This window comes from Eublepharis macularius, chromosome 2 (genome assembly GCF_028583425.1).
Source record: "Eublepharis macularius isolate TG4126 chromosome 2, MPM_Emac_v1.0, whole genome shotgun sequence".
Classification (NCBI taxonomy): domain Eukaryota; kingdom Metazoa; phylum Chordata; class Lepidosauria; order Squamata; family Eublepharidae; genus Eublepharis; species Eublepharis macularius.
This window is the reverse complement of record NC_072791.1, coordinates 25,116,876-25,240,680: the sequence shown is the minus strand read 5'-3', so window position 1 is coordinate 25,240,680 and position 123,805 is coordinate 25,116,876. Positions and strand designations below refer to the sequence as shown.

Sequence of the window (123,805 nt, the reverse complement as noted above, 5' to 3'; positions counted from 1 at the left end):
GGCAATTTTCTCTTTAGTTCTTCGTCATTCAAGACTTCCTCAGGGGCAATAACTATATTCATATATAATAAACAATTATATTACAAACATCTGCTGCCTGGAAATTATGTCTACATCAACAACACTTATACAGGAATGCACATGCTTACCCTTATGTTCTCACATTTCAATCTCGCCTGCTACATCACCCATTGCGGCGTGGAAAATCCTGCATGGCATGACTCAGTATAATCTTTCCTTAAGTACAGTTACATGTTAAAGGGGCCACATCCTTATTATAGGAATGGTTCTGGAAAGACTTTTTCCACTAAGCCACCAATTCTCACCATACGTTGCTATAATCAGGACTACGTCAAAAAGCACTTCAATGACAATTCATTATTCAGTCCCCTGGGTGCCATTGTACGCAGAGAATGAATCCACTGAGCCTCTTTACGAAGCAGATCCTTTTGTGTATTACATTATCTTGTAGTAGTGTATAGTACAACTACTTTTATGTCCTGCACTTGATGTTGTGTATCCATGAAATGTTGTGTGAGTAGTGCTTCTGGAACCTGATGCCTTATGCGTGAAACATGTTCCAATATTCTCAGTCTCAGTGCCCGGATTGTACTGCCTACATAAAGTTTGGGGCAGGGGCATATTATTAAGTAGACTACCCCTATGCTTTGGCAAGTTATGAGATGTCTAAGTTCAATCCTAATATCCAATTCAGGTATATTAATACAATTGCTCTGAAAGATGTACTTACACGCCGCACAATGTGTACATTTAAACGTGCCCCGTGGGGGAGGTAATGATGATATCCTTCCCTCCATGTTGTCTATTGTCGGTGAGTTCAGTATAGACCGAACCAACAAGTCTGTAGGAGACTGTGTATGGTTCCGGTTTGTGGATGATACTTCTATCATTTGGAGCCATGGGGAGGAAGAATTGATGGGGGTTTTGAATCATCTCAACAACATCCACCTGAACATACAATTCACAATGGAGAAAGAAATCGAGGGAAAACTCCCATTCCTGGATACCTTGGTCATCCGCAAAGCAAACTTTCAGTTAGGTCACAAGGTCTACAGGAAACCAACTCACACTGATCGGTACGTACACAAAAACTCCAATCACCACCCCCGACAGAAAAGAGGCATAATGAAAACATTAGTGGATCGTGCAAGACGGATATGTGAGCCGCACTTTCTCAATGAGGAAATTAATCATCTATACCACGCACTTCAGGCAAATGGCTACTCCAGAAATGAAATCCAAAGAGCAATCAAACCCAGGATGAATCAAACAACCAAGGAAAAACAGTCTCCTACAGGGAAAGTGTTTTTTGTCATATATCAAAGGAATTACTGATCAGATGGGAAAGCTTATGAAAAAGCATAACCTTCAAGCAGTATTCAGACCCACCCGAAAAATACAACAGATGCTACGATCAGCAAAAGACAGTAGAGACCCCCTCACCTCTGCAGGAGTATACCGTATACCCTGCAGCTGTGGACAAGTTTACATTGGGACCACAAAGCGTAGCATCCAGACAAGAATAAAAGAACATGAAAGACACTGCAGACTTGGACAACCTGAAAAATCAGCAGTGGCTGAACATAGCCTAACTCAAACAGGGCACAGTATCTTATTCCAGGACACCAAAATACTGGACAACACTTCCAACTACTTTGTCAGACTGCACAGGGAAGCCATTGAAATTCACAAGCATAAGCAAAACTTCAACAGGAAAGAAGAAACCTTAAGAATGAACAGAGCATGGTTTCCAGTTCTGAAAAACACCAGGCTAACAAAACATTCTATCCCCGACAATAGCCCTGCAGAGAAGATTAGCACATCAAGTACCAATCCATATGCAAAAGAACCTCCTCAGGATACAGTGAAGCCTCCCACCATTAGCATTCCACACCCTGGGAAACTCTTACAGGATGACTCAGCTCAACCCCACCCCTCCTGAGTAGATACAAATGACCTACATCTTTTCCACACTGTGACACTGAGAGATCTCTGTCTTTTGGTGCTACACCTCTGAAGATGCCAGCCACAGCTGCTGGCGAAACGTCAGGAACTACAATGCCAAGACCACGGCAATACAGCCCGGAAAACCCATAACAACCATCGTTCTCCGGCCGTGAAAGCCTTCGACCATCTATTGAGAGCTCTGTCTAACCAACATCCCAGTTGGGAATACGTCTCTCCTGGTTTTCTCCTGATCTCCCTACAAGTAGGGATGTGCGTTTCGGCATTCAGAATGCCGAAAGAATGCCGAAACAAAAGTGTTTCGGCTTCTTTCGGGGAATGCCGAAACGTTTCGGGGAATGCCGAAACGTTTCGGGTAGCCGAAAGAAAAAAGCCGAAACGTTTCGGGATTCTTTCGGCTTTCTTTCGGCTTTTCTATGGGAAAATGCCTCCGTCTTCCAGGACGCCTGGAGGAGGCATTTTCCCACCGAATAAGCCCAAAATTGGTGGGGACCTTCCTCTAACCCTTCTCTAACAACCACCCAAGTTTCAGACAGATTGGACTTTGGGGGGCGATGTTATGGCCCCCCAAAGCAGGTCCCCCCATCCTCCCATAAGAAAGCGAAGGAGCAGCATATTGTTAGCATGCTGCTGCTGATCTTTCTTCATTATTTCCTATGGGGAAAAAATGAAGAGGCAGGCTTCCTTTGCCAGGGGTGGCATTTTGCATGCAAAATGCCCCCCAGCCCTCAGGGGCCCTTCTCCCACCCCTCCTCCCACCCCCCACCAAGGCTCAGCCTGCTCCCACTTGGGGGGGCCATTTCATGGCCTCCCCAAGTAGGTGCTCTAATCTCTACCACTGACAGCTGGGGGAGGCTTGTGTTGCCAGGGGTGGCATTTTGCATGCAAAATGCCCCCCAACCCTCTGGGGCCCTTCTCCCACCCCTCCTTCCACCCCCCACCAAGGCTCAGCCTGCTCCCACTTGGGGGGGCATTTCATGGCCTCCCCAAGTAGGTGCTCTGCTCTCATCTCTACCACTGACAGCTGGGGGAGGCTTGTGTTGCCAGGGGTGGCATTTTGCATGCAAAATGCCCCCCAACCCTCTGGGACCCTTCTCCCACCCCTCCTCCCACCCCCCACCAAGGCTTAGCCTGCTCCCACTTGGGGGGGCCATTTCATGGCCTCCCCAAGTAGGTCCTCTCAGCCCCTAAAGTCCACCCCTTACAGCCCCACACAAACCCAATTCCCCCCCAGCTGCCACACACAGACCCAAATCCCCACATTAGCCCCTCACAGACCCAAATCCACCCCCACCTGCCCCACACCCATAACCCCAGGAACAGGCTGGCAAAGGCCAGCCCTCTCCCTTTGTTCCCTATGCTGGGAACTTCTAAACTCTCTTTCCCTAGGCAATTCTGCACAGCCCAGGGGTGCCACAATGGTGGGCACACTTCTGAGTGCCAGCTGGTCCCTGTGAAAGAGCACCTGAACCACAGACACCCTCCCTCAAATTCCCCCACCACCTACAGAGATGGCTGGCCAGCCAGCCCCATTGTTCCCTATGATGGGAACCAACTGCACAACAAAGAATAAAACAAGAACAACACAAAATAAAGTTTTAAATTTTTTTTCTCCCTTCCAAAGTACAAGTAGGCAAAGCATTATGACACATTACACCAGCAGTCCCCACACAGAAAAATAACACAACTCACTTAACATCAGAGAATCACAAAGCATGATTCCTGTCAAAAACACTTTATTTCTTGAACAGCTTTAGGTTACACAGCAGGGGGGAACACCAAAGGGCATGGCAGCACTATCTTACACAAAAATAACACAACTCACTTAACATCAGAGAATCACAAAAACACAATTCCTGTCAAAAACACTTTATTTCTTGAACAGCTTTAGGTTACACAGCAGGGGGGAACACCAAAGGGCATGGCAGCACTATCTTACACAAAAATAACACAACTCACTTAACATCAGAGAATCACAAAAGCACAATTCCTGTCAAAAACACTTTATTTCTTGAACAGCTTTAGGCTACACAGCAGGGGGGGGACACCAAAGGGCATGGAAGCAGTATCTTACACAAAAATAACACAACTCACTTCACATTAAAGAATCACCCCAAAAATAGCTGTCAAAAGCACTTTATTTCTGTAACTGCTTTAGGTTACACAGTAGGAAGGCACCGCAGAGCAGGAAAGCAGTGTACTACGCAAAAATAACACAACTCACTTCACATCAGAGAATCACACAAACACAATTGCTGTCAAAAACGGTGAAGTGGGTTGTATTATTTTTTGTAGTACATTGCTATCATGCCCTGTTGTGCCCTCCTACTGTGTAACCTAAAGCTGTTCAAGAAATAAAGTGTTTTTGCCAGGAATTGTGTTTTTGTGATTCTCTGATGTTAAGTGAGTTGTGTTATTTTTGTGTAAGATAGTGCTGCCATGCCCTTTGGTGTTCCCCCCTGCTGTGTAACCTAAAGCTGTTCAAGAAATAAAGTGTTTTTGACAGGAATTGTGCTTTTGTGATTCTCTGATGTTAAGTGAGTTGTGTTATTTTTGTGTAAGATAGTGCTGCCATGCCCTTTGGTGTTCCCCCCTGCTGTGTAACCTAAAGCTGTTCAAGAAATAAAGTGTTTTTGACAGGAATCATGCTTTGTGATTCTCTGATGTTAAGTGAGTTGTGTTATTTTTGTGTAAGATAGTGCTGCCATGCCCTTTGGTGTTCCCCCCTGCTGTGTAACCTAAAGCTGTTCAAGAAATAAAGTGTTTTTGACAGGAATCATGCTTTGTGATTCTCTGATGTTAAGTGAGTTTTGTTTTAATTTTTCTGTGTGGGGGACTGCTGGTGTAATGTGTCATAATGCTTTGCCTACTTGTACTTTGGAAGGGAGAAAATAATTTTTTTTAAACTTTATTTTGTGTTGTTCTTGTTTTATTCTTTGTTGTGCAGTTGGTTCCCATCATAGGGAACAATGGGGCTGGCTGGCCAGCCATCTCTGTAGGTGGTGGGGGAATTTGAGGGAGGGTGTCTGTGGTTCAGGTGCTCTTTCACAGGGACCAGCTGGCACTCAGAAGTGTGCCCACCATTGTGGCACCCCTGGGCTGTGCAGAATTGCCCAGGGAAAGAGAGTTTAGAAGTTCCCAGCATAGGGAACAAAGGGAGAGGGCTGGCCTTTGCCAGCCTGTTCCTGGGGTTATGGGTGTAGGGCAGGTGGGGGTGGATTTGGGTCTGTGAGGGGCTAATGTGGGGATTTGGGTCTGTGTGTGGCAGCTGGGGGGGAATTGGGTTTGTGTGGGGCTGTAAGGGGTGGACTTTAGGGGCTGAGAGGACCTACTTGGGGATGCCATGAAATGGCCGCCCCAAGTGGGAGCAGTCTGAGCCTTGGTGGGGGGTGGGAGGAAGGGTGGGAGAAGGGCCCCAGAGGGCTGGGGGGCATTTTGCATGCAAAATGCCACCCCTGGCAAGACAAGCCTCCCCCAGCTGTCAGTGGTAGAGATGAGAGCAGAGCACCTACTTGGGGAGGCCATGAAATGCCCCCCCAAGTGGGAGCAGGCTGAGCCTTGGTGGGGGGTGGGAGGAGGGGTGGGAGAAGGGCCCCAGAGGGTTGGGGGGCATTTTGCATGCAAAATGCCACCCCTGGCAACACAAGCCTCCCTCAGCTGTCAGTGGTAGAGATTAGAGCACCTACTTGGGGAGGCCATGAAATGCCCCCCCCAAGTGGGAGCAGGCTGAGCCTTGGTGGGGGGTGGGAGGAGGGGTGGGAGAAGGGCCCCTGAGGGCTGGGGGGCATTTTGCATGCAAAATGCCACCCCTGGCAAAGGAAGCCTGCCTCTTCATTTTTTCCCCATAGGAAATAATGAAGAAAGATCAGCAGCAGCATGCTAACAATATGCTGCTCCTTCGCTTTCTTATGGGAGGATGGGGTGACCTGCTTTGGGGGGCCATAACATGGCCCCCCAAAGTCCAATCTGTCTGAAACTTGGGTGGTTGTTAGAGAAGGGTTAGAGGAAGGTCCCCACCAATTTTGGGCTTATTCGGTGGGAAAATGCCTCCTCCAGGCGTCCTGGAAGACGGAGGCATTTTCCCATAGAAAAAAGCCGAAAGAATGCCGAAATAATGCCGAAAGAATCCCGAAAGTCGAAAGCCGAAAGAGATTCTTGTTTCGGCTTTCGGCTTTAACGATAGAGAATCTTCTTTCGGCTTTCTACTTTCGGCTATAGCCGAAAATTTTTGGCTTGCACACCCCTACCTACAAGCCTTTCTGCTTTGGTCTGCTGTCAGGCCAAAACGAATTCTGACCCTTTCTTTAAACAGCTGGCAATCTGGTTTCCTCACCCCTCATCTTTACATAGATTTCACTTAGCCCTCCACAGATCTGTGGGCATAAATACAGCATTCTAGCATCAACAGGAATTTGTAAATCTTTGCATGTTCTTTCAAAACTAAATAAAAATGCATCCACATCATCTTCCTTCTGATAACGGGGAAATTTCTTTTGCTCTACTGAGAAGATTCCCTCACTTCTAAGTGGAAAACAGTGTTTCACTCACCTGTAACTGTTGTTCGTTGAGTTCTGTCTGTGCAGACACACATTGGGACTGCGCTTGCGCAGGCCTGCTCCAGAGAGAGATTTCTAGCTCTAAAAGCTCTGAAGTGGCCCTCCAGGCCTCCTGCGCATGCGCGGTATTTCCCGCCCGATCTGCGCAGAGATGCCGAGCGCCCTGTCATCCCTCAGTTCTCCTCTGCTGCCGGAGGAAGACAAAATATATCTCCTCACAGTGGGGCAGGAGGGAGGGAATGTGTGTCTGCACAGACAGAACTCAACGAACAACAGTTACAGGTGAATGAAACACTGTTTTCATTGACGTTCATCTGTGCAGCCCCACAGTGGGAATATAACAAGCTACTCACCAATGGGGGCGGGTGCAAGGAGACCTCAAGCAAACATTGAATGTAAAACTGCATTTCCCACAGCAGCATCCAATCTGGAGTCTGTATCGATCGCATAGTGCCTTATAAAGGTGTCCACAGACGACCACGTTGCAGCCTGGCAGATATCCCGTACCATGAAGGAAGGCTGCCGAAGATGAACGGGAACGTGTAGAATGTGCTTTGACCATTCCTGGGCATTGAGTATCCCCTGTGAAGTAACACTTCCTGATAGCTGCTACTATCCACCTGGATAAATACTGGCTGCAAATCGGTAACCCCTTACGTGTGCCCGCATAGCAAATGAAGAGCGATTTGGATCTTCAGAATGTCTTTGTTCTGTCCAGATAGTATAATAAAACCCTCTTTATGTCTGTGTAAAGCTTTTTTCGCATCTGAAGCAGGATGGGGAAAAATACTGGCAAGGCTGTTTTCTGATTGAGATGGAACCGAGACACCATCTTAGGAATAAACTGGAGACCTAGGGTACAGAATAACCTTACTTGGGTAGAATTGCAAGAAGGGGAGGGGGTCTGCTCGTAGTGCAGCCAGCTCTCCCACCCTCCTTAGGGAAGTAATAGCTATAAGGAATACCACCTTCCAGGATAGGAAAGATAAGGGGCACTGTGCCATGGGTTCAAATGGGGGGAGCATCAACTGGGCCAAAACTAAAGATAAGTTTCATTGAGGAACTGGAGCACTCCTAGGGGGAAAGGTATGGAGAGCTCCTTTTAGGAATTGTTTAGACGCCGGGTGGGAGAATAGGGTCCTGCCATCCATCTGTTCATGGAAGGCAGATATTGCGGCTAGGTAAACCTTGACAGAGGAGGTTGCTAAACCCTCATGTAAAAGGGAGAGCAGATAATCAAGTACCACAGGTATCGGGCAGGAGAAGGGGGAGAACCCTCTTTCTCCTACCCCGTTAGAGAAGGAGTGCCACTTCAGTGCATAGGACATCCTAGTAGAGGGTTTCCTTGCATTTAACAATATTTGGGTCACCTCATTAGAAAAAGGGGTCACTGTGGGTGTAGAAGCCATGCCGTGAGGCTGAGTGTAGTGACACTGTTGTGTAGAACCTGCCCCCTGTACAACAGGTCTGGAACCTCCGGCAGGTGGTGGAATCGCTCTCGCGCCATTTCCCAAAGAAGAAAGAACTGGTCCCTGCATGGCCAGAAATGAACTATGAGAATACAGTGTGTCCTGGCAGACATGATTCTGCATAAGACCTGGGGTAACAAGGGAATTGGGGGGAAGGCATAAAACAGTCCCCCTTCCCATGTTATCTGAAAAGCATCCCCAATCAAGTGGCGGTCTGATCCCGCTCGAGAGCAGAACAGCTGGGCCTTGGCGTTCTGGGCAGTAGCAAAAAGATCGATCTTTGGAAACCCCCAGCTTTGGAAAATTGGAAGAAGGTAGTCGTCCTTGATTGACCATTCATGGTGTGGCCTGAAAAGTCTACTTAGGGTATCCGCCCTGGTGTTTGAAGTGCCCTTGATATGTATTGCCTGAGGGAAGATGTTGCTGCGGATCGCCCACAGCCAAAGATGCGTGACCTCCCTGCAAAGGGTTTGGGAGGCTGTTCCTCCTTTCTTGTTCAGGTAATAGAGTGTGGTGGTATTGTCCGTCTGCACCTGACCTCTTTTCCCTCGTAGTATACCTGCAAAAGATGGAAGTGAATAACGTATGGCTCTTAATTCTAACACATTTATGTGCATTCTAGATTAAATGCCCAACCATGTGTCTTGAATTGAAAAACATGACCTCCCCATCCCAGAAGGGAGGCATCAGTAGTCAACGTGGTATCAGGAGTCAGGACACCAAACTCCATACCCCTAAGTAAGTTTTCCGGGTTCAACCACCATTCCAGGGATCTAAGTACTGATCTAGGCACTGACAAACACTTGGTCTATGGGTCTCTGATTGGGTCAAAGGCCCGAATAAACCAATTTTGGAGTGGTCTCTTAAAGAGACACGCAAAGGGCACTACACATGTAGTTGAGGCCATGAGGCCTAAAAGCCTTTGCAGGTTGGGATCTCATAGCCCTCATCCATCTTACAGTAGATGATATCGAATCGACCTCTCTATAGGGAGAGAGGCTTTTCCCTCGACCACATCGAGGATAGCCCCAATGAATTGTACCCTTTGTGTTGGCACCAGAGAGGATTTTTTCCAATTAACGAGAAGTCCAAGTCACGACACTACCCTGATAGTGAGGTCAATGTGGTTCAGTAACACTTCTCTAGAAGAACCCACGAGAAGCCAGTCATCCAAATACGCGTATATGGTACACCCCTTAGACCTAAGAAAGCCCACCACCGCTGCCATACATTTCATAAAGACTCGTGGTGCTGAGGACAATCCAAATGGGAGCACTATATATTGAAATGTTACTCCCTCAAAACAGAATCGTAAGAATCTTCGGTGGGATTCATGTATGGTAATGTAAAAATATGCATCTTTTAAATCAAGAACTGCAAACCACATACGAGCTTCCAGGTATTGAATGACACCAGAGAGCGTTAAGATTCAGAATTTCTCAACTTTAATGAAACTATTCAAATGTCTTAAATCCAGAATCGGCTGAACTCCACCATCCTTCTTTTCCACAGTAAAGTATGTGGAGTAAAAACCCCATTTCAAATCACCTGGAGGGACCTGTTGGATGGCATCCTTCTCCAACAGTTCAGCAATGGCCCCTTGGAGCCCACTGGCAGGCGCTGTTGATGGTCTCCCAAAACAAGATAAAGGGGGAGGTTCCTCAAAGTGTAATCTGTAGCCATTTCTAACTATGGTTAGAACCAAAGAGTCCCTTGTAACCTGCACCCGACAATCAACAAAAGGTGCCAACCTATCCAAAAAGGCACATGATAACACGGCCGCCGGGGCAGTCAGTCAAAAAAAAGGCTTCTGAGCCTGTGCCTGCTTCGGGGATTGTGGATGGTTCTGTTTAGGCCTAGACCTATTAGATTATCTCCCTGAGTTGCGGTGGTAGGACGAGTATCCCCTGTAGGGTTGGTAGGGCTGATAAGGGTGGTAGTTGTACCTTGCTCTCTGTTGATATTGTTGCCTTCCCTGGTTGCGAAACTTAAAAGTGTTGCTGCTGGTAGTGTTGCTGGGGGGGGCAATAACACCCAAAGAGCGTGCTGTCTGTCTGTTGTTTTTCATCTGAGTGAGGGATGCATCCATTTTTTCTGAGAAAAGCGAGGTTCCCTCGAAGGGGAAGTCCTCAATCTTAGATCGCTTATCAGGTGCCAAAGCAGTGGATCGCAGGCAGGAGTAGCAATGGAGGACAATGGCTGAGGCAATGGCCCTTGCTGCACAGTCAGCCTCATGCTTAGCTGCTGTCATCTGCTGTTTCGCCAGCTTAGGTGCTTCTCCCTGGAGCATCTTAACTAGGGGTCTTTTGTCTTCAGGGAAGTCCACCATATACATCGACAGCCATTCCCAGAGGAACAAATTGTATGACCCCATGATGGCTTGATAGTTCGAAATCCTGAAGTTTAAAGCAGCCAAAGAATAAATCTTCCTGCCCAGCTGGTCCAGCTTGCAGCCTTCCTTGTCGCTTGGAGATGAATGTATGCCATATTTATGTTTGGGTTGAACCTCTTCGGTTACCAAGGAAAAGAGCTGTGGGTGAGTAAATAGAAAAGCACAGTCTTGTTGCTTCAATCTATAATAGCCCTCCACCTTGCGTTAAGTAGCAGGAGTGGAAGCAGGTTTCTCCCAAACTCCATGGGCTATATCCAGTTAATCCTCCACTGCTGGGAAGGCTTCTAACGTTGTGGAGTCAAAGGAGAGTGCCTGGAGCATTTTGCTTCTCTGTTTTGAGGTAAAGGATGAAAGCTCCAGAGCTCGGTTTTGAGGTAGAGGATGAAAGCTCCAGAGCTTTCACCATTCTGAGCATCTGTTCGGAAAAGAGGCAGTAGTCCTCTGTCGTGGAGGCAGATGTGGAGTCTCCCATGGTCTCCTCAGGTGCAGGATCAGATGCTAGGTCCGATATCACGCTGAGATATTGATTCGACATCCTCCTCGGAACCGAAAACGGAGGGTCCCCGCTGTGGAAGACAGTGTGAGGGAGTGCTAGGCAGCTCTGAAGGAGGACGATGCCCCAGGCTCACAGGAGCCGTAGCAGATGGAACCAATGGAACCGATTGCAGCCAAGACACAAATTCTTGCTAGTTAGGAGACGGTGGTTGGAATGATGATGCATATGACCACGGTGGAACCGAAGGAACAGGCATTGATGAAACCGGTTGCGGAGGCCAGGGGAACTGGGCAAACTGTTGCATCAGTTGGCTGGTTGGTGTGGCTGTTCCCAGTACTGGAACCTGTTGCATAGATAGGACAGCTGTTGGTTTCAGTTGGAAGGAGCTCGGGGACGTATCCGAAGAAAAAATCTGCCCCGCATCATCACCATCACTGTCCCCTTCCTGTAGACTCAGAGTGGGGGTATGTGAACGGGGAGGAGTGGACAGGGCCCTCAAAACCTCCTCCTCCACTACAAGAGATGGTGTCATCGAACGACGCCAGTCTTTATGAGACGAGGTAGAAGCAGGTCTGTTCATGTGCTTCATTTTAGTCTTGGACTTCTTATGGACCAGTTCTGAAGGTGCCCGATCTGATTTGTGTGAGTCAGGGGAGCAGCGCTTCGATAAGCTCATCCTTTTCTCTTTCGGTTCCACAGCAACTCCCGCAGGCGCCGGATCCAAGCGGGCCAGAACCGGGAGGCATTTTGGAGAGTCAGATGGCATCGCCCATGGAACCGAGCACTCAGAGGGGGGGATCTGATCTGAAGCAGCCGAAGGCTTCGCCAGCAATCCTGACGACCCTGCCAGCACCATTTCCCATAGAGCTGCCTTAAGACGAGCCGCACGATCACCCTGCAGCTGTGGACAAGTTTACATTGGGACCAGAAAACGTAGCATCCAGACAAGAATAAAAGAACATGAAAGACACTGCAGCCTTGGACAACCTGAAAAATCAGCAGTGGCTGAACATAGCCTAACTCAAACAGGGCACAGTATCTTATTCCAGGACACCAAAATACTGGACAACACTTCCAACTACTTTGTCAGACTGCACAGGGAAGCCATTGAAATTCACATGCACAAGCAAAACTTCAACAGGAAAGAAGAGACTTTAAGAATGAATAGAGCATGGTTTCCAGTTCTGAAAAACACCAGACCAACAAAACACTCTATACCCGACAATAGCCCTGCAGAGAAGATTAGCACATCAAGCACCAATCCATATGCAAAAGAACCTCCTCAGGATACAGTGAAGCCTCCCGCCATTAGCATTCCACACCCTGGGAAACTCTTACAGGATGACTCAGCTCAACCCCACCCCTCCTGAGTAGATATAAATGACCTGCCAACATCTTTTCCACACTGTGACACTGAGAGATCTCTGTCTTTTGGTGCTACACCTCTGAAGATGCCAGCTACAGCTGCTGGCAAAACGTCAGGAACTACAATGCCAAGACCACGGCAATACAGCCCGGAAAACCCACAACAACCAACACAAAGCAAATTTCTACAAATGGGACACACTCCGAAATACAGCTTACAACTTAACTTCTGTGCTCCTGAATTAGAATACAGTGAAACATCCATATTCTAAATCAGAGTATCACTTAACACTTACACTAAAAGGATACAGGCAAACTTATACTCTAAGAAACTTAATCCTAAAGATAATCAAATAAAACATAAGTGTCCCCTGGACTGAGTCTGGAGCCAAGCAGAGAGGTTCTCTAAAAGGGACCCTCCCTAGCCACTTGGCTAGCGCGTCAACCCGGTCCCAGTCCCTCTGCAAAGGCTTGTAGCCTTATTTTATAGTAGGCCAATGGGCTGTGTGTCGTCACTCCTGGAGCGATCCCATTGGCTAGTGGACCCGATTCAGGGCTACAGAAAGTACCTGTTTACTTTTCTGGCTTCTCTGCGGGGCAGAGTGTTCTCAGGAATTCTTTTAGTGTGTTCAGCAAAAAGCAGAGTGGCTTCTGGCTGAGCAGATGCTGGCTTATCTTTACAGGCAAGAGGCAAAGGCCCTTGCTTTTTAAAGTGTGTTGAATGTAGCACATTCCTTAGCCGCCTGCTTTGTGTAGGAGATAGAGGAATTGAAAGTTACGAAAAGAGAAAGGAGGGTGGGGGGTGTAAAGGAGCGATTCTCATAAGTTTAGATGGAAAGCTGTTAGCGGCCTGGGTCCTTCAGAGCAAAACTTTAAAATTCCCACGACATCCCCCTGTAAAGATACAATGGGCATGTACAAAACACATGCCTTCACAAGTTAACAAATCATGGAATTATTTGTGATAAGGTTGTGAACTCCATGTTGGGAAATTACTGGAGATTTGGAGGTGTTGCCTGGGGAGGCAGGGTTAGGGGAGGGGAGAACACTCCTGCTGGTTTTTCAGGGAGAACTGGAAACCCCAGTTCCTGGGAGGGGACACCTTTTTAAACAAGCACCCACATGACTCCTCTAATTTCCTGACAGTTAGTCTTTTAGCAGGGCAGTATATGCCTACAACTCCCTTGTAAGAGTCCTAAAGAGACAGCACCCCTTAAACGAAAACTCTTTTGGGATTGATGCAGACTGCCAGTGACCTCTTCCTTTCACAACCTGGGTATTTGGCCTTCATGAAAGTGTGCTGGTAGAGAGTGCCCTGAAGTCATAGCTGACATGGTGGCCTCTAGTGGGGTTTTCATGGCAAGAGACTAAGAGAGGTGGCTTGTCATTGCCTACCTCTGCAACCCTGGTCTTCATTGGAAAGCTCCCATCCAGTTACTAACCAAGGCCGACCCTGCTTAGCTTCTGAGATCTGAGGAGATCAGGCTTACCTGGGCTATCCAGGTCAGGGCCTTCTTGAAAGTGCCCTGGGAGATTTCTTTGCACGGCTTGTCAGCACTCCCACTGGCAAGTTCCATTACCCATTGCCGCTCAAACATGATGATGTCGCTTTGGGATGTACAGGAAGTGACGCTGTCACATCACCAGCAATGCCACAATGTTTCCTGGAAAGAGCCTGCTGCAACCCAGTAAGCCTCCCCATTCCCCTCCATTTGCTCCCCTGCCAGCCAGCTGAGTGGGGGGGCACAGTTAAGGGGGCTTCCCAGCACCCAGCTGGGGACCCACAACAGTATTTTCCCTCAACCCAGGGTTGAGGGCGTCTGGGAAATGCAGGCTCACAGGGAAAGTCCCTGTAAGGCCCAAGGCCTCCAAGTGGGAGAGGGAGAAGCTGAGCTGGGACCTGCAAGCCGCTCTGTTGTGTTCGTGACACAAGGGCAGCCAGTTCTCCGGGCTCCGGGTCACACTGCTATTTCCAAAAGCTCTCTCACTGAGACTTAGCCTGTCACTGATGGAGGTCAGAATTTTATGGGCATGAAAGAACCAGAGAATGAAACCTCACATGCAGTTGCAATTTACTTGATGCGAGGCTGCTAGGTCCATGGAATCAGTGCTTTTAAAAAGTTACCAAGTTTAAAGCTGGTTTTTGGTGTTCATTTTTGTTGCCAAAGGCAACTTAGATTTTTGCATTGTTCCCGTCTTCTTTCCCCACCTAACTAGAATCTCCATCCTACAGGTCATGAAACCACTGCCAATCAGTTGTCCTTTGCCATCATGGAGCTGGGACGGCAACCTGAAATTGTGGCGAAGTGGGTGAAGTGGGTTACCTGCTTGCTTGATTGCATTCCCCTCTTTTTTTAACTTCGTCAGTATTGTAGTTCAGCAATTTTTTCCAAGTTTTTGAAGGTTTGTGGCTCCAGTTCACACAATACTTTTTTGTGTTCGAACGGACTCCTCCTGACCACCTTTGGGTACTTGTTTAAACAACAAATGTCAATGTAGTGTTTGAATCCAAAAATAATGGATATAGTTCTTCATAATATGAGGAGGATGCTTTGGAGGAGTCATGGGGCCTTCGACTACTGGCAGTAACATACTGGGTTCTCCCGGAGAGGGAGATGCATTGGACTCAAGCCCCTCCACCCCTTCTTAGGCCTCAAGTTGCGAGGAGAGGGGGCTTTGGGTCACTCCAGTTATCTTTATCTCATGGGTGGCTCCTTCAATTCCTTCTCTCTCTGAATGCCTGGCAAGGAATAAGAGCCATCTCAGCCATTGCTCTGAGGGTTTGGTGGGTTGCAGCAGCACAGAGTACAGACGCTTGGCTTGGCCCTGCCTCTGGACACGTAATTACCATGTTACAGTGTCATTTTTCCCAGTCTGTTTGCATCCTGCCCAAAATTATCTCTAACAGAAAGATTCTCATTAGAAGTGTGCAACTTTCTCACATTCACCCTCTTACTGTAGGCCCAGAATGCCCTTCAGTGCTGTCCCTGACATCCTGGGCACCCTTAGGAACAGTGGGAAGGGGAAGCTGGAGGACTGCATTGGAGTACAGAAGCTAAATATGATTCAAAAGGCTACTCTGCTCGAGATCAAACCCCCATTGTCAGCGAAACCTCTGAACATTCTGCTAGCAATAAGGAGATTATAGCAAGGATTGGCCCTGGCAAGGTAAACCCTGATCTTTTCAAACGTAGAAGTCTCCATTTTACAGACTGTAATGGACCACCCTCCTGTCTCTTCTTCTTAGACTTCAGGCTGAAGTGGATGAAGTCATTGGTGTAAAGAGAGACATTAACTATGAAAATCTTGGCAACCTTCGCTATTTATCACAGGTACAGCGGACAAATTAGGTCAGGGGAGATTCAGAGCTACTCTGAGTCCACTTTGCTATACCGTAACACTGCTTGTAAGAATAACAAAGTGAGTTTCTGAATGAGAACTGAAGCTGGATCCTTTTTGTAATTTTTAGATCGAGGGTATCCTAGAACTTTTTAGCTGTGGTAGAGAATGATAAAAGAGAGGGGCAACGATCCTCATGTGGAAACCTTGTAAAGACTTCTGACTGTTGAGTGAACAGAGCAAATAGTAGAATGGTTTTTGTATTTCTCAAGATGGTGCACTTACACATTCATTGACAAGAGTTCCGTGGCGCAGTGTTTCACTCACCTGTAACTGTTGTTCGTTGAGTTCTGTCTGTGCAGACACACATTGGGACTGCGCTAGCGCAGGCCTGCTCCAGAGAGAGATTTCTAGCTCTAAAAGCTCTGAAGTGGCGCTCCAGGCCTCCTGCGCATGCGCGGTATTTCCCACCCGATCTGCGCAGAGACGCCGAGCGCCCTGTCATCCCTCAGTTCTCCTCTGCTGCCGGAGGAAGACAAAATATATCTCCTCACAGTGGGGCAGGAGGGAGGGAATGTGTGTCTGCATAGACAGAACTCAACGAACAACAGTTACAGGTGAATGAAACACTGTTTTCTTTGTCGTCCATCTGTGCAGCCCCACATTGGGAATATAACAAGCTACTCACCAATGGGGGCGGGTGTGAGGAGACCTCAAGCAAACAGTGAATGTAAAACTGCATTTCCTGCAGCAGCATCCAATCTGGAGTCTGTATCGATCGCATAGTGCCTTATAAAGGTGTCCACAGATGACCATGTTGCAGCCTGGCAGATATCCCGTACCACGAAGGAAGGCTGCCGAAGATGAACGGGAACGTGTAGAATGTGCTTTGACCGTTCCTGGGCATTGAGTATTCGCTGTGAAGTAACACTTCCTGATAGCTGCTATTATCCACCTGGATAAATACTGGCTGCAAATCGGTAACCCCTTACGTGTGCCCGCATAGCAAATGAAGAGCGATTTGGATCTTCAGAATGTCTTTGTTCTATCCAGATAGTATAATAAAACCCTCTTTATGTCTGTGTAATGCTTTTTCCACATCTGAAGCAGGATGGGGAAAAAATACTGGCAAGGCTGTTTTCTGATTGAGATGGAACCGAGTGTCCGGGGTCAGCAGCCCAGCCCCCAGACTTGCTGACAGACAACGGCAGGGGGCAGCCGGGAGACAGCAGTTCAACCGCTCTGTCTGGCAAACAGAGCCAGAACCTGCCTACTCCAGGGGGAAGGGGCGAAAGGCCAAAGCCTCAGAAGGCTGGAGGGAGCAGGGAGAAGCCAGCTAGTCCCACCCCCCATGGGGAAGAGAGGGGGCTAAGAAAGCTAGAGGAAAAGGGCCAAGGCAAGGGGAATAGGGACACAGCAACAGCCCAAACAGAGCCCTTACCTTCCAAGGAGGAGAAGCAGCCACCACAGCCCAGAGCCACACCCTGGCTAGAAGACAGCAGCCTGGCTCAGGAGGTGCTAGGAGCCAAGCCCCTCCAGGTGGAGCTGCCACAGGCATTCTGGGGGAGGAGATGGGTAGCCCCGCCCGGCATCAATGAACAGGCAGCACAGAAGCTGGCCAGGGCAGCTCCTCGCAAGCAAGGCCAGGCAGGCTCAGCAGCATGGAAGCCGGCTGGGGCAGCTCCTCGTGAGCAAGGCCAGGCAGGCTCAGCAGCACAGAAGCCGGCTGGGGCAGCTCCTCCTGAGCAAGGCCAAGGAGACCTCAGCTGGGGATGGCTCGCATTCAACCCCACCCTGCCAGCAAGGCAAGGAAGCCAAGAAGGGATTAGTGGTAGGAGGGAAACACCTGAGGGAAGGCACAGCTGGGCCAAGTCAGGAGAAGGCACAAGCCTAGAAGGAGGGCGGGGCGGGGAAAGGAAGCCCTATATAAGGTGGCTAGGAAGAGCTCTGAGGTGGTGGGTGTGAGTGAGGAGTGATGATGTGGAGGGAGAGCAGTAGGATGCAAGGGTGGAGGCTTGGAGGAGAGTTCTGGAAGGAGGAGATGAAGGAGGACACAGAGGGTAAGCAGGCCAGGTTGAGCAGGCCAGCGAGTGGACTGAGAGGGAGTCTGGGTGAGGTATACCACCCCTCCTTCCACAGAGCAGGGTCCTGCAGAGTCCCTGGCCCCCCTGTGACGTCAGGAGCAGACCGCCCAGTGCCACGCCCAGTGGCAGCCGCGGCAAGCCCTGACACCGAGACACCATCTTAGGAATAAACTGGAGACCTAGGGTACAGAATAACCTTACTTGGGTAGAATTGCAAGAAGGGGGGGGTCTGCTCGTAGTGCAGCCAGCTCTCCCACCCTCCTTAGGGAAGTAATAGCTATAAGGAATGCCACCTTCCAGGATAGGAAAGATAAGGGGCACTGTGCCATGGGTTCAAATGGGGGGAGCATCAACTGGGCCAAAACTAAAGATAAGTTTCATTGAGGAACTGGAGCACTCCTAGGGGGAAAGGTATGGAGAGCTCCTTTTAGGAATTGTTTAGACGCCGGGTGGGAGAATAGGGTCCTGCCATCCATCTGTTCATGGAAGGCAGATATTGCGGCTAGGTAAACCTTGACAGAGGAGGTTGCTAAACCCTCATGTAAAAGGGAGAGCAGATAATCAAGTACCACAGGTATCGGGCAGGAGAAGGGGGAGAACCCTCTTTCTCCTACCCCGTTAGAGAAGAAGTGCCTCTTCAGTGCATAGGAGATCCTAGTAGAGGGTTTCCTTGCATTTAACAATATTTGGGTCACCTCATTAGAAAAAGGGGTCACTGTGGGTGTAGGAGCCATGCCGTGAGGCTGAGTGTAGTGACACTGTTGTGTAGAACCTGCCCCCTGTACAACAGGTCTGGAACCTCTGGCAGGTGGTGGAATCGCTCTCGCGCCATTTCCCAAAGAAGAAAGAACTGGTCCCTGCATGGCCAGAAATGAACTATGAGAATACAGTGTGTCCTGGCAGACATGATTCTGCATAAGACCTGGGGTAACAAGGGAATTGGGGGGAAGGCATAAAACAGTCCCCCTTCCCATGTTATCTGAAAAGCATCCCCAATCAAGTGGCGGTCTGATCCCGCTCGAGAGCAGAACAGCTGGGCCTTGGCGTTCTGGGCAGTAGCAAAAAGATCGATCTTTGGAAACCCCCAACTCTGGAAAATTGGAAGAAGGTACTCGTCCTTGATTGACCATTCATGGTGTGGCCTAAAAAGTCTACTTAGGGTATCCGCCCTGATGTTTGAAGTGCCCTTGATATGTATTGCCTGAGGGAAGATGTTGCTGCGGATCGCCCACAGCCAAAGATGTGTGACCTCCCTGCAAAGGGTTTGGGAGGCTGTTCCTCCTTTCTTGTTCAGGTAATAGAGTGTGGTGGTATTGTCCGTCTGCACCTGACCTCTTTTCCCTCGTAGTATACCTGCAAAGGATGGAAGTGAATAACGTATGGCTCTTAATTCTAACACATTTATGTGCATTCTAGATTAAATGCCCAACCATGTGTCTTGAATTGAAAAACACGACCTCCCCATCCCAGAAGGGAGGCATCAGTAGTCAACGTGGTATCAGGAGTCAGGACACCAAACTCCATACCCCTAAGTAAGTTTTCCGGGTTCAACCACCATTCCAGGGATCTAAGTACTGATCTAGGCACTGACAAACACTTGGTCTGTGGATCTCTGATTGGGTCAAAGGCCCGAATAAACCAATTTTGGAGTGGTCTCTTAAAGAGACACGCAAAGGGCACTACACATGTAGTTGAGGCCATGAGGCCTAAAAGCCTTTGCAGGTTGGGATCTCATAGCCCTCATCCATCTTACAGTAGATGATATCGAATCGACCTCTCTATAGGGAGAGAGGCTTTTCCCTCGACCACATCGAGGATAGCCCCAATGAATTGTACCCTTTGTGTTGGCACCAGAGAGGATTTTTTCCAATTAACGAGAAGTCCAAGTCACGACACTACCCTGATAGTGAGGTCAATGTGGTTCAGTAACACTTCTCTAGAAGAACCCGCGAGAAGCCAGTCATCCAAATACGCGTATATGGTACACCCCTTAGACCTAAGAAAGCCCACCACCGCTGCCATACATTTCATAAAGACTCGTGGTGCTGAGGACAATCCAAATGGGAGCACTATATATTGAAATGTTACTCCCTCAAAACAGAATCGTAAGAATCTTCGGTGGGATTCATGTATGGTAATGTAAAAATATGCATCTTTTAAATCAAGAACTGCAAACCACATACGAGCTTCCAGGTATTGAATGACACCAGAGAGCGTTAAGATTCAGAATTTCTCAACTTTAATGAAACTATTCAAATGTCTTAAATCCAGAATCGGCTGAGCTCCACCATCCTTCTTTTCCACAGTAAAGTATGTGGAGTAAAAACCCCATTTCAAATCACCTGGAGGGACCTGTTGGATGGCATCCTTCTCCAACAGTTCAGCAATGGCCCCTTGGAGCCCACTGGCAGGCGCTGTTGATGGTCTCCCAAAACAAGATAAAGGGGGAGGTTCCTCAAAGTGTAATCTGTAGCCATTTCTAACTATGGTTAGAACCAAAGAGTCCCTTGTAACCTGCACCCGACAATCAACAAAAGGTGCCAACCTATCCAAAAAGGCACATGATAACACGGCCGCCGGGGCAGTCAGTCAAAAAAAAGTCTTCTGAGCCTGTGCCTGCTTCGGGGATTGTGGATGGTTCTGTTTAGGCCTAGACCTGTTAGATTATCTCCCTGAGTTGCGGTGGTAAGACGAGTATCCCCTGTAGGGTTGGTAGGGCTGATAAGGGTGGTAGTTGTACCTTGCTCTCTGTTGATATTGTTGCCTTCCCTGGTTGCGAAACTTAGAAGTGTTGCTGCTGGTAGTGTTGCTGGGGGGGCAATAACACCCAAAGAACGCGCTGTCTGTCTGTTGTTTTTCATCTGAGTGAGGGATGCATCCATTTTTTCTGAGAAAAGCGAGGTTCCCTCGAAGGGGAAGTCCTCAATCTTAGATCGCGTATCAGGTGCCAAAGCAGTGGATCGCAGGCAGGAGTAGCAATGTAGGGCAATGGCTGAGGCAATGGCCCTTGCTGCGCAGTCAGCCTCATGCTTAGCTGCTGTCATCTGCTGTTTCGCCAGCTTAGCTGCTTCTCCCTGGAGCATCTTAACTAGGGGTCTTTTGTCTTCAGGGAAGTCCACCATATACGTCGACAGCCATTCCCAGAGGAACAAATTCTATGACCCCATGATGGCTTGATAGTTCGAAATCCTGAAGTTTAAAGTAGCCATAGAATAAATCTTCCTGCCCAGCTGGTCCAGCTTGCAGCCTTCCTTGTCGCTTGGAGATGAATGTATGCCATATTTATGTTTGGGTTGAACCTCTTCGGTTACCAAGGAAAAGAGCTGTGGGTGAGTAAATAGAAAAGCACAGTCTTGTTGCTTCAATCTATAATAGCCCTCCACCTTGCGTTAAGTAGCAGGAGTGGAAGCAGGTTTCTCCCAAACTCCATGGGCTATATCCAGTTAATCCTCCACTGCTGGGAAGGCTTCTGACGTTGTGGAGTCATAGGAGAGTGCCTGGAGCATTTTGCTTTTCTGTTTTGAGGTAAAGGATGAAAGCTCCAGAGCTCGGTTTTGAGGTAGAGGATGAAAGCTCCAGAGCTTTCACCATTCTGAGCATCTGTTCGGAAAAGAGGCAGTAGTCCTCTGTCGTGGAGGCAGATGTGGAGTCTCCCATGGTCTCCTCAGGTGCAGGATCAGATGCTAGGTCCGATATCATGCTGAGATATTGATTCAACCTCCTCCTCGGAACCGAAAACGGAGGGTCCCCGCTGTGGAAGACAGTGTGAGGGAGTGCTAGGCAGCTCTGAAGGAGGACGATGCCCCAGGCTCACAGGAGCCATAGCAGATGGAACCAATGGAACCGATTGCAGCCAAGACACAAATTCTTGCTAGTTAGGAGACGGTGGTTAGAATGATAATGCATATGACCACGGTGGAACCGAAGGAACAGGCATTGATGGAACCGGTTGCGGAGGCCAGGGGAACTGGGCAAACTGTTGCATCAGTTGGCTGGTTGGTGTGGCTGTTCCCAGTACTGGAACCTGTTGCATAGATAGGACAGCTGTTGGTTTCAGTTGGAAGGAGCTCGGGGTTGTATCCGAAGAAAAAATCTGCCCCGCATCATCACCATCACTGTCCCCTTCCTGTAGACTCAGAGTGGGGGTATGTGGACAGGGCCCTCAAAACCTCCTTCTCCACTACAAGAGATGGTGTCATCGAACGACGCCGGTCTTTATGAGACGAGGTAGAAGCAGGTCTGTTCATGTGCTTCATTTTAGTCTTGGACTTCTTATGGACCAGTTCTGAAGGTGCCCGATCTGATTTGTGTGAGTCAGGGGAGCAGCGCTTCGATAAGCTCATCCTTTTCTCTTTCGGTTCCACAGCAACTCCCGCAGGTGCCGGATCCAAGCGGGCCAGAACCGGGAGGCATTTTGGAGAGTCAGATGGCATCACCCATGAAACCGAGCGCTCAGAGGGGGGGGGATCCGATCTGAAGCAGCCGAAGGCTTCGCCAGCAATCCTGATGACCCTGCCAGCACCATTTCCCATAGAGCTGCCTTAAGACGAGCCGCACGATCACCCTGCAGCTGTGGACAAGTTTACATTGGGACCAGAAAACGTAGCATCCAGACAAGAATAAAAGAACATGAAAGACACTGCAGCCTTGGACAACCTGAAAAATCAGCAGTGGCTGAACATAGCCTAACTCAAACAGGGCACAGTATCTTATTCCAGGACACCAAAATACTGGACAACACTTCCAACTACTTTGTCAGACTGCACAGGGAAGCCATTGAAATTCACAAGCACAAGCAAAACTTCAACAGGAAAGAAGAGACTTTAAGAATGAATAGAGCATGGTTTCCAGTTCTGAAAAACACCAGGCCAACAAAACACTCTATACCCGACAATAGCCCTGCAGAGAAGATTAGCACACCAAGCACCAATCCATATGCAAAAGAACCTCCTTAGGATACAGTGAAGCCTCCCGCCATTAGCATTCCACACCCTGGGAAACTCTTACAGGATGACTCAGCTCAACCCCACCCCTCCTGAGTAGATATAAATGACCTGCCAACATCTTTTCCACACTGTGACACTGAGAGATCTGTCTTTTGGTGCTACACCTCTGAAGATGCCAGCCACAGCTGCTGGCAAAACGTCAGGAACTACAATGCCAAGACCACGGCAATACAGCCCGGAAAACCCACAACAACCAACACAAAGCAAATTTCTACAAATGGGACACACTCTGAAATACAGCTTGCAACATAACTTCTGTGCTCCTGAATTAGAATACAGTGAAACATCCATATTCTAAATCAGAGTATCACTTAACACTTACACTAAAAGGATACAGGCAAACTTATACTCTAAGAAACTTAATCCTAAAGATAATCAAATAAAACATAAGTGTCCCCTGGACTGAGTCTGGAGCCAAGCAGAGAGGTTCTCTAAAAGGGACCCTCCCTAGCCACTTGGCTAGCGCGTCAACCCGGTCCCAGTCCCTCTGCAAAGGCTTGTAGCCTTATTTTATAGTAGGCCAATGGGCTGTGTGTCGTCACTCCTGGAGCGATCCCATTGGCTAGTGGACCCGATTCAGGGCTACAGAAAGTACCTGTTTACTTTTCTGGCTTCTCTGCGGGGCAGAGTGTTCTCAGGAATTCTTTTAGTGTGTTCAGCAAAAAGCAGAGTGGCTTCTGGCTGAGCAGATGCTGGCTTATCTTTACAGGCAAGAGGCAAAGGCCCTTGCTTTTTAAAGTGTGTTGAATGTAGCACATTCCTTAGCCGCCTGCTTTGTGTAGGAGATAGAGGAATTGAAAGTTACGAAAAGAGAAAGGAGGGTGGGGGGTGTAAAGGAGCGCTTCTCATAAGTTTAGATGGAAAGCTGTTAGCGGCCTGGGTCTTTCAGAGCCAAACTTTAAAATTCCCACGACATCCCCCTGTAAAGATACAATGGGCATGTACAAAACACATGCCTTCACAAGTTAACAAATCATGGAATTATTTGTGATAAGGTTGTGAACTCCATGTTGGGAAATTACTGGAGATTTGGAGGTGTTGCCTGGGGAGGCAGGGTTAGGGGAGGGGAGAACACTCCTGCTGGTTTTTCAGGGAGAACTGGAAACCCCAGTTCCTGGGAGGGGACACCTTTTTAAACAAGCACCCACATGACTCCTCTAATTTCCTGACAGTTAGTCTTTTAGCAGGGCAGTATATGCCTACAACTCCCTTGTAAGAGTCCTAAAGAGACAGCACCCCTTAAACGAAAACTCTTTTGGGATTGATGCAGACTGCCAGTGACCTCTTCCTTTCACAACCTGGGTATTTGGCCTTCATGAAAGTGTGCTGGTAGAGAGTGCCCTGAAGTCATAGCTAACTTATGGCAGCTCCTAGTGGGGTGTTCATGGCAAGAGACTAAGAGAGGTGGCTTGTCATTGCCTACCTCTGCAACCCTGGTCTTCATTGGAAAGCTCCCATCCAGTTACTAACCAAGGCCGACCCTGCTTAGCTTCTGAGATCTGAGGAGATCAGGCTTACCTGGGCTATCCAGGTCAGGGCCTTCTTGAAAGTGCCCTGGGAGATTTCTTTGCACGGCTTGTCAGCACTCCCACTGGCAAGTTCCATTACCCATTGCCGCTCAAACATGATGATGTCACTTTGGGATGTACAGGAAGTGACGCTGTCACATCACCAGCAATGCCACAATGTTTCCTGGAAAGAGCCTGCTGCAACCCAGTAAGCCTCCCCATTCCCCTCCATTTGCTCCCCTGCCAGCCAGCTGAGTGGGGGGGCACAGTTAAGGGGGCTTCCCAGCACCCAGCTGGGGACCCACAACAGTATTTTCCCTCAACCCAGGGTTGAGGGCGTCTGGGAAATGCAGGCTCACAGGAAAAGTCCCTGTAAGGCCCAAGGCCTCCAAGTGGGAGAGGGAGAAGCTGAGCTGGGACCTGCAAGCCGCTCTGTTGTGTTCGTGACACAAGGGCAGCCAGTTCTCCGGGCTCCGGGTCACACTGCTATTTCCAAAAGCTCTCTCACTGAGACTTAGCCTGTCACTGATGGAGGTCAGAATTTTATGGGCATGAAAGAACCAGAGAATGAAACCTCACATGCAGTTGCAATTTACTTGATGTGAGGCTGCTAGGTCCATGGAATCAGTGCTTTTAAAAAGTTACCAAGTTTAAAGCTGGTTTTTGGTGTTCATTTTTGTTGCCAAAGGCAACTTAGATTTTTGCATTGTTCCCGTCTTCTTTCCCCACCTAACTAGAATCTCCATCCTACAGGTCATGAAACCACTGCCAATCAGTTGTCCTTTGCCATCATGGAGCTGGGACGGCAACCTGAAATTGTGGCGAAGTGGGTGAAGTGGGTTACCTGCTTGCTTGATTGCATTCCCCTCTTTTTTTAACTTCGTCAGTATTGTAGTTCAGCAATAAAGAGAGACGTTAACTATGAAGATCTTGGCAAACTCCACTATTTATCACAGGTACAGCTGACAAATTAGGTCAGGGGAGATTCAGAGCTACTCTGAGTCCACTTTGCTATACCGTAACACTGCTTGTAAGAATAACAAAGTGAGTTTCTAAATGAGAACTGAAGCAGGATGCTTTTTGTAATTTTTAGATCGAGGGTATCCTAGAACTTTTTAGCTGTGGTAGAGAATGATAAAAGAGAGGGGCAACGATCCTCATGTGGAAACCTTGTAAAGACTTCTGACTGTTGAGTGAACAGAGCAAATAGTAGAATGGTTTTTGTATTGCTCAAGATGGTGCACTTACACATTCATTGACAAGAGTCCTGTGGCGCAGTGGTGAATTCGATCCCGGCGGAAGCTGGGTGGCGGAAGCTGGGTTCAGGTAGCTGGCTCAAGCTTGACTCAGCCTTCCATTCTTCCGAGGTCAGTAAAATGAGTACCCAGATTCCTGGGGGTAAAGTATAGATAACTGGGGGAGGCAATGGCAAACCACCCCGTAAAAAGTCTGCCAAGAAAACATTGTGATGCGACATGCCCCCATGGGTCAGTGATGACTCGGTGCTTACCTTTTTTACACATTCATTGACTATGATATTGCTTTAATTCTGTGTGTTCTGCCAGTCTGTGACCTTAGTGCACTCAGCCAGTCATAAGAACATAAGAAGAACCCTGCTGAATCAGACGAGTGGTCCAGCATCCTGTTTCACGTAGATGCCAAGCAGATACCCTGGAGGACCCACAAACTGGGCATAGAGGCCAGGGCTTTACTCTCGAAGCTGTCTTCTTGCTTGAGTACTCAGAAGTTTGTTGTCTCTGAATTTGGAGGTTCCTTTTGGTCTCCTTGGCTAGTGATATTGATCAGCCTGTCCTCCGTGAATCTTTCTAAAGCCCTTTTAAAGTGTTTTATGCTGATGCCCATCAATACATCCACAGGCAGCAAATTACACAATTTAATGTCTTGCTCAGTAAAGGAGTATTTATTTATTATTCCACCCTCCCTGCCAGCCGGGCTCAGGGCAGATCACATCATTTAAAATACAATAAAACATGACTTTATATGATTGTACATAAAACCATTAAAAGCACTATAAGCACGGGTCATTTTGTAGAAAAAGAACTGCAGGAACTCATTAGCATAACTCCTTAGCATATGCCACGCCCCTTGAGATCACCAGAAATGTGTCATTAGCATAACTGATTTGCATGTGCCAAGCCCCCTGGCATCACCAGAAGTGTGTCAGAAGGCAACACCGACCCCTCTGGCTCCTCTCCTAAAATCTCCAGGTATTTCCCAACTGAGACAAGAACATGTGTGCTTCTATAATGCTTTTCTAGACAGATCAGAGCTCACCACAGAGAACCAAGCCAGGAAAACACAGACTTTTAAAAATTAATGTTGCAAGTGCACACTGTACAGCTGGGGAGGGGGGACATAACACACAGTGGTAGAGCTTTTCTAGACAGAGCTCAGAGAACAAAGCCAACAAAACACAGATACTGGGGGAGGGGGATACTCACCACCGCTTGCAGGCCCGGAGGAACACCCACGCTGGCTGCAGTGGAGCTGGCTGGCCGTGGGGCTGGCTCCAGAGGCCGCTGTGGGCTATGTGCTACTTTGACCAGCCAGCAGGTCGGGAGGATGGGCCACGCAGGCCGCCTCGACTGGCCAGCAGACCAGGAGGACAGGCTGTGTAGGTCTTGTGCTGTCTCTACCAGCCAGCAGGCTGGCAAGACTGGCTGTACAGGCTGCAGCAGTGCTGGCTGGCCATGAGGCCAGCTCCGGAGTCCACCATGGCCTGTGGGCCGAATCGACAAGCCAGCCTCGACCTCTTATTCACCTTGGTTGCCCTCTTCTTCATTCCACAGCTCCAATAGTTTTTAGAGATTTCACCACTGCCATGGCTAGAACCCACAGCCCTCTTGTACACATTTCCCAAGCATTCATAAAACAGTGGTTTGAATTCAGCTAGTTTTTCTGTTCCGTTTCATTCAGTTCCCCTCCTTGCCACAGCTTGCGTGGCTTTTGTATATGTAGGTTCACTGATACTCAGCATACCGTTTTTGGTGGTCACATGACCCCTTCTTCCTGCAGAAAAGCTGGATGCATCCAACCCACCAGGGCTCATTTCGAGGGGGAACGTGTAGGAACACAGTTCCAGTACTTCTCCAAAAAGATCACGTCAAGTGGCCCCGCCCACCTGATTTCCGGCCATTTTGGGCCTCTTGCGGCTTGGATTGGGACAGTGCTGGGTGGGGGAACCATCCCCTGCCTGGCACAAACCTGGTCCCAGCTATTTCGGTCCTGATCCGGGCTCAAAGAGCTCAAAATGGCCACTTTCTGCCATTTTGGGCCTAAAATGGCCAGGATTGGGCCCAAAACAGCCAAAATTGGTCCTGAAAAAGCCAGGATTGGGCCTCTGATGAGTGGTGGATCACTCTCCTATTCAGCAGCAGCCCAATCCTGACCATTTTGTCCCCATTTTGGCCAATTTCAGCCCCTTTTTGTCATTTTGGGCCGAGTTTCAGCCCTGAATGGCCAGGATTGGGTCCAAAACAGCCAGGATAGGTGATGTCAGGGGGTGTGGCTTATGCAAATCAGTTATTCTAATGAATCACTTTTGGTGATGCCAAGGGGTGTGGCATATGCTAATGAGTTTTGCTAATGAGTTCCTGCGGCTCTCTTACTACGAAATGACCCTTGCAACCCACTGTTTTGAACCCAAGGAGCATGCTGTATTCTAATCCAGATAGTCCAGGGTAATCAGTTTTCTCTTGACTGTTAGCTGTAGTTTCCTTTTAACTCTCAATGTGTTCTTACATGACCCTCAGGATTCTCTGCGTATCTTGTTTTATTTTTTTTTATTTTGAGAAAATGAGTAATGCTGCATAGAAATAGCACAATATAGAGCTAAACACAAAACGTGGAAAAAAGAACCCTGAATTTCGTGGTTCGTCGCATTCCACGAAATACAAACCATGAACTTTTATGAAATTGTCTCGTTTCATGAAACAATTCGTTAGATTCATGATTTGTCAGATCCCGGGGCCCTACAATGGCCCCCTTTGTACCTAGAGATACCAAACTTGCAGGGAGACTTCAGCAGGCTCTCCTCCAGCCACCCTCCAAGTAGCTCTGTTCAGGCTCTCTTTGCTTTTCCCTCCTGCTTTCTGCCGCTGCTGGAAGAAAAGTCAAGCGGAGCGGATCTGCTTGGGTTTTCTTCTCTTCAGGTTCTCTTTGTTGGCTTTTCCTTCCCATTCTTCTGCTGCTTTGACATGCCTCTCCCTGCCACCTCCAAGTTCTGAAAGGAAAAGCTAATCCACTCGGGATCCGTTCTGGGGAGCTTGGGGGTGGGGAGACAGCAGTAGGAGGATGGGAGGTAGAGAGTCAGGGAAGGGTTTCTGAAGCAGTGAGCAGCAGCAGAAGGAGCTGCTAAGGCTGTTGCCGCCACCGCTATTCCACCACCCAGTTATTGAAAACAGAGAAGGGAAACAGAGAGGGGAGGGAATCTCCAACTACAGTTCTCAGATAAACTTGTACAGACCCACATTGCTCAGCTCTCAGTTTGGCAGGGAGAGCTGGCCATCAAGGTTATGTGGGCTAAGATTGGGGTTTCCACGGCAACAAAAGGTCTGCAGACATTCTGGGCCTATGTTGCCTAGGGAATCAATGGAAGCATTCATGAATCGACAGAATCGGCCCCCAAAGTCGTGGATTTTGTCAAAAGCACGGCCCCACGAAATACATTTTCGTGATACATGAATCGGCCTGATTGTCATGCAATTTTATTCGTATTTCGACTCATGCCCATGTCTAGCACAATACCTTTTAAAAAATTTCCACGTTTGCCACACATCTGACCCCCTTCTCCCCACTCTAAAAGGCAGGCTGAGTTGTGCAGATTGTCTTCTTTAAAAAAAAATGTGCATGAATAACTCTTGATAACTCTTTTTTTACTAAAAAAGCTGGCCTTTAACAGCAGGTTGAAATGCAGAAATCATAGGATGGAAACAAGCATTATCGCTTGCTAACAGCTGGTGGGAGAAGTTTCAAGTATTATGCAGTAAATCAATTAAATTCAGTTCTTGAACTGTTAATATTGTCCCTACTGTAAAGAAACTGAGACATGATCATAGAGACTAAGAGAGGTTTGCCATTGCCTGCCTCTGCAACCCTGGTCTCCACTGGAGGTCTCCCATGCAATTACTAACCAAGGTAGACCCTGCCTAGCTTCTGAGGTCTTTCGAGATGAGTCTCACCTGGGCTATTCAGGTCAGAGCATTAGAAACTTAAGAACATGAAAAGAGCCCTGCTGGATCAGTCCAAAATTCCAAGTAGTCCAGCCTCCTGTTTGCTACAGTCACCAGTCCAATGCTTCTGGGAGGCTCTGTGGAATGGAAGGAATGGGACCCAATGCCCATCATGGACCTAGCCATTCACCAAGGCTGGGAAGGTGGTCAAGGCAGGGTGAGTTTAGGTGAGGCTATTGTTGAAGTCACCAGTAGCCCTGGAAAGTGTGATGGCCTCTTCTTTGTTCCAGCTGGCTAATGGTAGCCAGGCATTCAGCTCTCCAGCCTCATGACTGCATGTGAATGTGGGCATGCCTATGGGATGTGGTGGAGGGAAGGAAGCAGATAGGAGGAGAAAGCAAAGGGAAAGAGGAGGAATGAGAGAGAGTGGGAGAAGGAGGTGGGGAGCAATTAGAGGAGGTGGAGTCTATCTTTGGAAAGAGGAGAGAGGCAGAAACCAGGGAGACTGGAAGGGGAAAGTGGCCAATGGCTTGGAGGCAAGGGAGAAAGGAGCAGGGACTCACAAAGTAAACTTCCTCGGTCAAGAGGAAGCCACTTGCTCTTCCCCCTCCCTCAGGGGCCAGAGTACGATGTGGCAGCAGTCCATCCTCCGAGTAGGAAGAGTAGGTGGGTGAGGTAATTATTCTGTGGTGCTGTATTGTACATTTATTAAGTGACACACATCACTGATGGTTGCCACTGTAGTGTTCATTCTTATTTATTGATAAACAAAGGCTTGAGGACACTATCCGTGCCTTCTAAAGCAGACACTGAAATCTACAGGTTTAGAAGAGCGAAACTATGCTTAGGATGGCATTGTGCGCCACTTATCTGAGCGTTCATGGGAGTGGTGCATACACTACTGGTGCATACATCTGTGGCAGGAACTTAGGCTGTAACATGCTCTCTTCTCTCCCATGAAGCACCATGCCTTACATGTCTGGACCAAACCTAATATATCACCCTTGGCGGATCAGATCTAAATTCCTTCTTCTCCTGACTTCACATGTTCTCACTTCAAGGCCACCGAAAATCTCCCAGTCGTTTGCCTACACAGAGATAGCGATGAAGAAAACGAGGAAGAGGTTGTTGGCGTGTCACTGGTGTTACTAGAGTGGTCATCTGTGGTGTTACGCAATCCACCTTCCTTCCCTCCCAGAGGTGTGAGTTTTTGTGCGCTTTATTGCTTTAAGGAAGAACTGAGTGAGAAGACACAATGCTGCATAGTAGGGTGACTACACAGATGACCACTAGAGGAACATCAGGTACCGTTAAACAACTTGTTCTTATAACACTTCTTAGGGATGCTAAATTGGAAGGAAAAATCTGGCCTTTAACAGCAGGTTGAAATGCAGAAATCATAGGATGGAAACAAGCATTATCGCTTGCTAACAGCTGGTGGGAGAAGTTAGAAGTATTATGCAGTAAATTGATTAAGCTCAGTTCTTGAACTGTTAATATTGTCCCTACTGTAAAGAAACTGAGGCATGATCATAGAGATAGGGTTCTTTTTTACAGAGCAGACCTAAAGCAGCTGAGTTGGGTTTGCAATGATTACTTTTGAGGGCGTGTATCTTGCTTACACAAAACCAGTAAAAAGGTTGGTGTCTTGAATTTATTTTCAGGCCGTACTATTCCTACTTCCCATTTTCCTTGGGGCCTCGTTCCTGCATTGGGCAGACATTTGCACAGGTAAGCTAGTCAACATTGTCGGAAAGTGGAGGACTGTGCAATGCTCCTTGGTACAGAGCACACCTGTGCTTCAGAGGGTGCAGAAGAGCTAGCAAGGTTAGAAAGGTCAGTTCCTGTATCCTTCCTCTTGTCCGCTCTGCTGCTCTATCTTTGTTACCCAGAATGCTACTCGTAGGGATTTCTTCCTTCCGTCTCACTTCTTCTCTTTGTGCTTCTCTCTGTAACTAACACGAGGGCAGGATGCGCTGTCTGCAATCTCTCTCCATCCTCACCTCATTTTTCTTGCTTTCTTGTCTCAGTACAGCACTTTTCTGTCTCCTTACAATAAAGAGGCTTCGATTTCTTTTCTAAAGCAATATGCCTCATGGGGATTTTTTTCAAAAGCAGCACCCTACTTCTGTTGTGATCCTATCTGCCCCAAATCCATTAGGGTTGTCTAGTCTTTCCTGATGGTGGTCCCTGTCTTTTTTTAAAGCCCAGGGTGCTTTGAAATGCAGCTGTTACATCTCCCGCTCTGCTGGTCCCTTTTGCCAGAACTGCTCATCCTTTTCTCCAGCCTGAAGTAAAAGGAGATTTGGTGGTGGAAAGGACAGCAGGCCAGGCACATAAGGTTTTAATGAGGCTGGCATCATCTTCTGGAGGATGCCACTGAAAAGAAATCAAGATGATCCTGGGAAATTTGTTGGATGGCTTATTCCTGAGGCAAAAGTATGGAAAGTATTGAAATTCTGAACCACATTAAAAAGGGCAGATGCTGCCACTGACAAGGCTGTAGATCTTTTGGGGAGCAAATGGACCCCGAAAAGGAGGATTCCTCTAGCAGGAGGTACCAGGCCGATCTACCTTGGCTGACTGGTGAGCAGTTTGGCCCTGACCCCACTTTGTCCCATGTTGTGAATGAACAGAAATGTCTGTGTGCTCCTGTATGAAAACTACTTTGGTCAACTCTCACTATGTCTTTTGATTTTTTTACTTACAGATGGAGGCTAAAGTGTTGATGGCTAAATTTCTGCAGAGGTTTGAATTCCAGCTGGTCCCACCACAGAGCTTTAAAATTTTGGACACTGGAACACTGAGGCCATTAGATAACGTTGTATGCAGACTGAAGCTACGCAACCCTCTTGCTTTTGAAAGAGATTGAGAACAATATTGATGACAACAGTTTGGAATTGCGACAAGAAAACGCTAAAGTGTATTTCATAGATGAATTAAGACTGAAATGTATCATAATGGAATTTGCACTGGGATTAAGAGGGTTTGCGGTATGAATTAAACACTGAGTTGATTAAACTGGAAAGGGCTAACAAAGACGGCCCCAATAATTCAGCAAAAACTAATGTTACTGAAAGACAGTTCAATCTGTGCCATATTAAGATGGCACAAAAACTTCTGTAAATGTGTTGCACATACAAGTGTATGGAAACATGGGCATGTGAAGTACTATACATGCTTATGGCGGTTTCCACTGGGGAGCAGTGAGCCCATAAAATTCATGTTCTGGCCATATATGATACAAATAGAAAAGAGATTTATAGAGAGAGAGACAGAAAATGATAACCAAACGCACATGGTTAACGTATCGTAGCATATTAGATTTTCAACAAAATGAATATAAAATGAAATTGAGAGAGTTTTTAAATTCACAAGGATAGAATTGTCAATGGTTTTTCTAGGTGCAATTGTTAGATTTAAAACTGATAAAAGACTGTACAGATTTGATCAATCCATGACGGTATTTGAATCAGAATTATACGTGAATGATGAACATTAGACATTTTCTAAACTTTAGACATTATCTGAATTTACTGTTACCTGGAAACCCCTTATAAACTTTTTGCAGGAAATGGAAAGAAATGAACGGATGATTTGTGCTTTTGAAGACAAAGTGGCGGAAAAATTTTTTTGAGGGAAAGGAGAAATATTTTTATGCTAATTTTAGAGTGAGTGTATAATATATAATAACTATATATCTTTCACAGAGAAAATTGGAGATAATTCCTATATCTTTCTATATATTCCCGTTCCTTTTTTCCCTTCCCCCCCCTTTTTATATTGTTTAAAAATTCTTAATTAAAACGATATATATAAATTGCTGTATAGGTATAGTACCAATCTGTCATGATTGTTTATCCAAAATCGTATGATAGGTACACATTTTCATAATTGTTTTCATAGTCACGTTTACAAATTGTGGGGCAGCTTCAGAAAAGTTTGGAAGGAGTGTACTAAAAAAAGGAAGCCCTTTGGATTTTAAAACTATGGCCCCTAGCAGCTTAAATTAGACCTCTCTCCTTTGTTAGGAAAGGCTATTTTTAACACCTGTTCAGCGCAACCAAAGGAGAATTAAGTTTGTTGGGGCAGAAAAAAGCGAAGGAAGCAAATTCATGAAAAGGAAGATCTGGAAACGGAAAAAACTGTGCACGGGTTCCGTTTACTGAACCATTCTTCAGCGTTTCAGTTGCCATCTAATTTTTGGCGTTTATGCGCAAAAGAAACTCCGGCTAGAACGAAGATGCGGCTCTGCCGCGTTATTTTTCCGCAAGACGCATGGATGCGGCCTCCCTTTAAAGAAGCCAAGGGAGTCGATCCACTTTCGAGATTCCCAGCGCGGCCTCTTTAAGCGATGTTTCCGGCCCCCCAATAAGGCTCGGCCCCACCTACAGGACTCAGGTATCACGTCGAACGATTCTAAGGCGGAGCGGCGAGGTCTGAGCAGTAGCGCGACGGTCGAGGGCGCGGCGAGCACATGGCCGACATGAGCGCGCTGGAGGCTATCTGGGGTCTGCTGCGCCTCTCGCTGGCGGTGGCCCTTCTGGCCTTCGGCCTTTATTGCTGCTACATCAAATACGTCCACCTGAAATATGATCATATCCCCGGCGCCCCGAGGGCCAGGTAAGAGTTCGGCAGGGCTGTGGAGACCGGCGAAACTCAGGGCAGGGTGATACATTGCAAGAGCCCCTGCCCGCCCGGCCCCCCGTTACATGAAATCCGTCTAATAAGCGCGGAATGACAGACAGTCAAGAGTGCGTTTTGCAAGTCTCTGGTTGCTTCTCATATAAAGGGGCGTCCTGGGCTGGAACTGGAAGAGAGGCGCCGTGCCTTGAGTTGGAAGCCAAACGACCCCCGCGTCTTTTGCTGTAGGCAATAAAGACTTTACAATTGCTCTGTCGGCAGCTGAAACAAAATAAGGAAAGCCGGAGAAGCTTCCTTCACATTTCCCCCTTAACATTTTTGCCCCTTCAGTGGATGGCAGCTGAGTTCTGGCTGAAGTCGGTGTTGTACGTGGAAAGGATTTCTATGTAAGAAATAAAATAGGGGTCTAGCAGCATGTTAAACTCTAGCCAATGTATTGCAACTTGAGTGGGACTAAATAAAGAGGGGATACATTTTGTTGATCTTTAAGGTGCCACTGGATTCTGGTTTTCTTCTGCTGATGCAGACTGAAACGGCTACCCATCTGGAATCATGCAGGAAATACTCAATTTTGCATGACAGTCATACAGGAGTACATGCACCCAGCAAAACTGCGCCCTCACCCCTGTGCATGGTTTCCTGCTATGCACAAATGCAGTGAGACGCCCATGAATGCAATTTCCAGATGTTGATATTGACACTCAGATGTTAAACTGTTTTCTATACTGCCAGTATAAAAAAACCCTTTCTTAAACCCTTTCCTGGAAATAACCTCTACTGAGTAGACTTGAGTTAGTTTTTGTGTAGACCTGCTTACAATGACACTGTAAAGTGTGGGTTTGTGTGTAAAGGAAGTGCAGAACACAAAGCAACACTCAACTTGCCTAGCTAAATAAGGGGTAGGCAGTGAAGCACCAGCCAGTACCTAGGAGACTATAGTTGCTGGCTGCTGGGATTCTTGCCAACAATTCTGGGCTAGTTCCGGAAGCGTATCTGTGTTTTTCTTTTGTAGCAAAATCACACTGGAGTCTAGTAGCACCTTAAAATCTAACAAAATTAACTTTAGCATAAAGTATCCAGTTCCTAATTATCCCATTGGATTGATTAAGAGGGATTGCATCAGAACACATTCCTATCTGTCCAGCATAATAATAACAGTGTGGTTATTTATCTATCATCCTTCTGGACAGATTAGTGCCACACTTAGAGCGGTGAATAAACTCAGTGTTGTATTGTCGAAGGCTTTCACGGCCGGAGAACGATGGTTGTTGGGTGTTTTCCGGGCTATATTGCCGTGGTCTTGGCATTGTAGTTCCTGACGTTTCGCCAGCAGCTGTGGCTGGCATCTTCAGAGGTGTAGCACCAAAAGACAGAGATCTCTCAGTGTCACAGTGTGGAAAAGATGTAGGTAGATACAAATGACCTACATCTTTTCCACACTGTGACACTGAGAGATCTCTGTCTTTTGGTGCTACACCTCTGAAGATGCCAGCCACAGCTGCTGGCGAAACGTCAGGAACTACAATGCCAAGACCACGGCAATATAGCCCGGAAAACACCCAACAACCAAACTCAGTGTTATTATCCCCACAATATAGCTGAGGCTGAGATGAGCGGCTTGCCCAAGGCCACCTGCATAGTTCATGGCAGTAGTAGGAGTCAAACTGGCCGAGCCACTTAACCACTATGCTACAGTGCCTTCTACAAACTCACAATTGCTTTTACGGCCATTCGCTTTCAAGCAATGCTAGCGACCCTGTTATCAGGTCAATACATGCAAACACCTGTATTTTTGGTGCCCCCATTAGGTCTAATTTTGTCTCTTTCATTAGGAATCTAGAGCCAAATTCCTCACCAGTATCTTGGCTAACCTAAATCTGTATTTAGTAGTGGAGGAAATAATTTTGCTTTTACCTGCTGTTGATTAGTACCTCACTTGCGTGGTACCCCTGTATGCCGTGGCTGCTAAAAGAATCTGTGCCAAACCTCTGCTTGGAGTTCAATTTGGCATTCTTGTAGAGCTTGGAAATTGTAACCTTTTTGATCAGCTTTTATTGTTTCTATTTTTGTTAATATTAGAATTTTATGTAGTACTTTTTAGTTTAAGATTATAACAGCATTTGGCTGTTTGCAATAAATTTTACTACTATTACTACTACTACTACTTCTAGCACAAGCTTTCATGGTCAAAACTTCACCAACTGAAGAAGAGGTCCCTCCAGAGGGCATGTTCCCCTTACCCTCAGCATGGTGCCCTGTCTCCTCTCGACCCTCATGCTCCCTGGCAGCGGTGGGGCTGCCATTCGCAGAGTGGGATTCATGTAACAGGTCCCTGAGAGTCTTCTCCACATGTCTGACTGACTGTCTGCTTCTCCAGGTCAGCCACCTCAGCCTCAAGGGTGCAAGCTCGCACCCTGAGAACCAGGAGCTCCTTGCACCGAGCACCCCTCCAAGACTTCTGCCCAGGAGGCAGATAGTCATACATGTGAGACTCAGTGCAAAACATGGGATAGCCCCCAAACCCCTGCTGGCATAATAACTTCATAATTTCTTCTTCTTTTTTTAATCTTATTTTTTATATAAATATATATATTCCCCTTTTAATACTCTACATATTTATGTGGCTCTCCTTGGGGAAAGTCTACTTACCTTATTGGGAACACTAGGAGACTAGGTCCTTGCCCCTTGGGTCCTTCCTTGGCTTCTTTCAGAGCCCCCAGGCTAAGACACTCAGGCTAAGATCCCCAGGCCAAGAGCCCTTTAGCAAGGTGCAGCCTTACAAATTCAGATTCAAAGACAGCGGGGCCAGCAGTGAGCCCCAGGCAGCACACACACTTCCAGTCAGCAACAATCAGCTCCTGCAGTCAGCTACACTCAGCTACAGCCCAGGCAACACACAAACAGAAACAGCAGTTCCTCACTCCTCAGACTTTCTCCTCCCACACAGTAGCAACTCAGCCAATTCTCCCCAGCAGTTAAGAAAAGTTAAAACAGTTAAGAAATGGCAAAACTCACCATGGCGGTGGCAGCAGCAACAGCTCCCCTTCCTGCTCTCTCCCAGAGCCCGCTTCTCCAGATTAGAGTCCCATGCTCTTAACTACTACACCAAACTGGCTCTCTATTGAGATATATAGATATATATATATATAGATATATATAGATATATATATACACGTATATATACATATATATATATATCAATATATGTATATGTTTGTGTGTGTGTGTGTGTGTGTGATTACTAGAGTTCCTGCATTAATTAAGTGCTATTTGCTTGGTTAAACCACTGGTAGGAACAATGACAACCACTGATTAATTATAAGTGAAGCCCTTGAGTTTGTAATCCAGATGTCTGAACAAAGATAGTCAAGGTAAGTAGGGGCAGATGGAAATTAATAGAAAATCAATAGATTTATTTACTTTATTTATACCACACTTTTCATCCCAACGAGGACCCAAACTGGCTGTCCAGGGCGGGCCCCGCCCGTCCTGGACTGGGCCCACCCAGCCCCACCACCCGACCCCCCGGAACCCCGCCACCATCCCCCAGACCCCCGCCAGCAGCCCCCACTCACCTCGGGGCCCGGGGTAGCGAGCCCGAGGCCGGCCGCAGCCTGGGAAGTCCTGGGCGCACCTTCACCAGCGCGGCGGGGTCCGCGGAAGCCGGCGCGGCCGCCGGGGCGACGGGGCCCGCCGCCACGGCCGCCGGAGCGGCAAGGCCTGCCGCCGCCACCGCGGCTGCCGGGGTGGCCCGGCCCGACGTTGGCGCCGCGGCGGTCAGAGCTGCGGGGCCCGCCGACGCTGCCGGAGCAGCACGGCCCGCCGCCGCGGACGGCGGAGCAACACGGCCCGCCACCGCCGCCGGAGCACCGGGACCCGCCACCGCTGCCGCTGCTGACAGAAGGAGGCTGGGGCCAATCGGGAGGGAGCGGCCGGGTGACGGGACAGGAGACAGCTGCACCGGGGGAGGGGATTGGTGTAGGGTCAGGGGTGGGACCACCAGGGGAACTATAAAAGAGGAGCTCCCAATGACGCCGGGGAGGAGAGGGCTGACTGGAAAGCATGGCTGAGAGAGAGGGGGAGAGGCTTCCAGGACAGCGGCTAGGAGGCAGAGCTTGGTGCCAGAACCACTGCCCCTAACCAGTCTGAGGTGGAGGGAGCTCCTGCACCTCCCCCTGGTGGCGACACGGAGGACGGCAGGATGAGGGGAGGGCGCGGTCGGCGGGACGGGGCCTCACAAACTGGTGGAGAATGCAGGCACTAGCAGCCCCGTGAGGCACCCATGCCCGCACCTCCCCACCCCGCAGCACCCGGCCTCTTCTACGCCCGGCGGTACTGAAGGCAGGAAGCGCCGAGCCCTCCGTGGAGGCTGCCAGCTCCGCCATGGACCTCGCGCAATTTGGCCAGTGGCTGACCGAGCACCAGGGGCAGTTGCTGAAAGAGGTGGCTCAGCAGCAGCTGGACGCGCAAGCCGCATTGGCCCGCCAGCAGCAGGATGCCCAGGCGACCCTCATCAGAGACCTCCAACAGGCGCTGGCCGGCGCGGGAGCCGGTGCTGGCGCCAGGCCCAACCCCAGCCCGCCATTCCAACTTGCTAAGCTGGGCCCCGAGGACGACGTGGACGCGTTCCTGGAGGCCTTCAAGCGCACCGCAGAGGCGGTGGGATGGGCGCCGGCACAGTGGGCCTTCATCGTGGGGCCCTACCTTACAGGGGAGGCGCAGGCCACTCTGATGGCCCTCCCCAAGGCAGAGAGCGCCGACTACGCCAAACTTAAGGAGGCTATATTGGACCGCTACGAGATCACCCCGGAGACTTACAGACAAAAGTTCCGGACCATCGCCTTCCAGAAAACAGACCGGCCTCGCACCCTGGTGGCTAAGCTCCAGGATGCCGCCTACCGGTGGCTGAAACCCACGTCGGATGAGGGCCGGAGGATCGCGGACCAGGTGGTTCTCGAGCAGTTGTTGAACGTGATCCCCGCTCGAGCCTGGAACTGGGTGGCATACAACAAGCCCGCCACCTTGAAGGAGGCCACCGTGTTGTGGGAGAATGTGATGGCCGTGGAGGCCCGGGAACCCCCGAAGCCAGAACCCCGCCCCAGCAACAACGGGAGCGTCGGCGCGGGCGGAAAGGGGGGACGGGCCCGGCCGGGTCCGCGTCCGCCCGCCCCCACCCCACTGGGCCGGGCGGCCGGGGGAACCCCGCCGGGACCCCAGCTGGCCCTACCGCTGCCAGTGACCCCCTCGCCTAAGCCGGCCGGCCCGGTCCGCGAGCCGGGAGACAAGGGACCGTGTTTCACCTGCGGGCAACGGGGACACTGGAAGAGGGAGTGCCCCCTCATGGAATGCGACTGGGGATGGGATACCGCCCTGCCCGCGACCGCCCGGGCCCCCCGACCTCCCCCCATGCTCGTCCTGGTGTCCGTGATGGGGAGGAGGCTGACGGCGCTCCTCGACAGTGGCAGCTCTGTGTCGATGATCCACTCCCACCTGTTGCCCCCCGACCTGCCGGTGGTCCGCCAAGCCATTATCGCCTGCGTACACAACCATGTGGAAGAGTGCCCAGTCGTCCTGGCCCCCGTGACCTACCGCGACTGAACCTGCGAGACACCCCTGGCCCACGTACAAGCCCTGCCCTACCCGGTCCTCCTCGGAAGAGATTCCCCCCATTTCCGTCTTGCCATGAGGACCGCCATCCCCCCCGACCAGGAAGGGGCGGGAGAAGCCCTGGCCGGGGACGACAGGGGAGATGCCGGGGAGCCCTTGGAAGAAGGGGAAGATGGGGGGGCCCTGGCCCAACTCCGCCGGGGTTGGGGGACGGAGCCCCGGTTCGCTGCTGCCCAGGCCGAAGACCCCTCGCTGGAGGGCCTGCGCCGGTTGACCGCGGTAAGTGAGGGGGCAGGTCCTCGACCCTCGGCGGGAGGGGCGGCTGCCACGGGTCGTCCGTCAAGGGGGGCGCTGGTACCACCTGGTGAAGGGAGAGCAGGGAGAAGTAGCCCAGCTGTTGGTCCCGGCCGCCTACCGCCCAGAAGTCCTCAAAGCAGCCCACGATCATCCCTGGGGAGGTCACCAAGGCACCCATGCTACTATGGCCCGGATCGAAGCCCATTTCTTCTGGCCTGGGCTGGCCAAGGAGGTCAGGCGATATTGTCAGGCGTGCCCTCTTTGCCAGCGCCAAGCCACCCGCCATCCGGCCCGGGCCCCGCTGGCCCCCCTGCCCATCATCGAGGAACCTTTCTCCCGGATCGCCATGGACTTCGTCGGCCCGTTCCCCCGGACCCCGAGAGGAGCCCGTTACATCCTGGTCCTGATGGACTACGCGACCCGGTACCCCGAAGCTGTCCCCCTCCGGGACATGAAGGCCCCGGGTGTCATAGCCCAGTCTGAGAGTGAGGTCTCCTCTGGAGGAGAGGAGCCTCGTGTAGCCAGCCAGGACTCCTCAGGAGAAGAAGAGTTCTGTGTAGCCAGCCCTAGCCCTGACTCAGCAGAAGCCAGCAATCATGAGCAGCAGCTGCTGGCTGATCAAGGCTCACAGCTAGCAGCTGAGACACCAGCACCCTCTAGCCCCAATACCACAGGGGAAGCTCAGCCAGGAACTTCCACAGGGGAGGCTCAGTCAGGGACTGCCAGCACCACAGGGGAAGCCCAGCCAGGGGCTTCCACCCCCCCCAGGCTCACCCACACCTAGAGAGCGCCGCAGGCAGCGCCAGAGACTGGAACTGCAGGAGAGACGGCGCAGTGCTCGTCTCCTGAGCCAACGCCAGCTGCTGGAGAGTGATGATGAGTAGCATCAGGATGGAGCCCCAGCAGCTGGCTGAAAATCACGCCTGGCTATAAAAGCCAGTCAGGAGCAACTGCCAGGCGTGGAAGCAACGTGTCAACTACCTGCAACCACTCCCTGGTACCTTGTGTCTTGCTCTTGCCTGCACCTTGACTGGATACCCTCGTGCTCTGACTTACGGACTGGACTTGGCTTGGCTTTTTGGATCCTGGAGGCAACCCTGGCATTAACCTTGTGCTCTGACTACGGACTGGACCTGGCTTGTGACTTTTGAACACCCCTTGGCTTCGTGCTAGTACCTGGACTCCCAGCTTGGGCGGGCCCAGCCCATGACAGATTGCTTCCACCACAAAACTTCCCAGCATGGACACGGCGATGCCCACCCTGGGGAGCCTGGCTCTGCTGCAGGATCAGGTACTGCAATTGACTCAAGCACTGGTGACTTTGCAGCAGCAGATTGCCACCCTACTTGCTGCCCCTGCTGCACTGCCGCCTGCTAAATGCCCAGTGAAGCTTCCTGACAGTTTTGAGGGCGATGTGGAGGAATTCCCAGCATTTCTTGTCCGCTGCCAGCTATATATTGAACTCCGGGCCAGAGACTTTCCCACAGATAAAAGCAAGGTCGGCTTTATCCTCAGCCTGTTAAAGGGGCAGGCGGCAAGATGGGCCACACCCTTGTTACTGGCCAAATCCCCACTGCTAGGGGATTTCCCAAACTTTGTGGCCCACATTTCTGCCGCCTTTGCGAACCCCCTGAAGGCCATCAAAGCAAACCAAAGAATACGTGCCCTCACCCAGGGGAATGGGACTGTGGCCCAATACACCACTGAATTCCAGTTACTGGCCCAGGACCTGGGCTGGAACGAAGCTGCCCTCGCCGACCAGTACCTGGAGGGCCTATCTGAGGAGGTATTGGATGAAGTGGCCCGATCCGAACGACCGAGAGAACTACAAGCGCTCATTCTCCTGTGCTTGCGAATCGATGGGCGGCTAGAGAACCGGAGACAAGCCCGTGTGCTAAGCTGTCCTCCGCCCCAGGCCTCACCTGCCAAGGCAGCAGAACTAGCACCCTCGAGCATGCCTTGTACCCATTTGCCTCCTGAGGAGAAGGAGCGGCGTCACACCCACAACCTCTGCTGGTACTGTGGTGGGGTGGGCCACTATGCCAATGACTGCCCCGCAAAAAGGAGGGCCCCAGCTTTAGCTCTGGAGCGGACTCCTGCTAAACAACTTGTTGGAACAGCCAATGCCTCCTGTGACCATCCCGAACCATTCCTGGTGCCTGTAAAGCTGTGCCTGCCCGACGGCCGATGCCTATTTGTGTATGCCATGGTAGATTCAGGGGCATCCCGCTGCTTCATGGATATCAAGTTTGCCGCACAGCACAGGATTCCCTTGTGGGCAAAGAAGACCCCCACCGTAGTGGAGGCCATTGATGGGCGGCCTCTGCGTTCTGGGCCAGTGGTCAAGGAAACCCAGGACCTTCTCTTGCAGATCCAGCATCACCGTGAGCAGCTCTGCTTCGATGTTGTGGGCATCCCCCACTTTCCGCTGGTCCTGGGGCTCTCCTGGCTCTGTTGCCATGATCCAGTTATTCGGTGGGGCCAGCAGGACCTTCGCTTCCGGACACCCTGCCCACATGAAAATAAACGCACGGGTCCAATTGCAGCCGCTGCACAAGGGGCCTTTGCACTACCGGAGATATATGCAGATTTTGCAGATGTGTTTGAGGAAAAAGGGGCAGACCAACTCCCCCCGCATCGGCCGTATGACTGTGCTATTGACTTAATCCCCGGCGCCCCCCTGCCAGTGGGACGCCTGTACTCGTTATCAGAGCCTGAGCTGGCCGCACTCCGGGACTTCCTCACAACCAATCTGCGTCGAGGATTCATCCGCCCCTCCACCTCGCCCACCTCTGCCCCAGTCCTCTTTGTTAAAAAGAAAAGTGGAGAACTCCGGCTCTGCAATGACTACCGGACCCTGAACAAAATCTCTGTCCGAGACCGGTATCCACTGCCACTGACCTCCGACCTCCTGGAGCAAGTTAAGGGAGCCCAGATCTACACCAAGCTGGATCTTCGGGGAGCCTACAACCTGGTGCGCATCCGGGAAGGCGATGAGTGGAAAACTGCCTTTAGTACCAGGTATGGACAATACGAGTACATGGTAATGCCCTTTGGCCTGACTAACGCGCCCTCGGTGTTTCAGAGGTTTATGAATGATATCTTTCGTGACCTGCTGGATCAGTTCGTCATCATTTACTTGGATGATATATTAATTTATTCCCGGAACCCGGCTCGACACCCCCAGCACGTGCGCATGGTGCTGCAAAGACTCCGGCAGCACGGCCTGTTTGCCAAGCTGGAAAAATGTGCATTCCACCTGCCTGCCGTAGAATTCCTCGGCCATGTGATCTCGCCCCGGGGTATCCAAATGGACCCAGCTAAGGTCGAAGCGGTACAGACCTGGCAACCCCCCCGCTCACGGAAGGATGTGCAACGATTTCTGGGGTTTGCCAACTACTATCGGCAGTTCATCCCCCAGTTTGCATCCATAGCTGTTCCCCTTACCCGGCTTCTCCGGCCTTGAGAACCCTTCCATTGGACACCGGAAGCCAATGAGGCATTCCAGACCTTGAAGGCACGCTTCATCACACAACCGGTACTCCGATACCCAGATCCCCAGCTACCCTTCGTAGTTGAGGCGGACGCCTCCAGCACTGCCATCGGAGCGGTGCTCTCACAACGCGCAACCTCCTCCAGCGTCCCCCAACCCTGTGCCTACTACTCTCGCCAGCTTACCCCTGCAGAAAGGAACTATACCATCTGGGAGCGGGAGCTGCTGGCAATAAAGGCAGCCTTCGAGGTTTGGCGGCACCATCTGGAGGGGGCTCAACACCCTGTCCGAGTGCTCACTGATCACCGGAACCTTGAACATCTCCAAACCGCCCGCCGCCTCAACCAGAGGCAGATCCGCTGGTCATTGTTCTTCTCCCGCTTTGACTTCAGGATCACGTATGTCCCCAGTTCCCAGAATAAGAAAGCCGATGCTCTGTCCCGGAAACCAGAGTACAACTCATCCCCAGGCTGGGAAGAGCCTCTAACTACTATCCTGGCTCCCGAAACTTTCGCTGCCGCGCAATCCTCCCAGGGGCTGGTTGAGGAGATACTGGCTCAACAGGTACTGGACCCAGTTGCCCAGAAATACCTCCAGAAGGTCCGGGAGCCGCACCAGCTCCAGGCGGATGGCTTCGCCGAGGAAGAGGGGCTACTGACCCATCGAGGCCGAATTTATGTACCACCTGGCCCGCTGCGAACGAAAGTCCTGCAACTGGTCCATGATTCCAGACCCGCTGGGCACTTCGGTCGCCACAAGACAACCCATCTCTTGACCCGTGACTTCTGGTGGCCCCGGGTGCAATCAGATGTGGCCCGGTACGTGGCAGCCTGTGAGACGTGTAGGCGGGCCAAGGATTCCCCTGGCAAACCCTCCGGCCTTCTGCATCCGCTACCCACACCATTACAGATCTGCCCTGCTCCAAAGGCCATACCTGCATCCTGGTGGTGGTGGACTTATTCACAAAAATGGCCCATTTCATTCCCTGTTCTGGACCCCCCACCGCTCAGGACACTGCACACCTGTACCTTCAGCATGTCTTTCGACTTCACGGGCGACCGGACCATGTAATTTCCGATCGGGGAGTTCAATTCACCTCTAGGTTTTGGCGGGCACTGCACTCCCTTCTTGGCACCCAAGTCCACTTATCCTCAGCACATCATCCCCAGTCCGACAGGCAAACGGAACGCACCAATGCAACCCTGGAGCAGTATCTGAGATGCTATACAAACCATCAACAGGATGACTGGCTAGCCCTACTGCCTTTGGCCGAGTTCGCATATAACAATGCAGTGCACTCCTCCACCCAACAGACCCCCTTTATGGCTAACTATGGCCATCACCCTCGCTTCTTTCCTAGCACCGCACCCTCTTCAGGAATCCCAGCTGCGGACGATCGCCTCCAGGAACTTCAATCCATGCATGAGCTGTTGCGGGAGCAACTCCAGCTTGCCAAGGAAAACTACAAGGGAGCTGCAAATCGGAAACGGCAACCTGGTGTTCCCCTGTCCGTAGGTGACCAGGTCTGGTTATCCACCCGCCATATCCGCAGCCAACGGCCCTCCAAAAAGCTGGATGCTCGGTTCCTTGGACCCTTCGTGATCACCGACCAGGTGAACCCCGTAGCCTGCCGCCTGCAACTACCACCGACCCTCCCGATCCATCCCGTGTTTCATCGGTCCCTTCTAGTCCCGGCGTCACCCCCAGACCTGCACCATCCCGGGCCACCACCTCCTCCGCCTCCGATTACCATTGAGGGGCAAGAAGAATATGAGGTCGCCCAGATCCTGGACTCCCGTCGCCGGCGGGGGCAAGTGCAGTACTTGGTGGACTGGAAGGGGTATGGACCGGAAGACCGCTTATGGGAGCCGGCTGTGAACATTCATGCCCCCCGTCTAGTCCGACAATTCCATCGGGCCTATCCTCAGAAACCGGGGGCGCCCGGGCCACAGAGGAGGGGGGGCCTTGGGAGGGGGGATGGTGTCATAGCCCAGTCTGAGAGTGAGGTCTCCTCTGGAGGAGAGGAGCCTCGTGTAGCCAGCCAGGACTCCTCAGGAGAAGAAGAGTTCTGTGTAGCCAGCCCTAGCCCTGACTCAGCAGAAGCCAGCAATCATGAGCAGCAGCTGCTGGCTGATCAAGGCTCACAGCTAGCAGCTGAGACACCAGCACCCTCTAGCCCCAATACCACAGGGGAAGCTCAGCCAGGAACTTCCACAGGGGAGGCTCAGTCAGGGACTGCCAGCACCACAGGGGAAGCCCAGCCAGGGGCTTCCACCCCCCCAGGCTCACCCACACCTAGAGAGCGCCGCAGGCAGCGCCAGAGACTGGAACTGCAGGAGAGACGGCGCAGTGCTCGTCTCCTGAGCCAACGCCAGCTGCTGGAGAGTGATGATGAGTAGCATCAGGATGGAGCCCCAGCAGCTGGCTGAAAATCACGCCTGGCTATAAAAGCCAGTCAGGAGCAACTGCCAGGCATGGAAGCAACGTGTCAACTACCTGCAACCACTCCCTGGTACCTTGTGTCTTGCTCTTGCCTGCACCTTGACTGGATACCCTCGTGCTCTGACTTACGGACTGGACTTGGCTTGGCTTTTTGGATCCTGGAGGCAACCCTGGCATTAACCTTGTGCTCTGACTACGGACTGGACCTGGCTTGTGACTTTTGAACACCCCTTGGCTTCGTGCTAGTACCTGGACTCCCAGCTTGGGCGGGCCCAGCCCATGACACCGGGCGTCGCACGAGTGCTGCTGCGCTTCTTCACCCAAGTGGGGCTGCCCCGGGAGGTGCTGTTGGACTGCGGGAAGCCCTTCACGGCCCACCTCACGAAACACCTGTGCCACGCGCTACACGTCCGCCAGATCTTCACCAGCATCTATCATCCCCAGACCGACGGGCTGGTGGAGAGGTTCAACCAGACCCTGAAGGCGATGATCCATAAGCTGGCCCATGACCGCCCCCAACAGTGGGACTTGTACATAGATCCCCTACTCTTTGCTGTCCGCGAGACGCCCCAGGCTTCCACGGGGTACTTCCCCTTTGAACTCTTGTACGGGCATCCCCCCCGCGGGATACTGGGGCTGGTAGAAGAACAATGGGCCCCACCGGCCGCTCCCGAGGGGCGACCCACCCCCGAGTACGTCCGGGACCTCCAGGCACGGCTCGAGATCTGCTGCACCACCGCCCGCAAGCACCTACTGGCGGCCCAGCAGGCCCAGAAGGCCTACTATGACCGGGGGGCCAAGGCCCGTGCGTTCCAGGTGGGGGAGAAGGTCTTGGTCCACCACCGGGTCATGGGGCCGGGGCCGGGCGACCCTTGGAGGGGCCCCTACCCCATCACCAAAGTGCGGGGGCCCCTGTCGTACGAGGTACAGTGCGGGCCGAGTCCCCAGCACCGGAAGAGGCTGTACGTCAATGATCTGAAGGCGTGGCATGAGGCGGCGCCACTTCAGTGCAACCTGTCCCCCGACCCGCTCGAGCTCCCGGCAGGAGCCCGTTCGAGGAGGAGCCCGTCCTGGACCCGGACCTCCGGGGGACCAGCTGGCGCAGGCGAGGGCAGTTATCCGCCAGAACCCGGGCCTTTTCTCATGCCGTCCAGGCTGGACCGCCGTGTTGGCCCATCACATACCCACCCCTCCAGGCCAAGTGGCGCGGGCCCCCTGGAGCCCCCTGCCCTTGAAACGGTGGGACGTCGTAGCCCGGGAAGTAGAGGACATGCTCCGCCTCGACGTGATAGAACCCTCCCGCAGCGCATGGAGGAGCCCTATCGTGTTGGTGGGGAAACCGGATGGTTCCGTCCGTTTCTGTGTGGACTACCGGCAAGTCAATGCCATTGCTACCTTCGATGCCTACCCCATGCCCCGGGCCGACGTGCTAATTGACCAACTAGGAACCGCCCGGTACTTGTCAGCCCTGGACGTCACGAAGGGGTATTGGCAGATACCCATGGGTCCGGAGGACCGGGAGAAGACGGCCTTCGCGACACCCCAGGGCCTGTTCCAGTTCAAGGTCATGCCCTTCGGGCTGCATGGGGCGGCAGCCACCTTCCAGCGCCTCGTAGACCACGTGCTGGCCCATTGCCAGGGATTTGCCCGGGCTTACATCGATGATATCATCATCTTTAGCCCCGACTGGCCGTCACACTTGGAACACCTAGCCGCGGTCCTGGCTGCATTGGCCAGCGCGGGCCTACGAGTGAACCCGCGCAAAAGCCGGATCGGGTTCCAAGAACTCACGTACCTCGGGTTCCAGGTGGGCCGAGGGGTCCTGCATCCTGTACCCGACAAGGTCACTACGCTGGAACAAAGCCCCCGCCCCCGGACTAAGCGCCAGATGCGGCGCTTCTTGGGGCTGGTGGGCTACTACAGTAAGTTCATCCCCCACTTCGCCAGCCAAGCCAGCCCGCTCTCCGACTGCTTACGGAAGGACCAACCCACTACGATTAGCTGGAACCCAGCCCGACTCCGGGCCTTCGAGACCCTGCGCGGAGCCCTGTCAGGAGCCCCCGTGCTGCGGAACCCCGATTTCGGGCGGCCCTTCCTGGTTCAGACAGACGCCTCTGACGTCGGGCTGGGGGCAGTCCTCTCCCAGGAGGCTGACGGCCAGGAGCACCCCGTGCTGTTCATCAGTCGGAAGCTGCAACCCGCTGAGGTCAAGTACGCCACAGTGGAGAAGGAGTCCCTAGCTGTAAAGTGGGCGGTAGGCGCGCTCCAGTTCTACCTCGCCAACAATCCCTTCACCCTGGTCACCGACCACGCACCCCTGCTATGGATGGCCCGCATGAAGGACCACAATCCACAGGTTCTCAGATGGTACCTCTCTCTGCTCCCTTTCAGCTTCAAGCTGCGACATCAGCCAGGCCAGCTCCATGTGAATGCGGACTATATGTCACGGATTCCGGAACACCAACCGGACCAGGAGAAGCCCGACCCCAGGGGGTGTGTGTGTCCAGGGCAGGCCCCGCCCATCCCAGACTGGGCCCACCCAGCCCCACCACCCGACCCCCCGGAACCCCGCCACCATCCCCCAGACCCCCGCCAGCAGCCCCCACTCACCTGCACCTCCCCCTGGTGGCGACACGGAGGTCGGCAGGACGAGGGGAGGGCGCGGTCAGCGGGGCGGGGCCTCACAGTGGCTTACAATATTCTCCCCATCTCCATTTTATCCTTACAACAACCCTGTGTTGTGAGTATGTGAGATTGGATTTGCAGACAAAGTTGGCATCTTGGTTTGTGTGGAGCCTAATTCGTAATAAAGCTTGTAGTAAAGTGGGGAGCTCTTTTCAGCATTTAAAGTGGGAAGGGAGGCTAGGATAGAGGTGGAACAACTACCTCTTTGGTTGCTGTTATCAGATTGTACTCCCCCTTGTAGGAATGACACGACCCAGGGTTGAAATTCTGAACACCAGTCTGCGAAGACCAGTCTCTTCTCTAGCCAGGCAGTGGCTCTTTTTTTAACATAGCATGCATACAGCCAGAAACAATGACCCAGGAAAAAGATTTTTGTCTGTGCTGATCCTCTGCTTAATCAGTTATGGGCAGAGACAGGGAAACTGCACGTAGCAGAGAGAAACTTTGCATTGTTAAGCATTTATGAGTATGAGGGGAGCAGAGTGCCCTTTGGTTAAGGCCGGTGTGCCAAACCGTTGACTCACATTACCTCTTTGGCCAAATAGTACAATATGAAGTGGCCCAACTTACTCATTTCATTTATCCAGGTCGCTCTAAGACTATTGGTTTGAGTCCCACACTAGTCCTTGTGGCAGTCTTCCCAGTGTTCTTTCTTCAGACGTGTCTGAGATATTTTAGCGCCTGTCAAAAAACCAGTATGGAGTCCCCCACTGTCAAAAGTAAACAGTTTGCTTCTCTTGAATGGCAACCTATTACTGCTTGATTGGGGCCTACTGACCTTGGCTAAAGCCAGGGCACACCTAAAAGTCTGCCAAGAAAACATCATGATGTGACATCCCCCCCATGGGTCAGTAATGACTCAGTACTTGCACACCTTTACCTTTAGTGTAGCACAGTGGTTAACTTTGTGAAGTATTTGCCACACACGCTCTGTGGATGGCTTTAGGAAAGCTTTTATTTTCTCAATGTCACCCCACCCCTATCAGCTATATGAAAAATAGTAATACTTACCTTTGAGATCTATTGTAAGGGGTGCTGAGATAGTAAATGAGAAGCACTGTGCTGTCATCAGCAATAACTAGCTGTGCAAAAGTTGAAGTATGATTGTCTTCCATATGCTCCAATTAGTATTGTACTTTGATAGCCCCTGGGAGCACGTGCCTCGTGGTACACGGTGTTTTGCTTTTCTCCAGCTCCTGGCCTGCCTGCTGTTGCCCGTTTCCAAGTAGTTTCATCTGCATACCCAAATCATGCCCAATTTTCTTCGTATGAATAATCCATTTTAACCACACGATTATAGAGTGAGATAATACAGGAATTCCTTTACTTTGATCTTCATCCTCCAATTTGTCTTGAGTTTTGTACAAAGATTAATTGAGTTTTCCACATTAATACCTGAAAAAAATCCTTTAAAAAAAAAACAAAACCCCTGCCAGCTTTTTTTCTGAAGGATTTTTTTTAATCCAATTGAAAATTTAGGGGGAGCATTGAAAAAAACTCTCATGGAATATGTATTGTCGAAGGCTTTCACGGCTGGAGAACGATGGTTGTTGTGGGTTTTCCGGGCTGTATTGCCGTGGTCTTGGCATTGTAGTTCCTGACGTTTCGCCAGCAGCTGTGGCTGGCATCTTCAGAGGTGTAGCACCAAAAGACAGAGATCTCTCAGTGTCACAGTGTGGAAAAGATGTTGGCAGGTCATTTATATCTACTCAGGAGGGGTGGGGTTGGGCTGGAACTTTTCCACACTGTGACACTGAGAGATCTCTGTCTTTTGGTGCTACACCTCTGAAGATGCCAGCCACAGCTGCTGGCGAAACATCAGGAACTACAATGCCAAGACCACAGCAATACAGCCCGGAAAACCCACAACAACCATCTTATGGAATACTTTCTCTTTTAGAATGAGTCATCTTAGTCAAAAGATGTATTAAGAGGATTTTTGTGTAAGAAAATCTACAGAATTAGATAATGATAATTCCTATGTATACTGCAGACATATGCAACATGTTTTCAAGCATGTATGTATTGTTTCAATCTGACTGCTTTGGCCACAACGAATGTGCTATAATGTGTATGACAATACACTTTTTGCTAGTTCAGTGTTTTCAGTGTTATAAAGCTTAATTCCATATTCAAATGTACTGCTAGCCCTAGCTATTGTGAATGTGTTTCTGTCTACAGGTAATATGCTTTGTTCATTGCAAATTGCGTGTTTTCTGTTTTCAACATTGATTTTTTTCCTGCCCATCAGATGGCAAAAGTAAGATATGTGACATGTGCCAAGGTACAGAGCTATATGAAACTCTCCTTTTTAATATTGTTTATACTCACATTTGGTTCTTGTAGTAAATGGAGGCATTCTGTTAGATTTGATAAATATGCTAAATTCTGCAATTTTATAACTTAAGTATGATATATTTACATTATTGTAGTAGTGAAATAAGTGAAGGCCTAATAAAAAAGTAAGGTATATATTTCATATCCCCCCAACATTTTTCTTTTTTTCCCCAGAAACAAACGTGGTTTTTCCTCTCAGATTCAAAACACCTGGAAATTTTAGAACTCTACTGCTATGCACCATAATCCACAGGGTTTCATAAAGTCTTGTCTGTTTTTAATTTGCAGCTTTTTCTTTGGTCACCTGCCATACCTTTGGAAACTGCTTAAAAATAAGGAACTGATTCATGATCTCTTTCTGAACTGGTAAGTTTCTAACAGCTTGAAATGGAGGCTAGGAGTTACAGTGCCAGTTAAGAACAATGATCCACATATTCACTGCTAGGGCTGAATAGGGACATAAAATTATCTCACTGCTTATGCTAATTTTCTTCATTTCACCCCCCTGCTGCAATCAAGCTGATAATGTTTTGCATTATATCATTAAATCCTGACCCCCTTCTTTGCAACATCCCTACCACCTTCTAACTAGGATACAAAGGCTCAGGGATCTCCATTCCTGCTTGTATCCGATGAAGGTTGCTTCACTCTTGAAAGCTTATACCCTGAAAATCAACTTGGTCTTTAAGGTGCAACTGGACTCAAATCTTGCTCTTCTACCGCAGACCAACACAGCTACCCACCTAACACCATAGAACCAAGAATATTTCATAGGAAGTATACAATACATTTTAACTGTTAGGTTTCTGGCAATCCAGGAATGTATGTAGATTTCAGCTTCTCATTAAGTATCTGAGAGTGGACTATTGATTGGCAGATGCAGTCATGTGCTTGGACTTTTCTCATCAGGTTGGCCATTTCAACTGTGTGTGTGTGTGTTTCTATAATCTGCTAACTTCTGGCAATGCTTTCTGCTGGTTGAAATTATACAAGCAGACTCTATAGGCAAGCAAAGTCACATTTCAGTTTACCATTGGTTTTAAACTGTGAAGCTAACCATTGATTTAAGCTAACTGTGAAGATATAGGCTCTCTAACCACCATTTCAAATAAGAATAATGCTTTTTAATGTATTTTTATATATTTACTTCTTCATGTATTCTTTTTGTATCCATCTCAGACAAATCATTGTCCCTGTTTTGTAGAAGATTTAGGGATGCTTTTAAAATATTTATTTATTTGTGTCATTTATAGTCTGGGAAATTCCTATGTTTTCCACCATGATTCACAAGAGAGAGAGAGAGATAAAGGGACCAAGGCCATGGAGGGCTCTGTACGTGTTAGCCAAGACCTTGAAACTGAGTCCAATAACTGATGGGTTGCTAATGGAGCCAATAAAAATAGTATGATGACAGCCATGTTTATCCCTATTTTTGGAGTTTTCTTTCCACTTGGAGTTGAAGGAGGAAAATAATCCCCCCTTCTGTACCAATCCTAAACAATTTCAATGAGCTTAGACTTTGCATAGGATTGCTGACCTGTCAGTGGCAATTCTCTTGCAGAGAAGCTGCTAGATTGCAGAACTAGAATTCATTAATCTGTTCAGAATAGTGGCACCCTGATGTGTGTGTGCGCGCGCATGTGCGTGCGCTCGCTGATAGGAACATAAGCTTAATATCTCCTTACAGGTGCTAATTTTCTGCACTTCCCACCTTTACACATATCTCCAAGCTCTAATCAGTCTCATTACATTTTTTGCACTGTACCTCTGCATCTAACTGCATCTTGGGAACACCCTTCCCAACTTCTGATGTGGATATAAAAATTGATGAATCTTCTTTCTTACTTGTATCTCACAAAGTGAACTTTGACTCATGAAAGCTTGTATCCTGGGAAATGTATTGGTTTCTACGGCGCTACTGCTCTTGAGCTTTGCTCTACTACTACTACAGACTATCACAGCCACATACCTTAAATTGAACCAATGTATAACATTGCAAATCTTTGAGTAGTGGGTGAGGTAGGGATATAAGTTTTGAGTGCCCTTTGAGACAGCAGCCATGCCTTGTGATAAAAGTGCCTCCAATATTCCTTGCAGGAAATTATTTCCTTGATGCCTTTTGCCTGTTTGCTAGTCTTTCCACAAGTGTGGGAATACTTCATTATTCTGTAGCATGTGTTGTGGGGTTTGTTTTAAAAGATGGAAGGGGGGAATCTTTTGGTCATTTTTTTCTCTTTGCAGGGCTGAAGAATATGGACCAATCGTGCGTTTTAATGCTTACCACAGAATGTTAGTGATGGTATTTAGTCCAGAAGGAGTAAAGGTATCTTGTGAAAAACGTATCTAAGCTTGTGTGTATGTGAAGACAGAGGTAATATAAAAATACAGGTCACGGTGCAGCTCTTAATCAGAGCACATGCCCATCTCTGCAATTGAAACTACGGTTGTGCCTACCAGCTAGGGTTGCCAGGTCCCCCAGGGTTCAAACCAGGCGAGGGGAGGGAGTCACGGGGGGGGGGGCTTGCTAGAACTTACTCTGGATCCATATCACTTCCATGTCATGCCGGGAATGGCATATTCTCGGTGTGACACAGAAGTGCTGGGTTGTGCGAAGGGCCGACTGGGTAAAAATGGGCCCTCAACACTAGATTTTTACCAAATTGGCCCCTGGTGCAACCCATCATTTCTGGTGTGTCATGGGAGTGATTTGGAGCACGTTCCTGTGCCTTTTCCCCCTGCTGGCCAGCTGAGCTGTGTGGGGGGGTGGAGGCTGGGAGCAGGGCATCCCCCATCCCGACCGGGGGAATGAGATCCGTATTACCAGCAAATTGCATGTTGCCTTAGTTGCTACTGAATAGACCTTTTTGGATTGTTCCCCAAACCTAGGAAGCCCTGCTGCCATACTGTGAATCCTCAGTTACCCAGACAGGAGGACATAATGAAAGATCCAATATCTCCACAGATCTTTCCTTCACTAATCCTTCTACCTCTGTCCCGTTTTCCAACCTCCAACTGTCAGCTTCCAAAATCTACGTTATTAAACCTCCCTTTTTGGATCTTGACTCTTTCCCTAATACACAGCTCCTTTTTGCTTGTTCAGAGCTCTGCTATCATTAGCTCCTGTGTTGCTGGGCTACATTTCTGTGCTCTAGTTGAAGGTGCCTTTAAAGAAATCCATGCAAGAACATTGAAACATCAGTCTGCCTATTATTTCTTTCTACAGGAGACTTTATCAGTAAAGTGGAAAACTGCTCTGGGGATGGGAGGAGGGAATCTTGATGTCAAAAGTAGGAATTCCAGCCAATCAGTGAGTTGCAGAATTGAAGTCGACGAATCTGAAGAAATGAGTTTTTCAGAGAATACCTTTTCATCTTTAAGATGAAGGAGCAATTAATGGGATTATCTTGTGCCTTTGACAGCTAATCACAAGAATTGTTTAATTACGGGTACTCAACTCTGAAATAAGTCTCAGTTTGATCAGTGATATTGGCAACTAAACAAGTTTAGAACAGAAAATAATGGCTGGCTGGTGCTTACATCTGCTCTGGTTCATTTTGTAATGGAGCACCAGCCTTCTTTCCCCAAAGCTGTATCTTCCTCATAGAAGATCCATGAGTCAAAATCCTGACTGGTTGTCAGGTTTGTTTCCAGCTCCATATATCCAAGACTCCTCTGTATCAGCATCTCATTGCTTTTCCTTCCACATGAACTTTTCTCTCCCCTCAACTAACAAAACAAAGGTGTTCTAAGGACTTCTGTTTAATATTAACCATCTGAACCCTTCCAAATACTAATTAGTTAAGGCAGGATGATGGAACCCCTCCTCCCACCAGGTGACTGAATAATTAGACTCTGAGGGCCAAACTACACGTGACAAATGACACAGATTGGACACTTGTCAGCTTCCCTCAAGTTTTGATGGGAAATGTAGGCAGCTTGGTGGAATGTTGGACAAGTGACAGTTGAAAAGTCCATTGAACAGCAATTGGAGAGCCAAGTTGCAAGACTAGAATGCCTACATTTCCCATCAAAACTTGAGGGAAGCTGACAAGTGTCCAACCTGTGTCATTTGTCACTTGTAGCTTGGCTCTCAAATTCAGTCCAGAACTCTTGACATGGGGAGGTTGTCTTAGATCCCCCTGAAAGCCGCATCTTCTCCAAATGCTTAGCTGCAGGTGAATAATACCTGGTTTTATTATTTTTTGTATGTGAACGTGAACTGACCTATGCTTTTTCTTTAGGAGTGTCTGATGTTACAGCAGTTCCCAAAGGACCCATTTGTGTATGGTCATCTGTATAATATATTTGATGTGAGGTAGGTTAATTTAAAGCTAGGTTATACATGGTGTGTGGGATTTTTTAAAAAAAAATAATGATTGACTAAAGTTGTCAGTTTTCAGGAAAAAATTGTGTTTCCTGATACTATTGAGCAGATACCTGTCATCGTACTATGTTATGATAAACATTAAAAAATCAATCCAGAGAAAAAGACAAATCTTCATACTTTATTGCCTGTGTCTATTACATACAAAATAATATATTTACCAGAGCATAAAAGCAATATATTCAACACAAGATTCTTGACCATAAATAGAGCATCAACGCACTAATTAAAACAGTTCACCCCCACAGTATTTACTGGCCTGTATCCAACCGTGCAATTCCTACCATGGAACAGCATTTCCATTTGCAGAAGAGGGGTATCGATTTCTCCCTAATTCTCAGCTTTCACTGCAGATCCTCACTTTGCCCTGTATGCTATTCCTGAGCATTTCCTGATTTCTAGTGATAAAATTTGGGGACTCGGGGTGACAGCAGGAGGGAGAAATCAAACAGATGTATTCCATGAAGTCTGTGAGTAGCTGGATAGCACTTTCAATGCAGTTCTGGTGATTCTCCATTATGATTACAACTTCATTTTCAAGAATAAATTCATTGGGTGCCAATGAAGCACAAGAGACTTCAATTTTACAAGGACAAGTGGGTTGTACACAATAGTACTGTCATGCCTCAGGTAGGGTGAGCCACCGTATGCTGCCACCACTCTGAGATTTAGGGCCCCTTGGGAAGGCCCAGAGTACCTTCTCAACCCTTCTGACCTCCGTAGCTTGGCCAATAAACAGACGTGAGGACCCAGCAGAGTAACAACAAACAAAATAGTTTATTTACAAGGAGGTCAGTTAATCAAACAACAAACAAACAAGGTGCATTAGCAACAATGGATGGGAGAAAGCAAAATAAACAAAAGGCCCTAGCGCGACTGAACTCACTGTCCCTCTGTCTGCCAGACCTGTCTTCTCACCCTATCCCTAGCAGAAACCTCCTCTGGCCTGCTCCCTAGGAGAAAGAAAAAGGGTTTTTTCCTCCCAGACTTATATAGCACCAGCCCCCTGTGTTCTGATTGGCCAAAAAGGGCAACAAAATGGCCCAGGGGCTCCTGGGAATCGTAGGAATCTATTTCACCAGATGGTAGAAAGCACCAATTTCAAAATGCTGGGTGCCTTATTCCTTGTATTAAGTGACAAATCTGTCTAAAATGTTTAAAACCTATTTGTTTGTTTATTAAAAGTTAGCAGGCAGTGCAGTCTTAAGCCTTCCTTCGCAGATGTTGTATGCCTGCCTGTGTAACCTCCGTGCTACTTGTCCTCTCTCTAAGGGCTTCATGAGTAAGCCGCACTGGTGGGCGAGGTGTTGTGAGGAGCACATGCTCCCCAGTTCCCCTGGCAACTCTGGCAGCATCCACCAATTGCCAGGCAGCTGCTGTTGACAGCCCCATGAGTGGCACAAAAAAGGCGCTGCCAATCTGTGCGCTGCGATCACCTCTGCCTGTCTCCCCTCCAGAGAGTGTGTGTTCAGGGCACAAAGAACCCTTGATCGCAAGGGTGTTTGCTTCTTCTCCCCATATAGTGTCATCTGCAAATTTAATGAGTAATCCCTTCACACTCTCATCCAGATCATTTATAAAAATATTGAAAAGCAACTGAGCCCAGAGTTAAAGCCTGTGGCACTCCATTGGACACCTCCCTCCAGTCTGATGTGGTGCCATTGACAACTACTCTTTGGGTATGGTTGTCCAGCGAGTTTCCTATCCATCTAATCATCCTAGAGTCCAGTCCACATTAAGTTCCATATTTCAGGTACCTGGAAAGAGAAGACCCTGTCTTTCATCTGTACCCATCATCTTTCAGAAAGTAGGGGTGCATAGGGCCTCTGTTACAGCTCTTCTGGATAATGCTTATTTTAATAGCTTGTCGTTTATATTGATAATTTACTATTTTTGTTATAAGCTTCTTTGAGCAGGACTCTGGAGTAGCGAGCATAGAAATCTCCTAAATGAATTAATAAAATTTGTCTCCAGTCTGTGGTTTACAAACTCACTTAACCATGGTTCCAAATCACAATTTAGACATGAGTATAAACCATGGTTTACCCAGTTCATACCTCATGGCAAACTGAGGTTAGAGGAAATGGAGAAACCAGCACCTAAGTGGGAAGGAGGGAGCTTCAGATATGTTCCCGCTCATCCATCATTCAGAGGATCAGAAGATGGTGCCTTTAGTGATACTATTTTTTCTGTACTTCTTTCCAGATTTTTTGGGAAGGGCTTGGTAACAGATCCTGACTATAACCACTGGCACAAGCAGCGGAAGATTATGGATCCAGCTTTCAGCCGAACGTGAGACACCCTCCCCTCCGCAAAAAACTTTGCTTCAAGTAGACCGATTTTCCTTCTTTTCTCGATTTCAGTCTGAAATAGCAAATTTAAATCCTGAATAAGTCTAGTTAGAAGTTTATCCTGCTCAGCAGCAAGGGAAATCAGCAGAGAGGGACTCCCTCTGGGTGCAGTACTGACACAGTGTGGATAAACAGGCCACGAAAGAGATCCGGGAGCAGGGCTACAAGGACCATTGCCGTACTGATAGAGACACAGGTGTCAGGGTGATGGACCCCAGATGTCTCATGGGAAGTGGCCAAAGAGAATTATTTATTTAATTTATACCACACCTTTCTCCCCAGTGGAAACCCAAAGTAGCTTACTTCACTCTCCTCCATTTTATCTTCACAAAACCCTGTGAGGTTGGTTAAGCTGAGTGTGTAACTGGCTCAAAGTCACCTGCCAAGTTTCCATGGCAGAGTGGGGATTCACAGCTGGGTCTCAGATCTCCCAGAGGAGATATTAGGAAAGACCTTTCTCTGCCAGAGCAGACAAGACTGAGAGCAAAGCTACAAGTGACTCTCTTCACGTGGAGAACACTAGATTTTTCTCACAAGGTTAGCTGGGAAGTGAAGTCCAAGTGGTCCTTACCCTCTCTGTTAGAATTGCTGCCTGAAGAGCCACAAGAGGGCTTCTTTTGGGGGTGGGCAACTGCTGCTTTCTCCCAGGGCATCCTGTGGGCTGCCTGCTCTGGGGGAGCTGCTCTGGAAGTGGTAGTGTCAGTGAAGTTTCAGCCACAGTGACAGCGGAAGAATCTGCAGCAGATCCTTCCACTGTCACTCCGGTTGAAGCTTCACTGATGCGGCCACTTTCTCCAGAGCAGCTCCTCAGGAGCAGGCAGCCCTCAGGATGCCCTGGGAGAAAGTTGCAACTGCCCACCCCCAAACAAAGCCCTCTTGTAGCTCTTCAGGCAGAGATTCTAACAGAGAGGGGAAGGACCACTTGGACTTCACTTCCCAGCTAACCTTGCGAGAAAAATCTAATGTTCTCCACATGAAGAAAGTAACTTGTAGTCACGCTCTGAGCTAGATAAGCCTGTGGGTCTGATGCAGTATAAAGCATCTTGATATGGTTTCTTGTCTCTAGAATAACTAAGCTGGGGTACTCTCTCTTAGGCCACACCGGTACTTTAACTGCCTTTGTTCGCAGCATTGCACAATCAGAAGGGCTTGGATGATATTTTCAATGAGAATGGCAGTAAGGGTGCCAGCTAGCCAGGGGGGGGGAAAAACTCCTGTTCTCTTAATACAGGTTTAATGTGCAGAAAAATGCAGTTGCGGCTTTTCATGGCATGGAACTAGAATAACTGATTATCATTGCAGATCAAACTGATATGAAAGAGACAGAGGAACTTATTGGCAATCCTAAACTGGAACAGTTCCAGGTAGAAGGTTTGAATGAGATGTAAACTCATGAAGCTGCCTTATATTGAGTCAGACCTTTTGTCCATCAAGGCCAGAATTGTCTACTTGGACTGGCAGGGTTTCAGATAAAGATCTACATCAGCAGTCAACTGGAGATGCCAGGGACTGAACCCTTGGTCCTTCTGTATATAAAGCAGATACTCTACCACTGATCCAATGCCCCTCTTGTGCAGTGGTCAGTTTTGTTGTTCATGTGCATTCCCTATAAAGTGCATTCGTTTTTTGTTAACGTCAAAAGAGGAGAAGACATGAAGGGAACCAGACCTCTCTGATATCCTTCTACACAAATGCTTTTTATCCTACCCCAGATCCAATATCAGAAGTGCTGGGAGATTCGTGGCTAGAGTAGCATACCATGGGGAGGTAAAGTGGCAGCTGAGGAAAGATTTAGTTTGTAAAGGGGCACATACATAGTAAACAAGGGTGGTTTTCACCCACACAGCTATTTTTTGCCTTGAGATGCTAGAAAGAGGGGACTAAACTCCCACTTCCTTCCACGCTTTCAAGATTAGCCAAGGATCTATCGAGGATGATACTGTAGGAACAGCATATATGGTGTGATAATTAGAATAGATGGGGGGAAATGGAAAAGGGGGGAGGCAGTGCTGCTACTGAGACAACCTCAGACACAAAAATCTTAGCGTTTCCTTCCATGTGAAACTTCTGACTGTCTCAATGTGTTACTAGAAACATGCTTTGAGGGGTAGTGCCTTGTGGGGGCACCCTCCCACTTTCAAGAGGTCATGAAGATCTATTGGATTCACCCTGTTTTCTCACATAAGGCAATCTTGTCTTGCCCCAAAACTGCTTCTTCAGTGATTATTTTTTAAATTCTCCAGATACTTAATTGACTTCATGGGAACCTTCAATGACAAAGCAGAAGAATTGATGAAGGTGTTGGAAGAGAAAGCTGATGGAGAGACAGAAGTTGATATGATGAACCTACTGAAACGCGTGACTCTTGACATCATTGCAAAGGTACTAAATGGATGAAGTTTTGGTCATAATAAGTGAAACTGAGGGTCCATGTAGCATAATGATGGAACCGCTGCCAAGCGTATTGTAAAAGTAGTGTAAACAGAGACAGTGGCCCAGAAATTTGAGCTGTGGTCTTCTACCATATGCTGCTCAAGCAGAATTCCCCAACTTGGTGCCTGTGTGTACCATGGCACCTGCTGACATCTTGCCTAGCACCCACTAAGTGTTTTTAGAAAGTGAGTGGGGCCAAGTGGGACTTTTGTCCAGCAGGGCTTCTGATTGGCTGCTTTAAAAGATTGCTTTAGCAACAGCTACTACCACAGCACAAGAATCTCCACTGCATTACTGTGCATGTATGCAAGAAAATATTTTTAAACAGTATCTTAATTTAAAAAGCATCCTGTTAAACAGAGGGCCTGTCTGAAATGTTGAAAGAGTTATTATTAAAGTTATGCATAACCTCCCTCCCTGGCATTTTGTAGTTGGCTTCACCTCCTCTGGCAGCCATTTTGACGTTGTGCCCGCCAACCTGTGTCAGAATTTTAGAAGTGACTAGAGGCTCAAAAAGGTTGGGGGCCCCTAAGTAACATATTAATTGATGGGAGGGCGACTTGTAAAGAAGCCATCACTGGAAGCCATTTGAAGACCCTCTTCCAAAAAATGATGAAGGTTAAATTCTCTCTTGCCATTTGTCTATGGAATTTTAAATTTGCAGAAACCCAGGTGATTCAACATCCTGTGTAATATAAAATTTGCACAGATAATTAAATAGAACAAACCCTGTAGTGAGATAAATTTATATAAGCCTGCCCCCGCCCAGGTATTCAGGCCTTTGACTAATCCTTTCATTTTTCTCAATATGATCAGGTGGCTTTTGGCTTAGAAATGAACACTCTATATGATGACCTGGCGCCTTTCCCACATGCTATGAATATGGTCGCTCAAGGAATCGTTGACCAGCGCAAACCTTTATTCAAGGCCAGTGAAGTCTTTTTCCTCCTTATGAATTCTCTCCCTTCGTACCCTCCCTATTACTAGCCACACACAAAAAAAGACAGGCAAAGGGAGGGGACAGATTCAATTGGCTCAGTAACCCCCCCCCCCCGAGCCATGGCTCTAAACCAAGTCAAGAGCCTATACAGCTGGTATTTCTCTTTTTAAAAATAATACACTGAAGAGAGCCGTTCATGTCTAGTTTGGCCCTCAGTCTGAGGCGTTTGTACTCCTATCTGTATGCTTACTTTCCTCCAAGTCACTAACCCAGGCAGTAATGTTGAGCCAGTGTTCTCTTAAAGTACATCACTCCTAACTGGGAACACATGGTCTGGATTTTTAATCTGGGTTTAGAGCAGACACTGATCCCACACCTGTTTTCAGGCTGATGAGTGCAGCATTGCTAGATGGTGTGCAGCAACCATTTTGTTAAAATTCTAGGCTTAGAATCTGAAATTAAATAAAAGCAAGGGTGATAATGTGTGGGGTATGTAGAAGGGTTGGCAAAACTATCTTAAAAAACAGAAGATGGGAAGAGCCAAAGGAATTAAGAATCAGAAGACCTGTGAACAGAGAGATACTTCTTGCAGGAGTCCGTTAATAGGTTCATGTTGACCAATTCCCAACGCAATGCAAACTGAGACTAATAAATTCATGAAATTTCTTCTTGACTTTTCAGCCAAATTATTCTTCAAGGCAGCTTACAAAAATAAATAATACAGTTGTAAACAACCTCCCTAATATTATTAAAACAGCAATTATAAATTACTAAATACAGCAATTGTAAATTAAAATACTGCAAATCATAAAGACAACAGTTAAGGCCACATACATTACTGTTTTTAAAAAGTATGCCCTGCTTTTCTCCCTTGTGGGGATGCATAGGCAGCTTATGACATTGTTCTCCCCTCCTCCACTCTGTTGTCACAACTCTATGGGGTAGGTTAGTGTGATGGGTCAAAGGTCACATGGTGAACTTCCATGGCTGAGTGGGGATTTCAGCCTGGTTGTCCCATGTCTAAGAGCCGAAACAGATGTGACGAAATACCTAGGTTCAACTCGTGTTCTCTTACCGCAAGGTTTGTCAGGAAGTGTAGACGTCCTTGCAGCTTAAAGTTTAGCATTTACAGAGCAGCAGGGAGGGAAGTGCAGGCATGGGGCGCCTTTCCTCACACTCTCAAGGTGCATCGTGGCATTTTCCCCTCACCCGGCCTGGCCCTGCAGAGCGACGCCTGGCTGCACCAGGAGAGCCGAGAGGAAAGGCGCTGAGAGCATCTTCCCCCCTCACTCACCTGGCGCCTGCCCAAAGCCACAGGGCCCAGAGTTGCATAGCCCAGCGTGCTCTGCCTTTACCCCAATCGCACAGACTGTTGCTCCACCCACCCCTTGCCCAACCCCCGCAGAGTGACAGCAAGCTATGCAGCTCCAAGCCGCGTGGCTTCAGGTGGGGGCCAGGCGAGGGGGGGGAGATGCAGCAATGCTCTAGCCGCCTTTCCTCCTGCTCTCCCCGTGCAGCCTGGCGTCGCTTTGTGGGGGCTGGGTGAGGGCATCGCTGCATCTTCCCCCTCGCTCACCTGGCCCCCGCCTGAAGCCACACGGCTCGGAGCTGCATAAACTTTAACCTGCACGGACACCTACACTTCCCGACAAACCTTGAGGTAAGAGAACACTAGTTGAACCGGTATCTCTTCACGTCTGTTTCGGCTAACTCTAACCACTGTGCAGCACTGGCTATCATGAGCTGGAATTATGCCTTGAGAAGGTTGTTTTGTAATGCATATGCCACTTATGTGTGGTTGTCAACTCTATGTCTGGAATTTGCTGTGGATATTTCCCAGGGAAGGGCAAGTATGAGGAGGTGAGCAAGCTCAGTGCAGATCTGATGCTATAAAAGCCTGCCCTCTGAAGCGACCGTTTCCCCCAGGGGAACTGATCTCTGTAGTCTGAGGATCAACTGTAATTCTGGGAGAAATCCAGGCCCTATCTGGAGGCTGGCAACCATACACCAGAGGCTAGATAACATTGCATAGCACAAGAATGGATTGAACAGTTTTGAACTTGTGCAATTTTTTACTTGGAACTCGCAGACTTTAAAACCAAGAGAGTGTATTCATCAACTCGTGTCAGCTAAGGCATAACTAAAATCTGTCTAAAGTGATCTTACATATCTCCCTTAAGAACAATGTGCTTTGCAGGATCAGGGGAAGGTCCAGATAATCCAGTCTTGTTTGTAAGATGCCCAACAGCTAGCTAGCAAGTGCTAGCTATTCCTGCAGAAATGAACAAGTGATCCAGGCAGATTACCTTCTGCCTACCCCTTCCTTGATAGGAAGCATATGGCATCCATCTCACCATCTGTCGCTCCATGTTTCATTTTATGCCACTGTGCTCATGATAACACTCATTATCTGTTTAGTACATGCCGGGCAACAGAAAAGTAGTGACAGAGATTAGAGAAAGTTTGAGGTTGTTACGTCGCACCGGAAAGGAGTGTATCGAGCAGAGGCGCAAGGCCATACGGAACGGAGAGGAGACCCCTTTGGATATTCTCACTCAGATCTTGAAGAATGCAGGTAGGAGAACTCCCGTGGAAAGAAACCAATAATTATTTTGTGGGTCTTCCCTGAGGATAACATGAGAACCAGAGGAAGAAATGGAGCTAACTGCTAGTTAGCTGAGAAACACCTTGCTGGGTTTGCTTTCCCCTCTGCACTCAGGTGTTTAAGTCCCGGGCATGGCCAGAGGTGAAAGCCCTTGGGCATGAGCCTAAGGGTGAAAACTGAAGGGCACTTGTCCTTCAGCTCTCAGCACGAAGGTTGGAGCCTAGAACTCGACAGGGCTCCCCGCCCACCATATTGTTACCCACTTTGGGTTCCCACTGGGGAGAAAATCAGGATACAAATATACTAAATAAATAAATAAGCAACTTCTTCTAACTGTGAGATGTGAAATTAGGTCTATACATTTTGGAAAATATTCTTGCCTATAAGAGCAGGTTCGCAATCCAACGCCAAAAATGACGAAAATTTCAACCCGTTCTAACTAAGAAGCAGAGAAGAAATTCAGTTGGGCCAGTAGTTTTCTAGCTGGTTGGCCACTTTAGCTCCTCCTCCTCTATGGCGACTTCAAGGAAAAGCAAAATAATCAAATTTTCTTGTTTGTTTGTTTATTTTATTGGACTTCTTTTCCGCCCTCCCCACAAGTGGGCTCAGGGCTGATCACACCATTTAAAACACAATACATAATTTAATACAGTTCCATAAAAACACATAAAAGCATTATAAAATCATACAGTTTGATACAAAAATTACAATAGATAGCTTCGCCTGGTGGCTATCTATTAATTAATGCTTAGTTTTAAAAACGCGCACAAGGTGGTGGACAGATATGATGAGGAGGTTTAACTCATTCACCTCCTCCTCCTACTTGGCAGATCCTCTTTTTGATCGCAGATGTTTGCTCTCTTGGCGAAAAAACCACGCAGAACATGTAAGTCTAGATGTAAATAAATGACAGAAATAGCTATCTATTGCCTATTGTTTATTAAAATAACTTTGAAATTGACTGTACTGACTGTACAGCGTAATTCGCCTTGAGTCTCAGTGAGAAAGGCAGACTAACCAACTTAAGAACTTAACTAGTTTCTCTGCTGGCTCCCGGCATACGTTGGCTTTAGTCTTTTTTTTTTATTGTCCCATATTCATGTATCTCTTTTATTAATTTTGGTGGAGCTTCTTTTTTTATTGTATATTTTTTGTGCATTTCCTTCAAAACATCCTTATTCCCGTACATATATACCCATTGCCCTCCAACCCCTCTCCATAAGTTCATATACAGTTTCTATATCTTCGGCAGAAGTCCCTTGTAAGAATCATTCTTCTGTTTATCTTGTTTCTTCACATCCAGATAAGAGGAGTTAGTCTCTGAGTCCTCTCCTTCTTCTATTCCTCCTTGATTCTCCTTCCTCTTCCTCCTCACTTAATTCATCGCCGAAGATATTGTATCCTATAGCCGGGGAGGGTTGAGAGTTTTAGTGTATTTTGGATGACTATTTCCCATTCAAGTTATTCATCTGCATTTCCATACCCTTATCCCTCCTGCCCTCCCTTTAGCTACTCATCCTTTCTAGCCAGGGGCACAAGCTTAGGAGCTTCCACCGAACGTCCTGTTGTTGACCCTCCATGACCCATTTTAAATATAAATGCCATTTTTCCTTAATCTTTCCTATTCTTAATTCCCATGACTCATCCTGATTAATTATGGCTATAACGTCTGATTGAATGTATTCAAATAAATAATCCTGCCAGTTTAGTTCCATCCACTTAGTTTTGTCTTTCCAACCAAATGCTATTACTGCTTTACCGGCTAGCACCATTGCTTTAAATAAGTCCTGTCCTTCTTTTCTGATATCTTTATGATCTAAAGTACTACCTAACATCAATTCTAGGTCTATCTTTGGTCTTATTGCGAAGAACTTATAAAGTTGCTCTGTTACCTTCTCCCAAAAAGCTTTAACTTCTGCACACTCCCACCACATATGAGAGTACCATCCTTTCCCGTTTCTGCAGTGCCAACAGTTTGAACTTAGTCTTGAGGACATATTAGCTAATATAGCCGGGGTTCTATACCACTTCGTGTAGAATTTCAATTCCAGCTCTCTGAATTTATGCACTTTTATCTCCTGTATACCTTTTATAAGTCTGTCAACCCTTCTATCCGCTAGACTAATTTCTACGCTCCACTTCCCCTGAAGGAGGGTTCTTGTCCGATCTTTATCAGACATCATCCTTCTATATATCTTGCCTGCTAATCCTCTTTTTGTGTTTATCATCACCTTTAATAACTCCTCCATTGGTTCCCCCGCCGTCAGAGTCCTGTTTTCGATTATCTTTTTAAGTCTATTATGTAAACCTATTAGCTTCAACCAATATTGCCTTCCTATTTCATCATGTAATGTTTGTAATGGTTTAAGTGACTGCCCACATAGTATATCTTGCAATCTAGTGTACCCTTTCTGTTTAAGTAATCTCCACCATTTCTCATCTTCCTCCTCCTCATCCAATGCCTCTAATAATACTTGTTTAGATACTCCCTTTAACCATTTCGGTTGCCATTTCCTCCAAATCATTAATGCTGTTTTTCTCAGTCCCGGTTCTAACATACTGTATTTAGACTTTCCTCCTGTAAATACTCCAAATCTTCCAACCCCATTATTTGCCTCATTCTCGATTCTAACCCATTTTTGTTCAACTTCCTCGCACGTGGCCTGGGGAAGCTGCTTCCAGGCAGGCCTAAGGCCCAGCAGCACCTCTGAAAGATCTGCTGGGGCGAGGGAGGGAAACTTGGCTAGGAGAAACCATACAGTGGTACGAAGGGATGAATTGATGTTAACACTTCAACTCTGTACTAGATTTCTGCTGATTTAAATCTTTGCAGATTTGCATCTATGTACCCTGTTGTTTATTAAAATGTCTTTGAAATTGACTGTACTGACTGTACAGTGTAATCTGTCTTGAGAAAGGCAGACTATAAATAACATAACTAACCAACTTAAGAACATAACTAGTTTCTCTGCTGGCTCCCGGCATACATTTACTTTAGTCTTCAGTCTGGGCCTGGTAAGAAGCTTTTCTAGCAGGACAGGGAAATCTTGGGAACATCTCAGCGAGCTGTGAAGGAACTAGTCTGAGCTCCTGTTTTCCCCTCCTGTTACAGATATTTCAGCCAGGGAGTGGCCCATGGGCTCTTGGCACTTGATCAATGGCTTACCTCTAGTGGCCTTAAATAAGTTAAGCCAGTAGGTTCACGAATCGTTTAGGATGAGGTTATTATGCTGGGGGCGGGGGGGGGGGGTTCTGTTGTGTTTTGTAAGCAGCTTTAGGTTCCCATGGGAGAGAAAACAATAGTAAAATTCTTAAGTGTCTTTGAACGATGCCCACCCCTGACAAGTAGGGGTGTGCACTGAGAAGATTTTCGTTATAATTTCTGATCCAGATTTCAGGGATGAAATATTTACCATTATTGTTTATTTCTGGGTAGGTTATTACCTGTCCAGAAGTAAACTCCATGTTTTTTCCCCTTCACAACTGTTATTGTCAATGGGAAATTTATTCAAAGGTCTGGAAAGCTGTTTATAAAGATAATGGCACCAAATCTGCTCTGAACACAGTTATTCCTCTAAGGGAGAATCAGGAAGCAGCCCTATGAGTGAGAGAGGGTCAAACTAGTAATTACATTTTGGGATGGTTGTTGTGGGTTTTCCGGGCTGTATTGCCATGGTCTTTGCATTGTCGGCAATACAGCCCGGAAAACCCACAACAACCATCGTTCTCTGGCCGTGAAAGCCTTCGACAATACATTTTGGGATGTTTCCCTCAAACCAAATTGCTTTCCCTGCAGCCTCTGTTTATTTAAAACGTCATTTCAAAGATGGAGCTGAAATTTCAGAAGCTGAAACACAAGGTGGGAAAGCATACTGCCGAAAAGGGCTCCCTTGGATCTTTAAAATGACAACCCCTGAAGCTGCTGTGTGGCTATGGAGAAAGTGAGTTGGGTAGCCACACCAAAAAAAGATGTCTAGTTTGGCCTGATGAAATTGCTGAGGGGATGAAATTGCTGAGGTAAAATTTGTTGGTAGAATAGAATACTTTAACAGTAATAGGCAAAATAGTTTTCTGGCAGCTTAGTTTCAATGTTTACAGTCCTTAAGAGTGAGAGGTGTTTTGTTTAATACTCTGGTTAAAGCAGAAATTCACTTGAAAGGAAAGGAAAAGAGAGGCCAGTCTGTGGAACAAACACTAGAAGGAAACTGGAGAATTCACAAGAAGCACTCTAGGTTACTCAGTGGTTCCTAATTAAAGTTCGTTAGGCGGCTTATTTCAGAAAATATTTTTTGTTTTGTTGCTGAGGAACAAACTTGGACTTGGTTGGAACCTTAATAAACGAAACTCTACTTTTTATATTTTACTAGCTTGATACCCATGCTTTGCTACAGTATTTAAATACTTTAAATCTAGTTATAATACTTATAGGTATGTAACATTTTTACCTCAGGACACATGCAGTGACTTCCAATAGCAACTGCAGACTGTTTAGAACGTGGGGAGTGAGGACCAATCAGGCCGCATATGCAAATGATGTCTGTGTTCCAATTGTCTTGGGGAGGGTGATGAGATATGGAATGTTATGAGCCCCAATCAGCCTGCATATGCAAATGACCTTGAAAGGCTGGCCCAATCAGGGAAGAGTGGCCGAGCTGGCAGTGGGCGGGGATGCAAGCAGGCAGCAGCCACACAGAGAAGCTGCATCCCTTTGGGAAAACACTTTTTACCCCCTTAGGGGCAAATTTCTTAAAATCCCTTCTTAGTGAGTCTTTGCATCACAAAAGTAATGTTCTGCCCAAGTTTCATGTTTCTAGGTCCAGGGTTTGGGCTGGGCGTTGATGAGTCAGTCAGGGCACTTTATATAGATAGATAGACTTTTGCTTTCATCCTATAGACATTTGCTCAGCTAGTGATGTCTCATCTCTAGAGCCTTATTGTATTTTTGCCGTCTTGTACCTTTGAGCAGAATGTCAACCTTGCCCTTTGTTTCCCATATCAACAGCACAGGAGGGGGACTGTGATGATGAAAACATGCTGGACCACTTCATCACCTTCTTTTTTGCAGGTTTGTGAATCAGCCTCCCTTTTAATACATAAACATCTTGATATCCCAGAGAAGATCTGCACTTACTAGAAGCAGGCTTCTGCAGGCCCAGCCAACAAGGATGCAAATGTGTGTTCCAGTCAACATTGGCATCCACATCAGGGCATTCATCTGGGTCAATTGATTGTCTGAATAGATATTAATAAATGATCAGCCATCTGGGCTCACTACCTTTTCTATATGATTTGTTGCTATAAATGGCTTGAATTCCTGCCCAGTCCATGGGAATCAGGCTTAAATTTCAGGAATCTGGATTCTGGATAACCTCTAGATAGAAGAGCTGTTCAGAATGATGATAAGTCATGCCACCTGATACCAGGTTATAACTGTCCGGGGTCAGCAGCCCAGCCCCCGGACTTGCTGACAGACAGCGGCAGGGGGCAGCCGGGAGACAGCAGTTCAGCCGCTCTGTCTGGCAAACAGAGCCAGAACCTGCCTACTCCAGGGGGAAGGGGCGAAAGGCCAAAGCCTCAGAAGGCTGGAGGGAGCAGGGAGAAGCCAGCTAATCCCACCCCCCATGTGGAAAAGAGGGGGCTAAGCAGGCTAGAGGAAAAGGGCCAAGGCAAGGGGAATAGGGACCCAGCAACAGCCCAAACAGAGCCCTTACCTTCCAAGGAGGAGAAACAGCCACTACAGCCCAGAGCCACACCCTGGCTAGAGGACAGCAGCCTGGCTCAGGAGGTGCTAGGAGCCAAGCCCCTCCAGGTGGAGCTGCCACAGGCATTCTGGGGGAGGAGATGGGTAGCCCCGCCCAGCATCAATGAACAGGCAGCCCAGAAGCTGGCCAGGGCAGCTCCTCGTGAGCAAGGCCAGGCAGGCTCAGCAGCACAGAAACCGGCTGGGGCAGCTCCTCGTGAGCAAGGCCAAGGAGACCTCAGCTGGGGATGGCTCGCATTCAATCCCACCCTGCCAGCAAGGCAAGGAAGCCAAGAAGGGATTAGTGGTAGGAGGGAAACACCTGAGGGAAGGCACAGCTGGGCCAAGTCAGGAGAGGGCACAAGCCTAGAAGGAGGGCGGGGCGGGGAAAGGAAGCCCTATATAAGGTGGCTAGGAAGAGCTCTGAGGTGGTGGGTGTGAGTGAGGAGTGATGATGTGGAGTGAGAGCAGTAGGATGCAAGGGTGGAGGCTTGGAGGAGAGTTCTGGAAGGAGGAGATGAAGGAGGACACAGAGGGTAAGCAGGCCAGGTTGAGCAGGCCAGCGAGTGGACTGAGAGGGAGTCTGGGTGAGGTATATCACCCCTCCTTCCACAGAGCAGGGTCCTGCAGAGTCCCTGGCCCCCCTGTGATGTCAGGAGCAGACCGCCCAGTGCCACGCCCAGCGGCAGCCGTGGCAAGCCCTGACAATAACCATTTCTTGCCTCGAAATTTTTGCATCAATAGCATACCGTGGCATGGACTAGACCAGAGGGAAATGCCTCCCACTTCCAAACTCCATTGCAGTATTCATGAGTCTCCAAACTGTATTTAGTACTTTCTGTGTTCCTTGTGCCTTCAAGGCTGGGAAATGTTTTCCAGCTAATAATAGCATTCAATTTATATACCGCTCTTCAGGACAACTTAACGGCTAGTTTACAGTCCTTAAGAGTGAGCGGTGTTTTGTTTAATACTCTGGTTAAAGCAATATTTCTTCATAGATTTCCCTTTTCAACTCAGGTGTCCTGACGTTAATTCAACACTGTTTTCCCTTTACAAAAGACCTGGGGTCCTCCTTAGAGCCAAACCCCCTTCTAGACACTGAGCAGGAATTCTTCTTCATCTAAGAAGACGTAACCATATTCACTTGACTTGAGTGGGAGTTTCCTCTTATCACCCACAGGGCCGGCGCGCCCATTGAGGCCAGGTAGGCACTGGCCTCGGGCGCAAGGGCACTGGAGGGGCGCAGGAGGGGTGTTGGTGGCGGAGGAGCACGCAGCGAAGCTGGCGTGGCTGGTTGCAGCTGCTGGTGCAGCCAGCCAACCCCGTGCTTCCGCCGCCGCCGCCACATGCCCCAGCCAGGCGCAGCCTCTGCGCACCGCCCCAGCAGCGGCTCACTCCTTCCCTTCTATCTATCTTAATGTTGCACTAAGGAAACTTTTAAAGTGAATTCCGTCACAGCATGTTTGGAAGGGACATATACAGATTTGATTGCCTGCAAATAGTTTCCAGTTAGGGAGCCAACTTCATGAACACATGCTTTGTGTTCCCACTGTACAGAAGGATTTCCTCTTTCCATTCCTTTCCTGTCAACTGTGATGAAAAGAGCAAGAGTCAATTACCACCTATAAAACTAACAAAATTTATTTATGATAAATGTATTATAACAATGAATTTCCCCAGGTCAGTAATGGGGAAATTCTGTGTCATAATAAATTTATCATAAGGCCTGTTTCATGTATCACACATTGGTAAATATGTGTTTTCTAGTACGTGTACATGTAAGAAATGGGCGGGTCCAATGTCTTGTTTTGTTCCCATCACCATTCCTCACCTCACCAGATCTTCTATTCGCAGGTCATGACACCACTGCTGGTGAGTTGTCTTTCACCATCATGGAATTGGGGCGGCAACCTGAAATAATGGCGAAGTAGGTAAACTGGGCCCTTTACATGCTCTGTTTTACTCTCTTTTCTCCTCATAACCATTTCCTGATTATAGCTTCAATATAGCTATAATTATAGCTTCTCAGTTTTAATAAAAAGTTGTGTTTCGGGAAGTCAATGTAGATGGTACACTCTTTTGAGCATGGGAGTCCTGACCACTTTGGGGTGGTACTTCATGTGATGTCTGGATCCAGCAATAATGGACGTAGCCATCAACCACACCCTCACTTTTCTTGTCACAGGACTGCCTGTGTGTCTGATAGCTAATCCCAGGGCTTTTTTTCAGCGGGAATGCAGTGGAATGGAGTTCCGGCACCTCTTGAAAATGGTCACATGGCCAGTGGCCCTGCCCCTGATCTCCAGACAGAGGGGAGTTTAGATTGCCCTTTGCACCGCTGAGTGGCGTGGAAAGCGATCTATACTCCCCTCTGTCTGGTGATCAGAGGGCGGGGCCACCGGCCATATGACCATTTTCGCAGAGGGTGATTTAAACTTTAAAAAACTCCCCCCTTGTTCCAGCTGACCCAAAGTGATGTCATTGTGCAGTCCTGAGTTTTACCACTGAGTTCCACCACATCTTTTCCCAGAAAAAAAGCCCTGGATAATCCAATAATTAATCTAGTGAAACGTACATCTGTCTTGAAAATTTCATTAATAATGAAAAGCAAGGATTATACTGTGGATGAAAAACCTTCAGTAAACTCTTTATGATATGGTGGTGGAAAGTGCTGTCAAGTCATAGCTGACTTATGGCGACCTCTGGTAGGGTTTTCACATCCTTGATCTTCCCGGTTGCAGAAGTCTGTATTTTAGCATGAAGTCCATTTTCCTGTCTCTGCTTGTTAGACTTCAGGCTGAAGTGGATGAGGTTGTTGGTGTGAAGAGGGACGTTAGCTATGAAGATCTGGGGAAACTCCAGTACTTATCACAGGTAAAGCTGAGAAATGAGATTCCCAGGTAACGCCAAGTTGGTCTGAATATGCTTTTCTGTACTGTAACACCTTTGGATTGAGGAACAAAACTGGCTTCCAAATGGGACTTGAAGCATGATACTGATCAACATTTTAAGTAAAGAGAATCTCTAAGCTTCTGGAGAACTTTTAACTGTTGAAGGAACAGACAACACTGTGCAGTGATGAACTTTTGTTCAAAATGCCGGAAGTACAAATTTGAATGCTGTATTACTCTAATTCTACCACTCTGTGGCAGTAAAGTATCATCCAATTGCGGGTTGAGTTTTCTCCACTCATCATCTCACAAGCACCACAACTGCATTAAACATACTCTCCTATTTATAGACAGTACATAATTTGAGCTATGTCAATCATTTATTGTGGGTAACTCATGCATCTTCTCTTGAAATCTTGTTGGGGAATATCACATTTTCAAAGAACAGTGTTTGAGCATGCAACATCTCCTTTAAAATAGTACGCTTTTTTGTAGTTTTCATGTGTGCCTGCATTGTAATACCTGTTACATATTCCCCCTATTTTGCAAGGCCAGCAAAGTTTTGTGAACTTGTTTTATTTGTTTACTTTTGAAAGAATCGGCGGAATTATTCATGGAAGAAATACTGAGCTAAATCGGAGCTGTAGGGACAATCCTGCAGATAAGATGTTTTGTCTGAGGCTGCTTCCACACACGTTGGACAATCCACTTTCAATATGCTTTCGTGAACATTTGTAACTGCTTTTCCATGGCTGCTTCCACACACGTTGGATAATCCACTTTCAATACTCTTTAGTGAACATTTGAAACTGATTTTCCATGTGTGGAACAAAAAATCCACTTCCAAAGGATTGCTAAAGTGCATTGAAAGTGCATTATTCAACGTGTGTGGAAATGGCCTGTGTTCTGATGTCATATTAATTGGCATTAAGCCAGAACATGCATGGACTTGGCTGGTCACCATGTTCAGACACATGCCTTGCTCATCCTTCCTTCTCCCCTCCCTCCTTGTGCAGAGAATCCCTGTTAGAAGCCAGCTGTGGTTTCCCGTGACAAGCCTATGCAGAATAATTGGGGTTGAATTTTTGTTTCACAAACCAGGGCTCCAAACCAGAGTTTAATCCACATTTCACATCTCAGTTTGTGGGAGGACCCGGGAGGAAAACAAAGTGCCGCTAACTTAGACCTCTGCATTAATACATTATGGTAGATGGATTTGTGGAGGTGAGGTCCATCAATAGCCATGACAAGTAAAGGGAACCTGCATATTCAGAGAAAGGACCTCTGAATACAAATGTGAGGAGGCATCACTGGGGAGGGCCTTGGACTCCATGCCTTGTTTGTTGGCTCTCCAGGGCTACTGTTTTGCCAGCTTTGTAAACAGGACTAGATACTAATCCAGAAGGACTCCCCTTATGTTCTTAGAACTTGGTTTCTAACCAGAATTTTCCATGTGAGAAGGAAAGGAGTAAGGTATGTGCAGAAGCCAGCAGCAAATCGGGCTTGTGCACATCCAGTTTAGTGTTGGTTAGAAATGACGTCTGAATGCAGACTTTTATCTGATCACACAAGAAGGTCTGAAGTGGCTTGTGAGTAACTGTGTTTTCTTCACTTGTTCCTTTAGAGGCGACCTTACAAGACAGGTCACATCTACAAAAACCACCCAGTAAATTCATGACCACCTAGAACTTTAAGCAAGGCATTCCAGATCCATTCATATCTACTTGACATGCTAGATGTTAAAGGAAAGGGTGGCTCCTCCGTCTACCCTGAGTTAATTCCATGTTACCTCCCCTTAGGTCCTCAAGGAAGTCCTAAGATTGTACCCACCAGTTCCAGGCACTGCACGGCGGATGGAAAAAGAAGGCATTATAGAAGGGATCAAAATTCCAGCAAACACCACTTTGTTAGTGAGTCTGTTGAATGGACCATTGTCTGTGATTAAGTAAAATCTAGGCTGCATGCAGGTGTACATAGCTTGACTCTGGCCTACAGGCCCAAAGTAAAAGTTGTACTTGAGGCAAAGCCATTTAGTAAAACCTCATGGCAATTCTCTGACATCCAAACTACATGAGACAAATTACATGCATATGACACGTGAATGCACTTACATGAGTTTCTCCTTTGCTTTCCTGTTCACTCGCACACTGTGACCACAGTGCCGTCGATCCTGTACTCGAATTGGCATGTGTTGCTTCCCCATTCTTCCCAGACGAGAGATGGTATTCCATGATGCACCTTTTCTTCACGCATGCTCAAACCTTCCTCTGCAGCTTTTCTGAGAGGGAGACTTGTTTACTTGCAGCTTAGGTCTCCAGGAAGGGAGGGAATCAATGCAAATGGGGGGTGGGTAATCCCCACTTTGGAAGCCACAGCAGCGTTTCTTGCTGTCAGCCAGAATCAACTCTTTTCTGCCTGTTTGTCCCCAGCCACCTCCGAGCTCCATTATTATCTATGGGAAAAACTATGGAGGCTATACAGGGGGATGGGGGTGGCATTTCGCAAAATAAATCTACAAAATTTTCAGTGGATCTACTGCTAACTGTCCTCTAAAGGCCCCCTATGTTTCAGGGAGAATGGACCTTGGGGAGCCATTTTAGGCCCCCCCCCATCCAAGAAGGTGCCATTTTTTACTATTGTGGAGAGAAAATGACAGGAACTAGGGAAACCCATTGATCATGCCTTTTCCAGAGTTCAATCTCCCTGAAACTTAGGGGGAAGTAGGTCTCCTGCAAATTTGGAGGATTTTGCTTGCAAAATGCCACCCCAGCTCCCGAGATAGCTTCCCTAGTTTCCCCTACAGGGAATAAAGGAGATTGGAGGAGACTGAGGGCACCTTCTTTCAGGGCCCATAAAGTGGACCCCCAAAGAAAACTTAGGGAGCCTTTAGAGAACAGCTAGAAGTTGGTCCCCAGGAAATTTGGTAAAATTCGGTCCTAAAATGCCCCCTCAGACCCCCGGAAAGCCCTGAATTGCATTTCCCATTTCCCAGGAAATAATGGCCACATTTTACCCGATTTACTTTTCATTGCTGAGCCAAACTGGAGAACAAGTACCCCCACCCCCACCCCGTCCTTTTCAGGTTTATGTATCAGGCATGTTTCTGAACTTTTACTCAGATGCTCAGTTATGTTGCCACGATCTTTCTTCCCACCTCCTCCTCATCTTGACTGAAGATGCTGCATAGAGAGGAGGAAGAGGAAGTTATGGGGGGAGGAGGGTACAGGAGGGTACAGGAAGGAGGTGTAGGGAGATGCTGGCATCAACTAGAAAACTGGAGAATTTAAAACATGCCATATCAAAAGCCAAACAGTTTGGGTGTAAGCCAGATCTAAGGGCGAAAAGAGGGGAGAGGGAAGCAGAAGCTGCCCAAAATTGACACTCTGCCATAACGACTTGCTGATTATGACCATGGACACCCGCAACCGCGACTATACCACTACCCCAACACGTGTGCAAACTAGGGCTACAGGACACATGTTCACCCGGGGTGAAATGGACATGGGCAGGTAGGAGCAGACATGCTTCTAGACACTCACATAGCCTCATGTAACTCGTCTCGTGTGGTTTGGCTCTGAGTCCTCAGCGTTCATTAAACAGGTATGAAGTGCCCAAAGAAAATGTGAAGTATTTTACGGACTGAAAAAGATACAGCTGGATGATATGCTCTGTAGTACCACTACAATTTCCGTCCCTGCCATTTTCCTCCTTCCTTTAAAAGAAATCTGAGCTTTTCCTTCTCTATTTGTGAAGGACTTCAGGATTACACATTTCTGATTTTACTTTATTATCATTCCTTCAGTAGCATAAGGGCCTTTGGTACTGCTGGATGGAATTTTACTACTTTCAGTAATAATCTTGTGTTTGCAGAGTGCAATTTTTTTTGTTTAGATAAGTCTCTGTTGAATAGTGCTATCACTAGAGTATCAGTCAATGGTCAGCATAGAGTACTAGGTCTACTTAGGCATCCAGGTCTTAAAATCCAGTCCAGTTTAGATTAAGTAACCTTTCAGTATATCAGATTTACTTACGTCTTTACTGTCTCACTTATAATAGGACCCCCTCCCCCAGGGTTGCCAGATCTCAAACTTTTATCAGATTTTAGAGTTTCTTCTGAAGATTTCAAGGCAACAGGTTGGAATCTCAAGACCACCAGGTACCTCACACAGTTATGGGGTTCTAATGCCTGTAATTATTGTAATGAGAGATGGTAGGCACCAACAACTCAACAACCTTTTACGTTTTGTACATAGCTAATTCCCATGTTTTTAAAAAAACAAGTATAGTAATTAGCTATTTCTACACAATTGTGACTTCATACACTAACAGATGACTTGTTGTGCCATGGCACGATATCTAGCAGTGTGTGAAAGTACTATGATGAATACTGCTATTCAGTAGGCCCCACTTCATGACATCATCACTCACATGCCATGAGTCTCCAGGCTTGGAATTGTGGGAAGCAGGCAGTTGTACTCCACCCTGTGTGTACTCTGGGGCCGCCTCACCATGAAATGTCGGGCTGTGGGCCTGATCTGCAACTCCCCTTTTTTGATCAGGTATATGAGTTTCCTCAAAGAACTGAGTTCAGGAACACTGGTTTCCAGCAGAACCCAGAATCTTATAAGATGGCCCCAGTCGGGTCATTTCATAGAAAAAAGAGCAGGAGGAACTCATTAGCATATGCCACGCCCCTTGGCATCACCAGAAATGTGTCATTAGCATAACTGATTTGCATATGCCACACCCCCGGACATCACCTATCCTGGCTGTTTTGCACCCAATCCTGGCCATTCAGGACCGAAATTGGGCCCAAAATGTCAAAAAGGGGCTAAAAATGGCTGAAAAGGGGACAAAAATTGTCAGGATCAGGCCACTGCTAAACAGGAGAGTGATCCACCACCCGTCAGAGGCCCGATCTGGGCCATTTCGGCCCCAATCCAGGCTGAAACAGGCCCAAAATGGCCAAGAGTCAGAGGGCGGGGCCACCTGACATGTAACCTCTTTGGGGAACTACATTCTGGCGCGTTCCCCCTTGAAATGAGCCCTGGCCCCAGTTGAGATCACAAGACCACTTCCCTCCTCCTCTCTCCAGCTGATTCTGTAAAATTCTGTTTGGTGGTCCTTAGGGCAATCATGAAACCATTGCCCACATTTCTCAAAGCAATGTTTCAAGTGTTTTTTTTAAAAGGATAATTTTTTTATGCACTGAAAAGTCTACATAAGGAACTAGAAGGAACTATTGTGAACTAATAAACATATAGAACAAATCATACAAAATAAAGCACATTTGTATGTAATTATGCAAGCTGCAAAATTACTTGGCATCTCATGCACAGCCTCAGTGCAGAATTTTCATCTTTTTGTTAGAACAAAATCAAATATGCATTTGTCTGTTCCTGAAGATGATGATTGTATTTTTATCTTACTTCACACCAACAAATTTAAATGGTTTTTTTCTCTTGGCAGTTTGAAACATATGTCATGGGACGCATGGAAAGGTTTTTCAAGGATCCACTGATTTTCGATCCTGACCGATTTGGCAAAGAGCAACCAAAGTGAGAATTTTGTTCAAGGTTCTTTTGTTTTCACAAAATGGATGTGTTACAATCGACATTGGAAATAATCTCCACTGATCAGACCAAAGGTCCATCTAGACCATGTTTCTCACTGCAAGCCAACCCAATGTATCTTTGTGCCCAACAAGCAGGACCTGAAGACAATAAATAATTTTCTGTCGCTGTTTCCCAGCAATTTGAATTGAAATATGCTGTCTTTGTACATGGAGGTTCCATGCAGCCATGATGGCTAAACAAATACTGATAAACTCAGTACTTGTTTTTGTTTTGTTTTTTAGTCAGAGGTCACTTCATGAATCTGGTGAAACACATTCTGACTCACAAAAGCTTCAGCTGGGATAATTTTAGTGCCACTGGGCTCCTGTTTAATTTAGGAGTAGTAAGTCTATTTTGTGGGAGGGAAGGTGGCACGGTATAGCTCAATCTCATCTGATCTCAGAAGCTAAGCAGGGTCATTAGTTGGATGGAAGACTACCAAGGAAGACACTGCAGAAGAAGGTAATGGCACATCACCTCTGCTTCTCGCTTGCCTTGAAAGCCCCAGCAGGGGTCACCATAAGTAAGTTCTAACTTGATGGCACTTTACACACACAAGTGTATCTCGTATGAACAAAACCATATAGATGATTGATTGTCTGTCTTGAATTTATTCTCAGGCCTTACTATTCCTACTTCCCATTTTCCTTGGGGCCTCGTTCCTGCATTGGACAAACATTTGCACAGGTAAGATGGACACCATTGTTGGAAGTAGAAGACTGTGCAGTGTTCCTTGGCACAGAGCACACCTGTGCTTCAGAGAGGGCAGTAGCGCTAGCAAGGTTAGATAGGTCAGTTCCAATATCCTTCTTGTCTGTTCTGCTGCTATATCTTTGTTAACCAGAATTGTGAATTGTTGCTATTTATTCATTTTATTTATTTAGTAATTTTCTTAATTTGCCATTCCTCTTAGATTTCCACTTTTGTCCTACCCAGATAGTCTTGATGTTTTTAATAACTACTACTACTACTACTACTACTACTACTACACTTATATACTGCTCTTCTGGACAGAGCCCTGCTCAGAGTGGTGAACAAAGTCAGTGTTGTTATTATCCCCAAACGCAGCTGCAGAGCTGGGGCTGAGAGGAGTGGCTTATGCAAGGCCACCTGCTGAGCTCATGGCAGTCATGGGATTCGAACCAGCAGAGTACTGATTTTCAGACCGACCACTTAACCACTGTACTATAGCAGCTCTCTTCAAGGGGAACAAGTATGAAATCATTGGTTCATCTATGGTCTTCCTGTACAGTCCCACATGGGACTGCGCAGGCGCAGTCCTGCCGATATCGGAGATTTTTATAGCTCAAAACCTCTAGGGGGCGCTCTCGCCTCTTAGTGCGCATACGCGGCCACTTTCCTGCCGAAATGGCTCCTAAGAGGCAGAGCGCCCCTCACATACCCTCAGTTTCTCTTTCGCTGCCAATGGTTGAGGTTTACAGCTCTTCAATATGCAATGTCGGAAACGGCCTTGTTTAAGCAATGTGAGACCTGCGATCGCAAAATGACAAGGTCAGACAGTCGTTCTAATTGTTTATACTGCCTTGGAGAGATGCACAATGCTCAAATGTGCAAGCATTGCCGCGCGTTTACCTCCAAGGCCAGGGCGGAACGAGCAGGTCGCTTGCATGCCTCCCTCTGGCAGCGTGCTATGGCTGTAATGGATCTCCCGACAAAGGCGCCTTCATCTACCCCGTCTGGGTCCTCCTTTCGACCTGCCCCGGAAGCGTCGGGCTCCAAAACTCTGCACTCTCAGCCGTCCCCGAGCCGGTCGGAGTCAAGGTCAGGAAAATTAGTGCCAGCGCGGAGTACCTTGGAACCGACTCCTTCGGTTCCGAGACACCCTCGGAGTCGATCTCCTTCTACTTCATCCACCATTGCTGCATCACTGGACCGTACAGTCCATAGGAGTCGGACGCCCTCAGTTCCAAAAGTGACCCCGTCGTCTTCCCAAGACACAACTTTGTCGGCTCCAAAAGCTTCGGATCCGTCTTCGACTTCAAGAGTTGCAGCCGAGCTGAAAAAGAAGAAGAAAAAACGTAAACACTCGGCTAAGCATGATAACGCTGTGCTGGAGAGCCTGCTCTTGGCTCCCCCATTGGTTCCAACTGAGGCAACTGCTTCCGAACCTCCGGAGGGAAGACGGAGAGAGTCTGCAGAACACTCTTCTTCTAAGACCCCCCTTTCGAGGGCGACACAGGAGGAAGAGGTAATTCTGATCGATAAGCCCCCCACCCCGTCGGGTCGGCCTTGATCGGCATCCTATGAATCGGGCTCAGTTCGCTCGGTGAGGAGTCGTCGAAGCAGGTCGGAGTGCCACGGTAGCCCTTACTCCTATTGGAGCCATTCCAGAGAAAGTCGGTGCAGGGATGAACCACTCACCCCATACTATGAGAGGGAAGGCTCCTTCTTCTTGGACCGCCCGTATAGAAGGGTCTCTCTATCCCCTTCTCCTAGAGCTGACTCCTATGATGAGTATGGACGGACACCACACCTGTCGGAGATCAAGCCTCATCAGAACTGAGCCAGGTACAGCGAATCCCCTCTATCGGATTCACCTGAGAGGGAGATTGGGCCTTTGGAAGAGGCGTTGCCCACCGATGATTTCAGGGCCTATAATGAACTTCTTCAGCGGATGGCTAAGGCGTTGGACTTGGAAGTTACGTCCCCTGAGTCCAAGTTTACAGACAAGATCCTACAACACATCTACTCGGGATCTACACCCTCTGTCACCTTTCCCTTGATCAAGGGCTTTGCTGGTCTCTGGAATAAGTTAAATACTAGACCTGCATGAGCTCCAACCACTAACAGAAAGGTGGAGAACCTTTATCGAACCAAGGATGATGCTCATCCTTTCCTTGCGAACCATCTGCCTCCATCCTCGCTGGTAACTGAGAAGATGCAAGCACGACCCGAACAGGGTTTGATGTCTACTCCTGCTGACAAGGACAGCAGGAAAATCGATGCCATGGGAAGGAAGCTCTACACTTCGGCCATGTTTGGCATCAAGGTAGTGAACTATGACGCTATCATGGCAGCCTACCAGCTCTTTTTATGGAAGAAGGTGGCAACCTTCCTCCCAAGGCTTCCTGACGAGCAGCAGACCCTGCTTAGAGTGATACAGAAGGAGGCTATCCGCCTTTCCAGGCACCAGATCAACGCTGGCAGAAGCATGGCGGACACCTCTGCCAGGTCCCTAGTCTCAGCAGTGGTTCTACGCCGGTATGCTTGGCTTTGCACAACTGCTCTCCCCACAGAGATGAGGAACAAGGTGGAAGACCTACCCTTCAAAAGAACCACACTCTTTTAGGAGAAAACCAACGAGTATCTCTCTAAAAAGAGAACTTGATCGCCTGACTGCCCGCTCGTATGGGGTCCTTCATCAGACATCTCAGCAGTCTTCTCGACCATATTATAGGTCCTTTCAGCATGGCAGTCAACATCAATACCAACCCTATCAAGGGTATGCTTACCAGCCTCACAGAAGTTACCAGAGCCCACAGTCTGCGTTTTCCAGATGGAGGCAAGGCCTTTGTCCCAAGCCTGGTTCGCAACAACAGCAGGCGAAGGACCAAACCCAGATGCACAAGCAATTCTGACAAATTACAGGGACCTGACCCCACGTTTGGGGCCAGGCTTAGTGCATACTGGAGAGCTTGGCATTCAATTTGTTCTGATGTTTGGGTTACTTCTATAGTTCAGTTTGGTTATAAAGTTGAATTTTTGGAGTTACCTTACTTAAGTCTCCCTGTTTTTTCTTCGGAACCCCCGCAATCTGAGATCTTGTCGGAGCTTACTGCTCTTTTGCAGAAAGGGGCGATAGAGGAGGTCCCTAGTGGTTCCACTGGGTTGGGGTTCTATTCCAACCGATTCTTGGTGGAGAAGAAAGATGGGGGGCTTAGGCCTATCCTAGATCTGAGAGGCTTAAATAAGTTTATCCGAATTCGGAAATTCAAGATGGTCACCTTACAAATGGTACTGACTTTGTTACCCCTAAATTCCTGGCTTGCAGTCCTTGATTTGAAGGACGCTTATTTTCATATTTCCATCTTCCCTGAACATAAAAAGTTTCTGCGTTTTGTTTATGATCACAGAGTGTTTCAGTACAGGGTCTTGCCTTTTGGGCTAGCCACTGCCCCAATGGTGTTTACTAAATGCACGGCAGTGGTGGTGGCCCATTTGCGGCTCCAAGGTTGCTGCATTTTTCCGTATCTGGACGATTGGCTGCTAGTTGGTGACTCTGCAGCAGACGTATCTAGACAAGTGTCCGTTACTCTAACACTGTGTCTCCATTTGGGGCTCTTTGTGAATCAGAAAAAGTCAAAATTGGTCCCTGTCTGTTCCATCCAGTTTATAGGGGTAGTCCTGGATGGAGTCAGGAATGCGGGCTTCTTGCCTGTTGACCATACATCTAAGATTAAAAGTCTAGTCACTAGGCTTAAGAGGTGTCACTTCCAATCTGTCCGGTTTGTCCAGACTCTTTTAGGTTGCATGGCTTCCACGACTGCAGTGATCCCGCTGGCTAGGCTGTGACGCAAAGCTTTCTGGCGGTTTCCTGGCTGGCAATACGAAGCAGGCTTGAAGCAGTAGAGACCACACCAAGTAAGGTGAAATATTTACAGGTTTATTCACAGAGATATATACATATGTACAGTCCAATAGCCTATACACTTCAGAGTGGCAAAGTGCTTCGCCAGACTCTGATACCTATGCAGGCACATAATACACAGTACTAGTCATACATTTATACATACTCACGTCCAATCAGTATGTACCTGTGCACTCAGCACTTTCGGCTGATGCAACCTTGCAACCTTGATGCTCACATGACTCAACTGTCACTTAGATCAGTATGATCAGACCATGCTGGATCTTGCCAGAGTTACTTTCACACTCTGACACGCCTCCCAAGATTTCAGCATGTCAAACACAGTTCTCCTCTGAGTTTCACATATCTTTCAGTAGGTAAACACTTTGTGAAAACATCAGCTACATTTTGTTCTGAGTTGCAGTGCTCAATGTTTACATTCCCTTTTTGCACTGCTTCCCGTACGTTCTGATATCTTATATTGATATGCTTGCTACGAGTACGTACACCTTGGTCTCCTGCTAATTGCTGTGCTGCTGTATTATCACACATGATTGTCACAGGTTGTGTACATTTTACAGACATATCTTTTAATAAATGGTGAAACCATTCAAGTTGTACAACACAGTCACTTAAAGAAGAGTATTCTGCTTCACAAGAACTCGTGGACACATGTGTTTGTTTAATGGTTTTCCAGTGTATCAATGCTCCAAACACATATATTGCAAACCCTGAGGTTGACTTGGAATCAGAATGATCACCCCAGCTTGCATCACTGTATGCAAACAATGCCTCATTTGTGTTTGGTCTCAGAACTAGTTTGTACTCCATGGTACCTTTTAAATATCTCAGTACCCTCTTAGCAGCTTGCCAATCTTTTTGGTATGGGTTGGCATTTTTCTTACAGAGCCAGTTTACTGCAACACATATATCAGGACGAGTCCATCCTGCCACATACAACAATGATCCTACCAGTGATTGATACAATGCTTTATGCATGAACACTTCATCATCTGGTTCCTTGCAGAAACTGGTTGTCATTGGTGTTTCTACACAGTATGCATCAGACATATTGTACTTTATTAACATCTGTTCTGTTTTGTCTCTTTGACACAATTCATACCATCCATTCTCATTTTTGGACACTTTTACACCCAGATAGTGTTGAATAGGTCCTAAATGTTTCATCCTAAACAGACCTTGGACAGTATTCATGAACCAATCCAATTCAAACTTTGAATAGTAAAAGAAACAGACGTCATCTACATAAATCAGCAATTTGCACACTTTCCCTTGTAGATTAACCTCATACAGACATGGGTCAGCTATGCTTTGCTTGAATCCATGCTGCTTCAATGCATTTGTTACACATACACTCCATGCATGAGCACTTTGTTTTAACCCATATAAGGCTTTCTTTAGTTTCAATACTTGTTGTGGCTTGCCACACAGAAACCCAGGTATTTGAATCATATACAATTCCTCGCTTATTTCTGCATGTAGATATGCAGTTTGGAAATCAAAGTGATCTATCCTCATACCTTTTCTAGCTGCAACTGTCAGTGCTGCTTTAATGGTTTCTGTTCTCACAGTAGGTGCAAAACACTCATTGTAATCTTGCCCTTCAACTTGAGCAAAACCTCTCGCCACCAACCGTGCCTTATATTGTTTGTTTCCATCAGGCTTATTTTTAACAGTAAATATCCACCTGCAACCAAGAGCTTTTTTGCCTTCTGGCAGCTCTGTAACAGTAAACACCTTGTTACTTATCAGTGAATCATATTCCGCCTCCATAGCTTCTAACCAGCTTTTTCTCTCTCCTGCATTTAGAGATAATACCTCTTCATAACTTTCTGGTATTTTGACCATATTTGCAGAAGGAGAATACCTCTGAGGCGGTATACCTTTATTTACCCTTGAAGACACTCTAGGTGCTGGTACTGGAGTTTGCCTAGGTGCTGGTATTGGGCTTTGCCTAGTATCAGAGGTAGCTTGTGCCGGAGCTTGCACTTCCTCTTTAACCTCCACACTGCTTTCTGCAGCTGCAGATAGTGGCACCAATACTGATTCAGGCAAATAATTTGCATGTACCTTTTTCCACCCCAGTCCTTCACAAAACTCAGCTGATCTGCTATAGGTCAGCACATTTTCACCATTAGCAAATCTGTACGCCTTCATTCCTGGCTGATAACCTAAGAATGTAAGCTTGCGTGATCTGGCCCCTCCTTTTCTCCTTTTTACCAGAGGTATATTGACCCAAGCCTTAGTTCCAAATACTCTGAGATGGTTTAGACTCGGATCCCTACCATACAGCACCCGGTAAGGAACCTCATCTATTGCTTGATTCCAGATCCTGTTTATGATATAGCATGCTGCCTTTGCAGCTTCTGCCCAAAACGACATAGGTAAACCAGCATCTGTCAACATGGAATGCATCATTACCTGGAGCATCCCTGCTCTTCTCTCTGCTATTTCATTTTCAGCGGGTGTAGCAACATTAGCAATCCTATGCCTAATGCCATGTCTACTAAACCATTGTGCTAGCTGTTTTGACATGTATTCTCCACCCATATCAGTTTGAAATGCTAGTATCCGGTGTTGAAACTGCTTTCCCACCCTTTTAGCCCATGTTTTAATCGTTTGGTACACTTCAGACTTTTGCTTTAAAGGGTAACACCACATGAATCTACTTGCATCATCAACTAGCAGTAGGAGATACCTCCGTTTCGAATGGCTATTTGGGAAAGGTCCCACTACGTCAGAGTGAATTAAACCCAGGGGTGTTTCAGTGACTCTTTGACTCCGTCTGGCGACAGGGACTGTGTTGGATTTGCATTGTTTACAAACATCACAATCTAAGTACACTTGACAATCAGACAGTTTCTCATTTTGTAACAACGCAAGTGTTTTTTGTATTGTTCCAAAGCTGGCATGCCCCAAACGCCTATGCAATAAATGTATGCATTTCTCATGTAACCCCTTATTCACCACTGAATGTGCCCTTCCTGTGTTAGCTTTCAACACATATACGCCATTTTTTAACTCCTCTTTTGCCAGTTGCCTACCATCCCTTAGGATATCACACCCTTTATTTTGGAATTGTACCTTAAAACCTGCTTCATCTAGCACACAAATACTCAGCAGATTATTTTCTAGTGTGGGTACACATAACACATTATCGAATACATGGTTTAGTGCTGGGAACGCCACACTCCCTTGGCAGGTCACTTCAGCACTACGCCCATCTGCCATACTCACAGATTTTAAAGCTGACAACCTTGACTCCTGCAATAAACTTGTTATTGACAATACATTGGCTTGCGCCCGAATCTAAACTCCAGATATACTGCGCTGGAAGTTCAGGTTCAGGTCCAGTAGCAACTACCATTGTAGCTGTCTGCTTCTGTGTTGAGCTGAACGTCTTCTTTCCACGACACTTTCTCCCGGCTGGGCAGTATCTGGCAATATGTCCCAAGGATCCACAATTGAAGCAACGCCGCTGCACCTGCAATGCTGAAGAGCTCTGTGACGATGTGTAACCTTCTCCAGCCGCAGCATTTCCACTGGCCTTGGCACTGCTCCCAGGCTTGGCTCCATGCCCGGACTTGGCTCCGTTCCCGGACTTGGCTTCGCTCCTGGAGTTGGCTTCGTTCCTGGAGTAAACTCCTTCTCTTTCACGTTGCACAGCTCTTTCTTCGAAATCAAAAAGCCTTCCAACGACGTAATTTAGATCCAATCTTGTTGCTTCCACAGATTCCAGTGCAGCAATTAAAGGATCGAAAGAGCAAGTAAGAGAGCTCAGAATTAGGTAGACCTTGTCTTCCTCTGAGATATCCTTCCCTCGCTGCGCCAGTAACTGAAAATAGGTAGTCAGTTTGTTTAAATGTTCTCTTACTGACTGGTTTGGCTGCATAACGGCTCTATACAGTTGTCTCATAAGCAAGATAAGCGACCCTGCAGAGCTTGGCACAAACACGGCTTTCAGTGCATCCCACGCTGCCTTTGCTGTCTGTGCTTCGAGCACATGAAGGAGCTGTGAATCTCCAACGCTCAGAACTATCAGGGCTAATGCTTTCTGATCTTTCACCCTCTCCTCAGCTGTCGGAGCTTGAGGGGGTGCATCAACACCGTCCCACAGTGACTCACGTATCAGCAGATGTCGCATCCTGCACGACCACACAGGATAGTTGGTGTCAGACAACTTTTCCACCAGCAAAGATATCCCTGCTTGAGCTTGAGCCATGACTGCGTCATTATCCTCCACCGGCTGCACACTCGCCTCCCACTCTACCTCCTCCTCCGTATCCTCGAGGTCAGAGAGAGCTGGACTGCTGCCGGCACCGGACTGTATCTTCTCTGTATCTGTGTCACTCTCACCGGTCTCACTGGCCGACATTCACAGCTGCTGGCTCCCAACGCCTCCAAACTTCACCGGAGCCTCCAGAGCTCAGCACACGCTGCTGTAATCCTCCAGTCTGCACACCTGCTATGCCGCCAACCGCCAGTCTGGGCCCATAACCCTGACGCAAAGCTTTCTGGCGGTTTCCTGGCTGGCAATACAAAGCAGGCTTGAAGCAGTAGAGACCACACCAAGTAAGGTGAAATATTTACAGGTTTATTCACAGAGATATATACATATGTACAGTCCAATAGCCTATACACTTCAGAGTGGCAAAGTGCTTCGCCAGACTCTGATACCTATGCAGGCACATAATACACAGTACTAGTCATACATTTATACATACTCACGTCCAATCAGTATGTACCTGTGCACTCAGCACTTTCGGCTGATGCAACCTTGCAACCTTGATGCTCACATGACTCAACTGTCACTTAGATCAGTATGATCAGACCATGCTGGATCTTGCCAGAGTTACTTTCACACTCTGACAGGCTGTTTATGCAGCTACTCCAACTGTAGTTCAATTCAGCTTTTTCCCCTGGCCGTGATTCCCAGAATAAGAGGCTTTCGGTCGCCAGAGGGGTGGTTGGATGATGCTAAACTTTTTAGGGGGGTGGAATTTGATCATAGACAAACTCACCTGTCTGTCACTTCTGATGCCTCTTTATTCGGCTGGGGGGTTCATTGTGCAGGATCTTATGCACATGGTGTATGGTCTGAGTCAGAACACAAGGAGCATATTAATCTTCTTGAGTTGAGGGCAATTTCATATGCACTGATCTCCTTTTCAGATGCCGTGCAGAACAAGTCCATCCAGATCCTGACGGACAACACGACGGCGATGTTCTATATAAACAAAAAGGGTGGCGCAGCGTCTGTTGCTCTATGCACCGAAGCGCTGAAACTTTTTAAGTGGGCCATAGAACATGCTGTGTGGATTCAAGCAGTGCACATTCCGAGGGTGGAGAATTCCATGGCAGATCATCTGAGCAGGCTCCACAGGGACAATCACAAATGGTCCCTCCAGGACAAGTATCTCACCCCGATTCTCTCTGGGGGGGGGGGATCCAGATTTAGACCTCTTTGCGACAGAAGAGAATCACAAGACTCGTGCAGGCACACATGCCCTCCCTCCTTCCCCGCTGACTCTCTTGGTACTTACCTTGCTGTAGGGTGGCGAAAGAGGACTGAGGGTATGTGAGGGGCGCTCCGCCTCTTAGGAGCCATTTCGGTGGGAAAGCGGCCGCGCATGCACACTAAGAGACTAGAGCGCCCCCTAGAGGTTTTGAGCTATAAAAATCTCTGGTATCGGCAGGCCTGCAAGTGTGCAGTCCCATGTGTGCCTGCACGGAAGACCTAGATGAACAACAGTTACGGTAAGTGAAACACTGGTTTTTTGCCTCCTATGATGTTTGTTGGGAGTAGTTTGAGACCTGGAGATATCCTGCCTTCAGTTTTCACTGTGTTCATTCTGTTGCCATGGTATTTTCCCCCAGTCATCAGTTTTTTAAAGTATTCTGTTACTGTCAACAGCGCAGCAAGGATTTTTTCAGTATTTTAATTTTTAAGCATATTTTTGTTCCAAAGAAGGCAAGTAAGAACAAATTTGAATTCGTTTTTTCAGCATTTATGATTCCCAGTACCTACCATGAATTTTAAAAAACCTTGCACATAAAAAAAGCCTTGAATATAATTGTGTCCCATGCAATGAGTGACAAGACCTTCTTTTCTATGCCCTCTTGTGTCAATAGTGCTTCGGTAAATTCACTATACCAATTTTGTTCTTGTTCCAGATGGAGACTAAAGTGATGATGGCCAAATTTCTGCGGCGGTTTGAATTCCAGCTGGTTCCCCCACAGAGCTTTAAAATTTTAGACACGGGAACATTCAGGCCCTTAGATGGCCTGGTATGCAGGCTGAAGTCACGAAACCATCTTGCATTTGAAGAAGATTAAGAAGAACATTGATGATGGGATAAAATCTATTGCCTTTTGAGGCTACTACTGTGTTACCCAAACAGGAGGTCTCCTTAATTGGTTGGGGGAATTAGCATTACTGGAGACCAGCAAGAGGGGGTAACTAGGAATCTCCACCAATGTTTACGGGGATTATTCCCTTAGAGAACTCTTAAATAAATCAGGCAGATGCTTAGCTGGAAAGGTTTCTTTTTTTTTCTCCAAAAGTTTTTATTGGATGGGTTAACATACATTCATAAAACATCTTATAGCATACCTTCCCATTGTATTAATATATGTATCCCACCCCTCCCCCTCCCCCCTTTTCTATGTTGACTCCCAACAGCACTATAACCCCTTTATTTCTTATCATTAACTCTACATTAAATTTGTCCCTATTATTAAAGGTACATTTCTAACTTCATTATTACATCTTAATAATTATCAAGAGACCACAATTGTCCTTTCACATCCCATTTCTTTTCCAAATAATTTTTAAATTTTCTCCAGTCTGTAAGAAATTCACTTGGATTTTTTTCTCTTAACTTTCTTGTTAATTTGTCCATTTCCGCCATGTACAACAGTTTTTGAATCCAGTCTTCGACTTCTGGTAGTTCTTCTTGTTTCCAATACTGTGCATATAGTATTCTTGCTACTACCGTCATATAATATGACAATATCCTGTCCTTAACATTCACTTTCTCCATATTTAATCCTAGTAATAACAGTTCAGGGCTCTTTTTCACATTACTTTTCAAAATTAGCGACATTTCCGCAAAGATCTTAGACCAAAATAGCTTGGCCTTTTCACACGTCCACCACATATGGTACAGAGAACCTTCATGTTTTTTACATTTCCAACATTTGTTTGACATTTGACTATTCACATTTGCTAACTTTTTCGGAGTTAAGTACCCCCTATACATCATCTTATATCCATTCTCTTTTAAACTGGTACATGTTGAAATTTTCAATGTATTTTTCCATAAATATTCCCATGCCTCCATTGTAATCTCTCTATTAAAATTTACTGCCCATTTTACCATTTGAACTTTAACCATCTCATCCTCTGTATACCATTTCAACAAAAGTTTATATATCTTAGAAATCACTTTTACTCCCTCTCCAAGTAAGAGTTCTTCTAACTCTGAGTTTTTGTCTCTAAAACCTACTTTTCTTTTGTCTACTTCAAATAAATCTTTAATTTGTCGATATTGCAACCTTCCATATTTAAATGGTAATTCCTCATTGCCCTTAATCTTAAGAGAGTCTCTATCCAACCTTAATAGTTCTTTATAGGTTAACCATTCTTCTCCTTTGTATTCCGTACTTGGATTTACAACTTCTGCTGGTATTATCCACAAAGGTCTCCCTTCCCCCATAAACTTTTTATATTTTTGCCAAACCAAAAAAAGATTTCTTCTTACATAATGATGTTGAAACATGATGTCCATTTTGTGTTTATCATACCATAGATATGCATGCCAGCCAAACAACTTATTGTGACCTTCCAGAGACAACAACTTATGATTAGATAATTTCACCCATTCTCTCACCCATGTTAAACATATTGCCTCATGATACAATCTCAAGTTTGGTAGTTGCAAACCACCCCTTTCCTTTGCATCGCATAACACCTTTATCTTAACTCTCGGCTTTTTCCCTGCCCACCCAAATTCTGATATTTTTCTTTGCCATTTGTCAAAATGTTTTTTGTCTTTTACTATTGGAATTGTTTGCAACAAGAACATCACGCTAGGTAGCACATTCATTTTAACCACTGAAATACAACCCAACAATGACAAGTTCAATTTGTTCCATTTCAACATATCTCTTTCTATCTTCGACCATAGCTTTTCATAGTTATTCTTAAACAAGTCTATATTTTTAACTGTCAACTCTGTTCCCAGGTATTTATTTTTCTGAACCACTTCACAATTTGTTACACTTGTTAGCTCCTGTTGTTTCTTTTTTGTCATATTTTTGCAGAGCAGTTTCGATTTTATCTTGTTAATGTAGAACCCTGCCAGATCTCCATATTCTTTAATTTTATCTAACAATATCAGTTATGTCTGGACTGGATCTTCCACTATAAACATTACACCATCCGCAAATGCTCTGAACTTGTACGAGCTGCCTTCGAGCCTTATCCCTTTGATGTTGTCATCTTCTCTTTTCTGCCTTAATACTTCCAACACCATAACAAACAGCAAAGGTGAAAGTGGACATCCTTGCTTAGTACCTTTTCTTACCTCAAATTTTTCTGTCAAATCGCTGTTAATGCATATTGCCACACTTTGATCTTTATAAATAGCTTTCACTGCCTCTATAAAGTCTTTCCCTAGGTCCATCCTTTCCATTGTTGCAAACATAAAGTCCCAATTTAAGTTGTCAAAGGCCTTTTCTGCATCTGCGAAGAAAAAAACCTATCTCTTTGTCAGGATGCTTGTCATAATATTCTATGGCATCCATAACCACTCTCAGATTGTCTCTAATTTGTCTATTAGGCAAAAACCCAGCTTGCTCTTCTCCCACAAAGTCCATTAACAGTTTTTTAAGTCTCTCTCCTAAAATTCTTGCAAAGATTTTGTAGTCATTATTTAATAGAGATATTGGCCTATAGTTCTTTACATCTGTTAAATCTTGTAGCTCCTTTGGGATCAATGAAATATTTGCTTCATTCCATGTATCTGGTAAACCTTTTCCTTTCATAATCTCATTCATCACCCTTTGTAGGGCCTGCACTAGGTCCTTTTTCATTATTCTATAGAATTTTGCTGATATTCCATCTGGGCCCGGTGCTTTCCCCACCTTCGTTGATTCTATAGCATCTAAAATTTCTTCTTCCGTAACTTGAGCATTTAATTTCTCTTTCAACTTATTTGAGATCTTTGGTAGATTTACTTTTTGTAGATAACTATTTTTCCTGGTTCTATTACCCTTCTTTGAAATAACTTGGCATAATACTTATAAAATACTCTCTTTATGGAATGGTGTTCCATTAACTCTTTCCCGTCCTCTACTATTTTGCCGATTACTTTTTTCTCTCTCTTCCTTTTCAATTGCCAGGCTAAATATCTCCCTGGCTTATTTGCCCCTTCAAATGATTTTTGCTGTAACATCCTCAATTTCCATTCCAGCTCTTTATTTGCAAAAGCCCCTAGCTGCTCCTGCAATATCTTAATTTCTTGGGTTATTGTTTTCTTCTCTGTTTTTTTCCTTAGTTCTTGTTCTTTCTTGGAGATTTTCTCTTGTATTTCTTGAAATTTTTCCTCTCTTTTTCTTCTTTCTCTGTTGTTCAATGTAATCAATATCCCTCTCATCACTGCTTTATATGCATCCCAAACCGTATGCATTGGGACTTCCTGATCCATGTTATATTGAAAGAAGCATTTCGTTTCCCTTTGAATGAATTCCACATTTTCTCGGTTTTGAAGAAGATCTTCATTTATTCTTCATCTTAATTTTCTTTGCCCCATCAAGGCTTTCCACAAAATTGGATTGTGATTTGAACTCACTCTTGGCATCATCTCTATTTTCTTTGTTAACAAACTTAACTCTTTAGTTGTTCAAATCATATCAATTCTCGAAAAAGATTGATGTCTTGCAGAATAAAATGTGTATTCTTTACTCTTAGGATCCTAATTTCTCCATATATCTTCCACTTTTTCTTGCCCTACCAATTCAAAAAAAGATTTTGGTAGCTTCCCCGATTTTAGTCTGGCCAAGTTTATTTTTCTGTCCAATTGCAAGTCCACAACGCCATTAAAATCTCCAGCCATTATCATTTGATCATATGAATATTGATCCAAATTTTGAATTAACTCCTTATAAAACTCATCTTTCACTCCATTAGGTGCATAGATACCTAAAATCAAAGTCTTCTTAAAATTCAAAGTTATTTCTGTGAACAGAATTTTAGAGTTTGGCTTGTTTTGAACCCAGACCCCACAAATAAATTAACTCTGAATTAAAAAGCTGTACATGGCAGAGATGTAAATTGCTGTACATGGCAGAGATGGATAAAATGACAAGAAAACTTAAAGACCTAGATCCGGGACAGTATTTGGCGGACTGGGCGAAACTGAAACAATTTTTGGGGAAAAAATGGGATGTGAAAGGAGAACTGTGGCAGTTTGAGAACTTTTGAAACAAGACATTTTAAACAGAAGAGAGAAGTGACTTTACCATTAAGAATTTATATCTATTTTAATCTAAGCTTGGATTATAATATAGCAGAAGAGGGATGAAATTTAGAACTGATTTTTTAAAGAATAAGATAGGGAGGTTATGATAAGTAATACCTTTATCAGAGTATATGAATAAGGGAATAGTTAAACAAATATACTGATGGGGCATACTATATATACTATTATGTTGGTAGATTAGATTGTATATTATATAATGAATGTGCAGTATGGTGCTGTGTGCGGTGCCACATTGGTGGCAGGGTGCACAGTAGGGGTGTTAATACGTATTATAATGACAATAGTATATTTGATAGAATATATGTTTAAAAGAAATAGGATATGTTTAAACTAAGACTTTTGTTATATATTATATTATATCATACTGGTCTATATTGAGGGGTATAAGATTTATACTATATTGATAGTATAATCGATAGATGTATATTATACTGATAGAATATTTGATAGTATAATTGATAGAAGCATGCTATATTGATAGGGTATTTGATATATATGATAGAATACCTGGGAAAAAAATTAGAATGTGCTTAGACTAAGGGAATTATCAAGTAATAAGAGGGGGTAAGGGTTGGAAAGCTGTTGGAAGTCGATAGAGAGGGGGGAGGAAAAGGGTGGGGGATAGGGTTAATTAGATATTGAGGGAATGTATGTATTGAATTTGAAAAGTATACTCACCAATAAAATTTTCTAAAAAAAACCCCAAAAACTCTGAATTAAAAAGCAACTTCCAAAAGTTCTTACTTTAGGTTCATGTGCACTAAAAACCTATGAGAGAGCTGGCAGATGTCTGCAGTAGACTGCTTTAAGCATAAATTAGGCATAATTAATAAAAGAGTATTAAACTGGAAAAAGATATTCAGCTCTGACATAAAAGACTGATAAAGGCATGCACTGTAATATCTGGGTAAAAGTTCACTCTTCCCCCCTCTCTTCTAGCTGAGCAGAAAAAGATAGGCATTTTTATACAAAATGCTGACTACTACATTCCACTAGGTACTGGGAATGCCCCCAAAAGCTATTTTTATCTCTCAAGGACGAGCACACCTGAAGAGCCTCCATTGGCTAATAAGAGTCACCTGGTCAGAAAAGCCACTGACCAATTGAGATCCAGCAAAGTTAGAGTGACACCTGTGTTAAGATGACATCAACCAATCAATCTTCAAGACAGGCATTAGCCAATCAGCTGCCAACCAATCAGAAAACTGAGGACTTTTCTATAAAAAGACTAGCCAAGCAGCTAGTCCCTTGCCACTCCTTGGGGAGACACACGCATTTGTGTCTGCCAACAAGTGGTCTCTGGGAAGCCCACAAGAGACCCAAGTTGGTCCAGAGGGACTTTCCAGAAGGGGAATTCAGGTACCTGCAGGGGATTTTTAAGCTAGCTATTAGGGTAAGCTGTTAGGGACTTAGTATAAAGTGTAAGTTTAAGTTAAAGAATTAAGATCTTAGGTTTTAGCTGTGTTAAGTTTATGTAAGGGTTTTGCTTTATTAGGCTGTAATATTCTGTTAAGTTAGGTCTCTCTGTCTATCATAAGGTTTGTAGGTTAAGACTCTCTAACTGCATTTCTGTATCCATTGCCTATCCTGCCCGACGCCTGTAACCTGTAAGGGCAGTTTGACCAAATACCATCAGAGTTCAGAACTGTATGTAACATTCCATTGTGCCATTTTTGTTATTCAAAATAAACCTTGAGGATAGTTAAGAACCTTTTCTGTGCAGTGTTGTTTGCTCACGTCACTGTGATAGCCCGGCGAAAGGAGGGAAAGCAAGGGGAGGTTACATTATTCTTGATTCAGTCCCCGGGGACCTTGGTGAGTAGTCACAGAAATCGGAAAAGAACGGAGGGGCTGCCAAGGGGGGGAACTGGGACACCCCCCACCACCAAAAATTCTCACCACAATTTCCACTGCCAAATATCTTCCATTCTTACCTTTAAAAATTAACTTTGGGTCCAAATCTTCTTTTACATATATCACAACTACCCTTTTGTTTTGTTTTGCAGAAGCCCAGAATTCTTTCCCTAATTGTCCATTTTTTAAAAATTTTGAATCTTGCTCCTTTATATGCATTTCCTGCAGGCATATTATATTTTTTTCATTATTTTAACAATTTTTATTGGATGGATTGACATACAGTTCATTCATATCTTACAGATACATTCCCCCATATATCCATAGATGCAGCCCACCCCCTCCCCCCTTTTCTATGCAGACTCCCGACAGCACTACGACCCCATAGTTTCTCCTTTTTTTTTCAAACTAAACAATATACTCAAATTAAAACCAAAGATGGATACAAGTTTGTCAGTATCAATACAAGAAACCATTAATACTTATTTTAAATATGTAACAAACAGAACAATCTTAGCAGTAGAGATATTAATAGTAATATAACAATCTGCACAAAAGGTCACCACAAACCCCACATTTCCATATCAATGACTTCTTGGTAAGGTAGCTTTGTCAAAAGTAGATCATTTTTAGAAAGGAATTCAAGGAAAGGCTCCCACTTAACATAAAAATTAGAAGTACCAGTGGGGTTTTTCTGTAGGTATAGTTTTTCTGTTATATTTTCCATTATTAGAAAATCCCATATCTTGTTGAACCAGGTGTTAATTGTAGGAACTGATTGTGACTTCCAAAATGAAGCAAGTGAGGATTTAGCTGCATGAAATAGTATAGTTATTAAATCCCTTCTAACAGAACGGATATTTAGGTCGTCCCAATTATCCAAAAAAAGAATTTCTGGTTTTAGAGGAATCTTATATGAAGTTATAAGTTCTACTTGATATAAAATCTTTTTCCAAAATTCTTTTACATACTTGCAGTTCCACCAACAATGTACATAATTACCTAGTTCCCCACATTGTTTCCAACATAGGGGGGAACTTTTTGAATAGGTTTTTGACAATTTATAGGGTGTGAGGTACCAGTAATTAATAATTTTGTATGATTGTAAATAAAGATTGATCACATGTGTATTAAATGAATTAGAGACCCAAATTCGTTCCCAATCAGTATTTGAAATAGTGATTTCCCAAACTTTTTGCCATCTGGAATACAGATTAGTATTGGGTGTGCTTCATAAGTGTATTAGTAAATTGTAAATTTTGGAAGTTAAACCTTTTCTTATGAATTCTTGAGTGGCAATAAAATGTTCAAACTCAGTTTTTGGTTTATTCATTATTTCTTTCAGCTTGATATCTTTTGAAAAATAGACTAATTAGAAGTAGGAGAACCAAGGAATTTTCTGTCCCATTTTTTCTTCTAATTTATGCTTTTCTAAGCCAGTTTTCGTAGCAATATCAATTAAACGAGGGTTACTGTATTGATCTTTGGTTTTTAAATTGATAATTTTATAATTATATTTTCGATCTTCTTGGGAAGCAATGGTAGCAAAGCGAGATACCTTGGGGATTAATTTGTTTTTATATCTATCCCATATTTTTAAAATAGCTATTAAAAATGGATTATGATTAATTTCTTTGGGTCTATGATTAGATTTTTTCTAAACTATATCTTGTAATGTAATATTGAGTTGTGGGATACTTACGGCTTTTATCCAATCAGCTTGACCTTCATCTTGAATTATTTGCATTAAATTAATTAAATGAGTTGTAGCATAATACAATTAGAAGTCTGGGTAATTAAATCCTCGTATTTTTTTCTTTCTTAATGTTTTAAAGGCTATTCTTGGGTGCTTTCGTTGCCATAGAAATTGGTTAAGCATTGTTTGCCATTGTTTTAACAATTTGGTTGGAATTTGTATAGGGAGTGATCTAAATAAAAATAAAAGCTTAGGCAATATAAATGCTTTAATCAAGTTATATCTTTCAAACCAGTTAAGATTTTGTTTTTCCCATTTGGAAATTTCTATTTTGATTTATTTTGCTTATGTGATTATATTGTATTAGAAGTTTTAAATCTGATGGGATTTTTACACCTAGATACGTCAAATGGGGGTGGGCCCATTGATATTTATATTGTTTTTTAATTAAACTTTTTTGTTCTTCTGTCAAATTAACAGATAGCATATTGGATTTTGTTTGATTTACCACTAATCCTGATATTTGCTTGAAATTGAACAATTCATCTTCTAAATATTTTAATGAAATAAAGGGATTGGCAATATATAATATTATGTCATCTGCAAATAAACTAATCTTATGTGTCTCTTGGTTGATTTGAATCCCTTTAATACAGTTGTTCCTCCGAATTGCTTCTGCTAAGGGTTCTATTGCAATCACAAAAAGTAGCGGTGACAACGGGCAGCCTTGTCGGGTACCCCTATATAAAATGATTTTACCTGATGTTACTCCATTCGTCTGAATTCTAGCTATAGGATTAGCATATATAGCCTTAATGGTTTGAAGAAAGTTGTGGCCAAAATTCATCTGTTCTAGAAGTTCAATGAGCTATGAAGTTTCAAGTGAATCAAACACCTTTTCAATGTCAAGTGACAAAATCAAAGACATGATATGATTTTGCTTGCAGTGGGATAGTACATTTAAAGTTTTATGTATATTTTCGGTTAAATCTCTTTTGGGTACAAATCCTGCTTCCTAATGACAAATGTACTCTCCAATAAAGCCATTAAGATGTTTAACAATAGGGGTGTGCAGTTCGGGTTAATGAAACCCGAAAAAAATCCCGAATTACCCTGATTCGGGGTGATTCGGGGAAACCCGAATCGATTCAGGAAACCCAAATCAGCATGCCCCGAATCGATTCAGGGCGATTCGGGGCAGCATTTTGCTTGCTTTTCAATGGGAAAAATCCTCCCCCAGGCTTTTCTGAAGCCTGGGGGAGGCATTTTCCCACTGAATCAAGCCAAAATTGGTGGGGGCCTTCCTCTAACTCCCCTCTAACAACCCCCCATGTTTCAGACCGATTGGACCAGGTCCCCCTATCCTCGCCTATAAAAGGGCATAGCTTTAGGTTGCTGCTGCTAATCTCCTATTTTGTACTTGCTGCTGCTGATCTCTATTATTTCCTATGGGGGGGGGAAATGAAGAGGCAGGCTTCCTTTGCCAGGGGTGGCATTTTGCATGCAAAATGCCCTCCAACACTCGGGCCCTTCTCCCACCTTTCCTCCCACCCCCCACCAAGGCTCAGCCTGCTCCCACTTGGGGGGGCATTTCATGGCCTCCCCAAGTAGGTGCTCTTTCCTCTATTACTTACAGCTGGGGGAGGCTTTTCTTGCCAGGGGTGGCATTTTGCATGCAAAATGCCCCCCAACCCTCAGGGGCCCTTCATCCACCTTTCCTCCCACCCCCACCAAGGCTCAGCCAGCTCCCACTTGGGGGGGGCATTTCATGGCCTCCCCAAGTAAGTGCTCTCAGCCCCCAAAGTCCACCCCCTACAGCCCCACACAAACCCAATTCCCCCCCAGCTGCCATACACAGACCCAAATCCCCACATTAGCCCCTCACAGACCTAAATCCACCCCCAGCAGCCCTACACCCATAACCCCAGGAACAGGCTGGCCAGCCCTCCCCCTTTGTTCCCTATGCTGGGAACTTCTAAACTCTCTTTCCCAGGGCAATTCCGCACAGCCCAGGGGTGCCACAATGGTGGGCAAACTTCTGAGTGCCAACTTGTCCCTGGGAAAGAGCACCTGATCTGACACACAGACAACCACCCCCTGACACCCCCACCACCTACAGAGATGGCTGGCCAGCCTCCCCATTGTTCCCTATGATGGGAACCAACTGCACAACAAAGAATAAAACACGAACAACACAAAACACTTTTAAAAAAATTATTTCCTCCCTTTCAAAGTACAAGTAGGCAAAGCATTATGACACATTACACCAGCAGTCCCCCACACAGAAAAATAACACAACTCTCACTTAACATCAGAGAATCACAAAACCACAATTCCTGTCAAAAACAATTTCTTTAACTGCTTTAGGTTACACAGTAGGAGGGCACAACAGGGCATGATAGCAGTGTACTACACAAAATAATACAACCCACTTCACTGTTTTTGACAGCAATTGTGTTTGGGTGATTCTCTGATGTGAAGTGGGTTGTGTTATTTTTGTGTAGTACACTGCTTTCATGCCCTGTTGTGCCTTCCTACTGTGTAACCTAAAGCAGTTAAAGAAATAAAGTGCTTTTGACAGCAATTTTTTGGGGTGATTCTTTAATGTGAAGTGAGTTGTGTTATTTTTGTGTAAGATACTGCTGTCATGCCCTTTGGTGTGCCCCCCTGCTGTGTAACCTAAAGCTGTTCAAGAAATAAAGTGTTTTTGACAGGAATTGCGTTTTTGTGATTCTCTGATGTTAAGTGAGTTGTGTTATTTTTGTGAGGTGGAATGCTGGAATGCCCTTTGGTGTGCCCCCCCTGCTGTGTAACCTAAAGCTGTTCAAGAAATAAAGTGTTTTTGACAGGAATTGTGTTTTTGTGATTCTCTGATGTTAAGTGAGTTGTGTTAATTTTTCTGTGTGGGGGACTGCTGGTGTAATGTGTCATAATGCTTTGCCTACTTGTACTTTGAAAGGGAGAAAATTTTTTAAAAACTTTATTTTGTGTTCTTCGTGTTTTATTCTTTGTTGTGCAGTTGGTTCCCATCATAGGGAACAATGGGGGCTGGCTGGCCAGCCATCTCTGTAGGTGGTGGGGGAATTTGAGGGAGGGTGTCTGTGGTTCAGGTGCTCTTTCCCAGGGACAAGCTGGCACTCAGAAGTGTGCCCACCATTGTGGCACCCCTGGACTGTGCAGAATTGCCCTGGGAAAGAGAGTTTAGACGTTCCCAGCATAGGGAACAAAGGGAGAGGGCTGGCAAGCCTGTTCCTGGGGTTATGGGTGTGGGGCTACTGGGGGTGGATTTGGGTCTGTGAGCGGCTAATGTGGGAAGTTGGGTCTGTGTGGCAGCTGGGAGGGTATTGGGTATGTGTGGGGCTGTAGGGGGTGGACTTTGGGGGCTGAGAGCACCTACTTTGGGAGGCCATGAAATGCCCCCCCCAAGTGGGAGCTGGCTGTGCCTTAGTGGGGGTGGGAGGAAAGGTGGGAGAAGGGCCCCCGAGGGTTGGGGGACATTTTGCATGCAAAATGCCACCCCTGGCAAGACAAGCCTCCTCTAGCTGTAGGTTGTAGAGAAAAGGTCACCTACTTGGGGAGGCAATGAAATGCCCCCCCAAGTGGGAGCAGGCTGAGCCTTGGTGGGGGGTGTAAGGAAAGGTGGGAGAAGGGCCCCTGAGGGTTGGGGGGCATTTTGCATGCAAAATGCCACCCCTGGCAAAGGAAGCCTGCCTCTTCATTTTCCCCCCATAGGAAATAATGGAGATCAGCAGCAGCAAGTACAAAATAGGAGATTAGCAGCAGCAACCTAAAGCTATGCCCTTTTATAGGCGAGGATAGGGGGACCTGGTTTGGGGGGCCATAACATGGCCCCCCAAAGTCCAATCGGTCTGAAACTTGGGGGGTTGTTAGAGGGGAGTTAGAGGAAGGCCCCCACCAATGTTGGCTTGATTCAGTGGGAAAATGCCTCCCCCAGGCTTCAGAGAACCCTGGGGAAGCTTTTTCCCATTGAAAAGCTTTCCCGAACCCTCGAATCAAGCCGAATCGATACCCGAATCGCTATACCCGAATCGGCTTGCCGATTCGGGTACAGCTGTTCCCGAATCGGCTTCTCAATTTGGGTATACCCAAATCAGGAAAGCCGAACCACTGTGCCTTTGCACACCCCTATTTAACAAGAATTCCTGTAAAAATTTTATAATCCGAATTTAACAGAGATATTGGCCGGTAGGAGCCAGGATTAGATTTATCTTTATTTTGTTTTGGTATTAATGATATCGTGGCCTCGTACCAAGATGGGGGCATAGTACCCGAGGACCTAGTGTTATTACAAGCATTTGTTAAAGGTAAAACCGGGATATTGGTAAACTTCTTATAAAATTCTGGTGGAAACTGATTCGGTTTCGTTTTCTCGGCCATGTCAGACGCTCCTCTCCGCAGGTCCAGGAGGAAGCGCCCGAGCAGCCTGACCGGGCGGCTGATCTGCGAAGATTAGCCCCCAGGACTCCCAGTGAGGGAGGCAGGGTCCGGGACGCGGTGGGAAGAGCCCCCTGAAATCGATGCGGGGGGTAAATTGCCCATTTGTCCCTATGGAGGCTGGCAGATGTGCGCGGCACCTTGAGTGCTGCCGGGCCATGGAAAACGGCAAAGAGCAGAACTAGGCGGAAGCCTGTAAGTAAGCGAATCCCTTCTGCTATTACAAGCGCACGTGAAGGAGTGGTGGGATCTGAAGCTAAGAAGGCTCGTTCTTCCCCCTCGCTGAGTTTCAGAATTTGGTTGGTGGTCCCCCCCCCTAAAATGGCAGCGAAAAAGCAGAGTCCCGCTTTGGGCAAGTCAATTTCGGCTGCCCTGCAGGGGAAAGGAGAGTCACTCGAGGACTTGGTGAAGAGGTCGGTTATCGAAGCCATAAAGCCCTTTGTTGACAAGCTGAATGAAACAGATCAAAGGGTGGGCTTAATTGAGAGCGAAGTGAAAACCATTAAGGAAGCAGCGGGGGGGGGCAGAGAAGTCTGCCCGGGAAAATGCGTCACTCATGAGGGCAATGAATAAAGAGTTAAAGCTGGTGGAGAACCAGCTGATCGGGCTACAAGTGGAACGAACACAGACAATTTTGCGTCTCCAGAATGTGAAAGAGGAGGGAAATGAGGATTTATGGGGTTTGGCCTCGGAACTATTGGCGACACCCGTGAGGGCAACTAAAGAAGAGGTAAAAAGTGCCATTTTGGAAGTCCGTCGGGCTTCTTCAAAATATGCAACGAAGCGTCAGCTGCCTCGCAAGATCATCATCGATTTTTCATCTAAAAGGATCCGAGACACTATCCTATACAACTCATACAATGCGGATCTGGACTTTCTGGGTAATAAAGTCAAGATACTGAAGGATGTCCCATTTTTAGTTTGGAAAAGAAGATTTAAGTATAAAAAGCTCGCAGCTCTTCTGAGGGAACGTGGAATAAAGTACAAATGACTATTTCCGGAAGGTATCTGGTTCAGTTACAAAGATCAAGCTTACAAGATAACATCAGAAGATCAACTAAGGGATTTTGAGGACAAAAATCAAGAATTTCAGCAAGACACCAAGCAAGAAGAAAAGGCGACGTCTGAAGGGGGGGGGGAGGGAACGAGCACTGCGGCTGCAGTTGCTCAGAGAGAATTGCGTCCGAGGCCCGGGGGGGGGGGAGGAAGACTTAATTTGAATTGTAATTTGTATTTTGCAAGGTCAACCACTCCATAAATATCATACAACGTTTTAATTCTTTAATAATGGCAGTATGAAGGGAAAGCATTATGTGTAGTGTAGTGTTGTTATATGTTGCTGGTTTTTTTTCTTTCCTTTCCCTGCCCCCCTTCTTCCCCTCTGTATTGTTAGTCAATGTAGCTAATAAAAAAAATAAAAAATCTTATAAAAAAAAAATTCTGGTGGAAACCCGTCTGGACCAGATGCCTTGTTATTACTTAAATGCTTTATTGAATCAAGCACTTCTTGCTCTGTTATAGGGTTTTCCATTATTACTCTATAAGCCTCATTTAGTTTCTTAAGTCCTTTAAGATTTTGTAGGTAATTTTTAATTTTCTCTTTACTAGGGCAAGTGTTTGAATATAATTTGGAGTAAAAGTCCTTAAATATATTTGCAATGTCGGTTGATTTAGTACACAACAAACCTGTGTTGTCTCGGAGTGCTTTAATGTCCCTAGAAGTTTTCTTTTATTTTCCAAGATAGAGTTCTTAATGTCCTAGGTGAATTATTCCAGAATTTTTGTTTTAAAAATAAAAGATTTTTAGTAATTTTATTTATCTCTAGTAATTCTTATAGTTTACGTTCATTAAGTAGTTGTCTATATGTTTTTTTTTACTTCCTGTCTCTTTGTGAAGCTGTTATAATTGTTGTATTTTGGTTAAGATTTTTTGTCTCTGTATATTCTTAATTTTATTTAAATAAGCTGATAGAGCTATTACTTAACCTCGCAAAACCGCTTTTAAAGCATCCCATAGCATGCTTGGGGATATTGTATCATTTTGATTATCTTTAAGATATTGTGATATATGGCTACTAATTTGATTGGCTGCATTATAATTATGGATTAAGTTTTTGTCAAAAGTCCAATGTTTTGCCTTCCTTATTGATTTTTCAGTAGTGAGTAGACATTCCACCCATGCATGGTCTGAATAATTAATAGGCCCAATTTCTACAGCTACTGTTTTTTCTACTAAATCAGGTGATAATAAGACATAATCAATTCTAGTGTATACTTGGTGATGTGCCGAGTAGTATGTATAGTCTCTTGCTGTTTCATGTGTAATCCTCCAAACGTCGATTAACTGAAATTGTTTTAGCAATTTTAATAAGGGTGTATCGTATTTAATTTTATTTTTCAATTTTTTGTTGAAGTCAGATTTATCTAATTTATGATTGATTATGTAATTCAGATCCCCTCCTATTATTACTGATCCCTCCTGAAAAAATTGCAATTGTTTCAAAGTATCTTCAATAAAGCATAATTGGTTATTGTTGGGAGCATAGATGGATACTAAAGTATAGATTTGCTCATCAATTTGCCCTTTTAAAAAGATGAATCTGCCTCTTGGATCCTTTAGAATGTCTTTATATATAAATGTAATATTCTTGGAAAGGATAATTGCCACTCCTCTGGCTTTAGAGTTTCCTTTTGCATGGAATTGATATTTAATCCATGACACTTTTAATTCTTCTTCCTTGTTTGCATGGAGATGAGTCTCCTGTAGTAAAAGTATATCAGGATTTACCTTCGCTAAGGATGTCAAAACTCTCTTCCTCTTAATTGGGTTATTAAAACCATGAATATTTTGTGAGATAACCTTTAATTTGGAGGTAGCCATTTATTCTAAATATATTTAGTAAATAAAAAGGAATACTTGATGTAGCTTCAATATTGAGCAAAAAGTAGTAATCAAATCCTATTGTTTTTTAACCTTATCTAGAGCTATTGCCCCCTAATCCTTCCCTTTTTCCTTTTTTAAAATGTTTTTTATTGTTTTGTAGAATAATAAAACAGCTATAAATGTATTTTTAAATTAAATTTTAAAAACTTAAAATTTTTAATCTAAAAAAATTTAGATTTTTAAATTTAGATTTGTGTGTGTGTTATATACACACACACACACACACACACAAATAACACTAAAGGTTGCCTAACCCTCACAATAAAATAGAACAATGTTAAATTTAGTATATATTTCTTTACCTAAGTATTAAACAAGAGAAGAATAGCTAAAAAGTTGTTAACAATATCTTAATAATATCCTGCAGAAGTTTTAATAAATTGTAAGAGTAAGCAATAATGGTAACCTTATTTCTATAAACTTTCCTTAATCTCTACCTAATATTTAACAAACCCTACAAAACCAACTGCTTTAATTAGAATGAAGGTTTCTAATAAGTACCAATAAATGTAAACAACAATTTCTTAATAGCAAACTATCTAATATTATATTTTAGTAAAAATGAATTTTCTTTTTGATTAAATAGTTAGTAGTAATAACAAGTAAATATAATTTAAATCAAGCTTATAAACACCCACACTAAGAACACTACAAACTTTCCAGTAATAAATTCCTTTAAAAAAAAAATTATTGGTGAGTACATAAAATATTATTAAATACACAAATTCCCCGTCTTATCTAAATTATATCAGCCCCCACCCTTTCCCCCCTCCTTGTTGACTTCCAACAGCTTTCCAACCCCTAGCCCATCTTATTATTTAAATTACTCTTAACTATAATTTTTCTAAATCTTATATATATTGTATCACTTATTCTAAGCATATTCAAATTCTTCTATATCACCAATTTTCTAATATATCAATCTACATTTCACTGTTTAAACTATCTATCTTTAGTACAATCTTCTTATTACTAATATTAGCTTAGATTAATTAATAACTAAGTTTCCCCATTAGTGGTAAAGTTACTTCTCTCTCCCCTTTATAAAATCACATATTAATAATTCTCAAACTGCCACAGTTCTCCTTTCACATCCCATTTTTTTTCCTAAATATTGTTTCAGCTTCTCCCAGTCTGCAATGTATTCTCCTGGATCAAGATCTTTCAATTTTCTTGTCATTTTGTCCATTTCTGCCATGTACAACAATTTGTAAATCCAATCTTCTATAGTTGGTATTTCTTGCACTTTCCATTTCTGCGCATACAAAAGTCTTGCTGCTGTAATCATGTAAAATAGCAATGTTCTATGCTGCTTTGGAACATCTTCCATTCCCAAGTTCAGTAGCAGCAATTCTGGGTTCTTATTTATTTGGGTTTGCAACACCTCATTAATTATTTTAATTATATCTCCCCAGTATTGCTTAGCTACCTCACAAGTCCACCACATATGATACAATGATCCTTTGTGTTTTTTACATTTCCAGCATTTATCTGACATATTTGCATTTCCAAGCGCAATCTTCTTAGGCGTTAAATACCAACTATACATCATTTTATAAACATTCTCTTTAATATTGGTACAAGTTGAAGTCTTCAAAGTATTTTTCCACAAATATTCCCATGATTCCATTGTTATTTCTTTGTGAAAGTTTATTGCCCATTTCACCATCTGGACTTTGACTGTCTCGTCTTCCATATGCCATTTTAGGAGTATTTTATATATTTTCGAAATGTCTTTTTTACCTTCTTGTAAAATCACTTCTTCTAACTCCGAGTTTTTCAGTCTTATTCCTCCACTTAAACAGTCCGAGTTGTAAAGATCCCTGATTTCCCTATATTGAAACCATCCATATTGAGGAGATAACTCTTCTTGTGTCTTTATTTTTAGTATTCTATGTTCCATCGACGTTATCTCTTTATAAGTTAAACATTGTTGTTCATTATAAACAGCTCTCGGATCTATTACTTCATATGGTACCACCCATGACGGGATACCACTTTCCATGTAATTCTTGTATTTCTTCCAGATTGTGAAAAGGCTTCTTCTAATATAGTGATGCAAAAACATAGAGTCCGCTTTAACTTTATCGTACCACAAATAGGCATGCCATCCAAACAATTTTTTGTATCCCTCCAAGGCCAGCAATTTACGGTCTTTTAGCGTTATCCAATCTTTTAACCAGGCCAGACAAATTGCTTCGTAATATAATCTTATGTTTGGCAGTTGCAGTACCCCCCTTTCTTTCGAATCTTGTAATACTTTCATTTTCACTCGGGGTTTCCTGCCTGCCCACACGAAGTCTGAAATTTTTCTTTGCCATTTGTCAAATTGTTTGAAGTCTCGGATAATTGGAATAGTTTGCAGCAAAAACATCACACGTGGTAACACATTCATCTTCACTGCTGCTATTCTTCCCAACCATGACAAATTTAATTTATTCCATTTTATCAAGTCTCTTTCTATTTGTTGCCACAGTTCCTCATAATTATTTTTAAATAAATCTATATTTTTCGCAGTCAGCTCAATTCCTAAATATTTCACTTTATTAGTTACCTCACAATCTGTTATCTCCATTAATTCTTGCTGGTTTTGCTTCGTCATACTCTTACACAATATCTTCGACTTCTTTTTAATTCACATAAAATCCCGCCAAATCACCGAATTCCTTTATTTTATCCATTATTTTTGGCATGTTGTCTATTGGGTCTTCCACTATCAACATTACATCATCTGCAAATGCCCTGACTTTGTAGAAAAATTCCTTTATTTTTATGCCACGAATTGTATCGTCCTCTCGTATTTGGATCAGCAAAGTTTCCAAAATCAAAATAAACAACAATGGAGACAATGGGCAGCCTTGTCTTGTACCTTTACTTATTTTCAATTTTTTAGTCAAATCATCATTAACTATAATCGCTGTACACTGGTCTTTATAAATTCCTTTAACTGCTTGTATGAACTTTTCTCCCATTTGCAGCTTTTCCATAGTGGCAAACATAAAATCCCAGTTCAAATTATCAAATGCTTTTTCCGCGTCCACAAAAAAGAAACCAACTTCCCTATCACAGCGCTTGTCGTAATATTCAATAGCGTTTATTACTATCCTTAAATTGTCCTTAATTTGTCTATTAGGTAGGAATCCAGCTTGTTCTTCTGCAATAAATTCCGACATCCATCCCTTTAATCTTTCCGCCATAATTTTCGCAAATATTTTATAATCATTGTTCAGCAGCGAAATTGGCCGATAGTTCTTAACGTTGGTCAAATCCTGTCCATCTTTCGGGATCAATGATATATTAGCTTCATTCCATGAATCAGGGATCTATTGGCCTTGTAATATTCCATTAATTACCTCCCTTAGAAACGGTGTCAGATCATTGGCCATCATTCTATAAAACTTTGCTGTTATTCCATCCGGTCCCGCCGCTTTCCCTAATTTTGTCGATTGTATAGCTTCTTTTATTTCTTCCTCTGTCACTTCCCTATTTAACTTTTCTTTCCATTCCTCTGAAATTACTGGAAGCTTCACTTTTTCCAAATATTCCGCTATTGAATCTCTATTCACCTCCTTTTATTGATACAATTTTGCATAAAATTTAAAAAAGGCTCTACTAATGGCTGATTGATCCATCAATGTTTTATCCTCTTCTCGAATTTTAGTTATGGTTTTCTTCTCCTTTTTTTTTTAATTGCCACACTAAATATTTCCCAGGTTTATTTGCACCTTCAAACGACTTCTGTTTCATTTTTTTTTTTAATTCCACTCCAATTCTCTGTTATTCATTGCCGTTCCTGCAAGATTTTCATGTCCTGATATATTTTCTTTTTCCCTGGTCTTTTTTTGAGTAATAAATTCCTATTCAATCTCTAATGAACTATCTATATAACAATATACTATTCAGCTTTATCTAAATCTGAAAGTGAAATCAATTGTCCCTAAACAACCCACTATAACCCTGCTATTCCTGAACAGGGTTATTGTTGAACCAACAAAAAAAAAGGGTTGTCTCCTTCTGAAGGGCTAATTTGTCTGGCTAAACTTTCCCCCACCACCACCAGACCAAAATAAAGACATGTAAATAGGGCAAACAGAACTCCTGGACAGTCAAGCAATAATAAATCTTCAGGTATTTTGTATTGGGATCTTGTTGATCTTCTGAGGAGTTGAAGGCAAGCTTCTTTTCCTCTTCTGAGAACTAGATTCAGTGTCCATTAAGTTTGTAATTCCGACTGAGTGCAGCAATAACATTCCAGATTCATGATCTGCTGCTTGAAAGGTTTTGCCATTATGTCTGACCTGCAGATTATAAAGATTTATCCATCTGTAAGGAATTCTTGCCTGTCACAGTTCATCTGTGACCTGTTTGAGTTGTTTTCACTTTTCAAGGACTTCTCTGGGCAGATCTGTATAAACAGAGATTTGCAGATCGTTATAGGTAAGGGTTTTTTGACTCCGTGCCATTTCAATGACTTTTTTCTCATTTTCCAATCTGAAAAAATTGCAAGTATATCCCTGAGATTTCTTCATTTTTCAGAGTTAGGAGAACCCACTCTGAATGCTTTGTTTACAATCGGGGTTGCAACACTTTCCAGTTGCAGTACCGATGCAAGCCAGCCTGATATAAAGTCAGCAAGGTCTGATTTAGGGGTGCTAGATTCCGTAACCCCCCTAAATTTTAACTGCAGACAGCGAGCTTGCATCTCAAGTGATAAGATTCTGTTTTGCATATTTATATTTTCGGATTGTAAAGCTCTGATGTCTTCTTGCATTGCATGACTTAGATCAATTGCTTTGTTTGTTTTTTGAGCCACTTCATTTAACACAGTTTTTATTTCTGAAACTTGCTCAGTTAGTGGGTTAAGTAAAACAGTAATTTGGCTTTTAAAGCTTCTCTCCAGTTTTAAAAACAAAGTGTTTAGAGCAGGGTCAGTGAGTTCTATATCTTGTGTGCTTACCGAAGGTTCAGGCGTCGCCATCTTTGCTGCTTCACTCATCCCTGCCTCTAAAAAAGCTGCGTTTTCTGAGTGAGTGAAGTACTCCTTCAGTTTTTTTGCAACGTTTGTATTTTGTCTCTTAACTATAGAGTCACTTTTCCCTTTCATTTCTAGCTTGCCAGAAGTCTCAAAAGATGATTTAGTCAGGCTTGGGGGTGGGTAGGGAAGGAGCCAGCTCTTCAGGCATCCATTCCCTCCGGTGCCACGCCCTCCTCCCCATAGTTTCTTATCATTTGTTCTATATTGCTTTTCATTTGTCCCTATAGCTAGAGGTAAAATCCTAACTTATCATTTCTTGATACATTTCTATAACTATTAATAAACTATCAAAAAGCCATCAATTACCCATAAATTATCCATACTCTATTACATCCCCTCTATTTCAATATAAATTGGTTTTTCTATCACTCATTTCCTTTCCCCCTTATACTATTATTTAAAACCTATCTCCCCCCCTGTTATTATTGTTTCTTACACCAGTTACCTATATTTAATTAAACTCACTTAATTAACAAGTTAAATTGGAACTGACAATTTGTTTCTTCAAAACATTCTATTTGTAGTTCCCTTTTCTTTTACACATACAAATTTTTTCAAAACATTCCATTTGTAGTTCCCTTTTCTTTTACACATAAATTTGCCTTAATATTTTCCCAATCCTTTAATTTAATTATTCTCTAGTATAACACTTTAATTTAAAATTAACAATTTGACCTTTCACTTAATTCCTTCTACAATTTTGTGTATAAATTTACTTAATGTCAATTTACATAATTAACTATACATTACATTTCCTAATTATTCCATTTATCTTAATTTACTAATTTCTTCATTTAACTTTTAACATTGCAATTACATCATACATCCCAATTCTAAAAATAAAAAACTCTTCTAGCTTTAAACTATGGCCTTAGTCTTTTAAGTAACTCCCACTTGTAACTTGATTTTTGTATTCATATTGCTTTTCCAGGCTTTCTTCTTCACTTGAATTCTTCTGTCACTTAGTAGCTTCTTCTGCTTGAAATAACTGGAGATGGTTCTGTCTTTCATGCTTGTTGCTAATTCTTGCACTTGATTCTTTAAAGTTCTTAGTAGCTCTTCATTCATTTCTTCTTGCTGATTCTGCACCACTTCTCCTTGCCTCTCATAAGAACATAAGAACATAAGCAAAGCCATGTTGGATCAGGCCAGTGGCCCATCCAGTCCAACATTCTGTCACACACAGTGGCTAGAAATCCAGTGCCATCTAAAGGACTGTCAGTGAGGCCAGGACACCAGAAGCCCTCCCACTGCCTTCCTTCCAGCACCAAGACAACAGAGCACCACCTCCCCACAAAGAGAATACCATCTATCTCCTGTGGCTAATAGCCACTGATGGACCTCTGCTCCATATATTTGTCCAGTCCCCTCTTGAAGCTGGCAATGCTTGTAGCTGCCACCACCTCCTGTGGCAACAAATTCCATGTGTTTATCACCCTTTGTGTAAAGTAGTATTTTCTTCTATCTGTTCTAACCCGACTGCTCAATAATTTCATAGAGTGCCCACGAGTTCTTGTATTGTGAGAAAGGGAGAAAAACACATCTTTCTCTACCTTCTCTAACCCGTGCATTATCTTGTAAACCTCTATCATGTCTCCCCTCAGTCGTCTTTTCTCCAGGCTAAAGAGCCCCAAGCGCCTCAATCTTTCCTCATAGGGAAAGTGTTCCAACCCTTTAATCATTTTAGTTGCCCTTCTCTGTACTTTTTCCAGTGCTATGATATCTTTTTTAAGGTGTGGCGACCAGAACTGTACACAGTACTCCAAATGAGGCCTCACCATCGATTTATACAGAGGCATTATGATACCGGCTGATTTGTTTTCAATCCCTTTCCTAATAACCCCTAGCATAGCATTAGCTTTTTTTATGGCAGTCGCACACTGTGCTGACGTTTTTAGTGAGTTATCTATCATGACTCCAAGATCTCTCTCTTGGTCAGTCTCCGCCAGTTCAGACCCCATCAACTTGTATTTATATTTTGGATTTTTGGTTCCAATGTGCATTACTTTGCACTTGGCTACATTGAACCTCATTTGCCACATGGATGCCCACTCTTCTAGCCTCGACAGATCCCTTTGGAGTGCCTCACAATCCTCTCTGGCTTTCACCACCCTGAACAATTTCGTGTCATCTGCAAATTTAGCCACTTCACTGCTTAATCCCAATTCCAAATCATTAATAAACAAGTTAAAAAGCATTGGACCCAATACCGACCCCTGTGGCACCCCACTGCTCACCACCCTCCACTGTGAGAAGTGCCCGTTTATACTCACTCTCTGTTTCCTATTAATTAGCCAGTTTTCAATCCACAAGAGGACTTGGCCCTTTATCCCATAGCTACTGAGCTTACTTAGGAGCCTTTGATGAGGAACTTTGTCAAAAGCTTTCTGGAAGTCAAGATAAACAATATCTATCGGGTCTCCCTTGTCCACTTGTTTGTTCACTCCCTCAAAGAACTCTAACAGATTGGTGAGACGCATTTTTGTTGCTTGAATCCTGCTGTTCTGTATTCGATTTCTGCCACACAATCGTGAGACTCTTGTTCTCCATCATTTACACTTGGTGGCACCTCAGTATTTTTTTGCTCCTCTCCTTGAATTGTCTGCCTAGTTGCTTGCACCTCGTCTCTCAATTCCATTTCTGTTTTAAATATATCCTTAATGCTTTTAATTAGGCTTTCATTCATTTCACGAATAGATTGTATCAGTGCTTTGTGACCCTCTGCAACTTTTTCTCCCAGCGATTTTATAGCCGATCCCATGGCAGCCTGCCGTTCCTTCTCCACTCTCTTCAAGCTTACTCTAGATTTCTCCCCCCCCCGACATCTTTTTTATCTTTTGCTTTAAATGTTCATATTGTTTTAGTCTCACCAGATATCGGGCGGAGAGTCTCTATGATAGCTCTATGGTAGTTCAAAATGATGAATATCCTCTTCCTCCTGTCTTCTCGCTGCTATATCTCGCGTTATTTCTTTAGGGTCTTCTTTGCTGCTTTACTTCCTTCTTCCTGCTTTTCCAAACCAAGCCTCTCTAGGCAGTTCCACTCGCTATTCTTCTTACATTCTGTTCTCTCGCGATATTTACTCAGCCGTTCCTCCACCTCCTCCCCTTCTCTCACAGCCGGCTATCTTTCTCCAAACCGCAAGTATGTGTAAACAAAAATTATTTTCACTTCTTTTGCACTTTATAGTCTATCAGATTTCAATTCTTCCTTCAAGATGTCTTGCTCCTGTCTTATTCTATCATCTCAGTCCACGATTTTCATTTTTAATAAAAATTTTCCTTCTCTTTTTAAGTCCGAAAGCCAGATAAAGATCTTTTACCTCAGTTTGTTCTGTTTGGGTCTTTCGTGCTGCCTCTTTCGTTGCCAATTAGCCAAATCTGGTTCTGAACCTTGGGTCCTGGCAACCTTATGCCAAACAATGACTCAAAGAGTGCTGCAGAGATGTTAGCTCGTCCTTCTTCGAGAGTACCTCAAAGCGATGTGGGAGATCCTTCATCCAGGACCCTCCCCACCGCCGAGATCTCGCTCTCTCTGGAACTTGTAGTGTTCTGGCTCCTCTCCTACCTGGAGAGGAGTGGCAGCCGGTGATCTGAGCACCTGGCCTGCCCAAAACAGTCACTCTTGACGGTCCAGCTCCCTGGACTGTGTCAGCCCGCCATTAGCCAAACCGGAAGTTACCTGCAGGCATATTATATTACAATTTTGCTTCTTTAGCCAATGAAATACAACTTTACATTTTAGGGGTGAATTCAGTCCATTAACATTCCAAGATATTAATTTATACTCCATAGTGTTATTTTCTATCTGTTCTGGGAAAGTCCTTGTTCAACAAAAACAAATCCATATCATACTTTGATTTGATGGTGACTCTTGTGGCTTGGAAATGGAAACTCAATCCTTCCGGTAATTCCCATCTGTACCTTATGCTCTTGTCTCTCAGCTTTTGTGTTAATTCTCTGTACTTCTTTCTTTCTTGCAAGGTCCTCCTGGGGAGCTCTGTCATAATTCTCGCTCTATTTCCATCCAATTTCAAGGGGCTTTCAAAACGCCTTTTCAGAATCCCCCTTTTCATTCTTTTAGTTATCAGTTGAACAATAATATCTCTTGGCAAATTCTTCTGTTGTGCATAACTGGAGTTAACTGTATATGCTAAATCCAAGTTTACTGTTATTTCTTCTGGCTGCTTATTTAAAAATTCTGCCAAAATTTCAGTCATTTGTTCTTGCACACTCTGCGTTGTACTCTCTGGCACCCCCCTAAATCTCAGCTGGTTTTCTGAGATTCTGCACTCCATTACTGCCCCATGCTCCTGCAGTATTTGATTTTCTGCTTTTAAACTGGAAGTCAAATGGGTGGTTTTTTGCTCCATCTCTTGGACTGTCTGATTTGTTGATTGTAGCTCTTTCTTTACCTCCTCTATATTTTTTGACAACTCTGTTACTTCTGCTTTTATTGATTCCTTTATATTCTTAATTAAACTTTCTTCCATTCTCTGTATAGATTGGCCCAATTCTTTATTACCATCTAGAACTTTTTTTCCAGCATTTCGATAGCTGTTTCTATGGCTACCTGCCATTCCTTATCCGCTTTCTTCATCGTGCCCGGGCTAGCTTTCACACCGCCCCAAGTGTCCGCTCTCTTTCTAAGCTCCATTTTTGTATTGCCACTTTATTTTTATTTCATTCCAAATCATCTATTTTCTGTATTTTTAAAGTTCATTCAAATTTGACCTCACCAAAATGTCGGGTGCAATTTCTCTATGGTAATTTCCTTTGTCCTCTTCCCTTCTCAAAATGGTGGGTATTCACTTCCTTCTGACCTCTCATTACTTCGTCTCACAATTTTTCCGTTCTTTTCCTTCCGTGGTCTTCTCTGTTGTTTTCGCTTCCTTCTTCCTCCTCAAGTTGGGCCTCTCTAGGCAGATTCAATCCCTGTTCTCAGTGCACTCTACCCTCTCGTGATACTTGCTCTGCGGCTTCTCAGTCCCTCCCCTTTAGCTATAAAGATTTCTTTATTTAAAGAGGAATAAAAGGCAATCAAACAAGCACAAAACACACACAGCACACATACAAGGCTAGCTAAGAAAACAGAAGAAAATGGGAAAGAGTGATTTGGAATAGGGTGTTAATTACCAGTTCTGAAGAAGGAGGGGTCTTTGGGGGCAGCAGCAAAATGACCAGCGTTTCATGGGGAGAAGAAGAAAGCTCAAGTGAACTTGAGGTTGGGTGTATGGATCCAGAAAATGCACACAGAGTGGGTGTCTAGGGAGTCCAGTTATAGGGCAAAATGTACCCTAAGGACAAACTGATGTCTTCCCTCCAAAGAAAATCACTTAACGGTTTGTCTGGAGGTAGCACAAAAGCACAAAAGTTGGGAGAGATTTGATAAATTCCTCTGGTGATGGGGTGTTTTTGCACTTTGGGATTACAGCTTAATCTGATGCCTTGGATGTTGAAATTGAATGCTGACTAAGGATGCTGTGTGATACCTGCAAGTTACCATCATGGATTAGATTGGCCTTAGATTGACCAAGTCTCTGCTGGTGTGTATAGTGTAGGCTTTAGCTGGCTTTATTGTTTTATCTCTTCTTTTTGCACACTTCCCAAATAGAACCTTTAATGCACAATTTTAATAAAATATTCTTCCTAACTGTGTGGAGTTCCCTGGTTTCTGGCTTCAGTGTAACCCAGTGCCCAGTCCTAATTTAGTCTAGGTACCATAGTAACTTTTCATTGAGACTAAGCATAGCTGACTCTCAGGCAAAGCCTAAGGCTTGTTCTCCCCAGCCACTGCACTAGGATTTAGTAGGGGGAAATACTGGCAGCCTAACTAGCCCTGTTGTATTTAGGGGTTCACTCTCAGCACTGGGTTTTATCTCCTAGTTTTGCAGACTCCCTGGATTTCTGGGCCTTTTTAACCTCTTGAACTCTTAACAACTGTGAGTGGCTCCTGTCTGCTACATTTAGTTCACCAACTTTCTCCCTTCTTAGGCTCAGCTGAACTGGCTACACTAATCCATAACCTCTCCGTTGGACTAATGTAACATGCTCTACGTTAGACTGCCTTTGAAAACAACCTGGAAACTACAACTAGTTCCATATGTGGCAAACTCTTATCAGGAGATGGGGGACCCTATGGGGACATACTGGCTGCCAGTTTTTTTTTCCAAAGTTCAAATTGAGGCACTGGTTATAATCTTTGAAGTCCTTCACAGCCGAGGACCTACCTACGTGTTTGAAGGACCAGTTATCTCCACATCTCCCTGTGCACCAACTACAATCTTCAGTCTGCCACTATCTCATTGTCCCCTGTGTAAAGCGGCCCACTTATTAGTTTTGTTTCTTTATTCTTAAATTTATAGTCCACTCTTCCCACAGGCCAACTCAGAGCGGGTAACATATCTCGTGGAATCACAATAGAATCACAATAAAAATCACATTAAATGGAAGTATAAAATTCAGTAAACATAGACTCTAGGTGGCAGCTCATATTGCATTAACCTGATCAAGTATTCCATTAGCTGGGAACTGGTAGACAGCACTAAACATTATCAGTGGAAAACGGGTGAGGGTTTTCAGTTCCACCTGAGCAGGAGACCAGCAAAGGAGCCTTCCACCACTCTGACATCAGCCATGCCTGGTGGAATATGTCTTACAGGCCTGGCAGAAGGATAGTAAATCTTGCTGGGCACTACCTTCAACAGACAATTCCACCAGGTTGGTGGCAAGACTGTAAAGGCCCTGGCCCTGGTCGAGGCCAGGCGAGCATCCTTGTGGCCAGGGATCACCAGCAGCTGTTTTTCAGCTGATTGAAGTGCCCTCCAGGAAACACTTGGTGAGAGGCAGTCCTGCAGATGCGCTTGGTGTGTGCTAGAGCACTTTCCCTCTGTAGTGGCTCCTACCTTGTGGAACAGGTTTCCTGAAGAGGAGAGGCTTTAAAGGCTTTAAGGAGGCACCCTAGGGCTCTTTTATTTGCAAGGTCATTTCATGGGGACATTATCTCATGGGGACTCTTGTTCTCCTAAGACACACAGCAACAAGACTCCCAAGTTCCACAGGAGTCCAATTTAGATCAGGGTTGTGGCAGGAAGGGAGAAGGGACTTCATTTTCCCCCCTACACCATATTTTTAATTGAAAAGATCATCAGCTAGGGTATTGAAGTACATGTGCAGCCCCTTGCAACAGTGTAAATAACACTTCCTGGGCCATTTGCGGTTGGGAAAATGATATGGTGGGCAGAGGAGTGGCTGTGGTTCAGTGGAAGAGCCTCTGGTTGGCATGCAGGGGGTCCCAGGTTCAGTCCCTGGCACCTTCACATAGGAAATTGTATGAAAGTTCTGTCTTTGCGTGATGGGGCTTAGATCAAGATGGGTAGCTGCGTTAGTCTGTCTGCAGCAGCAGAAGGGAGCAAGAGTCCAGTAGCACTGATAAGGCTAACAAAATTTGCGCTAGGGTATGAGCTTTTGTGAGCCACAGCTCACTTCTTCAGATACCGCTAGCTAGAGGACTTGGTACTGCTCGTGTGCATGGTGCCACTAATGAACCCGAGTCATCACCAAGAGGAGTGGGTGTCGGTCATAGCTGAGCTGGCTTTGGGCCAGTATTGCCTTGCGTCCCGTCTTTCCCATTCCATGGGTCACCTTTGGCTAAACCACCACTATTGCACAGGGTGGCTGGCTTCTGTTCCCAAGGCTCTGGGGTGTCTTTTGTGGGGAACAGTGGAGAACCAAGCCCAAGACCTGGGTGGGACCCAGCTGCATCCCCGCCCATGGGGCATATCCCGCCCTTCCCTTCTCTTGGCCAGCAGTGCTGAGGCACCGGGCAGGAGTCGGCCTTGTGCACTTTGCCACCCACCTCGCCATGCCAGGGGCATGGCCGGCGGGGCTGCTGGTGGCGCTGCCTGCCCTGCTGGCGTTGGCCTTGGTCAGCTGGAGGCCTTGGCGGCCGCTGGGCTCCAAGACACCACCAGGCTTGCTGCGTGAGCTGGGCCAGTGGCGGCAGGCCCTGAGCCACTTGGCCACCGCCATCCAGGCTCAGGCGTGCACTGCTCCTCCAGGACGTGCCTTGGGCTGCTCGGACCTGGAGGGCACGATGGGCATGTGCTCGCTGGCCTCCGGCATCACCAAACGGGTCACCCGGGCCCTGTTGCTGCCCACCAGTGAGGAGGTGGCCCTGAAAGCCATCCACGGTGCCGGTCTCGATGTGAGCCGCTGCGTGCAGCGCTACGGGCACCCGGCAGGCTGCCGCCGCCTCGCCACTTACAAGCTGCTCAAGGAGATGAGCCTCCTCCGGTGCCTGCCCAATGAGGGGGAGCAAGCGAAAGTGAGAGGAGTTGCGAAAGTTTATAGATAAAAACCTGAAAAGAGGTTTTATCCACCGGGCCAACAGTCCTCTTGCAGCTCCTGTACTTTTCGTCAAAAAAAAGGACGGGGGCCTGAGACTGTGCACTGACTTTCAAGGCATCAACGCGGTGTCAATGACCAACGCCTACCCCATTCCATTGATCCGAGATCTACTAAACGTTGTGGCACAGGGTAAGATCTTTTCAAAATTGGACCTTAAAGACGCTTATTTTCATGTCAGAATCAGGGAAGGGGATGAGTGGAAGATGGCGTTCAATACACCATTGGGGCAGTATGAATACCTCGTCATGCCATTTGGCTTATCTGGGGCCCCATTGGTCTACATGTCAATGATCAATGAAGTCCTGCACAAATTTTTATATAAGGGAGTGGTGGTTTACCTTGATGATGTTCTTTTTTTTTTTTGGAAACTAAGGAGGAGCATGTGAAACTGGTGCGGGAAGTCTTAACCACCTTGATGCACCATAAACTCCCCATTAAACTGTCTAAATGTGAGTTTCACAAAACTGAACTGGACTATTTAGGCTATCGTGTATCAGGACAAGGGCTAAAGATGGACCCCACTAAAGTCCAGGCGGTGAAAGATTGGCAAACACCATCCGCCCAAAAACAATTGCAGTCCTTACTAGGATTTGCCAATTTCTATAGACAATTCATTGAGGGATTCGCCAAATTGCCCTTCCGTTAACAGACTTATTAAAGACCAAAGGGAAGGGGGAGCAAGCAAATAAACCATCCACCAAACTGGTTTGGGGGCCCGACTGCCAAAGAGCGTTTGAGAAGCTAAAGGACCAATTTACTTCTGAGCCAATTCTACAGCATCCAGATGAAAATCGCCCCTTTATAGTGCAGGTTGACGCGAGTGATGCAGCCATTGGCGGAGTGCTTCTTCAGAGAGGGAATGATGGCAAAGCACGTCCTTGCGCATACTTGTCTAGGAAGTTTACAGAGGCTGAATGCAATTGGAATGTATGGGAAAAGGAGGCGTTTGCCATTAAAGTGGCCCTTACTATGTGGCGGCATTGGCTAGAAGGGGCTCGTCACCCATTTGAAGTGTGGACTGACCGTAAGAACCTAGAAGCCTTTAAAAGCCCTCGTTGGCTTAATGCCAAGCAACTCCGTTGGGCTGAATTCTTTTCCAAATTCAATTTCACCCTAAACTTTCTGCCGGGCAAATCTAACTTCTTGGCAGATGCCCTATCGCGCATGCCCCAACTTCACAGCAAGAGGGAGGAGACTATTGGCACGGTCTTCTCTCCCCGTCAGTTGGAAGGTGTGGTCACAACACATAGCCAAACAGTCAAGGAGCAAAACGAGCAGAAGAGGTGGAGAGCTAAAGTGAAAAGTGAGGTGGAAAAAGGGGGAGCGAGCGCCCACAGAGAAAATGTCCCAAACAGCAGAGGGGGACTGGATTAAAGAAGGCAAACTTTATATCCTAGCTAGCCTCAGGAAAGAGGTGTTGCACCGTTGTCACGATGCCCGCACTGCAGGCCATTTCGGTTATCTAAAAACCTTACACCTGGTCCAGAGGCAGTTTTGGTGGCCAGAAATGAGGAAAGATGTGTCTCAATACGTGGCTTCCTGCCCTACTTGTATTATGGCAAAACCTAGAAGAGGAAAACCTCCAGGGCTCTTGCAACCTCTGGAAATTCCAAACCGGACATGGGAAGTAATATCTATGGACTTTATTACAGATTTACCCCCCTCAAAAGGCTGCACTTGCATATTAGTGGTGGTGGACTTATTTTCCAAACAAGCCCATTTCATTCCATGTACTACCATCCCTTCAGCAAAAAAGCTAGCCACCTTATTCATGAAACACATTGTGAAGTTACACTCTTTTCCCTCCAAGGTGATATCGGATTGAGGTGGTCAGTTTGTTGCCAACTTCTGGCGGGAGCTCTTGCAATTGACCGGCATTGAACAGGGAATTAGCTCCGTCCACCATCCCGAGAGCGATGGGCAATCCGAAAGAACTAATCAAGTATTAGAACAATTCCTCAGATGTTATATTAATTTCCAACAAGATAATTGGACCCAACTTCTCCATTTTGCGGAATACACATACAATAACTCGGTCCACAGTTTCACAGGAGAAACACCCTTCAAAATAGTGCATGGATATGAAGGAGTAGCGTTCCCTTTTGATATGCAACCAGAAAATAAACAACCTGGAGAGTTGAGAGAATGGTGGATTTCCCTTTCGGAGCACTGGTCATCAATTCAAAAAGCCTTAGCCAAAGCCAAAGCAGATTATAAAAAGTACACTGATTGCCATTGTGTGGAGCAATGGGAATTGCATCCTGGAGACAAAGTTTACATCTCCACCAAAAACTTCAAGTCTGAACAAACCAGCAAGAAGCTAGCCCTAAAATACCTGGGACCTTTCCCAGTTAAAAGGATGATCAACAATGTGACTGCAGAAATTGAACTCCCAAAAAACCTACGACACGTGCACCCTACGTTTCATATCAGCCTACTAAAACGTGCACCCCCTCCAGATCAATGGCATCCTACACCACCCATGCCTCATCCAACCCTGGTTGACGACAAAATACACTACAAAGTGGAAGAAATCCTGGACTCAAAGCGCAGATATAATAAGATTTTTTTTACTTAATCAGGTGGAAGGACTTTGAGGAAGGGTATAGGGAGTGGGTGGAGGCTGCTCATGTCAGAGTCCCAAGGCTCCTAGCCCAATTTCACAAAAAATATCCTGAAAAAGCGGGGCCTGAGGGGTGAGGGAAGGGGTCTTAAGGGGGGCAGAATGTCAGGATCTAATATATAGTGGTTCCTTAACCAGAGTTACGCCATGTTTAATCTGTAGTTGTTAGTCTTTCTCTCCCTTCAGGTCCAGTTGTTGTCATGACCGCATTTTCCATGGGAGAGGATACTCTTATCTGTTTCTTCAGCCAGTGACCTTGACGAGCCGAGCCTTCCCACATCCAAGTTCTCATCAGCTTGAACTTCAGGGGGAGGCTGGGAACAAAGGGTTTGATGTATCACAGGTTTCGTTTTGTATCTCATTCCTAACAAAGCCTCTGTTCAGTCAAGTCCATCTGGGCCTTGAAATATGGATACTAGTGCCTTGAATGCTGTCTTTCAATAAACCTTTTGAAATCAAGAAACTTTTAGCTTCTTGCAGAAGGGGAGACGGACTCTAGATAACTGGGATTCCATAGTCTGACAAGAAAAAGGCATGGTTTCTCAACCTAAATTGAGTTCAATTGATCTTCGTTGTCTCAGGTTCTCAAAGAAGTCCTGTGATTGTACTCAACGGTTCCAAACACTGTACGCTGGACAGAAACTGAAAATACCATTGAAGGGGTCAAAATTCCAGCAAACACCACCCTGGCTGTGAGTCTATTGAATGGACTGCTGTGTACGATTATTTGAAGTGTAGGCTGCCTGCAGGCATACATCGTTTGAGTTGTGAGAATACCGTGGATCTGTATGCATTACATGTGGTCAGATATATAAGCTTTCTTGGAGAATCTCACTCGGGAGCAAACCGTTCTTCCAGTTTCCAGCAGAAGGCAGCTATATAAAGTATCAGCGAAGCAGCCCCAACTCCTTCCTCGGGCCTCCAGCTTACTCTGCTGACAGATGGCAGTCATGAAGCCGCTTCCCTCTCCAAAGCAATGTTTGAGGCTTTGTTAAAATTGGCTTGGTTCCACCTCACCCTCAGCATCCTGGTGTACAGTGAAACTCCCTGAGCCTTCTTCTGCTCACCTTTTAGATTAACTTAGGCTGCTGAGTTGTGCTTAATAATTTATAATAACATTTACCCAAAGTTCCTGCCAAACAGGATCCTCTCTGCTGTTTCTGTGCATAATTTTTCTCAGTACCAAGTGCTCTTACTTTACATAAGCAGGGACAACCCTTGCCAAGCAGCGCAACCCTGTCAGCTTCTCGGTGAATAATGGGAAGAAATTCACAATGTAATCCTAAACAGAGTTACTCCCTTATAAGTCCATTGAAGTCAGCATCTTTTGGGCAATATCAGCATATTGGTGGGGGGGGGGCTCTCCCAAGTCCTGAGGGGAAATTGGTGGAAATCAGATCACAAGGGGGGCATTATGTACCAGCTGCACTCAGATTGTTTAAAGCCAAACCATTGGCCCAATTAGTATATGGATCATTCTTGGGGCCGCCATCCTCCTCTTTCTCTCAACTTGAGAGAGTGTAGTACAGATTCCTTAGAGCCCTACTACAAGTGCCAAAATGCGTGCCTAACTCATGGGTTAGACTGGAAACAGACATGTTAAGGGTAGAGGCCAGAATCACCATCCTTTCAATTTTCAGATGGCTGTCAGGAACTCTAAACCTGCAAGGTCTGCTCCCTCTGTTATTCCAAGATAAATTCCAATCCAATTGGCAAAAGGAGACTCTGAAATCCCTGGGGAAATTGGGTCTCTCCCCTCAAAGTTTGCTAGTCATGGGGTTAGACTGGGCAAAATCACTCATTAAGCAGAGAGTGACAGACATTGAAAGACAAACAGATTTACTTAGAGCACCAGGTTTTATTTCTTCAGATACTACTAAATATATTGCCGCTTTTGCAGCCTATTTTTACTTTCTTGAATCCAACAACTCCAGAAGGGCATTTACTTTAGCTAGAAGTTCGACTCTACCTTCTGCCATTCTGGAAGGAAAGTTTAAAGCTGTCCCTTACTCTGGTGGTTGTTGTGGATTTTCCGGGCTGTATTGCCGTGGTCTTGGCATTGTAGTTCCTGACGTTTCGCCAGCAGCTGTGGCTGGCATCTTCAGAGGTGTAGCACCAAAAGACAGAGATCTCTCAGTGACAGCTGCTGGCGAAACATCAGGAACTACAATGCCAAGACCACGGCAATACAGCCCGGAAAACCCACAACAACCATTGTTCTCCGGCCATGAAAGCCTTCGACAATACATTGTCCCTTACTCTCTTAGGCTTTGTTCCTGTCCCCTAAGAGAAATTGACTCAATGGAGCACATCTTTAACTGCCCAAGTCATAGTAAAATTAGAGTGGAAACCATCAGTCCATTAGTAGAAAGATTCCCTGGAAGTTCAAATAAAATCAAACTTGATTATCTTCTGTCTGATTGGAATCACCAGACAACTTGCCAAGTAGCAAGATTCTGTTCCCAGGTCTATGAGCAACGTAAATCTCATAAGGCAGACTGAATGTATTTTAACCTTTTAAATAACTAATTTATGATGATTTTATTTTTTTACTCCTATATTTATTCATTGTTCTTCCCCTGTATCCAGTCTCAACTGTTTTTAAACTGATTTGCAAATGGTTTTATATGTACTGATCGCAGATTGTAACAATAAACTTGAAATGGTGGAAATCAGTATAACTATATATGTGATTACTGGCACATTTTATAAAAACAAAACAAAAAAGCACTCAATATAGCTCTGCTTAGGATTGTGCTCCTCCTCACATATTACACAAACTTTGGTGAAGGTTACAGCCAATGAGAATTTAATCTCAGATGGATTGTGGAGAAAGTAGGGGGGTAATAACCAGAAATGTGTTATAGTTCCCTTTTCTTTAGACCTGGGATGCTTCTCCCAATGTGCCTAAAATTTGGGAAGGTGGTATTCCTTGAGACAGCTGTACAGTCCCTGAGAATTTCATCTTGGGTGGATATCTGTGGACAGGAAGTTGCTGGTGGAAATGGGTTTGCCAATGAAAATAATATAGCAATCACCAGATTACAAAAATTACCCCAAACTCATGATAAAATGAAATTAAAGGTCTCAAATAAAAACAAAATCCAGATGAAATTGCAGTGCCTGTCTCTACTGTCCATGCACCTATAGTCATGTGAGCAAGGCAGCTGAATCTTTCTTGATGCCCAGTTGTTTAGGTGTCTCTTTCTGCACACATTCATGGAGCATTTACAGCACTCAAAAGTGAAGCTTCAGAGGCATTCTGCCTGTGCTTATCAGTTGCTTGCTAGGGTACAGAGTGCAGGAGAGGGCTGTTCTCTTTATGGCTGGCTTGCAGGCTTTATGAAAGCATGGAGTTGGCCTAGGTGGGCCATTGGTCCAATCCAGCGAGAATATTCTTTTTTCCACTAGAGCAAATATTGCTCAGCTCTTAAATTAACTTCATCTCTAAACCTGCAATGCAAATAAACCTAGAATATCAATTGGCCATGAAACTGTCCACATATTGGGTGTTAACTCAATGGAACAAAGGTTTCATGAAGTTATCACGTTTTTGTGTATGATCCCTAATTTGGAGTTTGACTAGTGCAGAAAGGAACCTACAATGCTCTGATACAGCAGGTACATTCCAAGGGTAAGCGAATCCCTTAAACTAAATGATAGAGGAACAAGTCTAACAAATGCTGAAATGAATGTAATTGAAGCAGCTAGGATTTGTTCCACAGGACTACAGGCAGATAAAAACTTCATTCAAACAATGCGATTGTCAATACAATCCTA

General features: G+C 45.7%; 1 protein-coding gene across 1 annotated transcript; it reads left to right on the top strand.

Moving 5' to 3' along the window:
• The first annotated feature begins 33,879 nt into the window (after positions 1-33,879).
• On the top strand, positions 33,880-88,802 carry LOC129324066 (cholesterol 24-hydroxylase-like). The gene is made up of 15 exons (XM_054971053.1): positions 33,880-34,016; positions 51,187-51,264; positions 53,140-53,221; positions 55,140-55,213; positions 57,488-57,574; positions 59,877-60,015; positions 60,883-60,993; positions 63,425-63,581; positions 68,614-68,676; positions 71,206-71,278; positions 72,141-72,225; positions 74,042-74,152; positions 77,712-77,800; positions 78,478-78,544; positions 88,641-88,802. Exons 1-15 carry the CDS (start codon positions 33,880-33,882, stop codon positions 88,800-88,802), a joined length of 1,515 nt encoding a protein of 504 aa, XP_054827028.1.
• The last annotated feature ends 35,003 nt before the right edge of the window (positions 88,803-123,805 follow it).

Coding starts and splice junctions, on each gene's coding strand:
- LOC129324066 (XM_054971053.1), top strand. CDS start 33,880: ATGAGCGCGCTGGAGGCTATCTGGGGTCTGCTGCGCCTCTCGCTGGCG. Junction 53,222..55,139: donor TTAGTCCAGAAGGAGTAAAG/GTATCTTGTGAA, acceptor CTTTTTCTTTAG/GAGTGTCTGATGTTACAGCA. Junction 78,545..88,640: donor TTGGACAAACATTTGCACAG/GTAAGATGGACA, acceptor TTCTTGTTCCAG/ATGGAGACTAAAGTGATGAT.